Raw genomic sequence first — 144179 nt, 5'->3', positions numbered from 1 at the left:
ATTCAGAATGGGTTAAAAAAATCCAGGGGGGGATGAATTTGGGTCTGTAGGATCTAATGTTCCACTTCCTTACAAAATCACAATATGGGAAGGATTTCAAACTACTTTGGGGTTATATATGTAGTAAAGCATTTTCCTGAATCAACAGTGGGATAAAGAGGGAAAAGTGTTTTTATTTTCTTTTTTTTTGTCTTAATTCAAGAATTCCATAATTTCCAACACTGGAACTCTTAAAAAGTGTACATGGGATTTATTTATTTATTTATTGATGGGATTTATATCCCGCCCTATCTCCCGAAGGACTCAGGGCGGCTAACAACAAAACATATAATAAGTACAGAAATTAAGATAAAAATAAAACTAAAATCATCTGTGCAATAAATTAAAATTTAAAACTAAAAATAAATTAAACATTCTAAATATAATTAATTAAAATGCCTGTCAGTCCAGGTCAGCCTGGTGGAAAAGGAGTGTTTTGAGGCCGCGGCGAAAGGATTGGTGATTTTGGGCCATCCGAAGCTCAGGGGGGAGCTGATTCCATAGGGCTGGCGCTCCTACAGAGAAGGCCCTCCCCCTGGGGGTCGCCAGCCGACATTGCCTAGCTGACGGTACCCTGAGGAGGCCTTCTCTGTGTGAGCGTACTGGGCGATGGGAATTTGTTCCCGGCAGCAGATGGTCCTGCAAGTATCCCGGGCCTAAGCCATGTAGGGCTTTAAAGGTAAGTACCAGCACCTTAAATCTCACCCGGAGGGCAACCAGTAGCCAATGCAGCTCACGCAGGAGGGGTGTAATATGGGAGTATCGGGGTGCTCCCATCACAACCCGTGCAGCTGCACTCTGCACCAGCTGAAGCCTCCGGGTGGTCTTCAAGGGCAGCCCCATGTAGAGAGCATTACAGTAATCTATACGGGAGGTAACGAGTGCGTGGGTGACTGTACGTAGGGCATCTCGGTCCAGAAAGGGGCGCAATTGGTATATTAGGCGAATCTGGGCAAATGCCCCCCTAGCCACAACTCCAATATGATCTTCAAAACTGAGTCGTGAATCTAGGAGGACGCCCAGATTGCATGCTCTATCAATGGGATTGTGCTGCTCATTGCTCTGCTTGTTTGTTTTCACTTTACTGTTACTTATGCATGAAATTTTATTCTAGGTGTGACGTCATCTAGAATTCAGGCATCCTGAGGAACTATTGTTTATGGTTCAAAAATAACCCTGCTTTTCTCCTTGGTTCATATCTCTTTTCTCCCTTCTTCCCGTTTTCTGTAAGAAATCCTGAGGCTTTTGATTCTGTTTTCATTAATTGGTTTTGTGATCCTGCCAACCATGGTTGATCTTCACTTTTGTCTGCTTATAAAAGCAATATTTCTCACAATAGCTCATGAAGTTATTTTCCTTCAAACAATTTTTTAATTAATTAATTTATTATTTAATGAGCTTTTAGGGCTGCTCAACTCAAACAATCATCTTTTGGATAGCAATATTACAATATACTATTTCCTTCTTTAATGCTTGATTGTTTATTTATTAGCTTTAAATCCTCCAGAAGCTGACGGTTGTATACACTGTACTCTTACTTTAGTTTTTCTGGAAATATTACTGTGAGTTTCCATGTCTGGGTGTCATGAAGAGGGATGAATTTGGATCTATGGAATCTAATGTTCCACTTCCCTGTAAAGTATGGGAAGGATCTAAAACGAGTTTTGGGGTTTATATGCACTAAAATGTTTCCCTGAATTAATGGGTCATGGAAGAGAAAAGTAGGGGAGTTTTTTTGGTCCCAATCCACAATTCCATAATTTCCAAATTCAGTTTAACATCTTAATCATGGAAATGTATTTTCTTGGGGTAAAGTGGGGGAAGACACACAAAACTGAGGATTAAATGGGTTCAGTTTCATTATGATAAACTATAGCTTAGTGCCTGTTTAAAATATGTCTTGCTTTCTCTTTTCTCCTACTCTTTTAAAATGAGTTTTGGAATCTTTTCCCATTCATTGTTTGCCTTTTTTTTCTTCTTCATATCCAGGCATAATAAAATCCGAAGTCATACAACTCACCTATTAGTTTATGTCTAATTTTGGACGTCTCTCCATTTGGGACCATATTTGGGGTAGAGACCTTTCTGTCAAGCACTAAATCTATTCATGGCATTATGTAATAAAAAACCAAATTTAGCACAGATGAAAGTTTAAAAGATCATTGCCCACATAGAAGCAGGTCTTTCTTTTTTTCAGGGCACTGGGCTTTTAGCTTGCTGTAAAAGCCAATTTTTTCCTGAAATTAAAAGGTTTATAAATACATAAAAACTACTTATAGGCTACTCATATATCACATTGCACTACTATTTAAAACACTCACTCTCTCACACACACACACACACACAGAGAGAGAGAGAGAGTTCAATAATCACAATGCTCTGATTTGCTTGTAATATTAAATCTTAACTGATAAAATCATACATATGAAAGACCAAAATAATTCAACCACATTATTTTGTGACTATCAAGTTTTAGATAATAGTCAGAATTTTCATAGTTATCCTGCACAAGTTCTCCCCTTATAGGGGCCAGATTATATACAAATTACAATTTGTTATACAAATAAAATTCTATCTAACCATCTGTATTCCCAGTCAATAATTATGTTGACTAAGTTTTCTAGGAGCTGTGGATGCAACTGATCTGAAGGACAACGTGTTGGGAAAGTGTTTTGCCATGATTCTAACTATCAGTCATGGAATTGGAAGGTGCAATTGAAACCATGGAGTCCAGCTGCCTCCCTGAAGGAAAAATGAGGTAATGAGGTCCTGCTATCCTCTTGTTCCATATAGGTAATCTGTGGCCAAGATGAGGCAACAGAAGAGGAAGAAGAAGAAAATGGAAAATCCTCCAAAGCTCAACAAAGATCCAGAGTGCAAAAGAAAAAAGCCCAAGTCTCCTTAAAGTCCTCTGTAACTCCATCTTATTTCCAGAACACAACTCTCTTAGAATTGGTCTCCAGTAATGCACCAGAATTTTGGAATATCCTAGATAGTTTGTCCAAGCAGGGACAAAGCAAACAACCTCGTGGAAGAAGAGATTCCCTCACCAATCCTAATCAGTTCAAAAAAATATTTGGGTGGGGTGATTTCTACTCCAACATCAAGACAGTAAAACTCAACCTCTTAATTACAGGCAAAGTGGTTGATCATGGGAATGGCACAGTCAATGTGTTCTTTCGTCATAACTCCACTGGCCAAGGGAACATCTCAGTCAGCTTGGTACCACCAAACAAAGCAGTTGAGTTTGATCTTGAGCAGCAAATCTTCATAGAGGCAAAAGAATCAAAGATCTTCAACTGCCGGGTGGAGTCTGAGAAGGTGAGCAAATCAAAGAAGACTACCCTGTGCACTTATGACCCTTCTAAAACCTGCTTCCTGAACCACACACAGAGTCAGGTCTCTTGGGTTTGCTCCAAGCCATTCAAAGTTATCTGTATCTACATAACCTTCTACAGCATAGATTACAGACTTGTGCAAAAAGTGTGTCCTGACTACAACTACCACAACAATGTTCCTTATTACCCTTCTGGGTGATGACATACCTCTTTTGAATGTAAAGCAACTCATGTCTCAAATGTCACTTGATTGAGGACTGGGGAAGGAAAATAGACTATGAAGAGATTGAAACATGCCTCACCAATGCCAGTCATACACCTGGCTTCTACTAAGAGACATTGAGTTTGGGAAAGAGATGGAGAGGACATGAATGGACATATCCTTGAAACACTTTACCCTTTCATGTATACATTTAGCCAAAATATTTCAGTGCTTATGGTGGAAAGCCCACAGTGCGCTTTCATTTCAGCATTGTTATTTAACAAGTGATGTAATCCATCAGGGGTACTACTGTTGAGGTTTGCATCTGTCAACAGCCACATGTGGGGGAAGCAATCTGTAGGAGGTCATGCGTCAAAAATGTATAAGACTCAAGCAAACAGTGGTCATGGTCAGAGTCAAAAGTGGAAGAGGCCATATTTTGCCATTTGACATGTCTTTTTCTCTTTTTGTTACTGCTTTTTCTATTTCCCCTTTGCTTCTTTCTCAGTATCCCTGTGACTGATGCTAAGAGAAATCTAAACTGGTCAGAGAGCTTTGGGATCATTCATAGAAATTAGATGAAATAAGATGCTTCTTGACCGTGCCACATTGTTGAATGGGTGCTGTTTAACATTTTTCCCCATAACAGGGACCGCCATGGGTCACATGGAAGATATCAGGGTTCCAGATGGGAGGGATCCAATGGCACCTTGGTAGAAATAAACTATTTTACCCCATCTACTTCCTTGCCAGAGCACCATCTCATCCATCCCTCGCATTTTATCCAGTTTTAATATCACTAAGTTTAATTTTAACTCACTAAAAATTAACAGCCAGTAAGAGGAGCTGAATAAAAAAGACTTGGAAGGCTGTATTTAGGTATCTGTATCTGAGTCCCAGATGGTACACTACAGTTTAAGGAATGTTTTTCATCCCTTGGGATTGATATGTATATTTCCCTTTTGGCCACTCTTAAAAACTGAAAAAAATTCTGCTTCCCTAGCTTTCACCCATGGTCCCTGAAAATTTCTAAGTCTGAAACTAGAAAATTGAATAGAAACACTAGAACATTCAGCATTCCAAAGAGCATTGCAGGGACATAATTTATACATGATCTACTACCTGACATAGTGGTAGAAAACCTGATCCTTTAGTTCTAATCCTTTTTCAGTACTATTGCCCTAAGTCTCTCTCCCAATCGCTAACTTGAACCAATATATAGCCAGATCCTAACTGCATTCTTATGGGTCAGTTTTCCTTGAATAGAACACAAATATAGATTATATGCTGTGATGATGTCTCTATCAAAACACTGAGGGTTTGGGACTAGTATTGCCAGAGAAAATAAAAGTTACCCAAATGGAATCATAGTGTTGTTCCTTTGATTTAAATTAATCTTAATGATTTTTTTAAAAAAAATTAAAACAGATTTGGCCAAATCTGCAGAAACAAACTGGGAAGAATTGGATTGGGGCTGAGTCATAGCAAAAACTTTAGTAGTAGTAGATATGACCTGAAGGTAGAGAAACTTTTTCACTCATATTCATCTACTTGGTCTTGAGGAGCTCCCTGGACTGTTAGAAGCTTGTATTTGCTTCTTGATGATTAGATTTTGCCAGCATTGGAAACTGCTACTTTAGGGAATAAAAACCCATACCTTTTCAATTATATTCTTGTAATGTCTCTCCTAACGTTTGAGACAAGGAGGGAGAAACACTGTTTACTCAAGGAAGTAGAAGGACAAAGCACATCCTCATGTTACTGGACAAAGGAAGATTGATTCAAATCTGGGTGAAGCTGTCTCAGAGGAGAGATAGCTTGCTTGCTAGGAATTGTGAAATTAGTCCTTGGCTGCAGCCTTGCAGAATTGACACCACTTGTCTAAGGCAGAAAATGTCATACTGGAAGAGACAGGTAGATCTTCAATTCAAGGAATTAGGAAAATGGTGTTGAGAATATACCTCTCTGCAGATTTAAACACTGCAGAAAGACATTATTTACTATTCCAATATTATGAGAAAATATGACAGATGGCAGTTTAGAAATGTCTTTCCACAATCCAATATTGTCAGAATGTGTTTGACTACAGGAGTTATCCTCATTTGCATGGCACCAAGTTGAAGAATCCAAGTTGAAGGCTACTTTAAAGGATGAGTAATCATTTGGTTCCAGTTGCAAATGTTTTAGAATGTTGAAAGATATAGGGGACACATAGAGAAAATTTCCCATATATTTTGAATAGCATTCTCTTGAGGTGTGAAAAGGGGATGGAGAAAGACATACTATGTGTAATATCTGCATTGACAACCATTTCCACCTCACTGGTCAACCATTCACATGTTGTAGATTCTGGCTTAATGGCCTTTGGAGAGTCTCTATTTGGCAGGAAATAGGCACAAATTTGCATGCTTGTGAGCCTTGTACTGAGTGAAACTTGTGCCCCTATCTTTACCCTGAACACACCTCTACTTGTCTATAAAAGATTTAGCAAACCTCCTACAGAGCTTTCAGTCTTGGATGGCTACATATTTTCTAGCTGCAGTTTTAATATTCTGAGAAAAAAGAAATAACAAAGGAAATGATAGGGGGGGGGGAATCAGAGTCCACCTTGTTCTAATGCCCTGTCCAAACAACCTTTTTTAATGACTCAGTTGCTGTAGCATTGCACACATTGCATGAAGGTAGAATTTGGCGCTATTCAAATTCAGTTGCAAGAAATGTTACTGTTTCTCAGTTCCAAATTTATGCTTTTTCCCAAAGAGAAATTCATTATTCTTTCATTACAAACAGATATACCTTCACATCAAGGAAAGATGCCAAATTTGTTTGAAATTCTGCATCTGTACCAAATGCTTTCTGATGCTCAGTGGCACAGAAGCACATGGAGGGACTGTGGGGGCAATGAACACAGCAAGTGGCAGTCATAAAGAGCTTCCATGCACCTGGGCATCTTTTGGTCCTCAGAAAAAGCATCTGCAGTCTGCTCAATTAAAATAAAATTAATGTTGGGGGGGGGAAATAAGCCCGTGTTAAGCTTCTAAAGAGCTCCTTACTTCAACAAAGGTTTGTGTAAAGCATCGCTATGAAACTGTTTCCTAAAGCAGTGTGGACCCCCTTGCTTATAAACATCAACAAAGCGGCCACTTTACTTCATTTTATCTCAGCTCTGAGGCCTCTCCTGGCAGTTCCAACAGACAGAAAAGATGTTCTGCACATGCCCTAAGCAGACACAAAACCTCTAATGGCTGTTGGAATGGCTGGTCAAAGCTCTAAGGCAATGTTAATTTGCTTGATGAAGTGAACCATATTGTATCTACATCTGAAGATGAGCCTCTCATGCCCTCTAATAAAAATTTTCAAAATTTAACTTCATCATCTTCACATCTTATAAAATTTCAGAGAGCTTGCTCAAGATTTCACAAAGTCTCATTGACAACATTACAATCGCGTGTTTCTGATTCAAGTAAAAATGCAGGGGAGGGCTGTCACCATCTCAGGAGACTTGATCTCAGGAGATTACAAATGATTTGTGGGGGGAGGGCAACTTAGCCCCCATGCGATGTCACTTGGGACTTGAAAAAGTTGCTGACTCCTGGTAAACACCGTGCAAATGGCAGTACACAATCACACTATGATCGTACATAGGTAGTTCTAATTTGCCTAATATAGCAAATTCACCTGTAGAAATATTCCCTAGGAATTCCTAATTTAACTTCTCTGGTTTCAGATTTCAGGCTTTGTTTTAACATTAAACCTAGACTCATTGGATTGCCCCAGACAATTAATTCTAAATGGGCTGCCTATGCATTGATGACTGACCTCAGAGGTTATTGTAAGAGGTGGGATCATAATTTATAGAATCTTTGGTGCTATCAAACAGCCTTCCCCAAAGTGGTGCCCATCAGAAGTGTTGAACTTCCGTTTCCACAATCCCCAGCTAGTATGGCTAATGCTGTGGAGTTGTGGTCCCATATCTTTAGGAGACATGAGGCTGTGAGAAATTGTTATTAAAAAGGTTTGGAAAAAGGTTTGCTACTCTCCTGCTTTTTCCAAGTTTTAGTGCTACTCCCATCAATCTACCTAACATTCATCTTTCTCCAAGGATTCTTCTGCTTCTTTGTGCCAGATCACTATTTTGTCTACAATTTGCTCTATTATTTCCTCTTTCTCTCTGATTAAAGAATGGCCACACTGACTGTATCATGTATTTATTTTTAATACTGTCATTGAAATGGAGAATAAAGCTTCCTTCTGCATCGCAGGGGGGCAGTATGAAAAGTGGCTTTTGGTTTTGTTGTGAAAGCTAACAGAAACCTCTTTTGTCTAGGCTAATACATTTATGAAGAGATGGATCATAAAAATGCACCAAAAATGAGAATTTTTGGGGAATGGGTTGCTCCTTTCTATGGGATTCTTTTTGTCCAAATTTTGCTCTTCAACAACTTTGATTTGGTTCATTTCTGATGGATGCCCTTCAAAAATGGTGTTCACAAATTCCATCAAGGGTTTTCAAACTTTTTTCAGGCTGCATTGACCTGTTAATTTAAAAACATAGAATAGAACCCTTCATCAATAAGAAAATATTTTCTAATGGAATGGATTGGGTTGAAAAAGAATAGAATAGAATAGAATAGAATAGAATAGAATAGAATAGAATAGAATAGAATAGAATAGAATAGAATAGAATAGAATAGAATAGAATAGAATAGAATGCTATATTTGAATTATATTTTCCTTTATTCTCTCAAGGAACCCACCCCCTAAAATTCTTATGCCCTAACACACACACACACACACACACCTCTTTATGTGTGTGTGTGTGTATGCAAGTCTTTGAACTAGTGTTGACAACTGGTGACTGCTAGTACATGTCCTTGGAGTTTTATGCCAAGGTTTCAGAAGCAGTTTGTCCTTGCCTCCTTCTTCCTAAGACTGAGAGAAAATGACTAACTCAAGGTCACCCAGTGGTTTTCATACCTAAGGTCTCCTAGTTTCTAGCCTGATGCCTTAACCACTACACCACATCTCTTCTCCAGTGAGCTCTAGGGATCCACAGAACATAATTTGATTAGATGCTGTCTTTGCCAAAGAAATGCAACCATTAAGGATTACTAATATCAAAAGAGAACATTCTAGGAGGAGTTCAGTTCTTATGTTAATTAAAAACAGAAGTCAGATGTGTTTGATGAAGGATGAACATCTATATCAAATAATGTTTTTGCCAGTGTTTCTCTAATTTTAAGGTAAGTTGTTTACAACTTGCCTTCTCCCCATAAAAGATATGTCAGTCCCATTTCTTTTTTAAAAAGTACCCATTTGGATTCATCGTTCTTTCTTGAGATGGGACTTTAAATTCGATGATCCATGTTGAGCAGCATCTGAGCATTTGGGATCAGTCTTAGTTTCTTGAGCAACTGCCAGAGTCCAAAAAATGACTTTCTAAGACACCTTATATTTTTCTCCATTTCAACACAAAATAAACCTGAACTTTTATTCCGGCCCAGATTTAAGCTCATACTATTAATGATATAACATACTGCTGGAGAATGTGAGAAAACAGTACTCATAGTTACATCAAATCACCCAGCCTTCCACAGAGGTTTGCAATGTTGAGATAATTTAATTTTCTCTTAAACCAGGACTCAGCTCTGCATTTAAAGTAGGTTATTTTTCAAGAAGTCCCTCCTTCTTCAGGGGGATTACACCTAGTAACATTTTAGTATCAGGATAGGATTGGTGGGGCAGGGAAAAAACACAGAATAAATGGTAGTTGGAGATGATTTATTAGGCTATTGTCCCAGTCCAATTCCACTGAAGAGCAGAAGGATGCACAGATGCTATAGCATCTGTGGAGCTGCTCAGTGGCAAATGCCCAATTGTGCAAAATTGCTATATCCTGAAATATACAAGTAACACTTTAAGATATACATGTGTTACACCACTGGATATGGTCTGTGGTGTTCCAAAAGATACAACTACACTCTGAACACATCGGAGCAAAGCACCTGGTACAAATCAGAGTACATGAGTAGCGCAAATTAAAAAAAAAGAAATCAGAAGAGAATCAGTTCGTTCTCGAAATAAAATTTGATATGCAACACAAAGCAGCTGGTAGTACTGCTTAATAAAGCTGCTGCAATGGCAATTTAATGTCCATGCTTTGAATTAATACCCCTGGAAGGAAGAGGCTTTATCTCAGTCTTTATAATTTCACAGAATCAGCTTCTATCTTGTGAGAAGAAACTATCTTAGTCAGAATATGAACTTTGAAGATCAACAAGAAGGGCTAGCTATAATGATTGCAACACATTGCAACAAGTCCTTACACACCATTTGATGTTTCAGGGGGACAAAAACCACCAATCATCTGTTGGAACTTATGGAAGACCCAAAGCCATATCATTATATTAGGGACCTAAAATTGATTTATTACCTTTCACAACAGTAACATTTTTCAGTTTGAATAGAATTAGTAAATAGAATATTATGTGCAGGGACATAATGTTTATATAAAACTGCACCTAAAGCTAAGCACAAATTGCTCTGTACTATTTATCTCTTTGACTGAGATACAGTTGCCTTTGAGATAAACAAACATTCATTCAACTCATAATCATCATCTTTGTGTGAAGTACAATAATACATGAAAACAATTACAAAGAAACAATGAGCTTCAGTTCAGTTCCTCCTAAACAAGAGAAAATAACCCTGGATTCTCCCATACAGTCTATCCACACAACATGCTGCAACATTAATAACTTCCTAAATTTTGAAAATCCTAATGATGTGAATCCCAATTGTTTTACTGTGGGAAATGTTTTGTCCTCTGCCTTAATGCCCCACTCCCAACTGGAAAGTGGGAACAGTAAAAGCCCTACCCAGCTATGATCAAGTGTAGGGCAGAGGAAATCCAAAAAATATTTCATGATCCATAGCACTGTTAAATAAAATGAAAAGAAAATATCTCTACACTTTTTCTAAAAGTTGGAATTATATTACATTAAGGGTGGGTTGATAGGTCTTTAGAAAAATTAATAAGCCAGCTTTCCCAAAAAATTCAGGGGAGGCTGAGGCACGGAATCTGGTTTCCAAAATTGAAAATGTTAGAGCGTTCTAATCACATCAGGAGCAAAGACTGTGTTTATTCCCATTTACAGAAGATGCTTCCTGCTCATTTGCTAATAAATAGATTCCCTTGTCTCACTGAGAAAGGGGGGGAAAGTCCTCTAATTTAAATTTAATGAGCCTCTAAAGCTAGAGCCTCCAATAACCTTTGCTCCAGCTTATCCAGAAAAGCAGCCGTTTAGAACAAACACCTAAGTCAAATCTAACATGCTTAGCTGTTAACAGTGAAAGGGAGCTAGCACAGCTGCCCACGCTGCAACCATCTGCCTGGCTGAACTCCTTATAAAGGACAAGAAAAAAGAACAAAAATCAGAAGCAACTGGGAGACCAAAGGGAAATATGTTTGTGTACAAGGAAAAAAACAGTAATTATGTGAAATGGAAAATTGGGGTTCACTTCTTTAAGATCTCATACTTCTATATTCACAGCACTAAAATAGCCAGCTTCTACTCTTCATGTCTTCATCAGACTAAAAATGAAGACCACATCTGATCAATTCAGAGCGGTGCAGAGTGATTTAAAAAAAATGTTTCAAGGTGCTTGGCCCAATGGGATGAATAACATTACACAGAATTGGCATGGCATACAATTAGGTAGAACTGCCAACCCAAAGAGGGAAACGGAAAGAAATGTAAGATCATGAGCAAGACAATACATCCACTTTGCCTAATACTGTTTGATTCAGGAGCGGGTATCCTATTTTAATCTGGGATTTGTATTTTCAATTTCTTTCTTGCCTAGAAGATGCAAGAAGCTTGTCAGGTAAGGAAGTGAGACCACTGGAGTAGGGATGAAATGTTTCAGCCCAGTTTTCAGCAGCATAAATCAAGGGTGAAAAACCTGTAGTCCTGCAAATATTGATGAATTACTATTCCTAGTAGCCAGTCAGCATGGCTAACAATAAAGAATGCTAAAAATTCAGCATTATCAATTCAACATACAAAAAATTGTTCCCTAATCTTTGTTTGATTCCAGCTGACACAGTTCTACATGGTGCAAAAATAACTTGATCCTTTGGCAAATTTAACTGGATGCTTTCTATTTATGTATAGCTATTTATGCATTCAAATAAGAAAACAAAATAGCTATGCAGAACTTTGTAACAGTAACTTTATTTCTGTTTGTGACACCTTCCATTTTTTTCCTGTATCCATTCTAATCTTGTTACTGGATTTTTTCCAATCTTCCTTACTCTTCTTGCTCAAAAATATTCTGAGGTCTTCTTGTATGCAGAGTTCATTAACTGAGTTCAAGTCTGGAAACTATGAAAGCTATTTCCAAACAATTATTTTTCTTTCCTGTAAAAACTCCATGGTTAATTTGAAGATACGTTTTGGATTGCTGCCTTGCTGAAATATCCAATCTTTTTTCATTTTCAACATCTTCACTAATAGAGATATTTGCCTGAAGACTGTGATAAAATATTTGCCAAAATTACATGAAAACTGGTCAAATCTGCAAAGCAGAATCCATAGAACAATGCAGATGACCTTCTGGAAAAATTGGCTGACGTTGGAGTATGCTGTCCACAATTGTACAAATATTGTTTGTACAATTCTGCTTGGGAGAATCATCATCAGAAGGAAATCTTTTTTCTGACTTCATGAGAAATGTGACTAAGTATGCAAAGAAAAACTTCAATACACTTGAAATATTTTGTGGAAAAAATCCTTTGGACAGATAGAACAAAAATGGAACTGCTCAGCCTCAACTGTACAAGATATATTTGGGGGAAAAGGTGATGCATTTGAAGAAAAAAATTCTTGCCAGTTGTTAAGCATAGGGGTGGCTCTATTATGCTTTGGGTTTATGTGACAGCCTGTGGCATAGGAGATATTGGGTGGGTGGAAAGAAAAATGTGTTCAACTAAATATCAACATAACTTTGAAGCTAATGTTCCAGAGTTAGAGAAGAAACTGAAATAGAGAAGATGGTGGATATTTCACTAAGACAGTGATCCAAAACATACCTCCAAATAAACCATGAAATACTTGTAGGAATGACTTTTACAATCCCCAGCCTGAACATTACTGAAATTCTGGCAAGATCTCAAACTTGCAGTGCATGCAGAGAAACCTACAAAAATTGAAAAGCAAGATTAGAAAGGGTTTTAGCTGGCTACAGAAAATGTTGGAAACTGTTAACTCGGCCAAAGAAGGTCAAAGTATTGACTGAAAAGATTCCAAACTTTTGCATCTGCCATATTCACTCATTTCTTATGAATATGTAAAAACCCGTAAATAAGTATGCATTCATATTTGCAAAAATAAAGTCAAGTTATCAAGTGGTGATTGTGTTAGCTATTGTTCACTCATAGATTCACTGAAACATATGGTACAACTTGACCAGGGATGCCTAAAAATTTGCATGTAACTACATACCGGTAATCTTTTAGTCATAATTAAACTAGATATACATTTAACAGTGGAGTGAGATTTCCAAGCAGAATATTTTTCTATAAAGCCAAGTGGTAGAAGATAGATTTCTGAGTGTTAATGGTTTCAACCTCCCCATCTAGCATGGCCAATGTTTCACAGATGAAATATGTTGTATTCCTATGGCCTTTGCAGAGCCATCGTTTTTCCATCTCTGATGAAAAGCTTCCATTGATGAAGTGCTATCAGCCCATTCAAGCTTACAAGTTTAATAAGCTTATTAACCAAGTACAGAGTACCACTAAATAAAGCCCTAGCACTTCCAAGCAAAACTGTTATGACATAATTGCTCAATGTCATGCAATGAATTTTATGATGTGCGGGGAAACCTTTACCTTTTTTTTAATGTAGATAATAACCCCACCTATTTCTAATATTCTAATATTTTTTACAACAAATTCAGCAAGGAGGAAGAAATGTAATGTTACTTAATATTGTTCCAAATGTTAGTATAGAAGCAACGGTAGTTGAAATTGGTTATGCAAAAGCTTATTTTTCCTCACTAAAAGACAAAATCTCTTTTCTGTAATACTATCTAATATTTTGCAAGTAAAAATACACCAGCACAGACATGCAACATATATAATAATAATAATAATAATAATAATAATAATAATAATAATAATAATAATAATAATAATAATAATAATAATAATAATAATTTTATTTATATACCGCCCTTCTCCCGGAGGACTCAGGGCGGTGAACAGGGCAAGCATAAAAAATACAGAGATACAAAAGTTAAAAGGGATTAAATATATGCCCAACTAAAAACAGTAAATACAAATATTAAAATAACAATAAAAAAACCCCATCCCCCATCAGGCCAGGCCGGCTTGTTCAAATAAGAATGTCTTTAGATCGCGACGGAAGGAGCGAAGGTCGGGCGCCATCCAGAGGTCAACCGGTAACCGATTCCATAGCTCCGGGGCGCCCACAGAGAAGGACCTCCCCCTGGGGGCCACCAATCACCCTGAGGAGGCCCTCTCTGTGGGAACGCACAGGGCGGAGGGAAGTTGATCCTTTTTTATGATGGAAGGAGAGACCCCATCCTCATTAGTGCTGAAACTAGTTTAGTTTCCTCCATACTAGGAGGAAATTTATTTATTTATTTATTCATTCATTCAAATTTGTCTCTCAGGTGACTTAATACTCAGCTCCCAATATTATATGGTTCTTGACTTGCAACCAGTCAGTTAGTAACCATACCTGAAAAAAGGGACTTATGACAATGGTCAGGGATGCATCCAGCAGTCACGTGACTACATATTGGGTGGGAATTGGAACAGAAGATGTCTGTGAGACAAATACTGTACCTCCTGAGCTCATCCTTAATACCCCCAGCCCTGAAAATGATCCCAAATTATCCCATGAAGTCCTTATTTCAGGTTGGAGTGTTGTTGGGTTTTTTCCCTGGCTTTTTATAGTTTTTTAAGAGTGAGGAGTAGTTTGCTTCCTAGAGATCTCCCGCTAATTTCTAAAATCTTGAGGGGAAAAATGCAATTGCCACAACAAAAATAAGGCTTCCATTGGCCTGGAAAACAGCAATTTAGGGATTTGGATGGAGTAGGGAGTGGGAGGGATCTAAGGAAAGGAAAAAACAATGCAATTGAAAATTGGGCATTTTGCCACCAAAATTCAGTAATGCAAACTCAAGGACCTAGTGAGTTAGCTGGAGAGCTGACACTAAAGACAAGCTTGTGGGTTGCCAACTCTTATTCTATTTGGATTTTTTCCCTTTATAGAACTTTCTGCAATAGGGAAAAGACAGGGAAAGCAACATGAAAATATTTGCTAGTGGAAGATAGTATCTCATCTCCTCCACCCTGCTCCACTCCTCTATGACTGAGGCCAGGCAATTGCATGATAGTTTCTAATCTAGAAATAATCCACCTGTAGGTAGTTATCTGATCCTATTACAATAGTGTGTTGTGTTGTGCACTTCTTTCTGAAGCAAGATATGTTAATAAGGTAACCATAGGAGCATGGTTTTAATTTTCATAGAGCAATTTGAGGGAAAGTTATAAAAACAATATATACCATATTATCATTTTTATTTTATTTATATTTATTTTTTATTTGATTTCTAAAAAAAATCTTTAATAAGGCAATTTACAATAGCAATTATGTAGCAAATTATGCAAACTATATAATAAAAGAGATGTAAATAATACATTCATTATGATTATGTGCCATTAAGTCAATGCCATCTTTTTGCATCCACATAAATAAGATTTTCTCTGTGATGTTCAGCTTCTAAGCTGGTCCTTCAGTTTACATGGCCTGGGTCCGGGGTATTTGAGGGAACACCTGCTGCCGGCATCAAATGCCCTTCGCCCAGTGCGCTCCCACAGGGAGGGTCTGCTCAGGGTCCCGCCGGTAAGAGATTGCCGGCGGACGACACCCAGGGATAGGGCCTTCTCAGTGGGAGCGCCTGCCCTCTGGAACCAGCTGCCAGTGGAGCTGAGGACTGCCCCCGACCTCCGATCATTCCGCCGGGGCCTGAAGACCTGGCTCTTTGAGCTCTCGGGCCCAGGCTGAGGAGAAATTTATTTTAATTGGGGTTTTTTAATAGTACAGGGTTGGTTTAATCTTTTTTAAATTGGTTTTTAACTTTTGTATGGTTGATTTTTACTCCCTGTAAACTGCCCTGAGTCCTCAGGGAAAGGGCGGTATATAAATGCAATAAAATAAATAAATAAATAAATAAATAAATAAATAAATAAATAAATAAATAAATAAATAAATACTCATTGTCATTATAATTTAGTCCATTCATCTTGCTGTTGGTTATCCTCTCCTTCTCTTTCCTTTCATCTCTCTCAGCATTAGAACATTCTCCAGAGAGCTAGATCTTCACATAATATGTCCACAGCAGGATAATTTGAGCCTGTTCATTTGTACCTCAGGTGAAAAATCTGGTTGATTTGTTCAATGATCCATTTGTTTGATTTCTTGATATCTATGATATTCCCAGGAATCCTCATCAATATCGACATTCCAAAGATCAACATTCATTCTATCCAGCTGCTTTAAAATGTTCATTTTCATATACTGTCACTGACAATAGCATTGCTTACAATGTTCTGATCTTTGTAGGTAGAGACTCATTACAGCATTTGAATAATATTACCAAAGTCTTTCTGGATGCTCTAGCAAGTGCTGGCCTCTGGTATATTTCTTGACTACCCATACTTATTCCTTTAATGTTGAAGATTGATCTTAAAAGCCAGAAGCTATCCAGTACTTTGATATATCTTCATGGTCAGTTCTAAGATTACTTGTTATGTCTGTTATTGTGAGTTTGGTTTTCTTTATATTTAATTCTAGTACCATTTTTATCGGACGTCTTGATTTTTTTATTATTAGTTTTACTAGAATATATATTTAAAACCTGGATTGTTATATTAACTCACAGCCTATTCATTTTATATTTAATTTTCTCTTATTTTCCTTTTAAAAGCATTCTGCACCCCCCAGTGGCCAGTAGCACCACCATCATCATAGATTTATGATTACAGATGATTACTTAAAAACAACAGCAACATCAAAAAGTGGGGAGCAAGAGGACCAGTCCCCCCCCCCAGTTTCCTTTGAGGTATAAATTATCCCCTATAGATCAACAGAATGGGAGAAGGGATTGCAAGGTCATCCGTGAGAACAATGTGTGGATTTTAATTTTAATTTCCAGCCATGCTGAAGTCCACACATCTTAAAGTTACTGAGGTTGAAAAACACTGTCCTGGGGTTCCAACACTTGAAAACTTCTGTGCTCTATGTGTACACCTGTAAAATTATTTCCAAAAGTAAGGTATCACCATGATGAACAGGAAAAGCTCAAGACAATAGGAGCCTTCACTTTGAATATACCTCCACAGAAGAGATACTAGGGAGCAAAGTCTGCCTTCATTGTGCCCTGTTCATTGTGAGCTATTTAGGGCCATCTGGCTCTCCACAGTTTGGAGGCCAAGTGCTGGCATATTCTGAGTCTTCATCTAATGCAGCAAACAAGTAGAAAAAATAAATAAATAAACCTCACAGAAAAAAAGCAATTATTGGGCAAGCGACTTGCCGAATAAGAAGCTGCTGCCAAAGTAATATGTCATATTGCAGGGGGAAAGTTGAAGAAAAAAATTATCCGCCTCCACATCTGGGACTGTTTCTTTTCTCTTTAAAGGCCAAAGAAGAGCAGGACAGAGGTGGGGGTGCCTGCACAAGTCTCCATATTGACAACAAAAAAAAGAGTCATCTCTCACAGAGGAGGGAACTGGATAGCTGCCACCTCACCGCTCAGATTCCAATTTTGGCTGGTACAATCTGACCCTTCAAGAGTCACTTTCCTGGGGTGATGCAAAAAATAATAGATTCCTGTTGTGTTTCTGACACAGTGGTTTATTTTTGTGCTTGTAAATGGAGCTTGAGAAGCAGCAACAGCCATTTTGAATGCTAGCTCTAAGAAGTATGGCCACTGGTTAGGCTGACTGAGGAAAGAACATTTTTCTGTTCTGTTTTTCTTACAGAATATTATGAATTGAAAGATATATGTTTTCTCTAAGAAATTGAATCACACTCTTTAATTCTGAGACATTAGAAGTCTCAAAATGTCCTACTTTCCTTTGGAATGATACTGTTCTAGGCTGGTAGTGTTTCCGTGAGGCAAGAACTTTTATTTTCCTGTATATGCTGGCAGTGAGGAAGAGGAGGGATTCCCTATATTAATATTACAAATAGGTCCAAATAGGTCATTTCTACCCAGCAGTTCTTCTACAATGTTGGGCCAAGACAAGTCAACAGTCTTTTTTTCCTGTCCCAACACCTTGGTTGTTTTTCTTTTACATGTACATTTCTCAGCTAAAACTAAAATATTGCTGACACCATAGTTCAAACAAATGCCCGGGACTATCAACACCCCACTTAACCCTTCCTCAATCCAACCTGCCCCATAAAGTTGTTATAAAATGAATAGGATAAAATGAAAACAAGTTTTCTATGTGCATCATTTTAGAATTTCCAAAGCAAAAATAAATATAAAGGTAAACCTAGAATTAAAATAATAAACAAATTCTAGAAGTTTCTCTTTATACACACAAATGCACAGGGATTGGGAAATACTTGTAAAGCTTATTACAATATTATATTATTTTTAGACTTCTCTAAAGTGGAAGCGAACAAGGCAATTAAAGTATTGATTCAAAGTCACACCAAGGCTTAGCCTATGAAATTCACACCATATTTTCCTTCTGATTTTTCTCAATGTTCCCATATAATGAGTAGTTCACACAACATCCAGCACAGTGAAAGACCTAAAAATTATACCCGCACAATTTATGATTGATTAATTTTAACATCCTCTTCTTTTTCTTGGTAGCATGAGGCATAAAACAATACCATTTCATTATTCAATTATTAAATGTGTCTTAAGAACCTAGAAAATGATTTAATTCAGTAACCAAGTCAAGTCATTGTGGTGCAACCCCCAACAGTAACACAGAACAAAACCCTCTTTTTGAAAAGATAGTAATTTAAAAATGCTGTTCGAGCCAAGGGGGGTGTCTGTCCCTGTTTATCTACTGAGTTATCATTATTGTATTGGAGCTGAAATTAGAAAAAGGTTTTGCCTCCAGCAAACCTAAGCAGATTAATCCACACATAGATATATTACAGAACCACCAACCGAGTTTTCTAATGTATTTCCTTATTGCAGAGATGGATAATCTTTTGTGGCTTGGAGTCTGTATTTACATTTTTTTGAAGGAATGGAGACCACATAAGTATGAGGAAATGGATACAGCATAAGAAACATCCTTACCAGGATGTTCAGCATTTTCCTGGGTTTCAGAGAAGTTTCTGAATTTTTTTGTAGTGGTTGGTTAGTTTTCTAACAATTACTTTAGGCAGTTTGGGGGATTTTCCTCTATAATGGTCTTTATAGCATCACTGATGCTATGTAGCCTTTATAGCATCACTGATGCTATATAGTCTTTATAGCACCATTTAACCATTGGTAGGGTTATACAAATCCTGTCTTCATTTCTGTCATAGCAGTACACTGACAGTTGCATGATACTAGAAAGATAGTATAACTCTGAAGATAAAATGGCCTGTAGTCATGCAAACTAATTAACTGCAGTCAATAAAGACTATGGGGCAACTTGGGACCAAGCACCCCTTAAGCTCAACTTAATTTACAGGTTGATTGATGCAGTGATAAACTGAAGGAATAGCCAATCTTTGGTTTTTAAAACAAGAGAGAAGATAGTGATCAATTCGTAACAAATTACTTAAATAAGAAACATAATTAAGAAATGCTATTATTAATTGGACATATTTGGGGTTTGGGGCATATTGTGATAACCTAAATCATTTGATTAGCTTATGGCTGAAAGCAGGGGTCTTCAAACTTGGCCCTTTTATGACTTATGGACTTCAATAGGGTTTCCTGCCTGAGAAGAGGGTTGGACTAGATGACCTCCAAGGTCCCTTCCAACACTGTTGTTGTTGTTGTTGTTGTTGTTAGCATGCTTGCTGAGGAATTCTGGGAGTTGAAGTCCACAAGTCATATAAGGGCCAAGTTTTAAGACCTCTGACTTAAAGTAATGTACAGATTTAGAAGATGGGTTAATGCAAAATTAATGCAGATTTGATCACAGTTTGAGTTTCTCCCTCAAATGGCAGAACATAATGCCATCCTTCTCAGCCCTCGCTGGCTGGAGTGGGTGGTAGGGTATAAAAATGAGGCTTTGGGGATATAGGTGGGTCTGGGTCTCCGGCTTCTTTACAGGGGAAGAAGTTGGAAAACGGCATCATCATGCAAATGATATCATTTATATGGCTTATCCCCATCACTTCCAGCATCATCCCCTTAAGAATTATCTTCTTCATTCATCAAGTAAATCACCCAACCCCAAAGACAGGGCTTATAACTCAAATTAAAGTGAGGCAAGAGGGCTATTCACCAAGTGTACAAGTACCCAAGGCACACTCCAAATGCAAACTGTAGCCTGTAATTACTATATAACGAGTTCAACTCAGCATGCTCTTTTCCTCCCACTCCTAATATATTAATAAAAGAGTCAGCAACACTGAAATGTTGATGGGGAGGAATGTGTGCACTCTCAGTGTAGGAATGGAAGCAAATAAAATCAAGGCTTAATTTGTAGTTAAGCTATGGATACAATATGGAATTCAAAAAGTGCACCCCAACAGTCTCTAAACATGTGCAGAATCGGGTTTTTCCCCACGTAGAATTGAAGGTGTAAGAGCAACGTTTCGACGGAATCCCATCCGTCATCCTCAGGCTAGTGACTGTTTGTTCCTCTTTTTTAAACTGCCAGAGGGGGTGTGTTCTGTGGGTGGAGGTGTGCTCTGATTGGGTGGAGGATTAGGTGTGTTCTGATTGGGTGGGAGTGTGTTTTGAATGGGGTGTGTGTTCTGATTGGTTGGGAGTGTGTTTTGAGTGGATGGGCTGGTCTCAGCTGCCAGCCTCAGACCTGAGCTGGTGAGTTGTGCTGCTTTTGTTCGGCTTCATGTTTGTGGTGGTGCCATGTTTTTATAGTGGGTGTCAGTTTGCTTATTGTGTGGTTTTGAGGGGTTTAAAGTGGCTGATGTTGCAGCTGTAGTTAGGTTTCTGTTTTGTGGTTGTGCGTCGTTATCATTGTGGGTTCGGATTTGCTTTTTGGATGGTTGTGTGGTGGTGATGTCATGTGATGTTATCATGAGTTTGGGTCTGGTATCATTCTTGGTGGTTGGGACTCGTCTGTCAATCAAGGCGGGTTTAAAAAAGAGGAACAAACAGCCACTACCACATGCTTCTCCCAGAAGAAGGAAGCTGAAGCCACCAGCCTGAGGATGACGGATGGGATTCCGTCGAAATGTTGCTCCTACACCCAAACATGGGACAAATCTTATTTCCTGTTTCAGCCTAACCCAAGGCCATCCACAGGCAGTGGTCACAGTAGTGACAGCTCATATTTGTATAATTTTTTTTTGGATTGCTAACAAAGAATTAAAGGGAGACTGATATGCATTTCAAACTTATTTGTTCTCATCAGTCAGCCATAACCTGGGCTGATTGCACATTAGGCAATTGTTTTAACCCCTAGGCCACAGGCTAGGGTAATCTAAATAATTAACAAACATTTAACACATATCTCCCTTGCTTCTCAGCTAACAAAGAGAGAGAGAGAGCCTGTGGCCTAGGGGTTAAAACAATTGCCTAATGTGTAATCAGCCCAGGTTCGAATCTCAGAAGGGTATGGCTGACTGATGAGAACAAATAAGTTTGAAATGCATATCAGTCTCCCTTTAATTCTTTGTTAGCAATCCAAAAAAATAAATAAATTACACAAATATGAGCTGTCACTACTGTGACCACTGCCTTGGGTTAGGAAATAAGATTTGTTCCATGTTTGGGGCCTAGCAAGGTAATCTAAATACTTAACAAACATTTAACACATATCTCCCTTGCTTCTTAGCTAACAAAGAGAGAGAGAAAGCCTGTGGCCTAGGGGTTAAAACAATTGCCTAATGTGCAATCAGCCCAGGTTCGAATCTCAGAAGGGTATGGCTGACTGATGAGAACAAATAAGTTTGAAATGCATATCAGTCTCCCTTTAATTCTTTGTTAGCAATCCCAAAAAAATTACACACACACACACATATATATTAGGGCAATTACCCCACACTTGACACACAGAGATGCATATGGGTTCCGTACAATATACTGTAAGTAGATAGACATAATCAGATGGATTTTATTTTAAATTCAAGAATTAACTAACCAGTATAACTGAAAGTTATTTTTATATTTTGGTTCCCCCACACACTCTCTTGTATTGAATGTTTGACTTTAATAAAGAATAAGCAAAGAGAAAAAAATTGATAAGCACAAGATGCACAGGAGAAAGGAAGGATTCAACTAATTCAAATACCTCTGTTTTCAAAGGTTTCTTACTGCAACTTATTTTGGATTTTCACATTGTGTATTTTATGAAGAAGCTAAGAAAACAATGATGACCTTTAGATTTCTTATGATGGCTTGGTTTCATATCTCAAGTTTTATGAAATTAGGTATTAAGTTACAATACAGGAGGCACGGGAGAAAAATGTATGTCTGTATATACATACACACACCCTAGTGAATTGTGAAAAGGAGAGAGTAATTTGGGGTCTCACTTAGTCACTTAGCAACCATTCAGAATTCTGGTGCACCTCCCAAAAGGTTCTTATGACCTGGTTTCAAAGTTCCAATGACCCCTGATTTACGGTCCTGCGCAGCAGCACAGCAGTCAAGGTGTTCGGGACTCCATGCCCTTTGGATGAGTTTCTTCCTGTTAGGGGACCCTAAATGGGCCAGTAGCCACCCTGAAGAGGCGGCAAAGAAGGAAGTGAGTCCCGGGGACCTCAGAGAGAAAGCAGTTGACCCAATCGGTCCAGGAGAAGCCTTCCAGAAATCAACGGGAGAAAGGCTAGCCTAACTTCAGAGTCTAGCCCAAGCTGCAAGCAACCGAAGTCAAAAGCACTATTTTAGGCTGATTGTAAACAGCACATTTGAATCTGGGTAAGAACATCAATTTTCTCTATCTTACTTATCAACTTTCCTGAAGAAGAAGAAAAATCCCAAGAAGCAAAAAAACCTCCAAAAGTGAAGGAGGGAGATTTTTGCCCCACCCTTTTACTAATGGAAGTGGCGAATTAAACCTTTTATGGAGAACCAAAATGTATTGAAATGAAATGAAATTACTATAAAACCTAAATTTGGATAAGTTTGAAATTACTGAATGGTTAAGATTCTCATATTAAAGGCAATTTGTTCATTTTGAAAATTTGAAAAATAAACCAGTGATGACATCTAGTGGTGGATGAAGACTACGACAGCTAGGGCTTTCATGCAGGACTTGGCAAAATCTGGAAAAAACTAATCTCTATTTGTGACCTTCAAAGCTCTAACAATAGAGAACAGCTGTCACAAAAATGAAAACAATCTGGGTTGCAGAAAAAATGAGAATTACAAACTTCAGGGAACAAAAGAAAACTTTTTTGAACTTTCTGGATTATAAGTACCTATTTTACTCTGACCCCAAAAGCTATTTGCAGAGGAAAGAAAATTTGGATTCTTGGTCATCATGGAAAATCAAAGATTTATAGAAAGAACCTATCAAGAAAAAAAAATACTTTTCAAGAGGAGACATATGTTGCAACTAATTCAAATAACAATGATTTCAAACCACAAAGAAATCCAGAAAAACTTTGAAAATATAAACCAATTCATCTCCAATTTACCTTTACAATAAAAAAAATCCCAGGAAACAACAGAGAAGGAACAGATAAGACAGACAACTGAATACAAATTTGAGGATAGAGACTTAAAGATGGAACCTAACAAAACAAAAAAGTATGATTTAACCCAAGTGGGAAAAAATGTACAAGAAATACTGGATTTGGAAAAGACAACTCATACTTTTACACCACACAACAAATTTGAGGATAAGAAAAAAAGATTGGATAAAATGGAATGCAGAGATGCCAGGAAAAACACTAGAACTGGAGAGAAAGAAAATGATAAGAGAAAAGAAAGAAAAAGATTTTCAACAAAAATGAATGGGCAAATGTCTCTCACAAAGATATTATACTTGACTTAACTTTTATATCTACAGTAACACCTACAAGAATATAGAAAGATTCTTTGATTCAGCAGAACATATTGATTAAGAAAGAAAAAGGCAAAAAAAAAGGCTAAAGTGAAAATTTAAAAAATAGATGATGGGGCCTATCAGAGAGAATATTTAAAAAAGAAACACCGAATATGGTTAAAGAAATAGAAAAATTTTGGATATGAATTTGATTTTAAGAGGGAAGAGCCCCTCAAGTAACATAGTACTTTCTTTTTCTTCTTTTTATTTTATTTCTTGATATGAGTAATATAAGAGTTGGAATGGCTTATATAAAGGAAATGTTTTAGATATTTAAAGGTGATCGAATTTAAGAAAATTACAATGAATTAAAAAATGTTTTGAATAAGAGTTAAAAGACTAGAGAGGACTAGATTTATTAAATGGAATAGTTAAAGATTAAATATATTTTTTAATTATGGTAAAAAACAACGGAATTTTTTTAGAAATATATATTAGCTTATAGGAAATAGGGATTTTAAGTAGCATACTATCTTTTTATTTTTTTTATTCTTATTCTTTTTTTAGTCTCATTTATTCCTTAAGAAAAGTAAAAGTATTGGGTTGGCTTACATGAGAAAAAATAGACTTAAATATTTAAATGTAATTAATTTTGAAAAATCTTAACCAGTAAGAATATTTTGAACATTGTGGAAAAACAAATGTAAACAAGAACTGTAAACAGGATCTATGATGAGACAACCAGAATGACTAAATAGAAAGGGAATATTATATTGATGTGATTATTTATTATTTATTTATTTATTTATTTATTTATTTATTTATTTATTTATTTATTTATTTGTTTGTTTTTATAAACCGCCCTTCTCCCGAGGGACTCGGGGCGGTGTACAGAATAAGGTAGGCATACAGAATGAACAATAGTGAAAACAAACAATAGTAAAATACAAACTGGGACCCCAATTAGAGCTATCTGGCCAGGCCGGACTGCTGGAACAGGTAAGTTTTTAATTCGCGCCGGAAGGTGCGGAGGTCGGGGGCCATCCGGATTTCGGTTGGTAAGCTGTTCCAGAGGGCTGGCGCACCCACTGAGAATGCCCTCCCCCTGGGGGCCACCAGCTGACATTCCTTGAACGGTGGCACCCTGAGGAGGCCCTCTCTGTGGGAGCGCACAGGACGGTGGGGTGCTGACATTGGCAGAAGGTGCTCCCGTAGGTAGTCCGGACCCATGCCATATAGGGCTTTGTATGTCATTGTTAGCACCTTGAACTTCACACGGAAGGCAACTGGAAGCCAGTGCAGCGCACGGAGGAGAGGTGTGATATGGGAGTATCGGGAGGCTCCCAAGAGTGTCCGTGCCGCTGCACTTTGCACCAGTTGAAGCTTCCGAGTGGATCTCAAGGGCAGCCCCAAGTAGAGAGCGTTACAGTAGTCTAGGCGAGAGGTCACAAGAGCATGGGTGACTGTACGTAAGGCATCCAGGTCCAGATAAGGCCGTAATTGGCGAACTAGTCGAACCCGGGAGAAGGCCCCCTTGGTCACAGCTCCTATGTGATCTTCCAGGGAGAGCTGCGAGTCAAGGAGGACACCCAGGTTGCGGGCCCTATCAACAGGGGGTAGTAATTTGTCCCCGATGTTAAGGGATGGGATGTTCTGAGTATCCTGGCTTGCCGGTACGTACAGCCATTCAGTCTTGTCCGGGTTCAGTTGAAGCCTGTTCCTCCTCATCCATTCCCGGACCGCTTTCAGGCAGCGGGACATCACGTCGAGGGCATCACTGATGTTGTTTGTTATCTTTAGAAATATTAGAAAAAATTTATATTCAATCATCATTAATTAAAACAACAAGAATTGTATTAACTTAAGGTTAGTAAAAGAGAAAATTATGGGAAAAAGAGGAAATCAAGTAAAGTTATTATGTGGATTATAGATTATAGAAATCAACTGTTAGTGAATGTTTCTTAAATGTAAACCCAGACAACACACTGTTTACCAAATATTAAGGTGATTATGTTAAAAAATTAATAAAACATATTTTTTAAAAAAAGTTCCAACAACCCCTCCTCATGATCATGTGACAGCATGTCTGTGATTTACAATATTTTTTGCCAAAAATCAGCATTTACTTCCAGTTTTTGGCAAAAGCCCATACCAAACAATGGGCTACTTAATGACTGTGCCATATGCCTAATGACTATGGCATTTGCTTAATTACCACAGCATTCATTTAACGACTGTGGCATTTGCTTAACGACTGCTACCAACAAAGATTGTAAAATCAGGTTGATCGCAAGTGGCCTTCTGGATGTCGTTGAACTCAATTTCTAGCCCCCCAATTAAAAATGGAATTGTGGTTTAATTGGCTGGAGATTTGGGGAGTTGAAGTCCATGCATCCTAAAGTTGCCAAGGTTAATCTAGCAGGTCACAGGTGCCCTATTCTTAGGTATTCTTGCCCCATTTTTCACCCAAAGCCTTAAAAAAGGAATACATTAAATATCCTGAAGTTGCAGCTACCAATGGACAGATAATTTTTTGCCAGATAATTTGTATCCTTTGAGTCACCCATCTGCTCTGTTAGAAAATGTTTTCCCACTGCTAAAGAGGGGAAAACAGAAACAAGAAAGCCTAATTGTACTGTCTGCCTTCCCCTTTCCATAGCAGCGCTACCTAAGCTTTTGCTTCATTACTGAAGACTGCTTATCAGAAAGCCCTTTTTACAGCTTGTCAAAAACTCTATATTTAAACTTCCCTATTGTGACCATGGATTCATGTGTCATTATCCAAAAACAAAACAAAACACCACAACACCCAATTTTACCCAAGTTTGGAAAGCACCGTCCATGGAGTTAAATAGAAAAATGGTTGATTTTATTTCTTTAAGATATGCATATGCATGTCAAAGAGCCATTATAAATCGAAAAGCATAATTGGTATATTTTTTTCTGATGGAACATTGAGGAAATTAGGGAAGGACAGAAAGGCAATGGAAGATTGTGGATTGTGGAACAAGCTAGGTAATATTAAGAATAGAAAGACAAGAGGAAAATAGTGAAAAAAATAAAAAAAAATAGAACAAACGGTATGAGACCAAATAAGAATCCTGAATTTATTATTTATTTATTTACTAGATTTATTTGCCACCCAATTCGTTTCAAAGTGACTCTGAGCAGCTTACAGCATTAAAAGCATTAAAACCATAAAGATAAGCTTCCCTCAGATGATAGTTATTGAGTTACAATCAAAGATAAAATTATTGTTAAAAAGTGGTGAGGGAAGGAGCAGGATTTGCAGTGGGGGAGGAAATAGCAATAGCACTTAGACTTATATACCACTTCATAGTGCTTTACAGAACTGTCTAAGTGGTTTACAGAGCCAGCATATTGTCCCTAACAAGCTATTAGAAGACTAATATATTAATCTCACAACTAAATGAAGGGAAGTGAACACAGAGAAGGACCTGGAGGCTGTTTGGACAAAGTAGAAAAAAATACGTTACAGAATGTTGTGGGAATGTGCAGATATATAGTAATGGGAAGAAAAAAAAAGAGTTCATATGAGGAAAAGAAAGACATTGTGGGTGAAGAAATAATGCAAATAAGACAATGCTGCAAAAATGAGGATGAAATAGACCTGTATACAGTGGACCATTTACAGTTGATCAAAAATTTACAGTGGTTTATGTCATTTACACCTTGACATTATACCAATAATACAAATTACATCATTTGTATTGTACAAGTAGCATAAAGAGATCCAAAACATATACCGTAATTTGTTGGTATGACTTGCATGATGCAAATGAGATAAAGGGATATAAATGCTATAATTGAGTCTTTTGCATAATGAAATCATTACTTTTGCATTTAATGGTCATTTATAAATAATGGACACATCTTCTAATTTACTTGTTAAAACAAGTTTTCATTATAGCTGCATAAAACAGTCAAAAAGGACAAGAAATTATTATAATTACAACTACTACTACTACAGAAAAAAATGCAACATATATTTAATGGAAATAAAACATGGTTTGAAAATGAGTAAAAAGGTCTAAATAAGAAGCCTTCAGCAGAGAGAATAGAATTAAAAATAACAAGAAATTATTTAGGGTGAAACTGAGAGAATTCTAAAAAGACATTTGAATTTGAATTACTGTCATACATCAACATATTACTGCCCAAGAGGGAAAAACAGTAAATAAATAACACTCTGATGATTTTGAAGAACAGTAAGGCTGCAGGTGTAGGTGGTATAACTGGAGGATGCCAAAATATAGATGTGGCCTACTTGTGGCTGGGTGACTTCCAAAAATGTTTCTGGAGATTAGTGATATGCGTGAAATGATACATACAGTATGTTTACTCCATGCATAGAACATATATATAGTCATTTCCAGTTGAAGTCACAATTCAGCCAAAGCAACATCTGGTACATTTTGATTTCTTGGGATGTGTAGATTTGATGGAAATGAGGATGGTTTGCAAAGACAAAGGTATGAACAGGTATAAAGAATGATGTAGAGAAGGCTTTTTAACAATAATTTCATGAAATGTTACAATTAAAAAGATAAAAGCTAACAAAAACAAAAAAGAATAAAAACAGATAATGCAGAAAAGAAAGAAATAACAACATACTAAAGAAAAAAGATTAAAAAAATAACTTTCCTCTTTTCACAGCAAATATAAACCATTTTAATAACTGGTCATTTTCTTGAAATACAATTACTTCTTCCCATTGCTCATCTCTTATCTTTAAAAAAAATTAAAGTCTTATTTTTCAATCCTAATCAGCAAGTCATTTACTAGAGAAACGTATCTATTTTAACCTTGATCAAATAAACCAACTTTATATTTCTTATCTTTACTTTTAACAACATATGTCTTTAAATCTTCAAATAATGTCCTAGAATTTTATTTCTTTCCCTCTTTTCTTTTTGTAAATCCAGTGTAGGAAAGTTCAAATCAGTTTCAGATTTGTCTGAACCTGTTTCTCTTGCATAACATCATTTATATACAGTCTATCTATAATGGCACATTATTAAAATTAACTGCTGAACCCATTGTTCACAAATATTTTTCAACAATACCTAAGTTAAAGTATTTTGCTCCTTCCCATGTTGGTAAGTTGATTTTAAGTATTCTTCTCTTTTAATTGTAAATTTTAGTTCCTTCTGGTTTTTTCTAGTTTTACAAATTTTTAAACCTTAAACCCTTTCTTAAAACTTCTTTCTCTGATGAAAACTTATCTACTCTTCTTACAGTCTACTCATGAGGAACAATTGTCCAGAGAACGCATGGGTGATCTCACAATCTCTACTTTTTCTGGGGAGATTTGTCCAAGAAGAATCCACCCTCTGACTGACAATTTTAGTTGTAATGCTATTCCCACTCCTTCAGGGATGTCTAGCTTACCATGTCCTCACCAAAAGTATTACAATCAAGAGTACAGGGATGGCTTTGAAAAGGGAATTCAATGACCGTTATATAAATGTCAACTTACTCTGGATAGGCAACAGAGAGTGAAGACAAAACTCAAGATTACCCCATTTTGATTCTCTATAGCATAAGAAGGGAAAGAAAGAATCTCTGGCAGATCCCCAAGGTTTTATTATTATACCCTAAAATAATAATAGTTTCAGTAATTCATACCATGGCTGTTTCCTGACATGATCCACCTCAAACAATTTACATTTGGTATAACTAAATTAAAGGTTTGCTTTTTGTTTTCTCATCTCATCTCAGTTTAATGATTTTGGGACATCAGTTTCTAGTATATTTTTAGTTGAATTCCTTCATCTTCCACCCACACAATATTTCCTACACTACCGCCTACCACACAATCTCAAAGCATCACCTACCTATATGCTAAACACCTAGCAAGATATTCTTTTATTTAAGTCTTCAACCTTTTCTCCACAACATTTATCTTGAACAGTTGGGGCCTAAAACTTTGATTTTTGTTGTTCCCAAATGTTTCAGGTTTATCCTCTCTCTGCATACTTTACACAGATATTTTTCTCATGAGGTTGGAAAAAAGATCTTCTCCCGACAATTCTCCCAAGCAGAATTGTAATTGTATAAGCAGCACTGTTTTTATATTTATAGTGTGCAGAATTAGTCTAGATCAGTGATGGCGAACCTTTTAGAGACTGAGTGCTGCAAACCCACCCCCACCCATCCACCCCGCCCACTCCACCCCAGCCCACCCCTGCTCTGCCCCCCACCCCAACCGCAGGGCCACCCACTGCCTCCACGGCCCACCGCAGATCGCCCAGGTGGCCCAGCAGCACCATGGCAGCCACGCCCTCTGCCCGTGCCCTGTAGCGTCATCTGTGTGCGACGAGGCACAAAGGCAAAGTCTCGACTCAGCTTCCCAGCTGCCATGTTCTTAGCTGCACTGCTCTGTGTGGACCACGCCCAGGGGAGACACTCCTCAGGGTGGGCCACTGGTGAGGAGGGGGCCATGGGGGAAGCCAGGACTGGGGCGATGGTGCGTGTGCCCACAGAGGGCTCTGAGTGATGCCTCTGGCATGCATGCCATAGGTTCACCACCACTGGTCTAGGTTTTGAAATCATTTGAAATGATGTGATTTACAGATCTGACCAATTTTCACAGCAGTTCTGCAAGATATTTTTCCTGTCTTCAAGTTAATGTCCAACTATCAGTGAAGACATTGAAGTTGAAAAGAAGTTGGATATTTTAACAAAACCATGATCTAAAATATACCTCCAAAACAACCCACAATCCTTATAAGAAAGAAAGATAAAACATTATGGAATGGCTTTTATTGATCCTCTGTGAGAACACACGTACAGGATCTAAGAAGATTCCTGAACTAGAAGAATTGTGCAAGAAGATAGGGAAAAAATTCAGTAACAAGATTAGAAGCGCTTCAGCTGGTTCCAAGAAGTACAGATAGTTTTCAACTCATTATTTGTTTAGTGGCCATTGGTAGGTACAACAGCATTGAAAAAAGTGACTTATGGCATTTTTCACACTTACACTTGTTGCAGCATGCCCATGATCATGTGATCAAAATTCAGATCCTTGGCAACTGGTGCATATTCATGACGGTTGTAGTGTTCCGGGTCATATGATCATCTTTTGCAACCTTCTAACAAAGCCAAATTAACTTAACAACTGTGTTAAGTGACTTAACACTTAACAACTGTCTCACTTAGCAATATAAATTTTGGGCTCAGTTGTGGTCATAAGTCAAGGACTGCGTGTATTTGTTAGCTGTTATATCTGCCAAAGGAGGTATTACAAAGTATTGACTGAAAATTAGTCCAACAGTTTATAAACAATTGCACATAAATAAATGTATGTACACATTTGTAGAAAGATCTTTAATTTTCTACCTTTATAAGCTATGTCAGTATTTGTTCTCTTAGGAATTCGTTGAAACTAACAAGTTTACACTTTTGCATAGAACTGTTACCTTCATTTTGGTTGAAGGAAGAGTAGACACAGGAAATATTCAAAACATGATTATGTTAAATTTCCTGGACCATATTCACCCAGAACACAAATCCCCACTTTAGGGTGGGATTATTCAGAAATGCCTTCCACAAAACCAGATAAAATTAAAAGGAAAAGGTCAGGAAGTAGTAGTAATGATTGTCTATCTGATCCAGATATAAAGCCAGGCTTTCTTTCAAGCTGTCTTTGTTGTTGCTGTTTGTTTGTTTAGTTTGTTAAACCATTTCAGCAGCTTCGGAGATTCGTTCCTTGGCACAACCTTCCTCACTGGCTGAGTTATCTCTACTTACCTTTTCAGCAATCAAGCCTTCTGCTCCTAGCCTCCATTATGGTAAACACAGTATCTTAATTAAAGGACTTGGCTGGCTTGCACAACTCAAACAGATGGAGTCTTAATTTAATTAGTATACTTTAATTACCTATGATAATAAGACCTCCACCTGTGTCCAGGCCTCCCGTCCCCTAATTTTCTTAAAATCAGCTATCAGAAGCAAGTGATCTCATCAGCAATAAACTGCAAAATTGTTGTTAAAATGTTTAAAGGAGGCTTCCTGCAGACAACAGCCTTTCCTAGCATGGCATCTTCCCAGCTATATTTTTAAGAGATGGTGGGAGTTGTAGTCCAACATTATGGATGCAGGTTTAAAACTTCCTCTTTCTTACAGAAGAAAAAAATGCTTTTGCCCCAAAGAATGTACATTCTGAATTTCAAAGGAAGAAAGAGAACAAATGAAAGAAGCAAAGCGAGGAGTAAATACAATTATCTCTTTAAAGGATTGATTTGTGGCAAAGATTTTATTATTATTAATCTCTGGCTCTAGCAACAAATTATTGCTTCAGTTTCTCAGGCCTTACATTCTATGTTCCAATCACTCAGTATCTTATATCTCCCAAGGATGCCTGCCTTCCATTGGAGTATTTTGAGAAAGAAGACTCTTTCCAAAGATTTTTCCCCCTTGATGTTGAATAAAACTTGAACTTCTAAAATGTTTCTATCTTGATTTTTTTTACCCCTCCTCCCATATCAGCATTCTCCTCACTATATCAGAAACAGAAGGTATAACCAATTTGAGAAGTGTGCTATGCAATGTGAAACTTTTTTATTAAGGTAAAATTACCTCCTTCATTTTTATATTCTGACAATTATGTGAAACATTTAAAATACACCTATCTGTCCTCTGAATGTCTAATAAAGTTTAGAAAGAGATTAGCAAGTGAAATCTGAGATGGTCCAGTTTTTCTGTGAATCAATACAGATAGTCTCTGTTGAGCAACTGCCTCATGCAGCAACCATTTGCAGTTACAATGGTGAAAAAACAACTTTGCAACCAATCCTCATATTTACAATCTTTGCAGGTCTGCAAAGCAAAAGAAAGCCAAAGTAAGATGATTAGCACAGCTGTGGTTTCATTTAGCAACTGCTTCACTTAATGATTTCAGTTGCCAGTCCCAGTTGTATCACTCAGTGAGGATTAGCTGTATTTCATTGTGCTTTGATGCAAACTGCCACAGCTATTATATAGCCCTTAGAGCAGGGGTCTTCAAACTTGGCCCTTTTATGACTTGTGGACTTCAACTCCCAGAATTCCTCAGCCAGCGTGCCTGGCTGAGGAATTCTGGGAGTTGAAGTCCACAAGTCATAAAAGGGCCAAGTTTGAAGACCCCTGCCTTAGAGGCTGGAGAGTGACAACTGCCAGGCCTACTCTAATCACAAAGCTTCCTGTCTGGTCTTAGGCTAGTTTCTCCTCTCTGCTTAACATACCGATAGTGCTTGATGTACAATATTTTGCTTAGTGACCATTCAGGGTTACGACAACATTGAAAAAGGTGATTTACAATTAGTCTTCACACTTACAACTAGTACTGCATTCCTGTGGCCACAGGATCGAAATTCAGGCGCTTGCTAACAATTGCAGCATCCTGGGGTCATGTAATCATCATTAGCAACCTTCCCAGATGGCTTCTGACAAGCGAAATCAATGGGGGAAGCTGAATTCACTTAAAGACCACATGATTCACTTAAATAGGGTTATTCACTTAACAACCATGACAAAAGAGATGGTGCTAGACTTCCGGAGAAAAAAGAACCTGCCCCACTTTACATCGGGGAGGACTGTGTGGAGAGAGTTTCCTCCTTTAAATTTCTGGGAGTCTACCTCTGTGAAGATCTGACCTGGAAAGTTAATACAACCCAGGTGGCTAGAAAGGCCCAACAGAGATTTCACTTTCTCAGGGTCTTGCGGAAGAACAGGATAGAACAACGGCTAATGATCCTCTTTTACCGGTCTATAGAGAGCGTCCTGTCGTATGGTATTGTGGTTTGGTATGCTGGTCTGACAGCCACGGATAGGAAAGTATTACAGAGGGTGGTGAGCACAGCACAAGACATTGTGGGCTGTCCCTTGACACCACTGGATGACATTGCCAGGGCTCGCTGCCTTGGAAGAGTGAAGAAAATTCTCAGGGATGACTCACACCCTGGATGGTATCTCTTTACTCTCCTATAGGAGTATAGCCAGCCACACCAACAGGCTGAAAAACAGCTTCTATCCGTGGGCTGTTAGGCTTTTGAATGAAAAATAACTTTTGTGAACTTTTGTGAATTTTATGCAGAATTGACTTGGGAGGCCGGTGTGTGGTGTAGTTGGTTCACATGGTGTAGTAAGATGGAGGGTTTGTTGTCACTGTGTGTTGTGGGGTGGGAGCACAAAGGGAGGCTCAGCTAATCTCAATGTACACATAGTTGACAATAAAGGTTCATTTCATTTCTACATTTAGGCAAGAAAAACCAAATATACAAGTATAGTATAGGGGGTACCTTGCTCAATAGTAGTAACTGTGAGAGGGATCTTAGAGTCCTAGTGGACAATCACTTAAATATGAGCCAGTAGTGTGCTGCAGCTGCCAAAAAAGCCAACACAGTGCTAGGCTGCATTAACAGAGGAATAGAATCAAGATCACATGAAGAATTAATACCATTTTACAATGCCTTGGTAAGGCCACACTTGGAATACTGCATCCAGTTTTGGTCACTACAATGTAAAAAAGATGTTGAGACTCTAAAAAGAGTACAGAGAAGAGCAACAAAGATGATCAGGGGACTGAAGACTAAAACATATAAGGAACAGCTACTGGAATTGGGTATGTCTAGTTTAATGAAGAGAAGGACGAGGGGTGACATGATAGCAGTGTTCCAATATCTCAGGGGTTGCCACAAAGAGGAGGGACTGAAGCTATTCTCCAAAGCACCCAAAGGCAGGACAAGAAGCAATGGATGAAAACTAATGAAGGAGAGAAGCAACCTAGAACTAAGGAGAAACTTCCTGACAGTTAGAACAATTAACCAGTGGAACAACCTGCCTCCAGAAGCTGTGAATGCTCCAACACTGGAAGTTTTTAAGAAGAGACTGGACAGCCATTTGTCCGAAATGATATAGGGTTTCCTGCCTGAGCAGGGGGTTGGACTAGATGACCTCCAAGGTCCCTTCCAACTATTATTATTATTATTATTATTATTATTATTATTATTATTATTATTATTATTATTATTATTATTATTCACAACTCACTTAACAACTGACTTGTAACAATGGAATTTCTACTCCCAATTGTGAACATTAGAAGAGGACTATTTGTATACAAAGGGCCAAAAGGGTGCTGCAAAGATGACATGGGCAGAGAACCATAAATGCTACTTTGAGCTCCGTGAAGTTCACTGACTTTTATTGACTTTCAGTCATTGGCTTTTGGAGCCCAATCAATTTTCCAGGACAGTAGCAGCCATTACGCTGAAAGAGAATTAGAATAGTTAATCTTAGAGGAAAAACTAAATCCAGGAAGCATGTAAATAAAATAAAATAAACCAGAACAAAACAAAATGGAAGCCGAGTAATCTTGTTCTTCATTTGTATTGCAAGTTGCCTTCAACCAACCCTAATAGGCATCATTATTTCCTTCTGATCTAGGAGTAAACATTTGTCAGCTTGAAGTAATTATGCCATGATTCTCTTCATGAGAGTTTCATAAACTTTAAGCAGTGAGATATATCTTAAAACTGCTTATAAGATTTAAGAGGCCCATTTTGCCCATAATAGTCCACATACCTCCAATTGCAAGTCTGAAAATTTGGTTTGATTAATTTCAGAGGGGGTGCCTTGGGCACCCAATATAGAGACCCGTGGAGACCATGCAATTTGGGGTCACATCTTAGATACTTTTGTCCCAATCATCAGATGGTAGGACGGAAGGCCAGTATTAGCCTGAGATTCCTCTGAGAAAAGGCCTTTTCCAGTTCTTGCTTCTTTCTCATGCTTTCTGCAGGGTGTTGAGACTAAGGGTAGACAGAGAAAGTGGGTGGTAGTGAAAAGGGAAGGGGGGGAACTGGCACTGCCTGAGCTGTCTGGTTTGCTTTTGAACTTTCCATAATTAAGCCAACTTGTCGTCTCTGTTCTGGAGAGACATCTTTTCAAGTCACATAAAAACCACAGAAAGCGCAACAGGGTGAAGCTTATTAAGGATCATTTCGACCTGTATTTGGGCAAACGTGCCCTGGAAACATCAGCAAAAGCTATCCCGTGGCAGCTGCAGTAATCTAGGGGATAGGAGGAGGGAAAGGGTATATCTGTCAGAGGCAAAAACTACCATGTTATTCTCCAGAAGTCATTCAGCAACCCAACAGATGGCGGCCTCTCTGCTGCCACCAGGGGATTGAGGCTATAACAAAGTAATGAACTGCATACAAATGAAGGGTGTTGTGTGTATTCTGTGTGTGTATGAGTTTTGTGTGTGTGATGTATATATGTACGTGTATAAGTGAAGCCTTTTCCAATCATTCAGCAATCCCCATTTTGGCATTTTTTTTCTTTCTGGCCAGAGAAACTCTTTTTGAGAGGATCCAACCCATCTGTCACAGATAGTGGCCTCATTCAACAACAGCCATGATGACAGTCCTGATAAAATGCCACATACAATCCAACATGTGGCATGCTATTTTCTATTAAGCCTGTGTACTCTTCCCTGGGGAAAACTTTCCAGAAAGCCAAAGAGCCATGCCAAAGATCACAGAAAGCTATCTACAAAAAGAATTTTCTTCTATTTAAGAATATCCAATGAGCCTTCTCCAAATTTGTCCCTTCCAATTATTTGGACAATGCTGGCTGGAGCAGTGGGAGTTTCAATCACCTGTACTAAAAAAGCATTAAGAGTAAGAAAGGCTAATATACCATGACTGGCAGCAATTTTAATGTTTTTTAATAAGTGGCCTTATTAAAAAATATCAGGAAGTGAATTTGGAATGTTTTGCAATGTTTCACTAAATTATTATCCTTTTTGTCAACAATGCCCTCCTAGTGTGTTACGAGTATAGAAATATTACTTATGGTACGTCTGGGCACAAGGAAATTTTATTTTCTCTTAACAGAGAAAAGGCAAAAATCCAGTTTCGCCAGCACAACCTATGATTAGGAAGGGAGTCTTGTAATTTTTGGAATCCAATATGTCTGAATTGGAGAAGAGGGCAGGCAGGTCAAAATACCATCTGCAACAACCAAGCATAGTCTGTTTTCCCATACAACCTTTCACCAACATATACTGGCACAAATATATAAATACACTTCACAAATATATAAATACACTTCACTATTCACCTTTCCAAATCCTCTTTACCAGAACAAAAGCAACTCTGTTGCCTTTTGTAAATATGCAGAATCAGAGCTGAACCAAACAGCTTGCAGACATTTGGCAGCTTGGAGTGGAAACAGAAGCAAAACTCCATTAATTGGAGTCCATTGTCTCTTCCTCTCCTTCCCTCCCAGGTATTATAAGATCTTCTGCAAATTTGCTCATACAAAAACATAACCCATTGCACTGACATTGACTTACAGGAGTTAAATTCATTCAATTCAGAATCTGAAGTCTCTCCACACCCCCCACACAAACATTATTTGGAAAGGGAGTGATATAAAAGTAATTAATTTCATTAAAAATGAGTAAAATGACTACAATCACAAAGATATATAATGTGGGTTAATCTTAAATTTAACTTTAGGAGCATCAATCATCATGTAAACTTAAAACCCATATTCAATTTAATAAAGCCAACTTGTCAGTGGCGTAGGGTGGGGGGTGCAGGGGGGGGCGGCCGCACCGGGCACAACATCTGGGGGGGACACGCTCGCACTGAGCTGCTCAGGGAGCCCCAAGGGCTGCACAGTCGGCTTGGCTCCGCTCTCGAGCTGCTCTTCCTTGCAAAGCGAAACGAGTCCGGCAGGTGAGATGGGCGGCCACATAAACTGAATAAAATAAATAGAAGCAGCCAACTCTCCACCCAGGCTCAGGCCAACCGCAAGTGCCTTGCAGGCGCCCCGGCAGGCTTGGCTGAGCAAAGACGGACCCGCCGGCTGGCCTAGCTTTGTGCACATGCGTGGCTTTATTTGGTGGGGCTCACGTGTGAGCTTGAATGCAGCGGCTCTTGCAGGTCGGAGCCCCGCCCAGCCACCTTCAAGAGGGACCCGGAAGCATCCTGCATGCGCACGACTCTTCTTGGAAAGTCTACACCGCTGCGGGGCGCGTTTTTTCGGCGGTGCCGTGACGTCACTTGCCTTGCCCCGGGTGCTGACAACCCACGCTACGCCACTGCAACTTGTTTCAAAGTTTTTTTAAAAATATGCAATAGAGAATGGCATCAGGATTTTAAGACACTTCTTCCTTATAGCAGCTTTAGGGGCTCATAATGGCTGAAATCTTCTCTGACCATCTGAAATCATTGATATCACTTCCCAACAGGAAGCATACATCTCCTGCCAAAGTACAATATGTTTTAAGAGACTTCTAAAACAGATGCTAAAAATGAAAATTCCACTCATTTCTATAACGAGTTCCTGAACCTTTTGGTCCCTTGCAAATGTTACGTGTGGCCCTCAGCCATCAAAGGATTGCTGATTTCAAGGCCTACCCAAAATGTTTTGCTACTTGACTCCAAGGACAAGAAAGCAACCTTTTCCATCCAACATGCAGAAACCAGGAAAAAGAAATTACTGCAAAAACAACTCAAAGGGATAATGTGTTTTATTGGATGAGAATCAGATAGCCTGGACTGGCAGATCAAGCTTTGTTTTTTTTTAATAAGCAGCATTACCCTCTGCAGTATTGTCCTCTGGAAAAGGCAGGGCTGATCTCCTAATGCTAGGGTGACCATAGATTTTGGACAATCTGAATCCACTCTGAAATTACCTACAAGAGGTTAATTGCTGAGATCTAGCATCCATGTACAAATGTGTATAAACACACATGGGATATTCTGCAATTAACTAAGTGTTCTTAGCCTGGCTTCATAAATCATGCTAAACCCCTGAGTTGCTTAACTATAGTTTATTGATTTGGCCCTAATTAGCTGGGTTCCCATTAAACACTATGCCGAAAAAAAGAAGCATGATTTAAAAGCCACTATGAGGAATTGCGTACAAGATCTAAATCTAAAGCTGAGATATGCAAAATGCAATCCTTCAAATGTCATTGAGAACCAGCCCCTATCAACACTAGTCAGGGGCTGACAGGGAGGCTTAATAGGAGCTATAATGCAGAAAATTCTACAGGGCTGCAAATTTTCCAAATTAAAAATTCTTTTCTTTCTTAATTCCATAGGTTCTTCTTTCTTATTACTATTTAAAAGGGGTAACACACTTTTATTATTTTTTTTACTGTTCTAATCAAGTCACTACTTAGCTATGGATTGCTCCCATCCTCAGGAATTAACATAATTATTGTTTTTATGTGCCTTGGTATATCTATAGGGCTTGCACAGTGTTTTAAGAAGAGACTATTAGCAGGGTGGTTGTAGATATAATGCAGAAGAAAAAAAGTTATGCACTCACTATTAAGCTTAATTTTCACACACACATATCCACTGCCAAGGCAATTAGCTTAGCACTGAAGCCTTTGTTAGAGATTCCAAACAATTTTCTTTTGAAAATAAAAAGAAACAAAAGAAGATAACAGCATTTTCTATTTGTAGATTCAGACAAATGAAATAGGGTTGGCTTTTAAAGCATAAGGCAAAAGCTGAGGCATTTTCAAAAAACAGCAGCTCCCTCTCCTTGGTTCGTTGTTTTGCTTGTGAACAGACAAGCTGTTGTCTTTCATAAGGTGAGAACAAACTGCTGAAAGGAAAAAATAAAATAATCTCTCACAATAAAATGAGAGTATCTTGGCAGAATCCACCACCAATAATAATTTAAAGCCCAAGGGAGATGGAGTGAAAGATCTCTTTAGTCAATAATGGTTGGTTCGCTGTTAGACTGATAGTTGGAAACAATCCACAAAGCTTCTGGGGTTTGAAGTTTGCTGTCCACATTTATTGTTTGCCTCAAGGAGGCATTGGACAACTTTTTCATTTTAATGGCAAAGAAGAAACCAAAGGCCTCTGAGTTAAGAACTCATATGCATAGATATGGTTTTTATAACGGTATGCATGGGGTGGAGAAAGCGACCCATCTCTTTTCTGCTTACCCCTCTCCCACCGCACTAGAACTCATTTAGCAATTGATGGGCAGTAGGTGCAAGACAGAAAAGGAATTTAACACAATCTAACATTCATTTATGGAATTCATTGCTACTCAGGAAGAAGATTAGATTGTTTTAAAAATTTGGCAGGAAATTTTTTTGTTGAAAGCCAAGTCTGAGTCTTTTTAGAAACCAACATTTTCTAGTCCAGGGGTGTCAAACTCAATTTCATTGAGGGCCGCATCAGCATTGCGGTTGCCCTCAGGGAGCCAGGTGGGTGTGGCCTGGGTGGGCATGGCCTACTGGGTGGGTGTGGCTAAAGTGCAAATGGCCTGCTGGGTGGGCATGACCAGCTCTACATCGTTCACAACAAGGGTGCCTATAGGGGCCTGGGCAGGAGTGGGACAAATCTGAGGGTCTCTGGCAGGAGGAGGGTCTCTGGGCCAGGGCCAAGGCAGTGGGGGCCGTTCCCTCACTGTTTCCAGGATGGCTTCACGGGCCGCATGAAACTACTTCGCGGGCCGGATCCGGCCCCCGGGCCTTGTGTTTGACATGTCTGTTCTAGTCAATTCATTTCACAGAACAAGTTACTTGAGGACAAAGGGAGAAGAATCTTGCTTTTGTGAATCTGATGGAGGACTTTTTCAGAGGTGGGTAGTTGAAGCACTAGCTCCACATAACAACTTAATTTCACTTTTAGCCAGTTTTTAAATAAACTACAGCTGGTTATTTGATTATGCTGATCCATATAAATGATGGTTGATTTCACACACAATGTGAAATCTAGTGAAGCTAATACTGTTTATAGAAATACAACAATATAACTTACTATTAAGATAGAATATTATTGCATTATTACTATTTATTTCTTAATATTTATTTTTATTGTGTATATTATTGGACTGTGAACCACCAAGAGATGATTGCAAATGAGGCAGTATACAGTCTTATAAATAAAACAAAACAAATCACCATATTACTTAGCATAATATGCAAACCACAGAAACAGAATCCTGGATGAAATTAAACATTGGTCCAGTCTAATAAGGATCTCCTTAAATATGTGATTATTTCCTATAAAGGAAATATAAGGTTTCTTAAAAAATATTTCATTTGGAATAAACAGCTTAAAGAGCATCTCTATAGGCCATAAGAACAAAAATCCGTATTGTGGCAACATTTTTATGAAGACAACTAAAATGCATAATATAACGAGGGAATTACAATGAAGAAGCAGCTATTGTTGATATTCAAAGGAGTGTCTGAGGCAGATCAAAAACTCTTAAGTGATAACTATAACTAAATCCATGAAATGCCTTCCTGTTCATATGTTGCTTCACTGTTTGGCCCATGAGTGTATATTTTAATAAACTAATCTCCAGTCACACCTTTGCAAGTATCTTGACATTTTTTTAAATTCCCTTGCAATGTCCAGCCTGTTGTAGTATACTCCTATTTCCCTATTTCTGACCTGCCTATGCCCATATATTAAATTTCTTACTTTTAAAATGATGGCTTGACCTTGTTTGAGACACTGCATGGAATTTCTAAAACTTTGGCTAGTCAATTGCTATAGAAATTCAGTTCTGAGTTGTCTGAGACTCTAAGTCATATTGGTTACTGGTGATATAGGCAGGGATTTAAGGTTTAGAAGATCTATAGGTCCCTCATCCCAGTTATATTGTAAGCTTTTTATATGCCGAATGACAATTTATATTTCCATGATATGCCTATGTGATTAACTTAGTCAGTGTTAATACTGGTACACTTTGCACAGCTCATTGGGACTGAAATATATTGCAAAACACAACCAAAATAGCCTGGCATATAAAAGTTTAGGCAGTGATACATGTTAGGCTCCAAAGTTCCATGGATACCAGTGTTTTTGCTAGACCTCCAAAAATACTACAGATCACAAATATAATTGCATTCAAATTCTACTTCAAGACTTTTTCTTTAGCCAACAAAACTGCCATATATTTGTCAAAATAGCTTTTTTAAAAAAAAAACAGGCTTTAAAAAATAACTAGAATTGAAATTGAGATTCCATTTATATTCATATTTGTTTCTGAACTGCCAAAGATCAAATCTGTGGACACCCACAGGGTTGATATTTTTGACAAACTGCAAATGTAATATAAAGATTTGTTGGATTCTAATTTGGTACCAATTTTACAAAATGAAAACCTGAAATCTAAGTTCAGTATATTCTCTTGGGGAACCATACTTTAAGCAGAATTGGAAAAGAGGAAAACTATTTTTACTGTAGACTAGTTGGAAGAAAAGTGACTTGAGTTTCCCTAAATAATCAAATAAATAGAACATTGTTTATTGCCATCTTTGGACTTACAAGGAGCTCAAATGGCAAGTGGTTTGTTTGTTTGGTAGCTAGGTAAACAAATAAATAAGGAGCTAATTTATGTTTTACATAAACACTCCCTTTGTTGTGGGATTCAGCTCTCCCAACTGTGCATCTGGCTCACACCACTCCATGGTAGCACTAGCATGACACAAGCCATACACAGAGAACTGCAATTTGGCTTTTGAAGGCAGACAGGAGGGGCATTGGGAGGTTTACAAACAGTTTGCTGCAGCCCTGATCGTATCATTGCCAGATGGCTTCAGCTGTATCAATTACCACTTATTTTTAAAAAGGTACTGAAACCCACACTCTCAAGTTGATAAATGAAGCTTGAGGATAAGAAGTCCTATCACCAAATAGTCATCCCTCTTCAAGGTATCTTTGATTAACCATTTGAAGGGACTCTGCAATAGCAAAATAGTTGCAGTGAGCTACTGGACAACTTGCTTTGGCCATAAAGACATATCCTTCATCATCCACAGATGTACTGCCCCCTTTTGATGAAGCTCCAAGAGCAATGATGGGCAAGATGATTAAATAAACATTTATTTCATATATGGATCAAAGGTAATGGCTATAAAACTTTTTTTCTGTAGTTTTAGGGCTGGGATGAGCTCCAGAACTTTGGACTACAGCTCCATTACCCCTCATGACATAGCTATTCACTGAGTGTAATTAACACTGGGTCAGAAATTGCCAAAATATGTTTTTATTGTTCACTTATTCTTGAAATCCTTTAATTTATTCTGATGTTCTTTATGGCTGAAACTACTACTTCAAGCATTGCTGCTTTGTTACACAACTTTCCAATACTTGGAAACCTGCCTGCTTGCCTATACTTCTCAATCTGAAAAAGTCCAATTGCCTCAAAATGTATTCTCTTAATATTTAATTCAAACATGAAAATCCAAAGAGCCTATGAACTACCAGAGAGCTGAGGTGACTGTATAACGTAAAACACAGTATTTGCACAGCTCTTGGATCACCTTATAACTAAGTGCAGCAATGCCACACACCATATATGAAAAATTTCCCCAAGTAACTTCTCTTTTTAGAGACATCTCAAAGTAAAACAATTTATCAAATTAATTAATCAGTATTAATAGAAAAAAAGAATTTTCTGTGTGACCCAGGCACAGAGAAAACTGGGTTGCAGATCTGTTAGAGCAGGGCTTTTCAACCTTTTCACAGATTGTACCACTTTTGGGACATGACAATATTTGAATACCACCAGTGCTTAGCAAGGTGTCAAAAACTTGATGACTAAAAAAAAAGGAGGGTGTGTGTGTTGGATTTTACTGATTAGATTCATTTGTTGTTATAGAAATGGCTAATTTACATTATGGAAAAGCAAAAAGTTGAGGTTCAATGTTAATGCTTCCTTCTACTGCAACAGAGGAAGTCTGTTCTTTTTCCTTTCTCCCCCTCACTTTCCCCCCATTTTTCCTTCCCAATGTGTCCTACTATTTGCTTTTTTTATTTTATTCTATAATCTAATAAAATATTACAACTGTAGAGAAAAAGAAAAAAAAGTACCATTTTTAATTTCTTTGGTGGCTGTTCCTTTGCTGAATCATTTTCCCTTTGCACTGACAAATGTATGATGAATTTATCCATGTTTATTAATATGCACCACTATCAGCTAGCTCAGTGGTCTTCAAACTTGGCACTTTTAACACTTGTGGACTTCAACTTCCAGAATTCCTCAGCCATCATGGCTGGCTGAGGAATTCTGGGAGTTGAAGTCCACAGGTCTTAGAGTTGTTGTTTGTAGATCCCTGAGCTAGCTGGTCAGCCTTTCTTTCTCTCTCCCTTCTGAGCTCTTTCCACAGTGTAGTAAGAATGCACACACACACACACACACACCCCACCAATCCGTTCCCTGCACCCTTAAAGACACAGGAATCAAGTGCAAAGCAAGAAAGGCTCACAAAATAAACAAACACATACCCCCCCCTTTTTTTTTTACTTTTAAGCTGCCTCAGGCATGTGAAGTGTCACAATGTTGCAATCCAAGACTGAAAGGTTCCGGCAATTGCGAAAAGCTTTAGCCTTAAAATTAAGTCTTTTTATCTTCAAAGAAAACTTTCTAAAAGCCACAGACAGACTCACTATAAGGAGGTAAAACGAATTATATTTGTTTAAAGGAAAGGGATTAAACCTACGGAAGTCAACATTTTGGACTCATTGCTAGCCTAAAATATTCCAATAACCAAAGCACACAAAGGACCTCTGAATTACAAAACGCTGTAAAAACTGTACAAAAATCCTTATGGTAACCCAATCAAGCTCCAAACTGATCCAGAACTAAATAAACCCACCTCCTTTCCGACGTGCTGGCTTTTCATTTCATCAGCGCTGATTGAATTCTCCTGGAGAAAATGAACAAACGGACCTTTTCTTCCAGCAACAGCTTCTTCTCTGTCCGTTTCCTCCCTGCCAACTAACCTCTTCTTTTTCCCTGTTGTCTTTTTTTCTCCTTTCCTGCCCAAACTATCTCTTTTTATAGCTTCTCCTCTCCCTGCCCCTTTTTCTACAGTTCACCTCCAGCTGTGCTGCTTCTGGAAGCACCAATCACCTGGAGCCAATCAGCTGAAGCCCTGCTGGCTCCTGCCGAACCCAGAGAGTCTTGCATCTGCAGCTACCTCTACCTCAGGCTTGGGTCACTTTGCCTCATTCCCCTCCCCTGTTGCCTTGGCTAACAGTTGCGTATTATCTGCCACGTGGCAAAGTGCCACAGGTGGTACACGTACCACCGGTTGAAAAGCCCTGTATTAAAAGTACAGATATTATTCAAAGGAACTAAAGTATTTTTTTACTTGCTTTGTTGAACATGTCCTGCTTTCTCTCTTAAATACTGATCCTAAGCAGCTCCCTGAAATATAGAGTTGCCCAGACAGATGTTCTCAGCTCTAGTTCTCCAACTTTGGAAAAGTAATGCCACTTCTGGAAATATATCTCAAAGGTGAGATATTTTGTGATTAGAGATAATAGTTTGCAGGAATTAACTTGTTTCTGAATAACATATCAAAATGTTAATTCTTTGAAAACTAGGCAGACACTCTATATACCCAGAGAGAGACACACATAGAGACACACAGACACATACATCTTTTCATCCTGGTTCATCCGTATTCTATTGAAATCATACACGTCCCATTACTCCATCTGTTTTAGTTTAAGGGAAAGGTTTAAGCTCAAGGGCAGAATAAAAAAAATCAGACTGATTTGTTTGTTCAGCACGGATCTTTCACAATGGTTTTTTTTTTAATCTCTGGAGAATATAGGAAATATTAGCTTCCTATTATCTCATGGAGAAAGGGGATTAGGCTGAACTGACTTTATCCTTAAACTTCCCAATCATGATACTACGGTATCTAACATGCTAGATCAGCAGACGGGTGGGGCTGCTTTTTCCTGATTGATTGGAGAGGGATGAAAACCAACATGGGATGGAAGGCACCAAGTTTGGGGAGGTCGTACTCTACAGATGTAACACCCTAAGATCACTTTACCAGGAGTTAGAGTTACTTATCACTGCATGTTTCTAAGTTCATATCACCAAATGCCATCTTCCAGATGACCTTACCAACTGTAATACAATGGAAATGAGAGGAGGGCCTTGCCTTTCTCTGTGACAACACTCTAGTTTTTTTCCCCCTAAAGACTTTGATCCCAGAGATTTTTATTTGTCAAATATCTAATAAAAAGCTTTAATGCTGCACAATGCCAGTTTGCACTGATTAAGACATCTTACAGTTTTGGTATATTTATTTTGGCTTTGGCTATTTGTATATTCTTGGGTTGCTTTTTGGCATTCTCCATGCCATTTAGGGAAGTTTGATTATCAATTGAATAGAAACTGAGTATAAATAAATATATAGAATGTGATCTAAGTCATATATCGTTTCCCTCCACCTTGCAGTAACAGCATATCTATGTATTTTAAGATTTAAGACCTAAAATATCTGCCATAAGAAATAGTAATATAGTATACAACAACTTCTCAAAATTGGTCCTTTCACTATATGAAAATACATCTTCATCTGATACTAGAATTGAGCCACAGAGCCACATTAAGTTGTTAGTATCCCGTGATCTGTTCATAGCTAAAATGAATAACATTCGATCCTTAGAAAACACAACTTTAAAGATAGTTATAAACATGATTAAGCTTCTTGGAAAAGTTCCAATTATGTTATTTTTACTGAAATCTGGATGGTACAGATTTGGTGCACTTTGGTCAATATTAAAGCTACTGTCAGCCTTAAGTGATTTTCTATTTCTTTTCTAATAAGAGTTGTAGTATAAACCACAAATCTAGATATCCAATATAAGCACAATCATATATAAATACAAATTATGCTCTTGTTCTGATAATATGGCATAACTCTGGACAATTCTTAGCCTCCAACATCCTGTTCACCATTTTCTACGTTTTTTCCCATGTTTTAAGAATTGTTAACAGGTGCCTTAAACCTGGAGCATCTTTTAGAAAAACCAGTCCAGTTTTTGCCATTTTGTCTGGGGTTTTATAGAACAGGTGTACTAGTCTCTGCAATGCTTAAAATACTATTTGCACTCCTTAAAAGTGCTGAATATCTCTTAATATCTAAATTTATTCAACAGCTAGAATTCTGACAGTTCTGGGGGGGGGGGGAGCATTTGAAGAGAACAATGCATACCAGGCTCCTGTAATTTTACAATAAGCAAAAAAACAAGGAAGACTTTCCCTGTGGTAAATTTCTTACACTTATGGGCCAGACAGACCATAAGCAAAATGGAACATCTCAAAAGCCTAAACACAATGTATCTTCAAATCTTTTTGTATGTGCCACTTGAGTAGTAGGTTATTTCAGCTCTTATTTTTCTGTATGTTCCCTCAGAATCATATAGCTGGAATAAGCCATTTAGATCACAGAATCTCATTCTCTATCCAGCATCAGTAACAGATAACCACTCTCTGCTTGAAAAAGAGTCCACCATCTCCTAACCTAATTGGCTCTATTGTCAGACTGCTCTGATTGGACCTTCCTCCCTCTCGAGATCAATTGTGCTTTTGTCTTCATTGTGTGTTATAATCTTAGCATCTAAAGTACAGCATTCATAAGAAACATTCTACTTCATAAGGAATATTCTACTAGATTGTTGTTTTATTGTGAGTGATGAGATTATTAATCAGGACACAGCTCTGTTGCTTATTTTGTTTACTACAAATATAACTCTAAACGATGCCTCCTCCAATTCAGTGTTTGTTGCTACATGTATTTTCTCCTGGTATTTGCACAATGCACCCCATCAAGTCTTATTCCTGGTTAGAACACACAGAAACATCTCACGCTGCGAATTAACAGAAAAGATGTTCAGAATAGAGCAAAGAATCAGCATGAGAGAGCTAAAATAGCATCAGACTTAAGCTTTGTCTGCTTTACTTCGTAGTGTATTTTGTTATTAATTTTATGAATATGACAATTTTCTAAGTATGAGAAAGTCATAATGGATAGGACAAAAGGCTACTACAGTTAGGCTACAGCAGAACTGAGAAAACCAACACATTATTCTGGCTTGCAATTTGAGCATTTTATGACATAGGGCATTTTTTGGATATGGGAAAATAAGAAGCTTGGAAGCCTATCATTATATTTTTCCCTTTCCCTGATTTTATCCATTTACACTCTTTATTGACAACAAGCTCCTGCCAGAACAGAAATAAGTGGCATTAATGAATCGGTGAACATGTTTGATAGAATTCCTCCTTCCTGTTCTGAATTGTCATCAAATCTTTGTCTAAAATCATCTTAGCTTTTTTAATTTAGAAATGGACATGTTAAGAGAAACAAATATGGATTCAAAAGTATGTTTTGGTTATTTCCTATTCTAATTATACTTCTATTATCCCAGGATCCTACACCTCTATTAAATGAACCATGGCAAGCTCCATCACTCTCCTTGATTGTGTCTCTACCCTTGAAATCACAGAAATAAGATTTCCCCTCCTTGCTTGGAAGAAGTCTCCTAAGCTACTGAGGATGCGCATTCTCGATCTTCTTTCCTCTGGGAAACAAAAGGCCACACAGGTCCCCAAAGAGGTTGCCTTTCTTGCCCCGGAGCCTATCGTTCCCCCAGGAAGGTGATTGCCAAAACCAGCCTCACTTTCCAGTCAAATGCCTCCCTGAAGAGAAGGCAAGGCTGGTGATGTCAAAGTCCGTTTAACTTCTTGCAAGAATGTCTGCATCTTCCGAGTGGAAGCTGAGGCAAGAGACTCCCTGAGCAGTTATAGCTGCTCTTGCAAATCCAATGGGGATGAAATCTTTGTCAAGTAACAGCAAACCTTTTGGTAAACAACCCGGCTTCTTTTTTGGGAGTAATTACAGCAACTCTTTTATTCATACCTAGAGAAGCAGATGTGATCTTACTTTCTTATTCAAAATGCTGTTTAAGCAGGGAAATTGGGTTTACTGGAATTTTGCTGAACACGAATGGTGTAAGCCTAACGGCTTCAAGCAAATTTAAAGTTTCCTTTTTTCTCCAAGAAGGTCAAAAGCAATGATTCCATGTTAATCTGTCTCTTAGAATGGAAGATCCATAGTTACTGTCTAAAACGTTAGCCAAAGATACACAATCTGTCCTCTGCAAGTGGCCCTCCTCTTCTCTCCATAAGCTGCTGTACTTCAATGCCTTTCAGTTCTAATCGACATGGAAGGGAGGGCTCTGTCTCACAACACACAGAAGCTATTAACTATTCCTTAAAATGCTAATAAGGGTAATTATATTTAGAAAGATGCCAGTAAAAAATAATATTTTAGCTATTAAAGTCAGTTTTTTAAAGGCATTTTTGCTGAGAGTGTGTTGATCAGCCTGTCATACATGTGACAATTACTTTAGGCATCTTTTTTTTAATGTTGTGCAGAGGAAGTTGAAAATTCCCACCTGAGTCACCACCACGTGTCATTTTTGAATCAATTTTTTTTCTGAGAAAGAGTAAACAGTATAGAACCATGGGTACATATATCCCTACACACACACACACACACACACACACACACACACACACACACACGTATGTATACATACATACATACACACACCTCCAGTTCACAACAGGGATGATGGGATTAAAAATAGCCCATTTCTGTTGGAGGCAAGAGTTTGTTCAGGAGTTTTCCAGAATCTTAATCCACCTCTTTAATACTTGTCCACTAATAAAGATGATTATTTCACTCCTGTTTCCGGCATGGGCTTCCAGTTCCATTCTAAGTTAAGTTCAAACTCCTCTTCTTTCTTGATATTTTCTGAGTCAAGAATTTCCTTTCTCTATATACTTCTGCTTGTTAGTATACAAATCACTTGCTCATTAACTTCCTTTCTGGCTTGCTCTGCTTCATGATTAACAGTCCTGTTTTCTCCTTCTGGAGAACTTCTGCCAGATATAGGACCATTAACTGGCACAGTTCTCTATTAAGGCAGCTTAAAATTGAAACCGTTTCTACCTGAAGGACTGTCGCATCTATCTGAACATAAAGATGACAGAACACTGGGTTCCACTTTCACTAGTGTTACCCCCTACTCCATTTTATAAGGCAGCCACAGCTTTTCAAAGGAAGTGAACATTTTCTAAAAGCACAAAGCCACTGGTAAAATAAAAAGGAGATAACAACATGCAAAGGAAAATTCAAAGTTTTGTACAAAATATCTTGTACACAGATTATTTGGGACCAAAAGACTTATTAAAGAGTCTAGTGAAAGCAAAGAACGTTCACAAGCTATAAAAAGTTTAATCAGGTTGAAAAGGAAGACTGAAAACTGAAGTTGGTGAGCTGGGACATCAAATGGGAAAAATAAATGAGGCCCTAAAAAAGGAACAAGTTTAAAAGTTCTGTCCAGGTACTCCTCACTAGGTAGCAGTATCTGGCTGAAAAGCTAGGTAGATTAAATCTGGTCAGTATTTGCATGGAAGACCATCACAAAGCCGAAGATTGTGCACTAGAATAAAAAGAAAAAGAAAAAAATCTCCCAGAAACCATCTCTGTATCGGAGGGATATTTTACCTTTACTTCATTGTTCTAGTGAGGCAAAGCAACATTAGGCAAAGGATTTTGAGGACATGTCCGAAAAAGCAATGCATCAACTGAACTACCATTGTCTAAAATGCAAATCTTATGCTTATCAGCAGAGTAAATTGTTATAGTAACTAATTTGGGGGAGTGTTCCTCCATACCATATTACCTTTCTGCTTTTCTTTAGGGATTATTTTTTTCTCAGGCTTAGACATAAAATGAGGATCATATGGGACAGACTCTTTCCGTCCCAAGTGATATGTAGTTATCCAATAAGCTGAGAGATTCAGGTACTTTTCTCTTGAGCCAATTTCCTTTGTAGAAAAGGAAAAAGAGAAAAAAAATACTGTAGAACTAATACCAGCCTTCATGACCATGGAGAGGGAAACTCTCAGAGCAAGATCTTACCAAAGTATTAAACCAATGCCTTAGCATCTGCTACTATCATCTTTGGGTGCAATATTTGCATCAATAAAACAGACACATAAAACTAAATCTGAACTTGGAGAAAATGTTTTTTTTAAAAAAAAATAAAAAAAAATAAAACCCATGAAAACAAGACATAGCAACATACAGTACAAAAGAGTAATTATTCCCCCCCCCCCGCCCCAGCCTTCCCCTCTCCGAAAAAAAAAAAAAAACTCAAAAGGAGAAAAAGAGCTTTACCACAATTTTGGAACATTTTACCTGTAACAGAAAATGGGTTTAAAATGAAACAGGACCAAAATTACTACAAACCAGTAGATGAATACAAACACTCACTTGTTTTTAGCAACTCAGAACAAGAAACCTTTGACACGAGTATTCATGAACAATTAAAATTTCTTTAAAAAACCAAACCAAAAAAAATTGGGCTTGGAGGAGGAATCACGGGAGTTGAGAACAAAACAAATGAAGCAAGGAAAAGGGAAGAACAAAGCTCCCACAATATCTAAACAATTAACCATTGTTCTTGGATATTCCATTCCAAGTGAAGAGGAACTCCAATCGCTCCTGAAAGCTGATAATGGCTGTTTCCATCCTACCCCTGTCTTCCAGAAAGTGTATCCTGGAACAGTCCCTTCATCAGAACTTTTAAGAAGCTGTCATTTTGACAAGATTTATTCATTTGCTTCTTTTCCCCCCATCCCAGTTCATGTACAAGACACAGCAATTGTCTCATCATGGCTGGACGGTAAATGCAGAAATCTCAGTAGGGCTGGAAGGTCTGTCCTTGTTTCAAAAATCTTTCACTGATGCTTCCTTTCAAGGGATTTGGTTTGCCACAGCCAACTCATTTCCCCCATTCCCCAGTTGATTTCCCAAACAAAGGAAAATGTCTTCTTTGCTCCAAGCATGCCAATTTCTTCTGTGCTGTCAGATGAAGAAGCCTCTTGTTGATTTACTTTAAATTCCATTAAAGATTGTGGAATTGTATGCCTGGTCAACTTTTAAGTTCTTGACTCAACCATTCAAAGGAAAATACACAGAAAATGCAGCAACAGAAGGTTGAATAGTCCCCTCTACCCAAAGTGTATCCCTCCCCTATTTGCCCCAAAGTTGACTTGGTACTGTTTTTAGAAGTCTGCATGTCCCAAAACACTCTTCCTCCCAACCCACCCTGACCCACCCAAAACAAAGTAAAAAGCTCCACGGGTTGCATCATCTACCTGGTGGTCAAGTTTGGAGAAGCAACTGCTTCTGTTGCTACTTCAAATTTTTTTACGAAAAAAACAGAGTGTTGTAGAGTGGGGGACCCAGCCTTAGGATTGCTTCAGCCGTTTGCGTGGGGGTCCCAGAAAGGGGCACTGTGCAGAGGCCAGTGAACGATATGCCTCTGCTACCAAATGAGGGTGAGATACTACCATCGACTTCCAGCCTGCAGTCTCCATGACATCAGAAGCATGGCTGAAAATAATAATCAAGAATTCAAGATTACCAGATTGAAAAATGTCAATGAAAATCAACTACATCTCAGCTAAATATTACCTATCTGAAAATGTCTCTTGACACAAGAAATGTATTTTTCACTATGCATTTTGGACATTATTCTTTAATAAAGATGTTTCTATTCCTGCAGGACTATTTTGAGGCATATTTATTTACAGTATTTATTACATTTTTATGGCCATCCAAGTCAAATATTTGTGACTTTGGCATACAATAAAACATGGTAAACTAAAAAGACAAATAATCCCAGGCAAGTGGGATAAAGAAGAATTAGTATTACTGCATCTACCAACTTTCTTGGCAAAAAACATTGAGTAAACTTCCCTTTCCAAAAAGGAGCTTCATCTATATGTGCAGTAAAGCTGTTGGATGATAAATCCTGAGAGCTACAGCTCTAACACAACTGGACAGAACCATCTTGAGGAAAGCTATAGTAAGAATCTGTTTATTCAAGAGAAGAACCATCATTTGAACAGCTCTTGGCTATTTTCCATCTCTCAGAGTTGATGACAACGTTTTAGGGTAGGAACTAATCTTGACAGAGAACTTTTAGCTACTCTTAGACATAACCCTTTCCCCTGGTATCCTGCAGAGGATCTGAATGCAGATTTCATCATCCCCAATCAACTTTGCTATGCTGAGAAAAATAAAGAGAATTCTAAGGTACTCTAGTGGTGCAGACTCTGGAAAAATATCCTAACTTAAAAAAAAAAGCTTAAAGGTTTCCCCTGTCCAGTCGTGATTGACTCAAGGGGATGGTGCTCATCTCTGATTCTGAGCCGAGGAAGCCTGCTTTGTCTGAGACGCTTCTGTCATCATGTGGCCTGCATGAAAGTATGTAACGCAGTAACCTTTCCCACTGAAGCGGTACCTATTTATCTACTCGCATTTACATGCTTTCGAACTGATAGGTTGGCAGGAGCTACGATGAGAACGGGAGCTCACCCCATCATGCAGCGCTTGGGTCCTGAACCCAGGCTATCAGCTTTCCAGCTAACAAGCCCAGTGTCATAACTGCGCCATTGCTCCACCCATCCTAACTTAAGTAAAATGCCAAACATTGCTTTGAAAATTGTCCTTGCTAGATTTAATTCCCTAGAGACAAAAAAGAAAGCTCACTTACTAGTTTATGAAGTCAACTGCCTGAGTTTTTAGCTGGTCAGCACTGTGTAGATCAGCCAGAATTAGAATCTCTGCTGCATTCTCCACTGACAAATTGCTGCATAAAGCATCCTCACACATCACTTTCAAACGTTCCAAAGCATACTAAAAAAGATACCAAAAATTGGACTATTTAAACAAGCATGTCATGTTCTTCATAACTTTCTGGTAACATGAAACAACATCAGAACACAGCCCCACAAAGCATAGTGAGTTGGATAATCATGCTTACAATATAACTAGCTTAAGTATCTGTGGATTTAAATGGGACTTCAGTAAACATCCATTTTGGATCTAATCCCATCCCCCATTATATAGTAAGAATCTTTAAGAACTAACAGATGCACAATCATATATGGATGCTGGGTATCAGTCAATGTTCTTCACAAAGAATGAGAAATCCTATTGCTTAAATAAATGCCAAGAAATTAAAAACAGGAACAGTGCTACACTTCTTCCTTCACATTGCTCTGCTTCTTTTTAGCTAAAAAATATTCAAATTAGGGCCAATCCTCAGTCCCAGAACTAGAATTTTAAAAAATACACTAATTGATTTGCAGAATTTATTTTCTTTGCTGAACTTTGAAGATCTGAGCACAGGGAATATGCATGCTTGCATGTGAACCTATATTAGCTCTTTAGGTACCACAGCATCTCAGCATGTCTTCCCATTCTCCTCATAAACATTGGAAAGACAAATTGAACTCTCTAATCACATCTTCACCCAAGAGCCCAATGGCAGGTCTCTGGGGTTTCAAATAGGCATTGCATTTTGTTTATAGAACAATTACGTAATTTTCCCAAGAGACTGGAGGAAGACAGAACAAACTGTTCCCTAACTTCTTGGGCAAGTATTAAGAGGTTTTATGTGCTGCCATAAAAGGTTTTACTTTCTGTTTTTAAAAAGACACCCAGAGATGTTTCTAAAAAGGAACTATATAAAAAAATAACAAATCCTCTTCAACAATTAAAGCCCTCCTCAGTACCCCATCTCTACTGGGGTTATGTAAGTGTTGCTGAAGCTAAGTGGGTACTAAACGTATTTAATCCTCAACCGTGCTGGAAAATCAAGATAGGCTTTTGCTGTGTAAGTAAGTACAAATGGATGAATGGTGGGAAAAGATGTTCTATATAAAAGACAAAGAATATTTCAATTTTTAAGGGACTTTTTTTTTACTTAAAAAAGTTAACAACTCAAGTGCCATATTCTATCTAAAATTCATGTGTGCTTTCTTCCCTTAAAAACATGGCTTAGATCTCAAGGTTTTTTTTACTGTTTACTGGATAAAAGCTACACAAATAATTCATGTTTCTGGAAACGCATCCTTCTAAGCTATGTCCCCATCATGGCTTTGCTTCTAGCACCATACCTGCAGCCTAGCTACTTCCTGATGTGCTGGGATACAATTACGTATAGAACCTGGAAATTCAGGGAGAATATTAGATTGGAGACAGATGGCCAACGTGGAGTTTGACGAGAACAATTTTAAGTTATTCCCTGAAGTATGTATAAAGAAAGAGAAATATAACTTTGTTTCACCGATATCCACCAATTTAATCTTAACATCAGAATATTAAGGTATGTAAAACAATAGTAAGTGGTTGCAGACTAGTACAGATGATTTGGGGTTAGAATATGCTGTGATGGAAATTTGTCATGTTTTTTTATCCTAACTGGTCTCCTCTGCCTATGCTATCCTCTCTGACAATAGACTTATGGGTTTGCTACATTCTACTTCAATAGGGCTCAGCTTATAATATCGGGGTTCCAAAAGATAAAAACTTAATATATACCTACTCAAGAATGTGAGGAAGTACAAAACAAGAGTTAAGATGGGCAATTAAAAAATACCCCAAATATGTTGACATCATCTCTATTCTAGCTTCTCCCAATTTTTGTTTTTCTAGAAGGTAATACAGCTAACTTTCCCTTTTACCTTGTCAGCAGCTGCAAGCAGATCGTCAGCCATTTTGTCAAGATTAGGTGCCTTCCCGGTATAAATGAAGCACATCATTTCTTTAAAAACTTCAGGTTCCACATCATTGATTTCTACTCGATTCTGCACCAGAGAAAAGAGGAAGATTATTCTTCTGAGGCAACAGAAACCTTTCCTAGCCTCTCTTTCAACAGAAATAACTCTCTGTAAGCAGGGGTGCAAACCTGTTTATTTGTATTTATATCACTTCTCATCTTATTTAGTGACTCTCGGCATCTCAAATCTTTCAGATTTGATGGCTGCACCTGACTTTAGGTGAACGCAAGGATTTTTCTTCAAAAAGATAAGTTAAGGTTAAGAAAACAGGTTAAATTTGATTTTTATTTATATCTTATTTCAAAGTCAAACTAACAGCTAATTTGAGCAGTCTATGGAGATTCTAAGTCAGACATGTCAAACACAAGGCCCGGGGGCCGGATCAGGCCCGCGAAGTGGTTTCATGTGGCCCGCGAAGCCATCCTGGAAACAGTGAGGGAATGGCCCCCTCTGCCTTGGCCCTGGCCCAGAGACCCTCCTTCTGCCAGAGACCCTCAGATCTGTCCCACTCCTGCCCGGGCCCCCATAGGCACCCTTGATGCGAACGATGTAGAGCTGGCCACGCCCACCCAGTAGGTCATATGCACTCTAGCCACGCCCACCCAGTAGGCCACGCCCACCCAGGCCATACCCAGCCGGCCCCTTGAGGGCAACCGCAATGCTGATGCGGCCCTCAATGAAATTTGACACCCTTGTTCTAAGTCATCCAGCTCATTTGTTAATTTGAGTGTAAAAATATTTAATACTTTTCTCATTACATCACTGGAAAAAATGAATTTGATGGCAAATTTTGGAATGTTTCTATGTGCCAGACCCAAAGTTTAAGGGCCCATATTTATATGGCCTGCTGCAAAATTACATGCAAACATAGTTCAGGTTTCATGTATCCCTTCTAGCTCTGTAAGAAGACAAACTACAACTTCCTCCTTAGCCTGTTTTTTCTTCCAAGTCTACCTATGTAATAAAAAAAATCACTAGCAATGTTATAGAATCATTCTAAGCAGAAGATCAGTTTTTTCCCAAAGTCACTTTGAAAAGAGAGATGAGCAGCATATAAATTTAATAAATAAATAAAATACATTTTCAGTATGATTTCATTTAGTTGTTATTTTAAAGAATTTTCTTTCTCAATTTTCTCAAGAGTTTACACCATAATATATGTGTGTGTGTGTGTGTGTGTGTGTGTGTAAATTACTAACAAAGAATTTAGGGAGGCTGATATGCATTTCGGACTCATTAGTCTTCATCAGTCAGTCATACCCTTCTGAGATATATACATATACATATACATATACATATACATAAAACAAGTAACATTTACACATTTATTTGGACTTTGACTCTATTCAGTTTCACCAAGACTACAATCTCAGATTAGTATCCAGTGCTTCAGATCTAACTGCTGGAAATAAAGAACTTAAAATCAATTGCCGAATAACACTGACAGTTTGTTTGCATGAGCAATGATGGATCTCTTGCCAACCCACTATAGAAAACTAACTATCCAAGCTGCAATTTAGATTCGTCTCTCTTCTCTGTTCCCAGAGAAAAATGCCTTGTCAACCTTGACACATTAACAAGACTACATTTCACTGAGCCTCTCTTGTCTGAGCAGGACCTTTGTGGGTTGAGGTCAAAAGTCTGCAATACCTTTCAGTTATTAGCTAAAGTTTGTTTCCACAGTATCTTCCTGTCTGGACAGCTCTTCTCCATGGCTTACCTTTTTACTCTCTTCCATCTCATGTTCAAACATTGCACTGAAAACTGGAGAACGGGCTGCAGGCATGGTGGATTGGCATAAGGAAAAATGGAAAGGAAAAAAAACCCATTTTAAAAATGTGAAACAGATACTCCTTTTTAGAGAGGAACTGATACATACCATCAGTACTTGCAAATTCAAGTAATGTATAAAAGGGACAAGTAAAAAATAAATGGTATACTCGCAAGAGAATCAAATCAAAATTTCTGCCCAAGGGAATATGCATATGCTTTCCCAGCAATTTATTCCCTCCTATGCAAAGAGATAAAAGAAACTCTGGAATTCAGCTAATTCAATTTTCAGATTTTCTCAATTCCATTTCTTCTTACACTAGAGGTAACCTTTGTGTTGTTGTGTGCTTATCACCACAGAATATACAGGCTGTGTGTGATTTGTACTAAATTAAGAAATAATCAAACACAATAAGCATCCATATATACTGTACCACAGAGGTCCCCAACCTTTGTGGGTTGACAGCCCAGTGAGGGGGGGAGAGGGGAGCCGTGTTAGCAGCGGGCCAATGTACATGTGAGAGTGCTCACTGACCTGATGCTCATGCAAATTGAATGAGTGCCCACTGGCCTGTTGCTCATGCAAGTTGAGCTGCACATGTGCACACACAGGCTCCAGCCAGCCACTCACGCAGCCCAATTCCAAATAGGCCCATGGCCTGGTAATGGGCTATGGCCTGAGGATTGGGACCCCTGCTGTACCAGATAGAGATGGATTCTGCAATCTATATAAAATATGCAAGCTGGAGCACCCATCTTTCAAAATCCAATCTTATTTTGCAGCAACAGGAACAAACTCTATACAGAACCTAGAAATCTTTCCCCAATAATGACAAAACCTTAATCTTTTGATCTGGAACTTCAGAAGAATTTAAAATGCATGCAGTCTTCAGCTTATGACCATTCATTCAATGATTGTTTGAAGTTATGTAAGCACTAAAGGGATGCGGTGGCTCAGTGGGTTAGGACGCTGAGCTTGTCGATCAGAAAGTCAGCAGTTTGGCGGGTCGAATCCTGAGTGCCGCGTGAGCACCTGTTACTCGTCCCAGCTTCTGCCAACCTAGCAGTTCTAAAGCACGTAAAAAATGCAAGTAGAAAAATAGGGACCACTACAGTGGGAAGGTAACAGTGCTCTGTGCGCCTTTGGCATCTAGTCATGCCGGCCACATGACCACGGAGACGTCCTCAGACAAGCGCTGGCTCTTCGGCTTTGAAACGGAAATGACCACCGGTGCCTAGAGATGGAAACAACTAGCACGCATGTGCGGGGGAAACTTTACCTTTACCTTTAAGCACTAAACAAATGGTACTTATGACCTGTCCATAAAACTGAAGTGCATGCGTGATCACATGATCAAAATTTGAGTACTTGGCAGCCTGCCCACACTTATGACTATAGAGGCACTTCAACTCCCACCAACTCCTACTTCCCTCCTACCTGTGGTCCCTGTACTGTGCTCCCTGTAGTCTGCACTCTGCCATCCTTGGCTGGCCTTTGCTGCCTTCCTTCTCCTGCTGCTGACCAAGCATGCCTGGCCTGGCCTTTTGTGAAACAAATGCTGGACACATGAGGCTGTCACCCTTTGGTCATGAACAGTAGTTTCTTTACAAGTGGCCAACAGCTGCTTCACAAAGGGCTAGGCCAGACATGGGAGGAAAAAGATGGTGATGGGGCAGCAGATGCAAGATAGCAGGGTACTCAAAGGCATTTGGGGCTGGGGCTTTCTACTATGCTCCTTGGCTGGGTCAAATTGGCTATGGCTTTGCTGCAATTCATGTTACAGCCCCAGAGCTGCCGAAGAGCCTGAGCCACAGAGTGACAAGCAGCCCCAGAGCCATGTTATTCTGAAGGTGTTGGCCACCTTGCAAGACAGTGTGCATGGCAGCCAAAAGAATGGAGTTTTCTGGGGAGGGGGAGAATATGCAAATCCTAAAAGAAGGATGACTTGGAAAAGGCTATAAGGTACAAGTCCAAGCATTCAGCTTGCCCCTAATTTGTCATCCTGTTACCTTTTGCATCTGTCAATATTTTTTTCTTCTGTTCAGTTATATCCGATTCTCAGAGACTGCTGCACAAATCCCTGCAGTTTTCTTGGCAAAGTTTTTCAGAAGCGATTCACCACTGCCTCCTGCTTAGGGTTAAGAAAGTGACTGGGCCAAGGTCACCCAGTTGGCTTTCTGCCCAAGGTGGCACTAGAACTCACACTCTCATGGTTTCTAGCCTGATGCCGTAACCACTACAACAAATTGTGTCAATACCAACCTGCTAATATGGCTTTGTGAGCTTGAAACTCCTGGCCTGCTACACATAAGGAACAGTCTGTGAAGCGAGAGTTTTCCCAAAGGCCTCCCAACTCATCAGCTAAGCGGCATTCAGGTACCTTCACCATGTTCATGGAATTCTGGCCAGAGATATTGACAGAATCCTGTACTACACTCACCTGCAAGGAAGCATAAAAGCCCATGCTCTTTATAAACATACTGGTAATAGCAGCAAAAAATCTAGAAGAACTGAATTAAAAAACACAAAAAAATCCAGAGCAATACACTTTTTTTTAAGAGAACCCAACAACACATAGGAAAAGTTTGAGTTTTCCTACCTGCTCTCTGAACCATTGTCTATATGCAAGTTCACCACACTGAAATGAAGAGAGATTATCAACCACTTCAAGACAGTATATGAAATATACACATTCGTACAACATTGAGCAAAACTCAAGAGGCACCACAGAAAACCTATTTTATAGGGTTTTATAGCAATATAATCAGTTTGCTATAATCCCTCTCTGTCTCTCCCAGAAAAGATCTATCAAGTCTTCTATACCCATCCCCAATGGTCACTTAATAAATAGGGGATTGGTTCACATAATAGGCAAAATAGCTTCATGTAATTTATGGTTCAGTGTGTTGTGGGGATCTGTTTAGCAATTTGTGTGAAGAAGCCTTTCAATTTAAGCCATAATATAGTCTGCATGAGTAGAGCATATGGAGAAATGTAGAAATTTCTGTTGCAATCCTGGATTTAGATTGCTGTATGAATCTAAGTGGTAAACTATCATACGTGCAGATAAATGAAAATTCAATTTTATGCTAGTTTGGGCCAAATCTCCCAAATGATTGATCAGATGTAGATGTGCATATCTTAAAATTCTTCTCTATTAGGCAACTTCTCAAGCGATAAGCCAGCAGAATGCAGCAAGTTAATATTTATCACTAGTCCCATGCCTTTCTGAGCTGGCGTACCATCTGATGGTCCCCAAGAAAGAACAAAACCCAGGCTCCAATAATGGAAGACTGAAATTAGGACCCAGATTGTTGGGGGCAATAAGCTGACTTTGTAATAATGCTGCTTGGGGGGGTGTATGAAAGCCCTAATAAGCAGGCATATACATAGAATGAAGGCTACTGCTAAGCTTGTAAGCCGCCCTGAGTCTTCGGAGAAGGGCGGGATATAAATGGAATTAAAATAAATAAATAAATAAATAAATAAATAAATAAATAAATAAATAAATAAATAAATAAATAAATAAATAAATTAAACAGTGCACAGATTCACAAATTAAAAGCTAATTCATTTTTGAATATACAAAGAAAAAAAAATACTATCTCTGATAGTAATCAAAAATCCATCTACTCGGGCAGATTATGTAGCAGAATAGTTGATCTGTAGGAAGAACAAACTCAAAGCTAGGGGAAAACACTGTTTTCCAACTACCACTACTCAGCCCAAAGTGTTCAGAACGTATGAAAAGAAAAGTGCCATTGTGACTATTAGCTGTGAATTTAAAACTATGAAGAAATCTGAAATCAATCTGATACATGGTTCTTCTACAAAAGCATACCCAAAACCATATCTGAAAGTTATTGAAAAAGGTCCCCCTTTGGCAAAAGCAAGTGGGACCAGAATTTATGTCACTAAGTAATGCATTTCTAAAGTGCAAATCAAATGATGGCACTGCTTAGCAAAGGCAATCCCAACATTCCCTTATTATTTTAATTAAAATGGTTAGCCAACTTCAAGTCACCCCCATGATTTTAGGACCAAATCCATATAGTTTCCTAACAGCAACATGGAAATGGCCGCCACTGTATTCTTCCAGGATTCTCTTTCATTTTCCTTATACTGGCATTCCCTGAATGGGTCCCCTTCAAGCGCAAACCAGATCTGACCAACAAGATTTCTGAGATCAGCCTTTATTTTTCTTTACTGGTTGAAGTTGGGGAAATGTAATTATTAGGGAAAGTATTAGAGCAGTTTATGTTTATTTAGAGTGGCTGTTTAGTCTTTCTTGTGTAAACCAGGAGTGGGGCAGATTGTTAAGAGTACTTTTAGAAATCAATGAAAAAAATTTGAATTGGAAAAAAAATCTTTCTCAGTGTAAAACATTCTTCTCCATCTCGATAAACTGTAGATATACTGTACTACTAACCTGGTATCTAATTCTTAGGCAGCATGATAACTGCCCTGGTTACTCTGGAAATTTTGGAAGATGCTATCCCACATATTCGAAAAAGACTACAATAAAGCATTACATTAATACTTCTGTTTGCTTTAAAGTAAACTTGTGCTTTAGAATACAATTTACTTATTTACTGCACAATTTACTTTCATAGCATGTGGAAACCTTCATAGAAAATGTATTTTTAAAGCTTTTTTATTATATATTTCAATTTCTCATTATTTCAATTTCAATATCTCAAAATACTCTGTGACTACCACAGTGATGTAACTATTTTAAGTGTTTTTATTTTCACATAAATCTAGACAAAATTCAGCATTGAGAGGATGGTGATTCCAAAGAAAAGTTTACATGTATTGAAACTTCTATCATCAAAATCCATGGAATTTAAAATCCTGTGATTTTAGTTGGATTGCATCCAATAGTATCTGCAGTCATATGTAGCAGTCCCTACTACTTATTAAACAAGAATTGTTTTAACTCTGATTCTTTTCTTTTTGACATGCCAACCACACCCTTCTGCATGCACAAGGGATCCAGACTGCAAAACAGAAACATCAAATAAATGCAGACAAATAGCCTGCTACAATCAGGCAGGAGGTTGAGCCAATGGACAATCTATCATATGTGCCACAGAAGTTTAATAACATAACAAACTTTTCCCCAGCAAGAAATAGTTTAAAGGAAACCGGGGCATTCACATAGTTCTTATTTCACCAAGTCTTGTCATTGAGTCTTCAGAGCAAGTTAGTAGAGCAGCAACCAAAACAAAAATGTATTTCCCCCAAAACAGCTGGGGAGCCTCCAGCTGGAAGGAATTAGCTGAATCCACCTTAGCAGCAACAATCAGTGAATGCAAGTTCTGTTTGTGAATCAGGTCTGTATTTTTAAACTGTCAAAAAATGCTTACGGCAAGATTTTTTGTTTTCTTTTACATCTGAACACTACCTGGAAGCTGTAGCAGGTACAAAACACAGCAACAAGCAAGCTAATGGATAAGAGCTACCATGCCATATAATGTCAGTTTTGTAAGGGATTACTTGGTTACCAACAGATTTCAAAATTCAAATTCTAAATAGTGTGGCACCTAGGTATTTCAAGAACCAACTCCTCCAGAAGAATTGATCCATCCAAACCTTCAGCCACAAGGGAGATGTTTGAAGTTCCAACCAAAGGCCAACTTTATGATGAAAAGTTAGATTTATGATAGGAACTGAGATAACAAAACTATTTTTATAAACACCTTCCCAAATGAAACCATGAGATTCTATATCTTACCTCACAGAAGAGAGTGAGCTTGTCATCAGGAAGGAGCCCATTTGCCTCATCCAGAAGAAAATCTCTTCTAATAAACTTCTTGAATCCCCAATCTTTGCCTTGCACAAACCGATAAGCTCTCTGGCTCTCTGGCAACATACAAAGAGGTTGGCATTTTTTAAAAGATAGGTAGGTAGATAGATAGATAGATAGATAGATAGATAGATAGATAGATAGATAGATAGATAGATAGATAGATAGATAGATAGATAGATAGATAGATAGATGAAAGAAAGAAAGAAAGAAAGAAAGAAAGAAAGAAAGAAAGAAAGAAAGAAAGAAAGAAAGAAAAAATGAAATTCAAAGACACACAAAACAGAAGTCTCTATTTTCTGCTCTGTTTAGGTATGAGTAAAATATAAGTACCCAGTTACTAGCTATCCATACCCATTGCTTTTGTTTCTTCTCCTTTTGCATTCAAAATAGAGAACTTGAATTTGGCTCGGACTTCGCTCTTTGGACAGCTGACCAGTAAAAGATAGAGTGAAAGATAATCTTTACTTTCTTCATCCAAGCCCTTTGGGTTCACACGCAAACACCTGCAAAAGCAGAAAAATCATGTTCATTTTCTCTCTATATATATTTCTCTATATATATATTCTCTCTATATATATTCAACTATAGTAAAACAACTTTCTCTCTACAGATTGTTTTCTTTTCAAAAATCATATCCTGAATTACAAAGTGTTTTATTATACTTCTTACATTTTAGTCAACGAAATTTTGATTTTTTGCAGTTGATCACGGGAAATTGCTATGCCACACTTACAAATGTAACTAAAACTCAATAGTAAATGCAATACTTTCTTTCTTCAACTGTTCTAAAACCAACTTTATCAATCCAGTGTTTTATTGCTGCATTTTTACATGAGACAGTTCTGAAAGGGAAATTCAGCAATGGCTATACATGAATATGAACCTAAGGTAAAACTCTAAACCCAGTTCTTACAACCACATAACAATAATTGAACCTTCTGCTGTTTCCTATCTGGCATTTAGTTGGTCCTTACCATTTCAATTTATCATTAGCTCCTGATGAAAATGTTGAACTTTTGATGACCTCACCCATTTCCTCTCGGCAAAAGCTGAAGTTATTGATGGTCCACATGTAGGAAAATTTGACCACTTTAATCTTTAAAAAGAATGGGAGAGAAGGGAAGTATTGGCTAGTAATTTACATTCATTGTTACAAAGAACAAGATCACCAAAAAGAATCCCCCGATATTTAAGAATGAAAGAAAAATGCATTTAAAACTCCATCCTCTTGAAATATCACAGATACCTATCCAAGAAACTGTAATCCATTGTTTATCAAAGACTGGAGGAAAATTATTTGACATAATTCATTTACAGGGTTATTAAGCTAGTATATTTGGCCCATACTAATTTAGGTGGAAAAGGCAGGAATATGTCTGCTTTGAGAAAAAATTTGCTGCTACTGAATTCTTTTTCAGGAGCCCTTTTTAATGACCTCTGATTTAATGACTGTTCAAATTTATTATGGAACTCCTTATAGTTGCAGCCATCAGAGCCCCCTTGGTTAATTCTGTGATTCAGGACCCTGGTAACCAGCTTGCAATAATGATAGTCACAGGGCTCACATGATTACCAATCTTCACCACTGGCTTCCAACAAGGACTAATTTGTCCCATCATTGTGGGACACTGATGCCATGTGGGTTTTATCTAATGACAGGAATTGGGATTGCCGTTTTAGTCGACATGGTCAGATGTTGATGCACTTTATGATCACATCACTTAACAGAATTCACAGTTCCTATTACTGTCGGTTTTGCCATTTGGTACTGTCCATAGGGTTTTCATGGCAAAGATACTGGAGTGGGTTGCCATTTCCTTCTCCAGTGGATCACGTTTTGTCAGAATTAAGATTGCCGGAAGAAATATCAACAACCTAAGATATGCAGATGATACCACTCTAATGGCAGAAAGTGAAGAAGAACTAAATAGCCTCTTGTTGCAGGTGAAGAAGGAGAGTGCAAAACTAGGGTTGAAACTTAACATTAAGAAAACCAAGATCATGGCATCCGGCCCTCTCAATTCCTGGCAAATAGATGGGGAAGAAATAGAGGTAGTGACAGATTTTATTTTCCTGGGCTCCAAGATCACTGCAGACGGGGACTGCAGCCAAGAAATTAAAAGAAGCTTGCTCCTCGGGAGAAAAGCAATGGCAAACCTAGACAGCACACTAAAAAGCAGAGACATCACCCTGCCAACAAAGGTGCGTATAGTCAAGGCTATGGTCTTCCCAGTTAAAATGTATGGCAGTGAAAGTTGGACCATAAGAAAGGCTGAGTGCCAAAGAATTGAGGCCTTTGAGCTATGGTGCTGGAGAAGACTCCTGCGAGTCCCTTGGACTGCAAGGCAATCAAACCGGTCAGTCCTAGAGGAGATCAACCCTGACTGCTCTTTAGAAGGCCAGATCCTGAAGCTAAAACTCAAAATACTTTGGCCACCTAATGAGAAGGAAGGACTCACTGGAGAAGAGCCTAATGCTGGGAAAGATTGAGGGCAATAGAAGAAGGGGACAACAGAGAATGAGGTGGCTGGATGGAGTCACTGAAGCAGTAGGCGTGAGCTTAAATGGCCTCCAGAAGATGGTAGAGGACAGGAAGGCCTGGAGGAATGTTGTCCATAGGGTTGCGATGGGTCGGACACGACTTCGCAGCTAACAACAACAATTACTGTCGGTAAGCAAAGACTACCTGTACTTGCATTCATGAGGAGCAGAATTTGATAGCTTCATGTATCTTGATTCCAGAATGGAAGTGTGGCTGCTTAGGAAAAGCTTCCTCTCTGCTTGACCCTCCAGAGCCTTTTGTATAACTTGGTGTTAAGCTTGTATTAAGAGCATTTCTTATTACAATGATTATTAATACATGCACAAAAAATTGCAGCATAACAATTGCTAACATAATTGGTACAGGTAGTTCTCAACTTATGACCACAATTGAGCCCAAAATTTATATTGTTAAGTGAGACAGTTGTTAAGTGACTTTATCCCATTTTACCACCTTTCTTGCCATTCAAGTTTATTACCCTCAAAGAGCAGAGATGTCTCTGGTCTTTGATTGTAATAAACTTGAATAAATGAATCACCTTTCTTGCCACAGATAATAAATGAATCACTGCAGTTGTTAAATTAGTAACATAGTTGTTAAACGAATCTCGCTTTGCTTATCAGCTTATCTGACTTTGTTTATCAGAAGATCGAAAAAGGTGACCACATGCCTCTGGATCGCTGGAACCATCATAAATATGAATCAGTTGTTAAATGTCTGACTTTTGATCATATGACCATGGCAATGCTGCAACAGTTATAAGCGTGAAAAACAGTCATAAGGCAGTTTTTTCAGTACTGTTATAACTTCAAATCCTCAGTAAATGAACTGTTGTAAGTCGAGGACTATCTATGTATTTTTAATTCTAGGCACAGTTAATATAATAAAAGTCAAATTTAAGAGGAAATGTAAAAAGCAAACCTATAAGATTGGACCTTTCCTGTTTTAATGTAAAGTATATTTGTGTAATGTTCCAGTTATGAGGCCCTCAAAAGTCGCTATCCGAAACAAAGATGGGCACAAAGTTATTAATCTGATCCCCACTTGATTTTGTTGGTTGGATGCCTTAGCTATTCTAAATCTACTATTGTTGGAAAAGCAACAACAACAAAAAATGGCTTCATGCTCTGCAAGTCTGCTTTTTGTGAATTTCCAGCAATCTTCATGCTATTATGTATACCAGAGATTCTTTGGATGAGAACCATCACCAAAACCTAGCACAGCTTCTAGATGACCACATGGTCACCATCTATCCCTGAGACGTCTGGCAGGAACAATATGAATTTGGGAATTCCACACTTTCCCATTACAATTACTGTACACATTACAATTATGTACAAATATTACAATTCAACAAGTTCAGTTATTTTGACATTCTGTCACTCTGCAAAACGCTTGCTTGAATCCAATTCAAAGAGAGGAAAATAAATGCCAGCTGATATACAGTCATTAGCTGATATTCCAAAATGCAGACATACTTGAGTGTAACACCAGCTCTCTGCAACAGGTCCACTTGACATCTCTGCCGGAGGAGGAGGACTCGGTACCCTTGACATCGCCAGCTTGGAGATCAGATAGGATTTCACAGGTTAAAGAAATATGCGTATGTAATCTTCACCCTGATTGCACAGGAAGTGGGAGGGGGAGAGAAAAGAGTTTGAATACGTAGCAATTTCTATTTATTTCTGTTTGCACAGCAAGATACCAAAGTTAGTTTATGGTGTTTCAGTTGTGTAATTCCTAATCACGTCCTTCTTGCTGTGTTTTTGTATGAAATGTACATTTCATTCTATATGTGCCCTGCCGGATTGTTACACTTAATGAAATATCATCAAATCTGGTTGGCTGTTCTCCAGGCTTGGGACATTTTCCAATTTCCAGGTCCCTAAGATTTTCCTCTAACTTACTTCTATGCCATGTTTACCATCCTCATTTAAAGAAAGAATAGTTTTTGTCCTAATAATACCATTAGAACTGAGAGCCAGGAGGTCAACTGCTAATTGCCAAGTTGAGATAGAGACTATTTAAAATGATGGACTTCGTAGTATTTACTCTGACACATTAGAGGTTAGTGTCAGCTGGCCTTAGAAATGAGGTGATAAGAGATTCACCAAGATTGTACAATGTAATTCATGAATTGAACAAAGAACACAGAATAATAGTATTGCAAAAGATCTTGGAGGTCTCCTAGTCCAAACCCCTACTCTAGCAGGAGACCCTACACCATTCCAGACAAGTGGCTGTCCAGTTTCTTTTTGGAAACCTCCAGTGATGAAGCACCCACAATTTCCAGAGGTAAGCAATTCTATTGATTATCAATATATACTGAAAACAAAATCAGGTTGACTTGAGCATATGGGACATAATCATGTAAGTAGTGTAGTGATCACTGAAATATTGGCCCACACCCTATCACAATCAGAAGCATTCAAAAATAATTGTTTGCTGAACTTTCTTGAGTCCAAAGCAAAAAAACCCCAATGTTGCATGACAAAACCTAAAACTGTTACTATTACCATATTATTTAATATTGACATAACCCATAGCTAAACAAAATGAAATAATTTAGTTTCGTAAATCAGAACTGAGTGACATTTGAGGCCAATAACCCTATTGCTATTGTTGCCCAAAAAGTCAATGCAGTCCTAGGCTGCATCAACAGAGAGAAAGCTCCACAATCACGTGAAGTGATAGTACCACTTTACACTGCTCTGGTGAGAACACATTTGGAATACTGTGTTTAAAAAAAATTGAATATCTACTCTCCTCTCAGATGACATTACCATATCATTTCCATGTAAGGTTCTTGGCCTCAAATGTCACTCAACTCTGATTTACTAAACCAAATTATTTCATTCCATTTAGCCATGGATTATGTCAATATTGAATAATACAGTAATGGTAACAATTTTAGATTTACTTTCTTTGTTATGTAACATCTGTCTTTTTTGTTCTAGCACGCAAAACAGTTCTACAGTTATTGCTGAATGCTTCTGACTAACATGATAACCAGGGTGAGTTAGGGTGCAGATAATTTTTTTTTAAAGTTTTCAAGAGTTTATGGGGACCAGGAAGAGTTAATACAATAGTTGCATTAAACCAACCAGAGGCCATACAGCTGTACAGATATTACATTTTTAAAAAGTAGAAACTCACACTTCAGTAAAGAGTAACCCATTGCCTAAGTTCAGCAGGAAATTTTGAGGAGCTCCTCAGATGATTAAAAAAAAAAAAAGGAATGGAACCACATTTGAGTTTGGGAGGCCACCTCTTTTATAAAGGAACCTTATGCAAAGCTCTTTCCATCCACCTGAAGTGGCAGCACATTTTATAGCTGTGTAAACTGAACCAACAGGGACGCTGTGGCTCAGTGAGTTAGGACTCTGAGCTTGTCGATCAGAAGGTCGGTAGTTTGGCAGGTCGAATCCCGAGTGCCGCGTAACAGAGTGAGCGCCTGTTACTCGTCCCAGCTTCTGCCAATCTAGCAGTTCGAAAGCACGTAAAAATGCAAGTAGAAAAATAGGGACCACTACGGTGGGAAGGTAACAGCGTTCCGTGCGCCTTTGGCGTCCAGTCATGCCGGCCACATGACCACGGAGACGTCCTCGGACAAGTGCTGGCTCTTCAGCTTTGAAACGGAAATGAGCACTGGCCCCTAGAGTCGGAAACGACTAGGCACGCATGTGCGGGGGAACCTTTACCTTTACCTTAAACTGAACCAATGTGAAACGAGTCCTCTTTGGTTTAAGACTGATTTTAATAGGCTAATTCAGAATCATTGCCAGTTCCTACTGCATCTATAGTATACCCATGTGTACCATCAATCATATTTGTGAGAATCATTGCACAGTACAGAAAAGAAGCAGGTAGAGGGACAATGCTGAATTCCGTTGGCAGATAGGGAGTAAACAATCAGGTAGCTAAATGGACTAAATAGAAATACAATTTTTCTGAGAGGAAAAATTAATGCAGCACTGTAAATAATAAAAGAGAAGATTTTCTAAACTATCCTGCAATCATTCTTCAACATTTTCCAACCTTGCAAGATACATTTCTTATGGCTTGGCTCTATGGAAAAAAAAACATATTATACAGTAGAAAGTGACCACAGGGCTACTAGTTTAGGAATATCTGATATTTGTTCCAGTTAGGTGAATGATAAAAAGTGCTGTATTCATGCATTTTAGATGTGAGCCCAGTTCCTCCATTCGCATACTTATGAAAAGTCTGCACAGACAAAAAAAAAAAGTTCACTCCCTTGTACAGCATCTGGTAAGATACGCATATCCACCAGCCCTGTCAAACTCTAAAATTTAAAAAAAAAATCAAGAATATTAACATCAGAAGTGTGAGAGTTAAGCTAAGAAAAACAGATGTTACCACAGAATTGTACTGGAAAATGGGGGAGGAAAGAGAAGAGAAATAAATATTGCTTTTGGAAAGCAAGCTTAAATATTTGTGGCCCCTCCAAACCTGGAAGGGGGGGGAGGAAAAAAGTTACCTTTTCCAATATAATTTTAACACTTTCTATTTTGCATGACTCACGTAAAAAACTCACCTAATAAAAATACCCTAAGCACTTTAAATAATAGACATACAGCTGTATATTTACCTCTCTTTAGGTTTCTTTTTCAAAAAAAAGCAGGCCACACAAATAGTCAACATCTGTAAAGTCAATTCCCATTTATTCTCTATACTAATAGAAAATAGAACTATACAAACCTTAATCAAGTGGCACTTTTCCAACAACTTTGTCTTCTAATTGTGATATTTCATCTGTGGCTGTCTTGCATCTAAATCCCATGTGAGTAGCAGATTCGCTTTCCTTCATTTATGCCTTCACTAGCCTATCATTTCAGAGGTCAGTAAAAGAGTACCACCACCCCTTTCCTTATTACCGTGCCACTCTCCCCGCCTATTCAAGGACAGGAATTATTAATATCTAAGTTTGCTATCTCCAGGTGTTTATAATGACCTTGGGAGTCGGTATCTCATACCCATTCAGTGTGATTTAATTTCTACATCCATAGAGAGAGAAGGTACAGCAAGAATGAATAACCTGTGTTTTTCAAATTATTGCTGAACTTCCAGAAGCCCAGCCAGCATGGCTAATGATGAAGAATGAGGGTAGCTGTATTTCAGCAACATCTGGATTACGAAGAAGATACAAAGACATAAATTACATGACAATAACACACTTTAATGTGGGTTGTTCAGTTCTGGTCTCAAGGGTTATGTGAACTCAACCCTTTTAACTTGTAATGTGTAATTTAAAACTTAATGTGCAATCTAAATTCATCTGATTAAGGTTATTCAATAAACCATAAATGAACCATGGATTAGCATAACATATAACTTACTGAGATAAGTTTATGATGGCATCACAGCATTTATTCTCTGCTTTTCAAGCCAAAATGCTTAACATAAGAACATTGCTGAATCATGTGTAAATCCAGCATTCTTTAGTCCACAGTGGCTTAGTGGACGACTCTAGAAAGCTTGTAAGAATGGATTGGAGTGTAATAACCCTCTTCTACTGTTGCTTCACTACAACCAGTGTTTAAGACAGTTCTGTAGTATTCCTAATATGAAGCGATCAGAACTGTACACAGCCCCACCACAGATTTGTAAATTTGGTCTATTAGTAATAGCTACATACTATTTTGACACTTTAATGAACTGTCCCTTGCGACTCAAAACGTCTTTCTTGATCAATCATTGTCAGTTGTCAATTGCATGGGGATATCTGCCCTTTTATCCCAGGCAATTGCTAAGAAATCTCTGGTAAGAATATTTGCAAATTTTGCATTTGCTATGTCACCATTGTCTAAATGCTTGTTGGTGCATCCTAAAACAATTAATTCTTATCTTTTCCCCCTAATATTAATCCAAACTAGCCCACAGTTTCTTGTATCATCCCTTGGTTCTTAAAAAAAATCAGGATTTATACTGGCTACTTTCTAATCCTCAGGAATAGACCTCAAGCTCTTTAGTGGAAACCAACAGGACTTGAGGAATTATTTATATGTAGTTAGGCAATCTGGCTTATAATGTCATAGCTCACTGCCTATTTTAATTTATCCATTCAGTTTTTCCCTCCTGGGGAAAAAAACAGCTCAGAGACAGGCAACTCTCCTACATTCCTCCCAACTTCCACCAAGGTCAACAGCAAAAATTTATCCAATTTCTTTTCTAGTTCTTTATCCTCCTTTAGCATGTAATTAATGATCCTTAATGTCCTTTGTCATATGCTCCTCAAATATTACTTATGGTAATTCTTTAGAGACTGCTTATATATTTTCTGGCAAATTCTACATTTACCTTGTCCCCCTAATTTAAGTAAAAATCTTCTTTCTCCTCTCAAAGGAAGCCTTCTTGCCTTTAATGGCATCTCAGTTTCTATTCAGCTCTGATTCTCAACTCATCTTTGATTCTAGTCTCTTCCTGGACTTTGTGGCATTTTTTCTGATCTGAGGTACACATGGTAGTGAAGAATATAATGGCTTTGAATTATCTTCAAGCATTGTGTGTGGGGGGGGGGACCCTGACCTTCTTTATTCTCTTTTTCAACTTTCTTTTTACAAATTTCTTCTTTTGTTCTTCTGAAATCAAATGCCACCATGGTCCACTTTCTTAGAAAGCATCCACAGGTATGCATATTGGTTATAGAACTGTGATTATTGTTCCCAAACAATTTATCATTTGAATTTTTGAACAAAATGTTGGACACTACTCAAAATGTTACAAAATTAATTCCAGGATAGTATCTTTGTTGGTACTATAAATAGTTGATTCAGAATATAATCATTTATTATATCTAGAAATATAATATCATCATGCCCAGAATACATTTCACAATCTATGTGAGAATAAATAAAAGTCATTCATTATTAGCACTACTTTATAGATAACAATCTATGTTTTTCCAATCAGATGATAAACTTTTGTTTCTTGGACATGAGGTTTAAATGTGTCATAGTATCCCTGGTACTAACTTGGAGATGGATATGGTTCAGTAAAAGTATTTTATCTATTTCTAAGCTATTCTTTAGGACACTATATGTTGATAAATAGAGCAGCTCTGTTCCTAGTATGCCCTTCTTTTTCTTTTTTAACAGAGGTTACAGTTACTTATGACTGTAATTGAGTCTGAGAATTAGGGATCTAAGTCATGAAAGTCACATAACCAAACATATGTTTACAACCTTTTTATGGCAGTCATTAAGTGAAGGCAGCATTAAACAAATCTATTGTTCGTTAAGAAGTAAATGCCACTTTCCAGCAAAAGGTCCAGCAAAAGGATGGTTGTTATAAATTCAAAACCAAGTCATAAATTCATAAATTCTTTGGGGAGGAGAGGGGAGGTCCCTTGTAATTTTGAAAGGTCACTAGGTCACCATTATATTGAGGATTATCTGTATATTCAGAGATAACTGTACATCATTGGTTGCTTCAATTCTCTTAGGTTTCTGCAGTAGTAAACAATTTGGTTTTTTCCAGCTCCAAGCCATCCAACTCTTAGATCAGAGGCATCTACTTGCCTATAACCATTTAAAAAGTCTCATCCTATTGTTTTTAAGTTGTCTCTTTCTGACCCTAGGCAGCTTACACAATATGATTAAAACATACAAAGTAACAAAATAAAAGCAGATATTTATTTGTCATGTACTTTTATCCTATTGACCTTGTAGTTTTCTTGACTAATAATGGCCATTTCTAAGATACAAACGGTTCCCCTTTGAACAATTACAAAAATTCTTCTAGAAGTGATTTTTCCCATATTGGAACTCCTTTTGTCTTCTTGCATTCCTACTAAAATTCATTTAGAAACTGATTTGCTACCAAGTTATATTATGAATAAAATGATACAGCCTGTGCCCCTGAGTCCTTAGGAAGAAGGGCGGTATACAAATCAAATAAATAAATAAATAAAACTAAACTCCCTCCTTCTGGCTTTGTTGTCTCATGTCTATATTGAAATCATTTAACTGTCCCTGAGCATGGAATATACAGCATTTCCAACAAAATGGCAACCCTAGTTTTCAACAATCCATATTTGCCTCCCTACACTTTTGACTCTGGCCACTTGTGCCAGAGCAACCATTTCCATTTCAAAGGCAAAGAGCCAGCGCTTGTCCGAGGACAACTCTGTGGTCATGTGGCTGGCATGACTAGACGCCAAAGGCGCATGGAATGCTGTTACCTTCCCACCATAGTGGTCCCTATTTTTCTACTTGCATTTTTACGTGCTTTCCAACTGCTAGGTTGGCAGAAGCTGGGACAAGTAACAGGGATTCGACCCACCAAACTGCCGACCTTCTGATCGACAGGCTCAGCGTCCTAACCCACTGAGCCACCGTGTCCCTGATCCTTCAGATATTAGAACAGCCCGAACTCTGTTAAATTTTCTTAAGGCCCTGAAACCCTCATTATATTCCTGAGCCTAGAGTGCTGAATGTGTTAAAGGTCCAGTTTCCTAGCTGTATTGTTAATTGGCCAATTATCTCACTGCTATGTATATTTATTGTGGGTGTTTTTGTTATTGTTTTAAAAGTGTTTTTAGTGTTTTGATTGTAATATTTTTTGAATTGTAAGCTGTAAAAGTTGTTGATTCATATGGGAGACTATAGAAATTGAACAAACAAACAGACAAACAAACAAATGCATCATGGATTAGTGGTGAATGGGGAGGAAGAGCTGTCTCTTTACCCTTCAAATGCTGTGTAAGGGATCCTTTTCCTCCTTGAAGACCTCAAAATCACTTCTAGAACTGGGGAGGCATCAGAGACTGAGATCAGCTATCTTATCCTTGAAGGTTACCAACTTCTGCGTCTCTTTGTCCCTCCAAGAATATTGGTCTTAAAGGAACAAATTTACTTCCAAAGAACCAGGAGCTTGCTGCGGAATCACATATGAGTAACCTTTGGCCAATAAAGGGCCAGACAACATATCATATTTAGAGAATACTGTTCCTAAGTTGTTGTTATGATTAATTCTTAACATGAGGCAAATTCACTTTTAGCTATAAAGAAGCATTGATATTTTATCAGTCAGGATTCTCTTGTGCTTGAAAAACTAGCTTCATAAAAGCATTTGCAATAAATTTACAATAAAATTGTACCAAACCAATACAATTCAATTAAAAATTGTAAAAATAATCCTGTAAAACAACAAATATTTAAAGTGAGAAAAGTAAATAACATGGAAACCTTATAGAAATAGATATATTTTGTATAAAAAGAGAAAAACATAATGGGCAAGATTCTACAATTTTAGGGCTATCAAACTGATCCCACTTCTTGTGTCTGCCAGTTTGATCTTCAGGCATCTCTGATGCCTCTCTCAAACAAGATGTGGTCATGGAGACTAGAAGAAGGGGGCTTCAAAAGACAGGGCTAACTTTTAATGGATGGCTCACTAATGTTAACTAATTGAAACATGTGTAAATGTGTACTTTAATATTGCCAATACCTGGCAAGGCATATTCTGACCCAAACAAATTTGCACTCTGCCTTTAACTAATCTTCAAAACAATAATTAAGTCATAACAGAGTTCAGATAAAACATTTGAAACCTTACATGCTATTTCCAGATACAGTTGTTCCAGCAAAGCCAATGAAGTTGGTGAAAAGCATTTTGGCATCTAAAGATAACATCTAGATCTAAGAATATAACCAAACTAAGATTCTGAGTTTTCAAAAGAAAGAGCAGCCCATTTCAAACAAGTTGTTTATATCTTGACTATTCAGTGCACAGTATGAAATTAAATTGCTGACTGCACAATCTGGTTATCGTCAGGTGCTTTAAAGTATTCATCCTGTTTACCTTCATAATAACCCTGTGAAACAGGTCATGATTATGTTCATTTTACAGAACAGAACCTGAACAGGGAGGAAGTGCTTTAAAAAGAGGCAAACAGGGATCCAACAACTTTTAACTTGACTTTTCTATAGTCATTTCAGAGAATCAATACAATTTCCTTTTACACTAGAAGCTTCTGTTTTTCCAAATTCAGCTTCTTGTTCCACCATCAAAATCTCTGCTGCCAATGAGGAGGCTGACTGAAACCTGATGGAAGATTCAGTATTTGATTTCACTATAGGATGGATTTAGTGATATCAGTGAAAAAATGTTTATATAAAACTGAGTTTTGACAATTGCCAATTTACATTCCCCTCATGAAAAAATACATCATTAAAAATGGGTATCTCTCAGCAAACTGCAAAAAAAATTGTGTCAACAAACAGGTGTTAAAAATGTAAGAGAAACAAATCTGCACATATAGTAGGTAGCCAGCGAGCAATAAAGTATTATCAATACAATTCTGTATTGCCAAAAGAAAATTAAATAGATTTTTCAAAAGGCAACAAAGTCTTTTTTTTTTTTGCAACGTTCTGATATGCAATTTATGAACACTTGCTGTGATTCAGCAATGAAGAAACAGAACTGGTATAAGCTCACAGGCTAATCTCCTTGTACATACAAGACTCCAAATGTTTCATGGTGCTAAGGAAGAGTTCCAGTCATGGCTGAAAATCTTCATAAGTACCAGAACACAGTTTTTAGGTATTTGATTGTTCTCCATCCCAAATACTAATACATAATACAAAAAGCTAGTGCCCCACATTAAATTATAATGTGTATCTGATTTTAACACAGTGATTATTTGATTTTAACTTAGCATTATAAATGAAGCTGGTCACAATGGCTTGTTTAAAAAAACATGATTAAATGTACGATGTCAAAGCTAGTCACCCACAGCAATTTGGCTTGCAGTCCTAAAATTATATGGTATTGATAATGTTTACAAGCAATGATGGAAGCTGCCATCAAAAACATCTGGAGGGCAAATAATTGCCTATATTTGGCCAATATTTTATATGTGGGCATAAAATTCACAGAACAAACTTGAGGCATATATGTCAACCTGAACAAGACCCAAATGCAAAGCAATTTTATGGTCTCTGTATTATTGACAGAAAGGGCAATAATGTACTAAAAGAGAATCAGAACAACTTCAAATGTAAAAGTCTTTGGTACCTGATATAAAAGTAAATGATTATTTGAATCATATTTGCTCCCTTAGTTTTCCACTTTTGGGTTTTACAACCATACAAAAATTTGGGCAGTTTTTCCAAGAAAATAGCACTTAGCCCTTAGCCTTATATACCACTCCATAGTGTTTTACAGCACCATCTGGGCAGTTACAATGTCAGCGTATTGCCCACAATAATCTGGGTCCTCATTTTACCAACCTCAGAAAGATAGAAAGCTAAATCAACCTTGAGCCCCGTCAGGATTGAACTCCAGGCTATGGGCACAGTTTGCCTGCAATACTGCATTCTAACATTTATGCCATAAGGGCTCTTCTTAGAGTGTGGAAGAAGAGCTTTCATATTGTGTGATACTCAAAGCTACTTCAAATACAATGCTTTAATCACCTTCCCTGTTCTTCACATCCATTATCCACCAATCTATATATGTAAATAAGCATACCCACTTATTCTTCATCACTGAAGAATTCATATTCTCTGAAAACCTAAATCTCTGAAAAATAGCTATCCAATAGCTATCCATAAGAAGCAAATGAAATGCTTGGTAATACAGTGCAAGATAGGCCTGTTTTTAACAAATGTAATAAAATTCAGGTTTCAAAGTAACTTATGTGCTAGGTCCATTCTGAGTTGGGAGCATGAACTGAAAAGTCACAGAGGAATTGAGAATTAACTGAAAAGAGAGAGATAATATCAGGAGCCCTCCTTTACATATGAAACAGGCAGAAAAATCTGAATTTGAATGAAAGGAAGTTAAATGATAGGACAATGTAAGGATTTTTCCATTTAATTTCACTATTTTAAATTACAGTATAGATTCTGGTAAAGGTAAAGGTTCCCCCGCACATGCGTGCTAGTCATTTCCGACTCTAGGGGACGCTGAGCTTGTCGATCAGAAGGTTGGCAGTTTGGCGGGTCGAATCCCGAGTGCTGCGTAACAGAGTGAGCGCCTGTTACTCGTCCCAGCTTCTGCCAACCTAGCAGTTCGAAAGCACGTAAAAATGCAAGTAGAAAAATAGAGACCACTACGGTGGGAAGGTAACAGCGTTCTGTGCGCCTTTGGCATCTAGTCATGCCGGCCACATGACCACGGAGATGTCCTCGGACAAGCGCTGGCTCTTCGGTTTTGAAACGGAGATGAGCACCGGCCCCTAGAGTTGGAAACGACTAGCACGCATGTGCGGGGAAACCTTTACCTTTACCTTATAGATTCTGGCTCTGGCAATTATTTTTCAATTTAAATTGATTCCCACAATGAAAAAAACCCCAGAAATGTAAAATATTAAGATTCCATATCTACCACTATGCTATTTCAGCTGATGACAGATTCTAGAAGGCAGTATTTTCAATATTAAGCAAAAATCAAAAGAACACAGGGGCATAACCTAAAACTAATAGGAGGAAAGTTCAGAGATAATGTTAGAAACTATTAGTTCACAGAAAGAATAGTGGAAGTTTGGAACCAACTTCAAGCAGAGGTGATGGGTCAATCATCAGTAACTGAGTTTAAATGTGCAAGAGATATAACATATGTCTCTTGTCTCATATAATTTTAAAAAATAAAAAAATATAAAATGAAAAAAATTAATTAATCAAAATTTTAAAAACCAAAACAAGCTCAATGGGCTGGCTTGATGAACCACTAAGTTTTCAATGTGTCTGTGTTTCCAGATTTCACTATTAAAATAACCAGAATTGGAAAAATATGTGCTAGTCCAGCTTGACAGGATTTATTTAGGCACCTGGGAATATCCAACCCCAACCAAAACTCTGCTCCGCTATATTGTTGTCAATTAGTCATCAGAATTCCTTATTTTTATCCCAGTTTCATATGTTTTTATTTTCCTTGCAGATAGACAACAAGCTCCTGCTGCTATTTCCAGCATAGACCACTGGGCTGTGCATAATTCACAATCCAAACTAACATCTTAATCATCTTGCTCAATTTTTTTTATCTTTAAATATGTAGCCATCTACTTTAAATTAAAAATGCCAGAATATAACAGATCCAATAAGCACAGTGCCAGTAACTTGGCAAATGTGCTCCTTAGGAATTTAGAATGTAAGTACAGCATGTAAATAATTAATAGATTTTTCCTACATTGGAAAAGCTAATTATTTACCTATAACTATGGATTTATACAAGTATGTACCTGGAAAGAGACTGCTCAATATCTACCAGAAATTAAAGAATTCTTGGTAGGAGTCCCACCTTCCTTGCATATGTGACTAGATTGCCCCTTCTGGAATACTCAGTTCCTGTGAGATCCACATAGCAGGAACATAGATATCACCAACAAAATGAGGTAGGAGAGTAAGATCAATGATTTCATAGATGATTATTTGAAGTATTCTAGCTGCAAAAATTCTCACTACAATTTTTGCAATTCAACAGAAGGAGTGGTGATGGTAGCTAGTTTATTTATTGTATGAATTGTCATAGTCATAAAGTGATTTTTTAAAAAGGACTATTGTCTCAAACACTGTATTCCTCTGGCAGGAAAGACAGACATGATAACACTGACTGCAAGTAGACGCTAAGCCAAAATAACTGGCAAAGTTCAAGTAGATAATACCATGAAGGAAGACTTTATTTTTGTGCAATCTGACCAAGGTTTATACCTAGTTGTGTAAAAAAAGCTCTTACAGAGATCTTGTACAAGCCAGGAAGAACTCCTTTAGTTTGGCTGACAAGATTTTGAGACAAAATCAACCTCAGTATTTATTTATTTTTGTGAGTTATATCCAGTCTTTTGTACAAGAGCTGTAGAGGAATGTTAACTAGCAATAAAATATTGTTGAGACTCTTCACAAGTGATTCTGGTTGCTTTTGCTGACATTAATTTCAGCTCCTCTTCATCTCTCTCCAGCCTAGTTGGAGAATCTACCATAGGAGCTCAAGGTGCATACGTAATGCTTCCTCCATTTCCCCCCCCCCCAACAATCTTTGAGATAGGTTTGATTGAGAGAAATAGAGAGAGGGGATAGAGTAGAAACTGGGTCTCTGCAACCCCAGTCCAATACCTTTATCAGTACATGGCATGGCTCACAAAGGGACCTGATAGAGAAAATAGCTGTGAGCTGAAATCTCCATTCATGAGTGACTGACTGGGTACAGTTGAGTTAGTCAATCAGAACACTGCTGATCTATTGTCTATAGCAGACATGTCAAACACAAGGCCTACAGGTTGGATCCGGCCCGATATGTGGTTCCGTCTGGCCCAGGGACCTGCTCTGGAAACAGCGAAGGACCAGCCTGCCACTCCTCAGCCCGGCCCAGGCCAACCGTGCACTGATCTACAACCTGGTTGTATCCATCAAAGCCAGAACATGCTCAGCCTTAGATCCACGGGGCAGCCTTGCCCTGATGTCTGGGCATGTGCACAAATGGAGTCCAGCATCCCTGCTGGCTATCTTGCCCCGCAGGCTGACTTCACCCACGATGCCAGTGCTGGCTGTCTTCTATGTGCATAGCCAGGGGGCGGGACAGAGGCAGTGGAGCAACTCCTTGCTGATTCTAGGGCTGCCCCGTGGAACCTTCATTGCTTCGTTCCTTTTGTAGCGGAGAGGGGAGTTTGGGGGGGATCAGTGCCTGCCTTAACACTTGGCCATGAGCAGCCCTGCTGCCCTTTTGCCATCCCTTGTCCCCTCCTCCTGACCTCTTCTGGTGGTCACCCATCCTATCGCTGGGTCTCCTCTCAGGGAGAGGGAGTGGGCCTCCCTCTGACCCACGTATTTTGCCCTCCCTCCCATAAGCAACTTGGCCAAGGAGAGTGAGCACAGCAGCAGCCTCGAGGGGGAGGTAAGCGCAACTGGGCGCCCCTTGGGGAAGTGGGGCTAGTCTAGGCTGGGCTGCAGGGGTCCCTGAACTTGAAGGCTGGGAACTTGACCTCCGCTGCCCAAGGCTCTGGGCAGCCCATGCCACCATCTGCCCCACCCCCACACAGCCTGAGAGGGATGGTGAAGCTCCTCCAGTGGACCAGCACTCATCCCGGTCCCACCCTCCTCTACTGGAGACCCTCAGATCCGCCCGTCCTGCCCAGGCACCTGACACGAGTGATGTCAAGCTGGCCACGCCCACCTAGTAGGCCATGCCCACCCCGGCCACGTCAACCCAGTAGGCCACGCCTATCCTGGCCCCACCTGGGCCCCCACCCCCAAGGGTAATCACAATGTTGATGCGGCCCTCAATGAAATTGAGTTTGACACCTCCTGGTCTATAGTGTGCCAAAATAAAAATGAAATGTAGAATACATCAGGGCCACATCTAAAACATGAGATGCAAAAATGAAGCAGATTTTATATCAAATTTGTTTATTTACTAGATCATCATAGCATTGCCTAACACAATTTGGGCAGTTTGATCTCAGGGGAAGCTTTCAAAAGTTTTGAGTGCCCTCAAAGATCCAGCCTAATAGATCCTAATAGATCCAGCCCATTGATGTGCTGCAATGCACCCAGAATAGAATAACCTGCTTGGAATAAATGTTCCCTTCATGGATACAGAAATATCAGTAATACCAGACGTATGTCAGAGAGGAAACACAAAGGTTCAGCCAAGTCTTGGTATGATAGTGTAACAACAGAAAAGTGCATTAGAGTTTACGGGAACTGTAAACCCTGGATGACTGCAGAAATACGAACACTCCTGAGAGCCCAGGATTCTGCCTTTAAGGCAGGGGACAGGGACACATACAGAGAGGCCAGGGCAAATCTTAGAAGAGGCATTAGAATGGCGAAACAGCGATATAAACACAAGGTGGAGAACCACCTAGCAGACAACAATCTGAGGCAAGTATGGCAAGGACTGCAGCACTTAACCAACTACAAGGGAAGTACAAGGAGCATGATTAACATCGATGCCTCGTTGGCTGAGGAGCTGAATATCTTCTTCGCTCGCTACAAGGTAAAGACCAGACCCCGTAGCCTTTGCTGGCCAGCCTTCTGATTTTCAGCAACTCACCTTATCTGAAGACCAAGTGAGAACTGTATTGGAGGCTGTGAATCCCAGCAAAGCCGCAGGCCCAGATGGGGTGCTGGGGATAGTGGTTAGGAATTGTGCCGACCAATTAGCAGGGGTCCTGACAAGGATTTTTAACATCTCCTTGCAAACGGCATGTGAACCATCGTGCTTGAAAGCAGCTACCATTGTCCCAGTCCCCAAGAAAACTGCAGTTGAGTGCCTGAATGACTACAGACCTGTTGCATTAACATCTGTAGTCATGAAATGCTTCGAAAGATTGGCTCTCCAACATCTCAGGACATGCCTCCCACTGGATTTTGATAAACATCAATTTGCCTATAGGGGGAACAGGTCGACAGACAATGCCATAGCTACTGCTTTACACTCTGTAGCAAGTCATCTTGAGAAACCTGGAAGTTATGTCAGGATGCTTTTTGTTGATTATAGCTCGGCTTTCAACACCATTTTGCAGAGCACTCATCGAAAAGCTGACTGACTTGAAATTCTCCCCCGCCATCTGCGATTGGATTCAAGACTTTCTTAGGGAATGGTTACAAACAGTGAGGGTCGTGTCTGCTTTGTCCACCCCGCTGAAGCTTTGCACCAGCTCACCACAGGGCTGCGTGCTTAGCCCCTACCTGTACTCTTTGTACACATATGACTGTGTATCATCTGACCCATCCACTGCGATAATTAAGTTCGCAGATGATACGACCGTGGTGGGTCTTATTACAGGTGGGGATGAGATAGCATACAGGGCGGAGGTACAAAAACTATCCATATGGTGTTGTAACAACAACTTGCACCTAAACATCGGCAAGATGAAAGAGATGGTGCTAGACTTCCATAGGAAAAAAGAGGAACCTGCCCCACTTTACATCGGGGAGGACTGTGTGGAGAGAGTTTCCTCCTTTAAATTTCTGTGAGTCTACCTCCGTGAAGATCTGACCTGGAAAGTTAATACAACCCAGGTGGCTAGAAAGGCCCAACAGAGACTTCACTTTCTCAGGGTCTTGCGGAAGAACAGGGTAGAACAACAGCTTATGACCCTCTTTTACCGGTCTACTATAGAGAGCGTCCTCTCGTATGGTATTGTGGTTTGGTATGCTGGTCTGACAGCCACGGATAGGAAAGTATTACAGAGGGTGGTGAGCACAGCACAAGACATTGTGGGCTGTTCCCTGACACCACTGGATGACATCGCCAGGGCTCGCTGCCTTGGAAGAGTGAGGAAAATTCTCAGGGATGACTCACACCCTGGACGGTATCTCTTTACTCTCCTACCATCCGGTAGGAGATATAGGAGTATAGCCAGCTGCACCAACAGGCTGAAAAACAGCTTCTATCCGTGGGCTGTTAGGCTTTTGAACGGGAAATAATTTGTATAAATTTTATGCATAATTGACTTGCGAGGCCAATGTGTTGTGCAATTAGTTCACATGGTGTAATAAGATGGAGGGTTTGTGTCACTGTAAGTTGGGGGGTGGGGGCACAAAGGGAGGCTCAGCCAATCTCAATGTATACTTGGTTGTACTTTGACAATAAAGGTTCATTCTTGATTATCTATGTTAATTATTGACACAAAGTTGGAGAAAGATACAAAGCTATGTGATAACTGAATTTAAAGGGAAGGTGTACATGTATCAAACTTGTAAAGGGCAAATCTGAAGATGGGTGAAACACAGAAATAGTTGGAGGTCAACATAGTTCTTCCTCCCATTGTTGAGAAGATAAACATGGTAGAAGGAAAGTGACTGTCCTGGAAGCATAGACTTTGGTTCTGAAAGCCATCAGATTTCAACAAGGAACTTTATTGAAGGCTTTTTGGAAATTCAAGTATACTGTTCTGATGGGATTATCTTCATCCATGTATACGTAAACACTTTCCAAATCTCAAAAAGTTTGCTTATTTTTGTAGAATCCATGATCTGTTCAGAAACACTTATTCCAGCAATTTATACAGAAGACACACTAACCTAACCAGCCTATAATTCCCTGGATCTCTTCAGGTCCCTTTTTAAAAACTAGTGTCACACTGACTATCTTCCAGTTCTCAAGCCCTTGGGAAATAGCATCCAAATAACCATTTTTAGACAGATTGTGAAGCTAACAATTGCTTTGCCAGTTCTCATTATAGGACTAGTACTAGATTCTACAGAGTTACCATCATCTGCTTCTTAATTACAAAAGGAACCTCTTCAGTCTTCTTGGATGGATTTTATATATAAGCAAAAGTGATGATAGAGAACTGCTTCATTTTTTATTTCATTAACTGCTTGGGACTATGAGATAGAGGAGTGAGTTGGGGAACATAGGTCAAGGAGAGGGGACCAGAAGGGATTTGATGGGAGGCTGGCAATTCAGGCACTGGATGAAAAAGTGGGCAGGGCATAGGCTGACTTCCTTTCCTTTCAGGTGGCCACCTCCCCTGGGAAGTCAAACAGGACACCAGCCTAAAGGCAGTGCCTTGCAATTTCAAATTCAGCTGCTCATAAAATATGCTTATCTAGGATTTAATCCTGAATGACAGCACTGACCTGCTTTATGGAGATCTAGCTGAGTGAAGAGGAAACACATAACTTCTTATTATAGACATTTGGAATCTCAATTTCATCACTCCACTTTTTTTTTACAGCCAAAAGGTAAAATTCAGGAAATGCTAGGAATCTGAACATAGCTGAAGAAGCTATAACAGTTTTAGAATCTGCTGCTTAATAACTTGTTCCAAAGACTGGATCACAAATGGATAAACTATTGCAATGAGTCTGTCTAACAAAGGTTTGCAGGGTTGACAGCAGTCTGTTGCACATTCTTTCTGAAAGCAGAATGGGGATAAAGACTGACCATCCAAAGAAGGAATTGTATTTTCTTCCCTGCCAGACTAACCATAGTCAAGCAAAAGAAATGGAAGCTTGTCACTTGATCTCTTTCCATTGACAAACAAGTCAATCAACAATGACTAGGCACAATAACTAAAGAAACTTGAAAGTTCAAAGGCAACACCCAGATACTGAAGATAAACAAGATCCAGTTACTTCCATCAAGCCCCCATAGTTGTGAGCTTTGAGGCCTTGTTGTGCTCTAGATAGAAACTCTGGCCTAATTCAGCAACTGTAACATTCTTATACTTTTACAGGATGTAGATAGCAAAATGCTCAAATTTTATATAGCTATTTCAACAGCAAGAGAATCTCTTTCAGTTCACTGCTTACTTCTGTAGACAGAAATACAGTTCTTGGTCTGTTCATGTCATTACTTACTTGTTAGATTGCTCACCAGATTAGTTCATAAGGCTATCTACAGTTTCTGTCTTCTAATGACCATTCCAATTATTCTCCTTTGCAGGTACAATTCCCACAATGCTAAAGGAGGAGGAAGGAAAGTCCTTACTTGGGAAAATTGTGGCTAGACTCTCAACTGATATTAATAACTATTGGCCAGTGTCCAATAGTTGATACTTAGTGAAGGTAAAAAAGTAGAGCTCTGAGATGAACAGATTACCTTGATCTTTTCCAGTTTGTTTATATTTGAATATGGCATACAGATGTGCCCTTGAACATGTTGTTCAAAAACAGAACCAGAAACGAAAGGATTCTGGAAATTTCAGCAGCTTTTGACCATGACAATATTACCTTATAGGAATACATGGGAGGTCTTCAGTTATTCTGTACCTATCTCTCTGGATGTAAACAGAAGATGAAAGACTTTGTGAAGCAACCTGGGAGGTTCTATCTTCAAGGCTCTATCTTTATTAGGTGTTATTTAATATCTCATAAAGTAACCAGGAAAGATCATTTGTAGGTTTGGAGATAATTGTCATCAGTATGCCAAAAGCACTCAGATTTATATCTCCTTTTCCAGAGCGGGGGGAAATCTCGATTCCTAGTATCTCCAAACTACAAAGAACTCCTAAGTAAACAGACAGGAAAGCTAACAAGAGTTTGACAATAGAGTTTAGCGAGCAGTCCATACCAAATTAACAATTTTCTTAATACATTATTTAAGCCATATATTTATATATGGCTAATTTCAGCCTCATGGGGAAAAACAACAACAGGAAGTATAACCCTTTAAAGTGATGTGCCTTTACAAAACCAATGAATAAACAGTAGTATGAGTTACAAAACTTGTAGCAAGTTTATATTCCTATCTTACAACAGTCAGGCATATATTTGCAGTACAGGTAATCCCCAAGTTCTGAGCGTTCAGAGTTACCCGATAAGCACTCACTAGTGTTTACAAGAAAATCCCAAAATTATGAATCTTGCAGCACCACGGCAGTTGTTCACCCTTACGAACGACTGCAGAGGCTCTACAATATTCACCCTATCCCCCCCCTGCTCCCCACAACTGCTTCCCCGTCCCTTACAGCCGTGCAGACTCACCTTGAGAAGATCTGTCTCCACTCTGCTGCGATTTCTGCCTTTGAGGGAGAGGAGAGTCAATGGAAGCTCCTGAATACCGTAATATTGCACGAGTTCAGGCACTCATCCTCTTTTGCAGAAAATGGGTACCTGAACTATCATGAGATCACGGACCCAAGAAACTTTCATTTTTGGAGCAAACTCTATCCCTGTCTCCTGCTTTCCCCCCCCCCCCCCAACTCCTTTCTGCCACCACCGGAACACTTTTTACCTGAAGGGAAACCTTGGGGAGATGGGGAGCTCTCTCTGCGTGCAAATGCAACACTTGAAAACGCTGTGTTTTTAACCACCCAATTTCCTCACAGTCGAAGTTCCCCATCTTCCCAAGGTCTCTGTTTGGATAAAAGGTGTCTGAGCGCCTATGGGATAAATGGAAATGCAGCGATTCGCTGCATTTCCAAGCGTTGCATTCACACAGAGAAAGAGCTTCCTATCTCCCCAAGCTCTCTATTCAGATAAAAAGTGTTTGAGCGCATAGAGACTTAGAAACGCAGCAAATCGCTGCGTTTCAATGGCTCCCATACGTGCTAAAACACCTTTTATCCAAACAGAGAGCTTGGGGAAATGGGAAGCTCCATCTATGTGCAAATGCAACACTTGAAAACGGAGCAAATCACTCTGTTTTGAAGCATTGCATTAGCACACAGACAGAGCTCCCCCTCCTCCCCAAGGTCTCCGTTCAGATAAAAAGTGTTTTAGCGGCAGCAGCTTGAGTTTCTCCACTCTCTCGGCGTGGAAGGAAACGGAAGTGCAGAGCAGGATTCCTCTCAAAAAGGCCGGCGCACACAAGCACACCCGCGTCTTGAGAGCGATCCTGCCCTATACCTCTGGTTTTTTCCTTTCAGACGAAGTGGAGAAACTCAAGCCGCTGCTGCCACTTAAGTTGGGAGGACGACAAGGAGAAGAGCTGTCAGGATTTGTGCTACCGGCCACTCAGACAAGGAGTAGGGCAGGCGGGCGGGCTGGGGGAGATCGTGGCCACTCAGGTAGCTGCCGCTGCCGCAAGCAGCTTGAACACCCCATGATGTCTCCCCACTCAGTAGAAGGCTTCGTTCCTGCCCTCAAACTAGGGCCAAAGTATGTGAGCGAGCAGCACTACCGGGCTCCAGACAGCATACATTCCTGCATCTGGCCGACTCCAATTCCACGTTTTGCCCATAGGGAAGCAAAACGAAGCAAACACTCCGCCCCCCCCAGAATGGAAGCTTCTGGGGGCCATGATCTCTTTTGAACTCACACAATATTACAGCGTCCAAGACCTTCCATTGTCAGCACGAAAACCATTTTTAAGCCGACTCTTCTCTCCCTCAAAGAGAAAGAAACCGTGGCAGAGAGGAAACATATTTTGCAAGATAACTGAGTTCAGTACGGCAAGAATGGAGGGGAAAGCATGAGATATCTTAGTGGGTTGGGGAGGCTTTGGGGGCCTGTGCCATTAGTAGGCCCTCCATTGCTTTCCCCACCCTGAGATACCTCATATGCACTTAACAAGATGTGTGCCTTAATGAGCAGGGAGCGATCTCATTTGAGGTATGAGATTCATTCCCACAAGTTTTCGAGTTACGAATGGAATGGCCAGGCTCCATTACATTCGTAACTCAAGGACTACCTGCATCACTTGAAAATGTAATCAGAAGACTGGAGGAGTAAATGGTCACATTTCAATTTGTAAGAGAAAATGAAGCTTTATCTATTCAGAAAAAGGAGACTCTACAATAAAAACAATAGTGGAAACACCATTTCATAAGGAAGACAATCTAACAAAAGAAGAAGCCCAATGAACAAGAATGAGAAACAGATGCAAATGATGTACAAGATACTCTGCACCTCTGGACTTTTGAAATTGTTTTAAGTCTTTGCATAAGAAGAGATAGGAGAAATATATTACTGGAACATACCAACCACCTATGACAGTAACAGATTCCTGGTTAGGTGATCTCCAAGGCATTATGTCTTCCAAGAAGAAACCATAGATCTTTCAGAGGTATAAAGCAGTAGTAATAAGAAACTTCAATTATGCCACCAGCTGCTTGAAAGGGAATGTGATCTTAAGACAAAATTCCTAACTTATCTTAATGATAAACCTGCCTTGTGTACATATTTTCCTGAAAGCTAAACATATCCAATACTATTATTTGTGGCATATCTGAATTAGCTGAATTACAGATAGGAACTCCACAGATAATATCATAATAACATAAAAGCAATATACTGTGTATTTGCATAAAAGCTCATCCACTATGGATGCACGTGCAGAACATTTACAAAACCCACTCCAAAACTGTGAGAAAAACCCCTTAAAATAGATGAGGTCTGATCAGTATTTTCCAAGTGTGAAAATATGAAAAGCTGGATAACAAGATCATGGACAACTAAAGCCACTTATCTATCAACTGCCAAGTTCTATTTTTCATTCTAATTGACTTACAATTGCTTATTGGAAAATTCTAATTCTCCCACTGTCCCTATATTGGTGAAAATAAGTTTGCGAAACCTTACTATTTATAATCCTGCAATACTGTTACCTACAGCAGGGGTCCCCAACCCCTGGTCCGTGGACCGGTACTGGTCTGCGGCATACCAGCAACCAGCCCACACAAATAAGCAAAGCCCCATCTGCTGGATGCAGGCAGAACACAAAACCACACCCCTCTGGTCCGTGGAAAAACGTCTCTCCAGGTAACTGGTCCCTGGTGCCCAAAAGGTTGGGGACCTCTGACCTACAATATAGACTGAATCCTATCTAAATCCTATTAATAAAGAGTTCCTGATGATTTAACGAAAATAAAACTGATATACAACAAAAAATCCAATTCTTCACTGAACACACTGAATTATTATTCTGTGGCCTTTTGTGAGCATACAAAGCTTAGTTTTAATAACCAGTGGTACTTGTGTCTATTGAACAATGTCTGCAGGTATTTTGGAATCCCTCTACATAAAATGCTTCGCTCAGATCATGCCAAAGATATCAGTTAGCTTAAGGTGAGAGTTTTGCTTTGGCTTTTGTAAATGTAGTTTCTTTTGTTATATCCATTCAGTTTGATGAATTTGTTTGTTTAGGATTACTATCATGCTGAAGAAGTCATATTTGTTTCAAGTTTACCTCTCAGACAATTACCCTGACATTCTCCTGTAGAATTTATTGATGCAATCCATTAATTAATTATTCAGTTAGGAAAGTGACAGAGTGGTCAAAATTGTCATAGCTTGGTAACAGAAGAGAATATTTGTAGCTCAGGAAAACTGTTGAGTTTTTGGTGCTCTCTGAGCTGGTTGTTTGTTTGCAAGTATTTCATTACCCAAGGATACTGATAAGGTTACCCAGTTGGGTAATGAAACATCTGCAACCAAGCTAAGAGCATTAAGAACTCCATCAATAACATTTTGTGGCTTGATAAATTTAGAAGAATTTATCTTGCTTAAAGATGGATTGTATACATGTAGCACTAGCAAAAAATAAGGCATTTCCTTTTGCCAGGAATGAAAATGGAAGATATTAAAAAGTTCTAAACGAACTTCCGGGTGGCAAGGCTCTGTCGATGGCAGTCATCTTGACCGTCAGCCCCGTTGACTCCGTTTAAATTATGGAAACAGCGACAATCAGCTGCTTCGCGGTTTGGGAACCCTCCCCCGGGAGAAGAGGGGAGGGTGAGTATTCAGGTACAGGTAGAGCTCCCCTAGACCCCCAGAATGATCAATATGGGGAGTGAAGGGCGAGAGCTCCCTCGGAGCCTGAATTAAACTCCGGACTCGGGGACTCCTCTGTTTTAAGGTTTTAGAACAGAGCAGGATGCTGCAACCATCCCTGCATTCAATGTTGAACTTTGGACTACTCGGACACAGGCACAGCTGAGCAGGAGAATTTTGAAATTTCAAGTACATGATCTTTAACTCTGGAGTGCTATTTTTCCCCCCTCCTTCTCCAAAGCTTAATCTAAAAGAAAGGGGAAGAAGATGGCACCGGAAAAGCTGTAAAAGATTCTTTTAAAAACATTTGAAGCTGGTATAAAAGAGATTTAAAAGATCTGGAGATTTAAAAGGAAAGTAACAAACTTGTAACCTGGGTCTCTAAGTTAAATCGCGACCTTTATATAAGGACTGGGTGGAAAAGTGAAAGTGAGAAACAAAAGTTAATGGTTGTTAAAATGGCTTCTAAACCGCCTAGAGCTCCCGTCTCTAGAAGTGCAGGGGCATCACCAGTTCAACAACAATCTGCACTTCAGAACTTGATGCCATCCCCCGCAGTATCCTCATCAACATTAACACTGAAAGATTTACAAGAGGCCTTAAAACTTCAATCTGAGCAAATGGCGGAGCTCATTAATGAGAAAAATAAGGAAATAAGAAAGGATATTTTACTGGCATTTCAGGGGCTGGCACTTCATACTGAGCATTTGGATGAACACATGGAAGAAGTTAACCAAAGTAATTTGATACTGGAAGCTAAAATGTGCGAAGCTGAGAATAAAATGGATAAGATCGATGATGAGGTGGTTGTCACTGCATGTTTTTTAGTTTTGCCAGCTTCGCTCGTTTCTATCTGTACATTTTCCCCTGCTCTCTGCACCTGTGTTACTATCTTATCATGTAACCATTTTGTTGTTGTTGTTAGTTGCGAAGTCGTGTCCGACCCATCGCGACCCTATGGACAATGTTCCTCCAGGCTTTCCTGTCCTCTACCATCTTCTGGAGTCCATTTAAGCTCACGCCTACTGCTTCAGTGACTCCATCCAGCCACCTCATTCTCTGTCGTCCCCTTCTTCTATTGCCCTCAATCTTTCCCAGCATTAGGCTCTTCTCCAGTGAGTCCTTTCTCCTCATAAGGTGGCCAAAGTATTTGAGTTTTAGCTTCAGGATCTGGCCTTCTAAAGAGCAGTCAGGGTTGATCTCCTCTAGGACTGACCGGTTTGATCGCCTTGCAGTCCAAGGGACTCGCAGGAGTCTTCTCCAGCACCAGAGTTCAAAGGCCTCAATTCTTTGGCGCTCAGCCTTTCTTATGGTCCAACTTTCACTGCCATACATTGCAACTGGGAAGACCATAGCCTTGACTATACGCACTTTTGTTGATAGGGTGATGTCTCTGCTTTTTAGTGTGCTGTCTAGATTTGCCATGGCTTTCCTCCCCAGGAGCAAGCGTCTTTTAATTTCTTGACTACAGTCCCCATCTGCAGTGATCTTGGAGCCCAGGAAAATAAAATCTGTCACTACCTCCATTTCTTCCCCATCTATTTGCCAGGAATTGAGAGGGCCGGATGCCATGATCTTGGTTTTCTTAATGTTTAGTTTCAACCCAACTTTTGCACTCTCCTTCTTCACTCGCAACAAGAGACTCTTCAGTTCCTCTTCACTTTCTGCCATTAGAGTGGTATCATCTGCATATCTTAGGTTGTTGATATTTCTTCCAGCAATCTTAATTCCAATTTTTGACTCCTCTAGCCCTGCCTTTCTCATGATGTGCTCTGCATATAAGTTAAATAGGCAAGGCGACAGTATACAGCCTTGCCGGACACCTTTCCCAATTTGGAACCAATCAGTGGTTCCGTGTCCAGTTCTCACTGTTGCTTCTTGGCCCGCATATAGGTTTCTCAAGAGACAAATAAGATGTTCTGGTACTCCCATCTCTTTAAGAACTTGCCACAGTTTGTTATGATCCACACAATCAAAGGCTTTAGCATAGTCAATGAAGCAGAAGTAGATGTTTTTCTGGAACTCCCTAGCTTTCTCCATGATCCAGCGTATGTTGGCAATTTGATCTCTAGTTCCTCTGCCTCTTCGAAATCCTGCCTGTACTTCTGGTAGTTCTCGATCCACATACTGCTGGAGTCTAGCTTGTAGGATTTTAAGCATAACTTTACTAGCATGAGAAATGAGTGCAATGGTGCGATAGTTTGAACATTCTTTGGCACTGCCTTTCTTTGGAATTGGAATGTAAACTGATCTTTTCCAATCCTGTGGCCACTGTTGAGTTTTCCAAATTTGCTGGCAAATTGAGTGTAGCATTTTTACTGCATCGTCTTTTAAGATTTTGAATAGCTCAGCTGGAATACTGTCACCTCCACTAGCTTTGTTGTTGCTCAGCTTTTCTAAGGCCCACTTCACTTCACATTCTAGGATGTCTGGCTCGAGGTCAGTGACCACCTCATTGTGATTATCAGGGACGTTAAGCTCATTCTTGTATAGTTCTTCTGTGTAATTTTGCCATCTCTTCTTAATCTCTTCTGCCTCTGTTAGGTCCCTGCCATTTTGGTCCTTTATCATGCCCATTTTTGCATTGAACGTTCCCTTCATTTCTCCAATTTTCTTGAAAAGATCTCTGGTCCTCCCTATTCTATTGTTTTCTTCTATTTCTTTGCACTGTTCATTTAAGAAGGCATTCTTATCTCTTCTAGCTATTCTCTGGAATTCTGCATTCAATTGGGCGTATCTTTCTTTTTCTCCCCTGCCTTTTGCTTCCCTCCTTTCCTCAGCTATTTGCAAAGCTTCCTCAGACAGCCATTTTGCTTTCTTGCATTTCTTTTTCTTTGGGATGGTTTTAGTTGCTACCTCTTGTACAATGTTGCGAACCTCTGTCCATAGTTCTTCAGGCACCCTGTCTATCAGATCTAATTCCTTAAATCTATTTGTCACCTCTACTGTATATTCAACAGGGATATGATTTAATTCATACCTGACTGGCCTGGTGCTTTTCCCTACTTTCTTCAGTTTAAGCCTAAACTTTGCAACAAGAAGCTCATGGTCTGAGCCACAGTCAGCTCCTGGTCTTGTTTTTACTGACTGTATAGAGCTTCTCCATCTTTGGCTGCAGAGCATATAGTCAATCTGATTTCTGTGTTGACCGTCTGGTGATGTCCATGTGTAGAGCCGTCTCTTGGGTTGTTGGAAAAGAGTGTTTGCTATGACCATCGTATTCTCTTGACAAAATTCTATCAGCCTGTGCCCTGCTTCATTTTGTACTCCAAGGCCAAACTTGCCTGTTATTCCAGTTATCTTTTGGCTTCCTACTTTAGCATTCCAATCCCCCATGATGATAAGGACATCATTTCTGGGTGTTAGTTCTATAAGGTGCTGTAGGGCTTCATAGAACCGGTCAATTTCATCCTCTTCAGCACCGGTGGTTGGGGCATAGACTTGGACTACTGTGATATTGAATGGTTTGCCTTGGATTCGAACTGAGATCATTCTGTCATTTTGAGGATTGTATCCCAGTATTGCTTTTCCTACTCTTTTATTGACTATGAAGGCTACTCCATTTCTTCTGAGGGATTCTTGCCCGCAGTAGTATACCTGATGGTCATCTGAATTAAATTCACCCATTCCTGTCCATTTTAGTTCGCTGATACCTAAGATGTCGATGTTCAGTCTTGTCATCTCTTGTTTGACCACGTCCAGCTTTCCTTGATTCATGGATCTTACATTCCAGGTTCCTATGGAGAAAAAATCTTTACAGCATCGGACTTTCCTTTCACCACCAGACATATCCACAGCTGAGCGTCCTTTCGGCTTTGGCCCAGTCGCTTCATTCTTTCTGGCGCTACTAGTACTAGCCCTCTGCTCTTCCCCAGTAGCATATTGGACGCCTTCCGACCTGAGGGGCTCATCTTCCAGCGTCATATCGTTTTGCCTTTTGGTACTGTCCATAGGGTTTTCATGGCAAAGATACTGGAGTGGTTTGCCATTTCCTTCTCCAGTGGATCACGTTTTGTCAGAACTCTCTGCTATGACCTTTCCGTCATGGGTGGCCCTGCACGGCATAGCTCATAGCTTCATTGAATTACGCAAGCCCCTTCGCCACGACAAGGCAGTAATCCATGAAGGGGCATGTAACCATAGTGACTCTCATATGTCCAGCTATGTTATGGTTTCAGACTGTTTTGTGCGCATGCCTAGAAAAAGTTTCTCACAGTTGCTTCTTACTTTTCTCTTCTGCCTGATGAGAGAATGTAGTCAGTTTAGGTCTTTTGTTTTACAATAGAATATGCCTTGGTTTTCCTTTTCTTTGATATTCACCATGCAAATGAACCACGGTCCATCCTCCTCTGGTCGGAATGTTAATTGTTCTGCAACATTTGGTATCAAGGATGGTTTGTTTTTATTTTCAAGATTTATTGATAGGCAATTAGCCAGGCAGTTAGACCGGCACTCTAGGAGGCTGTGATTAATTGCTGAAAATATTCCGAGGAAAAGGAGAAAGAAGAAGGCCGGTTATCTGTCTGCTGAGGAGGAAGAAGCTGTTTCACAGACAGATCTCCCTTCAAGTTTACAGACTCCGTTGGCATCGGCTACACGGCTTTGAGAAGCAGCCTCTGAGCCAAGGTCAGTTTCACCGTTTTCTGTTTTTGCAGACTCTCAAGCTGATGCCCCAGTTGTAACCTATGCTCATGGGGATCATCAGGCTGATTATGAGAGATTTGGTGCTAGACCTAAGGCTTCACTAGGGAAGGAAGTGATGTATTATCCTCCAAGCCCTGAGAGAATTGTGCAGGAGAAGGCTTTGCAAAGTTATTATGAACAAATTGAAGTTTTTGAGCAAGTTGTGCGCAAGTTGTGTGCAAGGCTGAGAATTTTTTAATTTTAATTTTAATTGGGTTTTTTACTGTTCTCAGGGTTTTATTTAATCTTTTTAAATTTGTTTTAACTTTTGTATTGACTCTCTTTTAAATGCCCTGTAAACCACCCTGAGTCCTTCGGGAAAGGGCGGTATATAAATCTAAATAAATAAATAAATAAATAAATAAATAAGTTGTGCGCAGCATGGTATAAAAAGCATGGGAGAGCCTCTGCTGGCATTCAGTTTTCAGAATCAGCCATTTTGCCTCCTTCCTCACAAGCAAAGCCACACCCACAAGGGATCGCCATTTTGCCTTCTTCCTCAAAGCTAGAGGCACGCCCACAGTGGAATCTTGTGTCAGACGAATGGGAGCCTGACTGCCTGCTGTGTCAAATGACACACAAGGATACGATGGTGCCTGAATCTAATGTTATAGCACCATCTGCTGGTGAATCTGTTTTACAAGATGCATTTCAAATAATGCAGAATGCATTTTCACAGATGTCCCTTCAGCAGACATCACTCCAAGCTGCCACGCCTCCTCATTCATTGGGAGCTTCAGCTAGAATGCCTATTAATACTGCTACTATTAAAGTTCCTGTCTCAGATGGAGCACAGCAGCCTTCACCCCAAGTGCAGCCTCCACTGGTTCCTCAAATACAAAGGCCAGTGCTGACTGCAGGACAACTTAATGTAGCAGCTCAAGTGCCAGCATCTTCTGCTGGCCAGGGTGGTATTGCAGCTCAAGTACAGCCACCCCCAGCACCAGTACCTGTAGCCACTTTAATGCAACTGCCGCAAGCCCTGGTACAGGCGCCACTTGTGCCCCCTGCTGGTTATGTCCGGATGGCACAGCCTGCACAACCAGTGCCTCCTGCAGGCCAAGTCCCATTTGTACAACCTGCACAGCCAGTGCCCCAACTGCATGTTCCTCAACAGCCACCCTCTATTGTACCACTGGCTGGTGATTCAAAATTGAAGCGGTCAGGACAGAATTACAGGGCATGGGTCAGTGAAGTTGGACTTCTTCGTAGAGAAGGTACCCATGTGATGGTGTTTAATCCTCCTGCCCAGCCATGGCCTCCTGACATATGAGACTTGAATAATAGAGCATGCACAACGTTATTGATGTCCATGGACACTGAATTGCAGCTCACTTTTTCACAAGATGCAACTGCCCAACAAATTTGGGCTCAATTAGAAGCATGTTACCGGCCTACGTCCATTGAGTCTACATGTTTGCTTTTGTCCAAGTTCCATGGTTCTAGATTAAAACCTGGTGAGCATATTGGAGAACACTTAACTAAAATGAAAGGAATAAGAAAAGAACTGGGTGAAAAAGACTATCCTATTGATGACTTTCAAATGATCAGCATTATCATTAATTCTTTGAATTATGAATGGAAAGATGCTATTTCTAAGATTAATCAAGTGCCTATTGCTCAACACACAGTGGATCACGTATGCAGACTTTTAACTGAAGAAGAGGCACTTATGCAAGCCGCGCCACATTTAAGGGAACCACCTGCATCAAAGGCTTCAGCGAGGCGTTCCTTCCATGGAAGGGCCTACGTTCCAAGGATGCCAAAATGCTACATCTGCAATCGTGTGGGACATGCCACCCGGGATTGTTCCCAATGGTTTCCAGCACCCACCATGTACCAGCCCAGAGGAACAGATTCCAGAGGAGGCAGAGGTAGAGGCGGACGACAAGGTCGCGGTTGTGGTCCCAGGCATGATCCGCAAGCTCCACTTGCCACATTGGTTGTAACCAACGAACCACAGCCTCAACCAGAGTACGACAGACAACTTCTTTGGACTTTGGACAGCGGAGCAGCATTACATGTTAATTACAGAAAAGAGCTTTACACAGAGATGCATGAGCCTGAACCTGAACTTCGTGAACTGTACTCTTTTTCAAATCATCCTGTACAGGTCATGGGAAAAGGAACTGTTTATATTGAAGACCTCGGTGCATTCATTCCCGATGTTTACTACGTACCATCAGCTAATAGTAATTTGCTTAGTCAGAGTCACTTGTCTAGGGTGTCAAAATTCCAGGTCTATCACCTTGAAAAAGCAAGTTATGTAGTTAAAGATGGAGGTATTGTTGCTGAAACCATGTTTTTTTTTATTGAAAAGTTTTACAATACATTTTATCTTTAACAATCCCTCCCCCCTCCCTCCCTCCACCCACCCCTACCCAGCCCTCCCTATCCCTCCCCCCCTTCCCCCCGACTTCCCAGAGCTAAATACAAGGTATAAAAACAAAAAACAATCATAAACAACCATATGCTAACAACAATAAACTATTAAGTCTATATCATATAAAAAAAACTTATACAAATGCTAAATGAAACTTTTTGGTCCCATATTTGTTCTGGATATAATCAATCCACTTTTTCCACTCCATAATATAACGTTGTTGCGAATGGTCTTTCAAATAGGCCGAAATCTTTGCCATTTCCGCCAGGTCAGAAACTTTTAGAGTCCATTCTTCTATAGTCGACAGTTCCTCCTTCTTCCAATATTGACCTACTAAAAGTCTTGCTGCCGTAATTAAGTTCAGCATCAACTTGGTATCCACAACAGTAGTATCTGTAATTATACCCAATAAAAACAACTGCGGACAAAACTTTATCCTTTGCTTAAATATCTTCTGCATATTCCACCAGATTTTAATCCAAAAAGCTTTAACCTTTTTACAGGTCCACCATATATGAAAATACGTTGCGTCTTAGCCACCACATCTCCAACATTTAGGTTGGTAGTTCGGATACATACTTGCAAGCTTTTTAGGATCTAAATGCCACCTATAAAATATTTTGTAAAAGTTCTCTCTTAAATTTTGAGCTTGTGTAAATTTTACGTTTCTCACCCAGATCTTTTCCCAAGTGTCCATTGTGATAATTTCTTGAATATTCTGAGCCCATTTTATCATACAATCTTTAACAAGTTCTCTTTCTGAATCAATTTCTAGCAATACAAGATATATCCGTTTGATATGTGCTGGACCCTGATTTCTAATTTGCTTTACCAAATTTTCGTCAATCATTGAGAAACCAATTTTCTGGTCTTCTTTCCACCTGGCCCGTAATTGACCATATTGAAACCAAGTTTGAACAATCTTCTCATCTCGTAAAAGATTATACGGCTTCAAACACCATACGTTCCTCTCCAAACTTAAGATCTCCTTGTACGTAGTCACATCATGTTTGAAGCCTACATTTATATTTTCTATTGCATGTTTCGGAATTGCCCACAACGGTACCTTGTAGTCTAACTTATGTCTATACTTCTTCCAAACTCTCAGCAATGCCTGTCTTAAAATATGTTGCTGAAACCATGTTGATTGGTGGTGTTTATTACTTAAAGCCAAAGGCTAAGCCACAAGAGCAGGCAAGTATACAAGCTCCAAAAAGGGAGAGCACAGGCCCAGTGAGAGATGTCCCAGAGAGAGATCCTGTTGCTACTCCAAAGGCTCCTAAAGCCAATAAAAGGACAAATAAGACATAGGTTGCTCACAGCAAGCCTACGGTTCCTAATAAACATGCTAATGTTGAGAATTCACTAACAGGTAAACCTTTGCATTCCAGGTGTATCCATAAGTGGCATAGAAGATTGGGTCATGCCAGTTTTCGTGCTCTGAAGAAGATGCCAGAGTTCACAAGAGGTTTGGATCTAAAGGGGTGTAGGGTGTTCTTGGACTGTGCTGTCTGCAAGAAAGCCAAATCCAAAGCAGCAATTCCAAAACCCGCTACACGCCTGTCAACACGCATTTTTGATTTGGTACACACCAACACAGTGGGTCCTTTTACACCAACAATTGGTGGTAAAAGATATTTCTTGACAATTGTTGATAATTACTCTAGATATGGATATGTATTTCCTATGAGGGAAAAATCTGAGACCTTTCAGATCTTTAAAGACTTTGCCAATCTTGTCTATACCCAATTCAAAGTCAGCATCGCCAGAATTCAGAGTGATCGTGGTGCTGAATTCATGTCTCAGCATTTCCAGGACTGGATGCATAAGAAAGGGATACTACACCAGACCTCAGCTCCTTACACTCTGGCAGAAAATGGAGTGGCAGAACGCAGAAATGGGGTTCTGCAAACCATGATGCATTGCCTTCTTGAAGATGCTAACCTCAGTCTTCCGTACTGGGGTGAAGCTATTAAATATGCTAATCATATCATCAACCGTACTTGGAGTAGTATCATAAATCAGACCCCTTATTTCATGTTATATGGACACAAGCCTGATCTCTCACATCTCCATATTTTTGGTTCCTACACTATGGTCAATATTCCTTTAGCCCAAAGAAAGAAAGGGGGTCCTGCAGCAAAAAGGATGAGATTTATGGGTATTGATGATAATTCAAAATGGAGCAAATATATTGACTCTCATCATGTCATAGTGATTTCACAATCTGCTATTTTTGAGGAAGATGCTGACTGGTCCAGGATTCATTCTAACGATACTGGAGTTTATTTTCCTAGAGATGCTGCTGCTGCTGATGCCACGCAGCCTGCTGATCAAGATGCACAGGCGAATGTTCCTTCCACGAGTTCTTCTCAACCCACTGTTCCGTCTTTGCAAGCCGCCGATGCTGCTGGTGACGATGATGAAGACGATGATGAAACGGAAGAAGAATGAACGGTTGTTCCGAGATGTTCCAAGAGGACCACAAAGGGAATTCTACTAAAACGGTATTTGTGGTAAGTAACGAAAGCACCTTTACCTTTGATTTGTAATGTTACACTTCCTCCTGAGAAGTTCACACAAATCAAACATCTTCCTGCATCAGAGCAAGATAAATGGTTTGAGGCAATGCAGGCTGAAATGGACAGTCTAAAGAAACTTCAGGTGTCTACGCCTGCAAGCCCTCCAGCAAACAAGAAAGTTATTGGCACTCGTTGGGTCTACAGAATTAAAAAGAAGCCAAATGGTGAGTCATTGTACAAGGCCAGACTTGTAGCCCAGGGTTTCGCTCAACGTTATCCTGAGGATTATACAAATACCTATTCACCCACAGTGCGGACTGAGAGTGTGAAAATTGCCTTAGCCACTGCAACTATCCTTGATCTAGAAGTTTTCCAGTTTGATGTTGAAACGGCTTATCTACACACTGATCTTGATGAAGAAATTTATGTCAAAGGTCCTCCAGGTTTCCGACAGCAAGAAGGGGATACTTGGTTTCTACACAAAAGTCTTTATGGTCTGAAACAGTCTGGTTTAATGTGGTACTTATGTCTTTCTGACAAACTAAATTCAATGGGCTTTATTAAGTCCGAAACAGATGAATGCGTGTTTACAAAAAGATCTGATAATAGGTATGAGATAATTCTTGTTTATGTTGATGATATTGTTTATATTGGTCCGAATAAGCAGATGAGTGAATGTTTTGCTAAAGCTTTACAACAGCTTTTCACATTGAGGTCTTTATTTTTTATTTTATTTTTTTATTTTAATTCCATTTATATCCCGCCCTTCTCCGAAGACTCAGGGCGGCTTACAAGCTTAGCAGTAGCCTTCATTCTATGTATATGCCTGCTTGTTAGGGCTTTCATACACCCCCCAAGCGGCATTATTACAAAGTCAGCTTATTGCCCCCAACAATCTGGGTCCTTTAGGACATATTAACACTTATTTAGGTGTTCAAGTTACCAAAACTCAGAAGGGGTTCAGTCTTACACAAGAAGATAAGATTGAACAACTATTGTATCACTGCAACATGAAGGATGCTAAACCAGTGAGTATACCCATGCAAACTGACTTTCACAACTTGACACATGAACCGAGTCCTGAGTTCGAGGATCAAACACTTTATCGTTCAGTCATTGGATCGCTGCTATATAATAGTAGTTGGACTAGACCTGACATTGCACTTAGTGTTAATCTCCTATCACGACACGTAGGCAAGGCAAAACAGTTTCATTGGACATGTGTTAAGAAATTATTGAGATACCTAAAACACACCAAAGACATGAAGTTGTTGTTAGAACCCACACATACTGACTATGCAGAGTTATGTTGTTATGCAGATTCAGATTGGGCAAGTGATAAAAAAATCACGTAAAAGCACTTCACGTTATATGATGTTTTTAAATGGATGTCCTGTTTACTGGCATGTGCGTAAACAGAATTTTGTTTCTTGTTCCTCCACAGAAGCTGAGTATGCTTGTGTTTCTGATGCATGCAATTCCTTAACCTGGCTTGATGCCTTAGTCACAGATATCTGGACACCTCCAATTCGACTGATCACTGTGATGGAAGACAATGAATCTGTGGTTTATATCTCTGAGAATCGCTTTACAGGTTCCAGGTCCAGACACATTGATATCCGTTACCAAAACATAAGACAAGCAGTTAAACAAGGTTTTGTCAAATTGTAGTATGTGCCTACACATGACCAAATTGCTGATATGCTGAACAAACCACTTCCTACAGCCCAACACGAGTATCTGCGCAAGAAGATGTGCCTTATCTGAGTTTCTGCTTCGCTGACAAAAGAAGGGGATGTCACTGCGTTTTTTAGTTTTGCCAGCTTCGCTCGTTTCTATCTGTACATTTTCCCCTGCTCTCTGCACCTGTGTTACTATCTTATCATGTAACCATAGTGACTCTCATATGTCCAGCTATGTTATGGTTTCAGACTGTTTTGTGCGCATGCCTAGAAAAAGTTTCTCACAGTTACTTCTTACTTTTCTCTTCTGCCTGATGAGAGAATGTAGTCAGTTTAGGTCTTTTGTTTTACAATAGAATATGCCTTGGTTTTCCTTTTCTTTGATATTCACCATGCAAATGAACCACGGTCCATCCTCCTCTGGTCGGAATGTTAATTGTTCCGCAACAGTGGTAATGATACAATATAGAGGCATGGAGTTTTTGCTTTGAGGGTAAGAGGTCTGAAAGAAAATCCACAAGAAAATTTGGAAGAGATATTTGCAAATGCTGTAGCACCTATACTGGGATGGTGAGCTGAAGATTTTATAATGGAAATAGATAAAATATTTTGTGTCAACTCCTGGACTGCTAGGCAAAGAAAACTACCAAGAGAAGTGGTTGTTTATTTTACAAAGAGAACGATTAGAAACACAACTATTCAAGCTTTTTATAATAATAGATTTAAAGTGGCGGATCAAGAGGTCCTGATTTTGAAAGAAATTCCACCAAGAATTCTAAGAAAAAGGAAAGAGTTTGTCTTCTTGGCAGATGAATTAAAAAAACGATAGCTCCAGTTCAGATGGGAGATACCAACTGGGATGGCGGTGAATTATGCAGGTACAAGATATCGTCTTAATACAGTTTTGGATGCAAGAGGGATTTTTACTGTAATGTACTGAAAGCAGGTTCACCGCCATCCCTAGAATTCAAAAGAGGAAAGGAAGGAAGAGCGCGACAGGCACAAATGGAAGGAATACAGCAAGATGAAGAGGTGACCCCGCTGACTGTAAAAGAAGTACAACAAACTCTGGAAACTGTGCAGCCCCTGGTACCATTAGTAGAACCAAAGGTTCAGAGAATGACACGGGCTGCAACCAGACAAAAGGAACAACAACAAGAACAACAGAAACAGTACCCTAAAATCACCGCTCAAGAATCTATTATTACGGAAGCAGTGGGAGGAGTGAGGCCAAAGAGGCAGGTGCTTATGGATCTGCAAGATACGCTCCGAAAGCTTCAAGTCACAATAGATGGCGACAAAGTTTCTAACACGGAATGTTAATGGCCTAAACTCTCCGCAAAAGAGAAAGAAAATATTTCAGTATTTGAAACAATTTAAAAATGATGTTATATGTTTGCAGGAAACGCACATTCGTGTATCAGATCAAAAATATTTGATAAACTGTAGATTGGGTAAACAATTTATTGCATCAGCCCAGGACAAGAAAAACAGAGTAGTTATTTATGTGAAGAAGGACCTAACAGTTAACTTAATTGAAGCAGATAAACAAGGAAGATATATTATAATTGAACTTTTAATAGAAGGGAAGAAAATACTTTTAATTGGAATATATGCGCCCAATCAACAGCAAGGAAAATTCTACAAACTTTTACATAATAAAATAATTCAATGAGATTATAAATCTTGTATTTTAATGGGAGACTAGAATGGAGTTTTGGATACACAGAAAGACAAAAAAGGACCTTTTAAAAGTATTCCAAATCATGCTAGATTGCCTAAGTCTTTTTTTGATATGAAAGATGTTTTGGAACTGAGAGATGTCTGGAGAGAACGAAATGTGGAAGAAAGGGATTTTACTTTTTTTTCTGATAGACACCAATCTTTTTCTAGGATTGATTTTGTATTAATTACTAATGATTTTTTTTCTAGGGTTAAGAAGATTAAGATATGTCCAAGAACCTTATCAGACCATAGTCCAGTAGGGATGGAATTGGATCAGGGAAAGGGAGACAGGAGATCCTGGAGGTTAAATGAAAATTTGTTCAGATATGAGGAAAATGTGGAAGAATGTAAAAAACAAATGAAAGACTTTTTTACTATAAATATGCATAAGGGTACTCCAATCGAAATGGTCTGGGATGCAAGTAAAGCTTATATGAGAGGAGTTCTAATATATATGAATAATAAACATAGACATAGATTGGAATATAAGCGTAAGGAGCTAGAGGAGGAAATAAAGACGAAAGAGAGGGTTTCCATCCTAAACCCATCTGACAAGAGGGTGAAAGAAGCGATTAATTTGTTAAGAGGGCAGTTTAATATATTGATGGCAGATCAAGTGGCAACTAATTTACGATATGCTAAATATAATACCTTTTATAATGCTAATAAGCCAGGTAGGTGGCTAGCTTATTTGTTAAGGAAAAAACAAAAATCACGTAATATAGATAAAATAGAATATAAGGGTAAAGAGGTGTTTCAACAAAACATTATTAAGAAGGCTTTTGCAGAACTTTATTCAAAATTATATGCTAGCGACACAATTCAAGGTTTAGATATAGATAGATATTTACAAGAAGTGAATACTCCTATACTTACACAAGAGCAAAGGGAAGGGATGAATCAATTAATAACTGCTGAAGAAATTATTTTAGCAATTAAACAACTAAAAGTGGGTAAGGCACCTGGAACAGATGGTTTGACAGCTATTTATTATAAAAATTTACAACAAGAAATGGTGGAACCCTTAAAGCAGTTATTTAGAATAATTCAATTTGGAGAAGTGCTTCCTTCATGGAAAAAAGCTTTTATAACATTGATTCCAAAGGAAGATCAAGATCTTACCCAACCTAAAAATTACAGATCAATATCGCGTTTAAATACTGATTATAAGATATTTGCAAAAATTTTAGCAAACAGATTAATGCAGGTTATGCAGCAAATGATCCACAGTGACCAAACAGGATTTATAAGTGGTAGACAAATGAAATATAATGTTAGACATACCGTATTTTCCGGTGTATAAGACGACCCCCTACATTTCCTGTTAAATTATAGGGTTTGGGCTATACTCACCGTATAAGACTACCCCTCTTCCAACGCACACCAAATAAAAATTAAAAAACATCAGATTTGATTTTAATATACTAATTTTAATTCAAATGCTTATGACATGCAGGTGCTTAGTAGGAAAACTGTCACTTATAAACATAAGGCTGTTTGTCATCAAACATGTAAACATTAAACAGTGCAAGTGGATTAAATAATAATAATAATAATAATAATAATAATAATAATAATAATAATAATAATAATAATAATTTGGAGGGGACCTTGGAGGTCATCTAGTCCAACCCCCTGCTAAGGCAGGAAACCCTATACCATTTCAGACAAATGGCTGTCCAGTCTCTTCTTAAAAACTTCCAGTGTTGGAGCATTCACCACTTCTGGAGGCAGGTTGTTCCACTGGTTAATTGTTCTAACTGTCAGGAAGTTTCTCCTTAGTTCTAGGTTGCTTCTCTCCTTGACTAGTTTCCATCCATTGCTTCTTGTCCTGCTTTCAGGTGCTTTGGAGAATAGCTTGGCTCCCTCTGCTTTGTGGCAGCCCCTGAGATATTGGATCACTGCTATCATGTCACCCCTCACCCTTCTCTTTGTTAAACTACACATATCCAATTCCAGCAACCGTTCCCTATTTTCCTAATTCACTTTTTCACTTTTCCTAATTCACTCTAAAGCTTTCCCTGCACAGAGCCTTAAGTAACATCAGCTGCCTGCAGTTAGTGCAGGTTCGCATCCCACCAGGCTCAAGGTTGACTCAGCTTTCCATCCTTCCAAGGTAGGTAAAATGAGGACCCAGATTGTTGGGGGCAATAAGCTGACTTTGTAATAATGCTGCTTGGGGAGGGGGTGAAAGCCCTAATAAACAGGCATATACACAGAATGAAGGCTATTGCTAAGCACATTGATTTGTGCTTTAAATTGTAAGCCACCCTGAGTCTTCGGAGAAGGGCAGGATATAAATGGGATTTTTTAAAAAAAAAGACCAAATGGGAGATCCGCTCCAGGTTTTCCAGCCAGCCCGCCCAGTTCCTGAGTCAAATGTGTCCTTAGAGCTAAGCCTCTGCTCTGGCTGCTGCCTTCCCCACCTGCCTTTCAAGTTGGGATATACTACAGCTGCTCTTCAACTTTAGAAGGAAAGACGCCCGGACCCCAGCCTGTAAAAAATCACAGACTGCAGCTTATTCTCCAATTGGTCCCACTTTCCCTGCGCAGACTAAATGGGAGATCCGCTCTAGGTTTTCCAGCCAGCCCTGTCTCTAAATTTTCAGCACCCAGCGTATAAGATGACCCCTGAGAAGATTTTCATGAGTTAAAAAGTAGTCTTATACGCCGGAAAATACTGTATTATAAATTTATTAGAATATTTGGAAAGAAATAATCAAATCCCCGCAGCGCTGATTTTTCTGGATGCCGAAAAAGCGTTTGATCAACTGAATTGGCAATTTTTATTAAAAGTATTAGAGAAGATGGAGTTTGGGGATAAGTTTTTACAATCTATCAAGGCAATATATCAGAAACAAACAGCTCCAATAATAATTAAAGGTAGTTTAACAGAAGTGTGTAAAATTGAAAAAGGTACAAGAGAGGGATGTCCGTTGTCACCATTGCTGTTTGTTTTAACATTGGAAATATTATTGACTAAGATACGTGAATCAAATAAAATAAAGGGAATTAAAACAAAATATCAAGATTATAGATTAAGAGCGTTTGCTGATGATTTGGTTATTACATTAAGTCAACTGACTCAATCAGTTATAGATTTAATGGAGATAATTTTGCAACATGGACAAGTCTCTGGATTTAAGATAAATAGGCAAAAAACTAAAATATTGTCTAAAAACATGACTATAGAACAAAAAGAATTGCTAGAAAAATTAACGGGATTCAAAATAGTTAAAAAGATTAAATATCTGGGGGTATATATTACAGCTTCAAATGTGAAACTATATAAAAACAACTATGAACTGTTATGGCAAAAAATACAAAAAGAGATAGATAGCTGGAGACAACTACAATTGTCTTTATTGGGAAGAATTGCAGCAGTAAAAATGAATGTTTTACCAAAATTTTTATTTTTGTTTCAAATGATAAGGTAAAGGTAAAGGTTCCCCCGCACATGCATGCTAGTCGTTTCTGACTCTAGGGGCCCGTGCTCATCTCCGTTTCAAAGCCGAGGAGCCAGCGCTTGTCCGAGGACGTCTCCGTGGTCATATGGCCGGCATGACTGGACGCCAAAGGCGCACGGAACGCTGTTACCTTCCCACCGTAGTGGTCCCTATTTTTCTACTTGCATTTTTACGTGCTTTCGAACTGCTAGGTTGGCAGAAGCTGGGACGAGTAACAGGCGCTCACTCTGTTATGCGGCACTCGGGATTCGACCCGCCAAACTGCCGACCTTCTGATCGACAAGCTCAGCGTCCTAATCCACTGAGCCACCTATACTTAAAAAAGATGTAAATGGTATTAATAAATTTATCTGGGCAGGGAAAAGACTGAGAGTAAAACTTAAGATAATGCAAGACATACGTGAAAGAGGTAGTCTTAAAATGCCCAATTTTAAATTATATTATGATGCTGCGGTTCTATCAACAATTAGTAATTGGTTCAATTTAACAGAAGAAAAAAAATTGAATATTGAGGGATGTGATTTACTATATGGTTGGCATGCATATTTATTGTATGATAAAAAGGTGGATAATGTTTTTAAGACGCATATATTAAGGTATGCCCTGTTGCGAGTCTGGAAAAAATATCAATATAAGTTAAATTATAAAATACCAATTTGGGCAATACCGAAACATGCGATAGAAAATATATGTTCGGGATTCAAATATGATGTGATTACATATAAAGAAATTCTTAGATTGGAAAGGAATGTATGGCAACTAAAGCCATTCAATATTTTAAAAGAAGAAAAGATAGTACAAACTTGGTTTCAGTATGGGCAGATACAAGCTAGATGGAAAGAAGATAGGAAAATTGGTATTACAACAATTGATGAAAATTTGGTAAAACAAATTAGAGATCAAAGTCAAGCGCATATAAGAAGGATATATAATGCATTGATAGAAATAGACTCAGAAATGGAACTTGTTAAAGACTGTATGATAAAATGGGCCTAGAATATTCAGGAGCCAATACCTGGGGAAAAATCTGGGTCAGAAATGTAAAATTTACACAGGCACAAAATTTAAGAGAGAACTTTTACAAAATGTTTTATAGATGGCATTTAGATCCTAAAAAATTAGCATGTATGTACTCAAATTATCAACCTAAATGTTGGAGGTGCGGTTGTGACGATGCAACATACTATCATATATGGTGGACTTGAAAAAAAGTTAAAGCTTTTTGGATTAATATTTGGTGGAATATCCAGAGGATATTTAAGAAAAAAATAAGGTTTTCTCCGCAGTTATTTCTGTTGGGTATTATTACAGATTGTACTGTTATAGAAACTAAATTGATATTGAATTTAATAACGGCAGCAACACTTTTGGTAGCGCAATATTGGAAGAAGGAGGATCTGCCTACTATAGAAGAGTGGACTCTAAAAGTTTCAAACCTAGCAGAAATGGCAAAAATCTCAGCATATTTGAAAGATCAATCGCAACAAAGATACATTTCGGAAAGGAGAAGATGGATTGATTACATTCAGAATAAATATGGGACTAAAAAGTTTCATTTAGCTTAGGAATGAGTATTAGAATTTAATAAAATGTATTATTTAGTTATGTTTAATGGGAGTTAAAGTGTGATAGGATTTAAAATGTATTCATAGTTAGTGTATTCTAGCTTAAGCTTTTTAGATGCAATACCCTGTATTTAGCTCTGGGAAGTGGGGGGGGACGGGTGGGCTTTATGGGGAGGTCCGGTCAATTTATGTTTAAAATGTACTGTAAAACTTTTCAATAAAAAAAAGTTCTAAACATGTAAAAAAAATGAAAAAGATGGTTTTCTAAATTAAATCCACAAAGTCATCATTTCAATCTTCATATTTCAGCATACCTTCTATGATGAGTAAAACTAAACAGTATCAAATAATAGGCCCATTTTAAAAAATACATGATGGACCTATTTATAAAACAATTAGAAATACAGGGAATTTGTCTCATTTATGGTTTCAAATACATCAAATTTGCACTTATCTGCAATTCCAAACTGTTAGAACACAATTGACTAAAGCTATGACTAAATCTGAAATTAGGCTAAATTCATCATCTAAGAAGACAAATTAATAAATTAATTTAATAAAATTAAATTTATTAGTTAAACTATTAATAAAATTAAATTTATTAATTAAAATTAATAAAATTACAGCATTATGAAGATCAAGCTTTATAATGGGTTGAAAACAATATAGGAATTAAATATAAAACATCTTCTACAATGACTTAATTTTTTTGATAAACCAAACAATAAGCTATAGTTTTTAGATGGTTTTATTAATTGCAGCCATATAGATAGTCTGTGTGGAACACAGGAAAATACCTCCATATCGTGGCAAATATGTTGGAACGCCACTCTAATGCATAAGCTACCCAATAAAAGATATCAACATTATGAAAATGTAGATGAGAGTTTAAACATATTTTCACAAGGCAAAATGAATGTCTAGTATGCACTTCCAGTTTTCTAGATCAGTTAATTAAACAAGGCTAGATGCATTTTGCATTCTTCACTGTATTGTAAATAAAATTCTTAAAATGTAAACTAAATAAGTTTTGTTGAAAAAAAATTAAAAATAAATATATATGGCTTCATTTATTCTAATATAGATCAAAAGCTCAATTTTAAGACCGTTATGCTAAACTGACATTATTAATGATTTTGATTGTGTGTGAACATTTTGATACCTTGTTGATACATATTTAAACTCATTTTTCAGTGTCTCATTGTAATTTTGTTATTAAAACATATAAATTATAGATCTTATTCTGTACAGCAGAAAATATGACAAAAGTGAAAACACTACTTACATTCTATTTTGTTGCTATTATAAACTATGTACCTTATGTCCTCTTTCCCCATAATAATATACCTAGCAAAAACAAAATCTTTGTACCGTATATACTTGAGTATAAGCCGACTCGAGTATAAGCCGAGACCCCTAATTTTACCAAAAAAAACTGGAAAAAAGTTATTGACTCGAGTATAAGCCGAGTATAAGTATAAGCTTGGCCCCTTCTTAGCAACATATCTATATTCTGTGCAACGCCGAGCCACTCGTTGACTCTGGCAGCATCCCGGAGGTGGCTCGGGCCGCGGTTCGCAGGGTCCGCTCATCAGGCTGCCAGACTTCCTGGCAGCACATCCCGCAGGGAAGGTCTGCTAGGGAGGCGGCAGTCAAGCGTTGTTTCCCTCCTCGTGCGTGTGTGTGTGTGTGTGTGTGTGTGTGTGAGACCTGCGGGAACGGCTGGTAGAGGTGGCGGCAGTCCGGCATTTGTGTTTTTTTGTGTCGAGCCCTGTGGGCCCAACACACAGGAAGGTGGGGAATGCCGGAATGCCGCTTCCCTACCAGCCATTCCCGTGGGTCTGACACACACACGCACGCATGAGGGGGAGAAACAACGCTGGACTGCCGCCGCCTCTACCAGCTCTGCAAGCCTCTGCCGCCCCTTCTCTCCGCTGCCTGTTCCGAACGAAGGGGCGTCCCTTCGTTCGGGCCAGGCTGCTGAGAAAAGGGAGCGGCAGAGCCTTGCAGAGCTGCTCCCTTCGGCTCCTCTTTGTTCAGGCCAGGTAGCGGAGAGAAGGGGCAGCAAAGGCTTGCAGAGCTGGTAGAGGCGGCGGCAGTCCAGCGTTTCCCCCCCTCATGCATGCGTGCGTGTGTCAGACCCACGGGAATGGCTGGTAAGGAAGCGGCATCCCCCCCTCCTGTGTGTCGGGCCCACGGGGCTTGACACACAGAGAAACGCAAATGCCAGACTGCCGCCACCTTTACTAGCCATTCTTGTGGGTCTGACACACACACACACATACACACGCACGAGGGGGGAAACAACACCGGACTGCCACCTCCCTAGCAGACCTCCCCTGCGGGATGTGCTGCCAGGAAGATGAGAGAAGGGGGCGGCGGGGGCTTGCAGAGCTGCTCCCTTCGGCTCCTCTTCGGACCAGGCAGCTGAGAAAAGAGGGCGGCAGAGCGGATCCCCATACGGGGGGGAATGCCTCTGGATCCCTGCACAAACAGAGACAGGGGCAGTGCACCAATGGCTTGGACTTGTTGCCAAGGTCAGCCGGCCTGGCAGGCACCACAGGGGAATCTCTTGTAAGGTCTGCCGGCCGCGGCACACCAAAAGGCAGGGGCTGACGGGGAAGCTTCTAAGACCCCTGTGGTCCCCCACCCCAGGCTAGCAGAGGTGGCGGTGTAGCAGGGCAAGGGGAGACCTGCCGGGCAGGGAAGAGGCAGGCCCCCCGGGGCACCCCAAGACTGGCCGCCCCCACCCGCGTAGCAGGTAGAAAAAGGGCACACTCACCTCCAGTCTCTTCCTCCGCTGCCCCCATGTGCAGTCTGAAAAAGCAAGTTCAACCAATCAATTCAAACTTTGCAAGGGTTTTTTTTTGTGAGCAGTTTGAATTCATTTATTGAACTTTTTGAGTCTCACTATTTTTTCCGGAACTGCACATGGTGGAGGAGGACTGAGAGACGCAGGAGACGGCTCTGGCCAATGAGCTGTCGAGGGGCTAATAAGCTGCAAATGTTGCTGGGCTCTACTAGCCCACGTGCACTTGCCTCCTACTGAGCAGGTGCTCAGCCGGGTCGGCGCCAAGGTGGTGGGGACCGGACCTTGGTAATTTCCAGGAGAGTTGTGCGGGCCGGATTCGATCGTATGGCGGGCCGTTTGTGGCCCGCGGGCCTTGTGTTTGACATGTCTGCTCTATCGCGTTTAAGCTGTACTGCGCCTGCGCGGCAGGACTTTCTTCATTCGCAGCCCATCCGGATGACGTGTCACGCTGGGAGCTGCATCTTCTGTGAATGGCGATCCCAGAAGCACCGAAGCCTCGGCCGCGTGCAAGTCCTCGGTAAGTTCTTTTTTTTGTTGTTGTTGTTCACTGGAATATAAGCCGAAGTGGATTTTTCAGCCCAAAAGTGGGCTGAAAAATTCGGCTTATACTCAAGTATATACGGTATTTTTAATGATCTTGGGAGAAAACAAAAATTCCTGCTAAGGTTTAGTCCTTACATTTCATTTTAATTAAACAAGCATGCATAATTGCATCACAAAAGCACTCTTAAATCTGTCCTATTCTTATTTTATTTATTTATTTAATTTCTATACCGCCCTTCTCCCGAAGGACTCAGGGCGGTGTACAGGGCAATAAAATACAATAAAAATACAATATACAAAAGTTAAGATAAGAATTAAATAGAAAAGCCCAATTGCAATAAAATTAATTAAAATTAAAATTAAAATTAAAATACCCGAAACCCATCCGACCAGGCCAGCTTGTTGAAATAGGTGAGTTTTCAAGTCACGGCGGAAGGAGCGAAGGTCAGGAGCCGTCCGAAGCTCAACCGGTAAATGATTCCAAAGGTCTGGCGCACCCACAGAGAACACCCTCCCCCTGGGGGCCGCCAGCCGACACTCTCTGACCGACGACACCCTGAGGAGGCCCTCTCTGTGGGAGCGCACTGGACGAAGGGAAGTTGACGCCGGCAGCAGGTGCTCCCATAAGTAATCTGAACCCATGCCATTTAGGGCTTTATAGGTCATCACCAGCACCTTGAATCTCACCCGGAGGACAACTGGAAGCCAATGCAGCTCGCGGAGCAGAGGTGTAACATGGGAGTATCGGGAGACCCCCAACACAACTCGCGCGGCTGCATTCTGCACCAGTTGAAGCCTCCGAGTGGTCCTCAAGGGCAGCCCCATGTACAGAGCATTGCAGTAGTCTAAACGAGAGGTCACGAGCGCATGAGTGACTGTACGAAAGGCATCCCGGTCCAGATAGGGTCGCAACTGGCGCACCAGACAAACCTGGGCAAAGGCCACCCCTAGTCACAGCTCCTATATGATCTTCCAGGGAGAGCTGTGAATCCAGGAGGACACCCAAGTTGCGGGCCCTATCTACGGGGGGTAATACCTCACCCCCCATGGTTAAAGATGGAATAACCTGAATTTTCCGAGATGCCAGCACGTACAACCACTCAGTCTTGTCGGGATTGAGCCTAAGCCTGTTCCTCCCCATCCAGACTCGAACCGCCTCCAGGCAACGGGACATCACATCGAGGGCATCACTGGGGTGGTTTGGGGTGGAGATGAAAAGCTGGGTATCATCAGCATACTGATGATACCCGACCCCAAAACCACAAATGATCTCACCCATTGGTTCATATAGATGTTGAACAGGAGAGGCGAGAGGACCGACCCCTGAGGAACTCCACAAACGAGAGGCCTCGAGGCCGACCTCTGCCCTCCTGCCAACACCGACTGTGAACGTCCCAGGAGGTAGGAGAACCACTGCAAAACAGTGCCTCCCACTCCCAACCCCCTGAGACGCTACAGTAAGATACCATGGTCGATGGTATCGAAAGCCGCTGAGAGGTCTAATAGGACTAGGACAGAGGAACAACCCCTGTCCCGAGCCCGCCAGAGATCATTCACCAGCGCGACCAATGCCATCTCCGTGCTGTACCCGGGCCTGAAGCCCGATTGGTACAGGTCCAGATAATCAGCTTCCTCCAGGAACAAAGGGAGCTGATGTGCCACCACGCTCTCAACAACCTTCAGAAGAAAGCGAAGGTTGGAGACCAGACGATAGTTGTTTAAAATAGCCAGGTCCAGGGCAGGCTTCTTGAGGAGGGGTCTCACCACCGCCTCCTTCAAGGCGGTGGGAAAACTACCCTCACTCAAAGAAGCAGTTATCACTGCCTGGAGCCAGCCTCATGTCCCCTCCCGAGCCGCATAAACCAGCCAGTAGGGGCACGGTTCCAATAAACACGTGCTGGAGCTCAGCCTCCCCATGATCCTGTCCACATCTTCTTGAGTCACAGGATCGAACTCTTCCCACATAACATCACCAAGACCGCCCATGTCATCACCGTCAGACTCTGCCCAGTCGGAGTCCAGACCGGTCCAGATCCGAGCGATTTTGTCCAACAGATGTTGGCTAAACTCCTCGGCACGACCCTGCAAGGGCTCCTCCCTCACCTCCTGATTAAGGCGTGAGCGGGTCACCCTAAACAGGGCGGCCAGGCGATTATCTGCGGACACGGTGAGGGTAGCAAAGTAATTAGACCTTGCCATCCTCATCGCCGCGAGATAAGACCTCATAGAGGACCTTAGTCGCAATCGGTCAGATTCAGACCGGCTGGATCTCCAACAGCTCTCTAGGCCCCGTCTCCGACGCTTCATCTCCCGGAGCTCCGCGGAGAACCATTTTGTCTCTTACTTTAGCTGTTCAGAGTTTATATTCTTTTTGCATGCTTTTTTTACTTTGACCTGATTCTTTTTATAAAATAACATCTTCCTGCCTTATTTATACTCATTTCTGTTATTCAACTACCGGTATATTAGCATTATTTTCCAATGTTGTGCTTTCAAAAAGAAAACAGAAAGCCTTGAAATTTCATATAAAAATTTAAGCCTTCAAAAAGCTATCTAAACATTAAAACATTTTATTCCTGGAGTATTACATGAATTGTATTCACTGAGCAATAGATATTTTCTCATGCATTTGTCTTAAGAAAATACTAATGTGTAAAAATGCATTTGCAAGGACTGGAAGACTGTCCTGCTTTGATAGGGGATTCAGCATATGTGTGTTCAGCATATTTTTAATATATCCAAAAAACATAACAGTTTTTGGATTACAGATTCAAACTGAACAAGATACCATAAATTATAATAGTAAAATCCCGACTTGTATATGATATATACTCCTTCTGCATGTAGAAACATGTTTTCTATTGCAGCATATCCACTCTATTGCAGAACCCCTTTTCCCTCCATGGCCATAGCAGAGCTATGCAGTTCTCCACATTTGTATCAAATATTAATTATCAGAATCCAATATGCAAATATTTACCTTAATCTAAAAAACACTTGCAAGGTCTATAAAATCACATAAAATGGGTGGTTTTGGTGCCTCAGTGATGAGGATAAGGAATATACCCCTTTACTTTATAAATTCCCAGCACCAACTTCAATACTGAAACAAGTTACTGATACAACATATTCTAGTCATCTAAAAAGAAGCATATCTTCATATTTTTAATCACGTTGGAAAATATCACTTGGTTCAGGAAAAATGACAAGAAAAATGTGCCTTCATGGAATTATCAGTGCAATTCTATACATCTCTACTCAGAGTTCTATGAGCTTTACTTAAATATAGAAGTGCAATCTGAACTTGTAATCCATAAATATGCATGCAAGCACACATATATACACATTGAAACATGCATCTGAAGAAATAAGCTACAGTTGACAAAAGCTTACACCTTTTAACAACATTTGTTCGTCTGAAAATACACTCATATTTCTTCTGATTTTTTACATACATATACAATAAATGGCTATGTAGCACCAGTTACATAGAACAAGGCCATTGTATAGTATGAAATCATGTCAAAACATAGACAATCACTTCCTTCTTTCTTACATGACCTTGCAGTGTTAAACTTCTATCAATAAATTTAGCTACATTTCAAATTTCAATAGCAAGGGAATGGAGGGAAAATTTAGCAGTTGGCAGCATCATGTTTTTCTCCTATGGAGATTTGCCAAAGTTCAAGCTGCAATATGTTGCCTAGAACATTTGAGAAAATCAACACAAGGCAAACTTCTCCAATGCAAATCTCATTTACAAAAACATTTATTTTCAACATGTACCATGCAGTAAGATTTTAGATGTACTGTATCTTGTTCTACACAACTGTAATTTAGCACATGTCCTCAGACATGAAAGTTTTTACAGTTTATCATGTAAGAATACAGAAAAAATGCTGCCATATTTTAGGTGACAATTGTAAATTGAGTCATTGCAATGTAAGATCTGTATTTTTTGATGAAGTGAGAAAAAAATCAAGCCTTGATACCTACTGCACCTGGTCAGCTGGGTCCATAGAATATTAGCAGACAGAAATGGAAATGGATCAGTGAGACACCCACACCAGAGACAGCGATGTCACCTGTAATATCAAACCTTTAATAAAAGAGAAAGGTGTTAGAAGATTTTAAAAATAGAAAAAAGTGGGAAAATTACAAACTACATAACTACAACATACAACGCAACCAGTAAAAAAATGGCAAAAACCTTTGCATATAATTAGTAGAAAATGTATACAGGGAAAAATAGGACAAAGCTTTTGAAAGTCAAGCTCTAAAACAACTGGGGGCAGGGGAGGAAGAACAGTTACTTAATAAACAAAAAAGAAAAATAGTTGCAATTTTTTTAAAAACAGAATTGCCAGAGCTTTATTAATTGCTACCAAGACACTCTACATTAGAGTAAGATAAAGTACACATGTGGGTGCTAAAATGACACTGAGGCAATATTTTGGAAGTTCTCTATGAAAATAGCAACCATAAAGTTTAGCAGCACTGCTTTTGACTATTCTGAACTGAAAATAACTAAATGATGTTCAAATAATATAGCCTTCCTGGGGAGACATTTAGCTCCAAAATAGAAAGAATCAGACTGAACAGAGAGAAGGCAAAAGCAGTGAACCAACATCTAAAGAAGTAAAACATTTCAAAATACATGTACAACATTGAAGTATAGCTTAAGATTTTAAGAATTTGAGTCAATTATTAAATATGCCACAAAATATCTTAATTTATAGCAGAAGACAAGTGGGAAATTCCTTTCTTTAGAAAAGGTATTCTTTTAATCTCACACATATATCCTATCAATACAGTGAAATACAGCAATCCCTCCACCCCAATATCAACAGGCAACATCATTATCTCAGAAAAGCAGCAGTTAATATTCCACACTAGTCATACATCTTATAAAAATTCAGATATATATTTGTGTCTTTTTAAGATGCCATAGTCAGAAATCAGAATATTTTAAATTATTCATATTAGGACATAAACCAAGCCAATGTAAGATTAGATGTAAGACAAACATTATTTAAACAAAAGTATTCCAACATCATAATCAATTTGTCAATCTGGCAATGAAATAGTTACATACTCTCAAATTAACTCAGAGAGCCAAAGTTAGAACTTGTCAAGATGCCACTTAACATAAAGATCATCAGCTCTATCAATGGCTAACTTCATCTAAGTACATATGCAACCAAAATAATAATGCACATATGTACAATCATTAGGTATATGCATGCCTGAAATCTCTAGAATCAGAACTACCAGAAAATATATGGTTTTATTTGTAGATTCTCAAATTAAAATATCTGCAGTACTTAGTTTGAATTTCTGAAGTCACAGGCCGTAGTCTTAAGTCATGCAATATTAAATTCTACAGAACAACCTTCTCAAAGGCTCAAATTATTATTTAGTAGCATTTGCACCAATTTCCCCTTCCCTCAAAAAACCCATACACTACCTTTCAAATTAATACAGAATTATTTACCAGTATTTTCAATTTACAACTATTTTTTTTATTTTTTTTATTCCATTTATATCCCGCCCTTCTCCGAAGACTCAGGGTGGCTTACAAGCTTAGCAGTAGCCTTCATTCTATGTATATGCCTGCTTATTAGGGCTTTCACACACACCCCAAGTGGCATTATTACAAAGTCAGCTTAATTGCCCCCAACAATCTGGGTCCTCATTTTACCTACCTTGGAAGGATGGAAGGCTGAGTCAACCTTGAGCCTGGTGGGATGCGAACCTGCACTAATTGCATGCAGCTGGTGTTACTTAAGGAGGCATTAGCCCACTGCTCCACCAAGGCCAACTATGATGAAGCCTGCCTATAACAGTTGTAAAGCAGGTCACCACATGACTGGGCTTATTTTTATTACCTTTCTGTAGCAGTTGTTAAACAAATGCTGCGGTCATAAAGCAAACCTATTGCTTACTATGGAGTGTTTTTGACAGAAACTGGAAACAAGTGCTGGTTTTCAGCAAAAATACAGTAAATTGTATCTTGTGACTAAAGGACTTTCAAACAGCCATAAATGAAGACTGGTTATTGAACAGCCAAAATGTCATGTAACCATGAGACAGCCATCAGAACTTTAGAATTAGGTTGTAAGTACATTGGGGGGAGGAAGTCCAGTGTAACTTCAAGATGTCACTAAGCAATCCATCGTAAATCGACAATTACCTATATTTTTCTTCACCAGAAATTCCTAGTGAAGAAAGACAGGGTGGGGATGGAGCAGGATAAATTATTATACTTCTAAGGAGAATAAAATTTTGCTAAGATATGGCCTGTTGTAAGAACTTTTTGCACTAAGCAGTATGGTAATAATAACTGAATCCTGGAAGGAGTTGCAGTACCAGTATTCCAAGGAAAGGGACAAGGTAAATAAGCATGAAACAGGATTTCAGTTTCCATTCCCTATTCAAATGTCAAAAAAAAAAAACCACCTTTTTTTTTGCTTACTTGGGGATAAAAAAAGTTGATTAGGGCGCTATTGCTTTAGCAACGCAAATTAGCTATCCTATATGAAGCTCCTCACTTAGTAATTTTTAAGCTTCTATGTAAGATAAATGTTTCTTGGATTTCAGAAAATTCTCAGTCATCTGTCAGGCCCACAACTAAACTTATAAGGTATAAGAAGTCATGTCCAAGATTTTAGTTTTTTAGTAATAGATTAATGTGGGAAATAAGGTATCTGTATAAAATTTGTAAGATTTTAGTCTCTGTCATAGTAAAAAAAAAACATAATAAAATGAATGCAGTTGAAATACAAAAAATTAACAGTTAAAGGCTTAGAGAAAAAAAATATGTTTTTGGAGAATGGGAACCAAGCACAACTCCTTAGCAAGGGCAATCCATAGGCTAAGAAATCACAAAGAATTTCCTATTTATCTATAAATTACGCTTCTAGGAACCCCAGCATCTTCAGCACAGCGTTTTTTGTTGGTCTAAGTAACTAAGTAACTTCAGCTGGTACAGAGTGCAGCTGCACGAACGCTTTTGGGGGCTCCCCGATACTCCCATATTACGCCTCTGCTTCGTGAGCTGCACTGGCTTCCAGTTGCCTTCCAGGTGAAATTCAAGGTGCTAGTGATGACATACAAAGCCCTACATGGCATGGGTCCGGATTACCTACGGGAGCACCTACTGCCAGCGTCAACACCCCTCCGTCCTGTGCGCTCCCACAGAGAGGGCCTCCTCAGGGTGCCACCGGTCAGAGAATGCCGGCTGGTGACCCCCAGGGGGAGAGCATTCTCGGTGGGTGCGCCAATCCTCTGGAACCGCTTACCAGCCGAAATCCGGATGGCCCCCGACCTTCCGGCGAGATTTAAAAACCTATCTATTCCAGCAAGCCGGCCTGGCCTGATAGATTTGGGGTTTTGTTTTATTGTTGCTTTATTGTATACTTACTTTGCTCTGTACACCGCCCTGAGTCCTCCGGGAGAAGGGCGGTATATAAAACGAATAAATAAATAAATAAGTATTTTCACGGCTATGCTACATTAATGATTAACTGTGGAATTGCACTCCTTATTACCAGTTCCAAATCCAATGACAGCTGGTAGTTAAAGAGCACCTGAAACTGCACACTTTCCCTCTCTGAACGTATCTCAAGTAAGCATCATTTATTTCCAGAATGCAGATTTCTCTTTATTAACAACATTTTTGTCGTGTCCAATTTAATTTCAGCTTCTTCTCCCTCATCCAGCCATTATGAAGCTTAGGCAATCAAGTGATTGCTTCTATAGAGGTAAAAAGGAGGCTCTACTAGAATTAGATTTCATCAGCAAAACTTCTCATGCATACATCAAAACAACACAAAAACAAGCCAGGATCTTGTGAAATATTGTAGGACAATTACGTAGACATTAATTAATTAAGACCCAGTTTGATCTAGTGGTTAGGGCACCAGGCTAGAAAGAAGAAGAGGAGACCATGAGTCCAAGTCCCAACTTAGCCAAGAAAGCCAGCTGGATGACTTTATGCCAGTCACTCTCTCTGCCCAACTCACTTCACAGGGTTGTTGCTGTGGGGAAAAAAGGAAGAAGGTATGCTGGTATATTTATCGCCTTGAGTTATTTGTAAAAATAATAAAAGGCAGGATACAAACAAATAAATATTAAATAGAAATCACCACTGAGGACAGAAATTCTGCACTGGACTAGAACCACTGCAAAAGAAGATTCTCAATGCCCAGACAGTCTAGAAGGATATCCTGGTTGACTGTTATCAAAACCCACCAAGACATCCAAGACAACTAATAGGGTTTCACTCCCCTCTCTATTTCCAGCACAGATCACCCATCGAGGTGGTCAAAGTAGTTTCAGTAATATATGTCAGATGAAATAATGTTTGAGGTTGATCCAGAAAATTTGAACTGCAATGACGCCTCTTTCTTAAACACCTTCTCCAAGAATGGAGTATATGAGATTAGCCTGTAATTAGAAAATCTGGGTCAAGGATAATTTGTTAATAAGTATCCTATATAACTATTTCCTTTAAGATGGCAGAAGCACATCATGCATTTAAAAAGGCATCTCATTTAACCATGGGTCTAGTAGCCAGCCCCCTAACAAGCTGACTGAATCAGAAAGGAAGGTCCAAGGTTGATCAAGCAAGTGGTAGCTCTCATATCTCTGCTTTGACAATATGGGCAAGCAGAATAAATTAATATGAATAGCACAAGAACTTACCCAGATTTATTTATCTATGAACTGACCCCAGCACTGAGGTCCATGTCAAAACAAATCTGATTATTTTGTACAGAATGATGAAAATTGTTCATAGAGATCCTTCAACTATTCCCACCCCCTCCTCCTACCTCTTGACAGAAATGTTGCATAGAATCACCAGCCTAGTTCTATGCCAACACAGTGGCAGCATTGTGCCCTCTTTGCTGCAACATTGCAGCAAAACAGGATTTCAATAGGCCTGAAAGAGCCATCCTGATCTATGATAGCCTGAGGGAGGCTTCTGTGTTCTTTGTATTAGACTGTCAATACCAAATTCAATTGGTATTGGCTGTTATATTGGCTGTCAATATCTATATTTTGAATACACACACACACACCTATTCAAGAATTTTTGCATTAGTCATTTTCTCAAGTTTTTTTTATCAAGAACAGCCAGTTCTTCTTTTATTGAAGTTACCATAGCGTCACTGCAGGACAAAACTTTATTTTAGGAAGCCTGGCTAATTCTCCCCTTGCACTTATTAAATCTTGTTTATATAAGCTATGAACTATTTTTACCTGAGCACAATGGACCATGGTTTAAGATGCTATCTTAGTTTAGTTCAGGTATCATATTAAGCCAGGCAATCTCAAATTATGTGTCCTGAGCAAATTGAGGGGACTACTAATTGCGGGGGAGGGGGGAGGGGGAGGCCTGAACACACAAAGTTATCCAAGCAAAACCTGAAGCAAATTCTAACACAGTTCCAGTTTTGTATGTGTAAGCTTTTTGGCTTCTTCCTTCCTCTCTGCATTGTCCAGGATAAATGCCCTCTAGCCCAAATCCATAAGTTCACACTATACTAATAATTACCCATAGAAGATCTTAAAACAAGAAGTTCCCCCTTTTGTCAGCTTCCCTTTGCTTATTTCATTAGCAGTTACGTGGAGATGTGGAGGTACAAAAAAACGCTGTGATCCCAATGCTTAGCAACTGAGTTAAAAGGAAGCTGTATCCAAAGCAGAGGCATTAGCAGCAAGCAGGTTGAGGAGAGCACAATAATGGGAGAGAGATGGGAGGAAAGCACAATGATGGCCCAGTGGCAAAGAATGTACAGTCACTATGCCTGATTTCATCAGCTTAGGCTGTAAATGAGTGCTCAATCCCAGTTTGATTTCTGAGAATATTAAACATTTATCACTTGAAACACCCCATGTTTATTGTACGTCCTACTGTATTGAGGTGCAGCCTTCACTTTCAGAACAAATATCTCCAACAATATAATTGTTCCCCATCCTCCACATACCCCTTTTTCAGTGTCAAAGGAGATATATAATCCAAATGAAGTAGGTCCAAAATAAATTCAGCAATGTGGGGAGGGGGGGGGAAGAAAGGAGAGAGAATCCAAACAATGCAGTCACCTGCTTATTTCACCTCATAACCTAGAAAGATGTTCGCTCTTTTCTTTTCTACACATGCACACATAAAACACACAACTAGACATCCAGGTCACAATAAGATGCAACATTGTTCTAACTAAAGCTAACATATTTTTAAAAAATTTGGCGATAACACTAGATGATAGCAACAAGCTATATAATATTGAGCAAGGAGAACCAGGTTTCAGTCAGCCCTTATAACCATAGAAACCCAGTGGATGACTTTGGACCAGGTACTCTCAGCTCAGAATGTCTCACAGGGTTGATGTGTGGGAAAATAATATGATAAGAAGCACTATGCACAGCACTTTGAACTTCTGAATAAAAGATGGAATATAAGTCTAATAAATAAATAAATCTGTGTGATAGCTTTTTTTGAAGCTCAGATCTGGCAGCCCTAATTCTTACTCACAAGAAAATCCAATTATTTGGGACTATTCTGTCTCATAATCAGGCAAATCTGTTAAAATATGACAGCCAGTGAGTGCTTGTCATTGTCAAAGAAGATTCTGGTTGGTTGCAGGTCACAGATAGTGCTTTAGTGTCAATTTATGCCTTTTTCCCCAGTTGGAAGTTGCTGCAGCAAGCAGTTCTAGGAACAGCAAGTTAATTAGCTATTTACTATCAACTGGCATAGTGTATTATCAGTAGAAGCAAAAGTAGACCATACTATTTGTGTCATTCCCTTACTCTCATGAAAGAGAAAGGAAAGACAAGTTTCCTAGAACATAGTTCTCCAAACAGATAAAAAATATTGATATGAAGTGATCCATTCTGGGCCTTTGAAAAGAATCTTTAGTGGCAGACTGGTCTATCGTGTAGGCATGATTGAGTGGTCCTTCAATCTCCTTTGCAGTTGCAACTATGTCTTGCCAAAAGGGGTGCATAGAAGCATTCCACATTCCTGCACTTCCTTGCAGATTAGTTTGGCTATTGTCAATGCCAACAAATCTTTTTAACAGTACAACCTATTAAAGGCTCTGTTTGGGAATGATTACTCCAGACACAAGAGGTCTGGACTTCCCTTGAGCTTTCTTGATTTGCTGTTCCTCAGGCAAGAAGACTGACAGATCTCTCTGGCTTTGCTTGTACAAGCCAGAGTTGCTATCTAAATCAGTTCCAATTCTGCATTTACAAATCAGTCTTAAAGTTAGATTTTTTTTACAACTGCTCCTATAAAGAACAAATATCCAAAATAAATGTGGTAAAAGACGCTATCTCAAAAATAAAAGCCTTAAGTAACACCAGCTGCCTGCAATTAGTGCAGGTTCGCATCCCACCAGGCTCAAGGTTGACTCAGCCTTCCATCCTTCCGAGGTAGGTAAAATGAGGACCCAGATTGTTGGGGGCAATTAAGCTGACTTTGTAATAATGCCGCTTGGGGGTGTGTGTGAAAGCCCTAATAAGCAGGCATATACATAGAATGAAGGCTACTACTAAGCTTGTAAGCCGCCCTGAGTCTTTGGAGAAGGGCGGGATATAAATGGAATTAAAATAAATAAATAAATATATATATACCTTGAATTATGCAAAATTAGTAAGTTTATCTTTCCCCTTAAAAATACATTAGATTGGATTGTTTTATTGTTTATCTCGCACTTGTGAGTCTATCATTATTACATTTATTAAATATTAAAACTCAATTATGAATAGTGGTATACTGATCCAATATAAATGAATCATTACACATATTCATTTATCAATTTGAGGACTCACAGTTCACATAATTTTAGAACCTTCACATTAAGCCATAATCTGACTGATTTTGGTTTAGAAGCTGTGTGAACTACATATTGTGTGAATCCTACCAATTCTAGTTTATTCAGTAAGGTATGGTAAAGCATGCAGCTTAATGCAGTATGTAACCTTCATGTATAGTAGGGGAAAGATAGACTACTGTAGACAAAACAGAAAAACAAGGATGTTTTAAAAGTACTGGCATGAGGCTTTGTTTGTTTGTTTGTTTGTTTAGTTAGTATCTTGCCTTTACTATTATTACAACTAATTCAAGGCATTAACACACCTTCCTCCTATTTTCCTCCCAACAACAACTCTGTGAGGTTTGTTGAACTGAGTGTGACTAGCCCAGGGGTCAGCAACCTGAAACAGTGAAAGAGCCACTTGGAACCGGTTCCCTCACAAAAGGAAAAGCTGGGAGCCGCAAAAAAATGTGTGCACATTTGCGTACATGCGCGCATGCGCAGAACAGGGTTTGACTGAAGAGTGGAGGCAAGGCGAGATATGCACCTACCCTGCATATTTGAATTGATTGGTTGAACTTTTTTAGTCCCACTTTTTTTTGGACTGCACATGGCAGAGGACTAGGAGCCGCAGGAGTTGGCTGAAAGAGCCACATGCGGCTCCGGAGCCGCGGGTTGCAGACCTGTGGACTAGCCCAAAATCACCCAACTGGCTTTCATGGCTAAGGCCAAACAAGGATTCATAGTCTCCTGCTTTCTAGCTTTGTGCCTTAACCATTAGCCCAAACTGGCTCTTAGCTAAGAATGTTGAAGAAACTGATAATATGGTTAGGGTATGTAAACATGCAATTTTAGCAAAGGCAAGATAAATTCATTGGTTAAAGGTAACGGGGGAAAGCCAACAAGAAGGCTATTTTATTTTCTGTACTGTTTTTACTTTAAATGCTAATACATTAGCTCACAATTGTCTAAATTAATCTGAACCAAATGTTTGTTCTATCTATTTGATTAACTGGTCCCTATGGAGGAATTAATTACTTTGACTCTTCAGTATAAACCTGAATTAAAGCATAGCAGAAAAGAGATTATAATTAAGGAGAAAATGAATGGGCTTTATCACTTCCCATTTTACAGCATAATGCAAATAGAACTATGGAGGGCTGACTTAAAATATGAGAGAATTATTTATAATACATTCTTTACAAGTAGGTGTATGATTTAGTTTAGCTTTCACAACATAAATACATTTCAAATTATAGCACTGCACCAAACCCTTTCCTTGCTAAAGCCTCGATTTTGGAAATGCCAATCAGATAAACAAAACAAGTAGTCAGTGAGTTTTCCCAAGATTGGTTAAAATACTGTCAATATCTTTAACAAATGGATATGTATACTTTCCCTATGACTAGAACTGCATACACTTCTAAATATAGTACAAAAGGCAATTAAAAACTGAAAAATACGCATAATAAATACTTTTTGAGCCTTTCAGAAATAGGCATAAATCAAACTGACAATGTTCTTTTTCATATTTTTCTCTTTTTTGAAAAAAAAAAGAATATTAAACAATTTGCCTTGCTGTGCAAAGTTAATTCTGGATGGGCATCCATTTAATTTTTTTTTTTAGATCTTGTGCAGTTTTTACTGGAGCAAGTTTAATCAAACAAATTGAGAGTTAAACAGCAACAAATATTCCCTCAGGTTGATAAGCAACAAAAACTGATAAAAGCTTCTGAGAACTAGCATTACAGGACAAAGTTAAAATACTATCCTAACACTGGGGAGGCCAATTTCCACAACCAGCAGCTCACTGGATGATGTTGGACCAATCACCAACTCTCAGTCCAACCATCCTCATAAAGCCTGTCATAGTGAGAAAAATAATGATTAAGTAGGAATTCTGTAAAACCTAGTAATTTAGGAGGGCAAATTACGTTAAGTGTTTTGAGAACTAACTGAATATTTTTTTTCTCCCGAGGGTCTCAGAGGTGTGTAAATATGTTTCAGAGCAGTCTAAGTTGTCTAATTTAAGTTTGCCATATGAACACAAAAGTCACAGCAATAAATACATACATTTTTGTGGTAAACTGTCTTATGCATGAAATATAGAAACCAGGAGACTGGTCTAATTTGGTCATGAAAACTGGGAGACCTTGGGCCAGTTATTCTCAGTCCAACTCACGTCCCAGGGCTATTGTTGGTGTATTTTGTATACCTGCTGCTTTGAGTTATTTATAATAATAATAATAAAAGTGGGGGAAAAATACAAATCTGTAATGTTAAGTATGATTTTCTTTGAAAATACTAAACAAGAACAATTTCCTGAACAGAACAATACAAAAAAGATACAAAAGATTCATCCATATGGTCTTTTTAGATTTCACTCTGGTTTCTTCAGAAAACATAATTATTTCAAAAGAAAATTAAAAAGTGGATAAAAATACCTAAATATTCAATTTGCATTATTCAATATTTCTTTGATTAAACAATTAAGTTGTCTTATACTCTTTGATCAATGAGCTATCAAAAATTAAGATGAAAATCCGCTAAAATATTTACTGCTTTAATCTATAGCAGGGCTTTTCAACCAGTGGTATGGGTACCACCTGTGGTAAATTGGCACCTGGCAGGTGGTATGTGACCATCCTAGAAAACTGGTAGTGGGGGAGGGGAATGAGCTGGTAGCAGCACCGCACAGGCCTGAGCGAGAGACGGCTGGAGCAGCAAGGCTGTCAGGGCTCAGCGAAAGCGGCAGGATCAGCACTTCTTTGGGGCTGTCAGGGCTCAGCGGAAGCACCAGGATCAGCACCAGGCTCCAGCTGGAGCTTGGCACTGATCCTTGTGCTTCTGAGCCCAGAAGAAGCGCTGATCAGCTGGAATGTTGCAGTATCTCCAGGGTCTTGTGATTTACATTCAGATGCTTGGCAACTGATTCATATTTATGACGGTCACAGTGTCCCAGGGTCATGTGAAGTGACCAATATCTGCTGCAACCACCCAGCAGATGGGGGGGAATAAAAATCAAACACCTCCCTACCCCACCCCCGCTGCCAATCCTCAACAGAAATGCTCACAACAATGAAAACCTGAGACGGGAGGAAGAGCACTGCTGGGCGGGCAGGCGTCTTGCTTGGCTGTGGCTTGGGGGGCACTTTTTTCAGTGCCATTGTAACTTTGAGCAGTCAGTAAGCAAACTGTTGTAAGTTAAGGACTCTCTGTACTTCATCACTTTTTTCGTTGTTGTTTTTTTTGGTCATCAAGTTTTTGACACCTTGCTAGGCTTCTGGTGGTACTCGGATGTTGCCATATCCTAAAAGTGGTACAATGGGTGAAATGGTTGAAAAGCCCTGATCTATAGGACAGATTCAATGTTTGATTTGCTCTTACTTCTTATATTCCTTGCATATTCAGAACTATCAAGTTCAAGGAAAGATTTTAGGTTAGTACAGGTAGTCCTCAACTAATGACCATAATTGAGTCTGGCAATTATGATGGTAGTCGTGACAGTTGCAAAGCGTGACCAACCAGATTTTATGACTTTTGTGGTGTTTAAGGGAACATAATGGTCGTTAAGCAAATGCCACAGTCATCAAGCGCACAGGATTGTTTGCTACAGGATGTTTTTGCCAGAAACTGAAGTAAACACCGGTTTTTGGCAAAGACGTCATAAACTGCAGTCACGATTGCAGCAACTGTGGGACACTGCAAACAGCCATAAATGTGGGCCAGTTGCCCAAAATGCAGTAACATGACCATAGCCTTCCTGGCGATTGGAACTTCAGAACTGGGACATTATAAATATCTTTTGGGAGTCCTTCCAACTTTGAATAGTCGCTATGTGACTTCCTAGCCAATTTGTATGGAATATGCCAGTCATATTTTAAATGGAGTAATAGTGTAAAAAATAATTCTATTTGTTATCTAAAATGGTAAGACTTAGTCAAAAAAATTCATTTGTTGGGCCTTTGGTTTAATTTTCCAGACAGTATTAAAACACTGATTTGGATAAATCATATGTAAGTCCAAAAGTATTATTTAATAATACTTGAGAATAAACTAGCCTTGATTCTATCTCACCTTTTTTCTCTGAACATCCAAAGGGATATCCACATATTTTAAATCTGCTCATTCCACAGCTTGAACTATTAACTATATTATGCAGTTTCAGTCTACTATTTCATAACCAATTGTTTTAGAACATCCCTATCTCATTAGCTCTCCAGGCAGTATGCAATATACCTTCAAAGTAGCCATTATTTTGAATTTCTAAGGCTGTCTTGCAAATTAACTTTTCAAAAATTACTAGTACTGTATACTAGTGCATATATATACTATTAATGTCTAAGAAATTATCAAAAAAGCAATTTAAAAAATGTTTCCTGATAAATAATTTTGAAATAATTCATACTCATTATAATTTAGTAATTGAGTAATATTTTAAAAGTATACTTTTAAAGTCTATCACTTCCAAACTTACTGCTGTCACTGCTTTCAGTGGATAATCTATTTTAAGATTACCAAATTTGAACTCAAAAACACATATGACCATTCGATGACCACAAAGAAACGTAATGTGTTCTCTGATGCCCTCCAGTTGTTATCCAGAGTTGTGCAGCACAGTTGTATTACCTTTATTCAGAAATTTCATCTCACTTAAAATTGCTTATAGCATGATAGAATGTTTCATAGTTTCAGTTTTTGAAATATTTTGTCCTCTCTTTTCCTCTACCCATTACTGATATATAAATAGGGTGAACTGAGGTCTTTCCCCCCCCAAAAATTGATTACCTTCCTTAACAGTTGTAATGAATTGCTGATAAACTCACATCCACCTAATAGTTCTAGAGCTTGCCCCAGAAGTACATTCAAGCCTCAAAATACACCAATTTTGGAACACATTTGTTGAAGCAAGTTACCATGGATAACTAAGAAGCACATTTCCAGCAATATTTATGAAGTAGAGAGGAGGACATAAAAGAGAACCAGTTTGCTCTAGTGGTTAAAATACCACACTAGAAACCAGACAACTGTGAATTCTAGTCACGCCCTAATCATGAAAGCCAACTGGATGATTCTGGGCCAGTCACTCTCAACCTACATCAGGATTAAGCAACAATCTGGTCATTCAATTCCTGTCATAACCAATGGATCAACACTCTACGGGTAATCTTTGACTTACAACCATAACTGAACCCAAAATTTCTGTTGCTAAGTGAGAAAGTTATTGAGTTTTGCCCCATTTATGGCCTTACTTGCCACAGTTGTTAAGTGAATCACTGCAGATATTTAGTGAATCTGGCTTCCCCATTGACTTTGGTTGTCAAAAGGTTGCAAAAGGTGATCACATGACACTGGGATACTGCAACTGCCATAAATATGAGCCAGTTGCCCAGCATCCAAACGTTGATCACATGACCATGGGACTGCTGCAACAGTCATAAGGGTGAAAAACAGTCATAAATCATTTTTTTCAGTACTACTGTAACTTTGGTCACTAAATGAAAGGTCATAAATCAAGTATCATTTGTAATGATTTAAAAAAAGCACCTGCAGGAAAATGCTAGGAAGGAAAAGAGAGAACATAAAAATAGCCCTGTTGGAACAGGTAAAAGCCAGATTTCTCAGAGTCCCCAACCATATGGCTGTGAATTATTGCAAACAGGCAACCAAGACATTATCTTTTCCCTTTGTTGTTCCCCTTTCCCTAATATTGGGAAACATGTGCATTCAACCAGAATTAAGTGAGCCTTTAATTTGTATCACTTAATAAGACTTGTTTTCTTCATGAATTCAGCCTCCCTTTAAAGCTATACAAAAAAGTGACCATTACTAGTCTACTGGTAATGAATTCTAGACATTAATTACATGTACTGTAAAGGGGTTCTTGCCTGTTCTAAAACATCTAAATCAGCATCATCAGATGATCCCTTGTCAGAATATTTTAAAAGGGAAAAAATCTTCCTGTCCATTTTCTCCATATCTTACATCTCAATCATAACCCTACCCTTGGGCCAAGCTGAAATCTGAAATATTCTAGTCATAGGAAGAATCTTGCCTTGACCAGTTATGTTTTTGTGTTTCCTTCTGTACTTTTTTGAATTTACATCTGTACCTTAAATGTGATGAATAGAACTGGTATACACCATAGTAGATGCAGTTATATAGTAGATGCAGTTATACAGATCCATATAATGACATTACAAGATTAGCAGTTTTATTTTCAAATCCATTTCCTAATGAATGCTACTATAGCATTTGCTTTTTTCATCATTGCTGCATTGATGTCTTCACTGAGCTATTTATTATGCCCCCCAAGATCTTTTCCCTTGATAACTGAGACTCAGGCCCTAGCTGTGTAAATGCAAAATTAGGAGTAGCTTTTGTTCTAATATGCATCACTTTACACTACTTAAATTAAACTGCATTTACCATTTAATTAAACTGCATTTACCATTTATCATGCTTAAAGAAATTCTATTGGAACTTTTCACATCACTTTTCAATTTTACCATCCCTGTATAGCTTGGTATTGTCCACAAACTTGGTCAGTTCACTGCTTAGCTTTAAATCAAGTCACTTTATTTTAAAATATTTAATCATTTTAAATATTAATCAATCTAAGCATTGACATATTATATACTCATTTGTTAGACTGATATCCTATTTATTCTTCAGGAGAAAAAAGCATTATATGTAGCATCCTCTCCAAGTTTTCTGAACAACAGGTATTATTTGCATGACATGCTAACTCAGAGTTATCTAAGCATGGCTTACATACATTGCCCAACTTTTTCAGTTTGTATGATATACTATGCCATAAACTATCCAAAGAGGCTGGGTTCATAGAACATGCTCAGTTGATATGTTTGTGACTCAATGTATCACATGATACAGACACTACCTGGTCCACATGAGCTTCTACTGCTAAGAATGGATTTGAACCTATATCTTAAACCAATATCTGAATTATTATAGTCTCTTGTAATCAGATTCTCTTTAATTCAAATCTATACTTTGATTTATTGGACTTTGATTTTACAATGCTGGAATATTTTGCTTGATAAGTTACAAATGTTTAAAGATCTGATCTGCCATTACTACTGGTTAGTTCAAAACAAGGTCCCCATGATTTCAAAGTCTGCAGAGCAGGAGACTGTAGCGGACAAAACTTTGTAGTGTTGTCAAGTTTAACTACACCTGCTAGAAGTTCTCTTCCAAAGGAACAACACAGAAGCCACATCTCTTGATCTAGAAACCCACTTACCTGTTATCTAAGATAATTTCTGAATAATAGTTATGTACATCAATAAATAGCTACTATCCCTTTCAACTATTTACTTTTCTGCAAAATCATTAATACTGCACCCATCGAGCATTCCAAAAAAAGTTTTACACATTTATCAAATCTCTGACTGAGAAGTCAAGGCACCAAATGTTGACAGATATTTAATTTTTAAATTTCTGTATCTTAAAAGATGTTCAAGTGCAAATTTAAAGGAAATATACATCCTGTGAACAGGAAAAACTGTATATTAGAAAAATTTAAAAAATTATCTTGTACAGATCACATCTGATTTCTATCCTTTCAACAGCAGTCACTTTGAAATAAAGTTGCTTATGTTTATAAAATGTGCAAAACTGACTGAAGTTATTATTTTACTGATGAGAAAACAGCAAGTTTCTTGCCTATGGCCTGCCCAGGTTTCATTCTCACCAAACTTCATCAGAATATAAAGCTGCCTTCTTTAATCGGTTATCATACTGGACTGATGAACTTTAACATCATTTCACCTTTTACCAATTATTCAACCTAATTATTTGCCTTCTTGGAAAGGGGATCAGGATGAAGACTCTTACCTGTTGGCCTCAGTAAATAACTTCTGCCACTTTTTTCTTTATCAAGATAAATAGGAATAACCAATGACCCGGACAGTATAGTGGGCAGGGATAACTACATAAACAGAATAAGATAACACCTCTCCCCACTCCATTAGCATTCTTGGTCCCTTCTACTTGTTTTTCCCTTTGAAAAGCAGCAACAGCACTCACAGCTCACTATTTGGCAGCATCTCTCCGTCTTGCAATCCTTTCCCCCTTACGCAGCTGCACCAGGATCATTATTCCGCAAGGCCCCTGCAGCAACATTATACGCAGGCGCAACAGAAGAGGGGTGGGAGGAGAAGGAAAGAAAAGCCAGGAAGCTGCAGGATGTGACTGTTCCTCTTTCATTCCCTTCAGCGCAGGCGCAAAGGAGCGGCATGCCACAAACTTTTTGCACCGCATGCGTGCCCTAGAATTAACCTGAACCTCCCTCTCTCGCACAACGATTTCATGCACGGCGCCTGCGCAATCTGCCAGACTTTGAATGAAGGCGCATGGGCTACACTCCGAACGGACGGGGCTACATCATAGCGCATGCGCGACCCTCAACCGAGGTTTTTAGCCTTCCGCCCCGCCCCTTCTTGCGTCAGGGCCTTTGGCTCATTATTTTGCAATCAGTTGCCTACGAGCGTTATATATTACTCCCTTTGTCCCTATGATGTGGTGAGTTATACCTGTCACCCGTTCCACCTCACCTGCAAACGATACGCAATAGCTGCAGCAGTCCCCTTGAGGTCTCTTCATAACGCCCTGACCTGACACATCCGGGACTCTAAGTGACGTTGCCACAACGCCTCGTTCATTCAACGGCAGACGGGGAGGAGACTGGGAGGTGGCGCCATTGCGCATGCGCACAAGGGAGCGGACGCACCAAAAATGGCGGGAAAGAAGTAATGTCGAGGATGAATATTGGGAATAGTACAGGAGATAACCAGGAAGGAAGGAAAATAATCAGAGGCGGGATCATGTTTCGGCATTATTATCGAAAGTAATATTCAATATGCACATTAAAAGTACACCCGATTTTAATGCAGCGATTAAGTGATCTCTAAATACAATTCATAAACATGTTTTTAACTGTCTTCTAATAATATTTCAGGTACTGAATTTCAAAGATCATGCTGCCACCGAGAAATAAAGGGGAACAAAACAAACATAATGTTACCTGAGAGAATGCCTTTTCTGTGATCCTGTCTTCCCTATGGAACAGCCTCTGCCTGAAATAGGGCAGCCCCTACGGCTCCCATTGGCTTTTGGCAATGCTGCGAAGATCTGGCGCTTCTCCCAGACACTTGTGTCTGGATACTAGCATCGGTAAGTAATAGATTTGAGTTTTATTGAACCATAATGTATTCTCCTAACTTTTAGGCTTCATTATTAGCATTTTAAAAGGTGGTGGTACTTTTAACATGACAGTCTAGGCCCTTTTTTCAACTTAAGAAAAACATTTATTTTTCTTGTATTGTCCTTGCAATCAGAAGCCAATTGTAACACCATCTTAAGACCTTTTTCTTATAATCTAAGAAGCAAAATTAACCCTCTTAAGAATATAGCATTTTTCTTTTTGTAAATAAAATTGTCAGAAGACATTTGCATTTTTTTCCTTAAATATTGCTCGTGGAGTAATAAAACAATTAGAAGTAATTGGATGAACATTGCAAGACTATAATTTGATGTTGTCAAAACTAATACAAGATTTGTTATCCAAACGCCACTACTGCGTTCCCATGCTATTACAATCACAATAATCTGTCTTTGTTTTATTTAAGAATATATTTGTCTTTATTTGTCTCTCTGACTGTTGAATGGTTTGCTTGAATTCCACATAAACATTCCTACCTGTGTAATAGAGCCATATACTTTCCCCAGTTGAAAAGTGAGGAGGAAGTATTCTTGTGTTCCTATAGTGAAGAGGTTTTGTTGTTGTTATTACATTATCAGTGTTAAGGTATCACTGCTTTAGCTGCATCCTATGCAGTAATTGCCTAAGAGCTTGGCTTCTGCTGTCCTTTCTGTTCAAATATCAAAATACTTGCTTATGAGTTTTCCATAAACTAGGTTTTGGGGGGGATTGTTCTTTTTGTTTCTCATAAGCAAATTTTATTTTTCTCTTCGAATCAATGTTTAGCCACTTATGAAGAAAAGCTCCTAGTTACTCCAAATGAGACTTTGAAACTATATACAATTTTGAATCTTACAACTCTGCTTCGTGACACTAGAGATGAAAGAAGTTGCCAACATAACTGTTTGCAGAGTGTAAACCTTGTACAGAAACCTTGCTCATACTAAGGTGTCCCTACAAATCCTTTGAAGCTTTTTTGGCTGGGTCTCCTTTGGGGTTGACAAAATCTGTTTAATGGGGAATAAATTTATTTTCTTTTTTAATCTGCTGAACGGAACCCTTGTTACCGTCCTTGGGAGCCTGAGTAGTTGAATGTACTGTCTTAATTCATGTTTGTTGTATTGCCACAGACAAAACTTAATATCTTCACTGACTATGTTTTTGGTGTTACAGATGCCTTACGGCAGCTGAGAGGAATCAACCTCAGGCTGCCAAATTGCTCACGCAAACTGATTTCACTTTTGGGTGCACTTCTTTGTTTTATGAAAGGCAATCACTTTGCTGATCTGAATGCTAATTAGTTTTTCTTTCTTATGTTTAAAGGTATCTGCTATTGCTTATGAAAAGTTTTTTTCAGATTCTGGAACTGCCACTTGCAATATCTTTATGATGCATCTTGGAATAGTTCTGGATGGTTTCCAATAGGCACCTAATTTTTCTACAAGCTTTTCTTCATCTTCTGACTCTAAGTGTGAAAGGATATTGTGATACCCAAACTATTATAAACAGGCTTATTCCTGGAGCCTTTGTGGAAATTTCCAGGAGCTTCTTCTAGATCAGTTGTGGTGAACCTATGGCACGCGTGCCAGAGGTGGCACTCAGAGCCCTCTCTGTGCGCATATGCACTGCTGCCGCCAGCAGCTTGTGCAGGTCCATTAGGCACCACAGCAGCCCGAGGTGGGGCCAGGATACGTCGGGTGCACGAAGGCAAGATCTGCGAGGGGGCCAAGATGACCAGCAGCGGCCTGCTCTCCAACTGCAAGCAAAAACAGATGGGATGGAGTAGGCGCATCCGGTGGTCTGCATCACATTCCTCCCCCTCCCCTACTCTGCCTGCTACTGGAGGGCTGGCCCAGTATTGGGAGCAGGCTGCGGAGCCCCTGAGGGTGCCAGTTGGGGGGCTGGCAGGTTGTGGCTGCTGACGGACACCGTTGGCTCCCACGCGCTCGCTGGCCTCTGTGTGGGGGCTGATGGTGTCAGACAGCACCGGCCCCTGCCTCACCTTGCCTTGAAACTGTGGCAGTGGCACCCCCACTTGCCCCCGGCCTCACCCTGTAGGATGAGCCCACTGCCCCACCTAGCAGAGACCCCCTGGATTTCCCCCAACCCTGCCCGGCACCCACAGGCATCCCCCACATGAGCAACATCAAGGTGGCCACACCCACCCAGTCTGCCATGCCCACCCAGTGGGCCCGCCCCTCCCCCATGAGGGATGTGGCCCTGGCACTTTGCGATAAATAAGTGGGTTTTGGGTTGTGGTTTGGGCACTCGGTCTCTAAAAGGTTCGCCATCACTGTTCTAGACAAAGGACTCACAAATGGTGGCTTCTCCGCTAGCTCAGTGCATCCATGGCTAGGTGGAAATGAATTAACTGCCAAACAGTTTCTGTCATTACAGAAGCAGCACTGAAAGCTGTGGACAGCAATGGGACCTACAGTTGCCCTGAGCAATCAGTTTCAGCAGGGAGAATTTGTGCTGCTTAAAGTTTCCATCACAGGACTCTAGATCCAAACTTGGACAGTCCACTTCAAATTTTTGCTACCCAACCCACTGTCCTTGTGGAAGAAAAAGATCCTTGGATTCCTCACAGGCAATAATAACAATAACAACAATAATAATACAATTGGAAGGGAGGTCTTCTAGTCCAACCCCTTGCTCAGCCAGGAAACTATACTATTTCAGAAAAATGTCTGTCCAGTCTCTTCTTAAAAACTTCCAGTGTTGGAGAACTCACAACTTCTGGAGGCAGGTTGTTCCATTGACTAAGTGTTCTAACTGTCAGGAAATTTCTCCTTAGTTCCAGGTGGATATTGTCTGATTCTTGCAACTTGCCACAAATAATCTTTGTGGACTTACTACTTTTTTAAAAAAACACCATGATTTCTTTGGATCTTTGCTTCTGCTGCTACCTTTACAATGGTTTTTATGCTGCAAATGGGGGTGGGACAGGCTGGAAGAGCAAAATTCCTAGTTATCCCAAGCACGTACGATTGATAATTCTGGCATGTGAAATAGAATTGTATTCCTTCTTTACAGACACCTTGGAGTAAGAGATAACCTCTTTTTCCTGTGCTCCCAAGTACCGATTGTTGGGTAAATCATATTATTGCATTTGATTTCACTATAATGCAGGAACACTCCAATCCCCCAATTTATTTTCAAAGGACATCAGTTGCCCAAATACACAAGAGGTATTTCTGCCATGTTTGTATTAATCCAATTAATTATGAAGCAACTTGGATATTAAAATGCAAACTTGCACAGGGCAAATAACAAAACATAATGGCACTTACTCTTAGCCAAATTGGTATGCAAAAACTTGTCTTTTTACCACAGCAATAGAGAGCAACTTCTGAAAGTCCTTGAATATACTTGCAAGTTATAAGAAAGATAAAACTCAGCTGGAAACGTGTAATGTAACCCATAATTTGCCTCTTTCAAATGTTATCTAAAATTGTGTTTTCTATTGTTCAAGTCTTACGTAATGAGCACTTGATTACTTGCTTTCTGACATATCGCATATAACAAGTGTATGTATCATTTATTTCTGTACCTTATAAAAAGCCTTGGTATCCCCGTTAATAAATGCCTTTTGCTTTGCCTAAATTACTTGGTAATTCATATTTTTGGGTAGCAAATATCCCTTTGCATAGGTAAGTCTCTCAAATATAAGCAATTTATTTACATTCATAATAAAATGTGAAATACACCAAAGTTATGTTACTGCATGTCAAAGTAGAAAAATATTTTTATAAAAGTTTATCATTTAAAAAATAATTAAATGACAACTAAATGAGAGTGCAATAGTACACACAAACACAGATATACACAAACACATACACTACAACAGTTGGAAAGAAATTGGCATCCTGTGCAAAGATTTTAAAAAAGAAATTGTGGGGAACCATCTTAACTGCAGCATATTGCGTCAGTTGAACTTTCCACATCCTATATAAGAGCGGCCCTACATTAAGCATAATGTAAAAATCAATTTATTATAAAAAGTTGCTGCCTGAAATGATTGAACCCTTAAAGATTTTGTTTAATGAAATTCAGACTGGAGGCGCAGTTCCTCCATCATGGAGGACAGCTTTTGAATCGTTGATCCCAAAGGAGGATCAAGATCTTACCCAACCTAAAAATTATAGACCTATATCGCTCTTAAATACAGATTATAAGATCTTTGCTAAAGTATTGGCTAATAGATTAATGCAAGTTTTGAAACAAATGATTCATAGTGACCAATCGGGATTTATATCTGGGAGGTATATGAAAAATAATGTAAGACAAATTGTTAACTTGCTTGAATATTTGGATAAGAACAACCAAGTCTCCGCAGCACTGATATTTTGGGATGCAGAGAAAGCCTTTGACCAATTGAATTGGCAGTTTTTATTAAGAGTTGTTGAGGAGATGAATTTTGGAGAAGGTTTTCTACATGCTATTAAAGCTATATATCAACAACAAACTGCACAAATTATAGTTAATGGGGGATTAACAGAGACTTTTAGAATTGAAAAAGGTACAAGGCAGGGCTTCCCCCTATCACCATTATTGTTTGTTTTAACATTAGAGATTTTACCTATTAAAATTCGAGAGTCCTCTTTGATAAAGGGAATTAAAATAAAACAGAATGATTATAGACTAAGAGCTTTTGCTGATGACTTGGTTGTGACAGTATCCCAACCGCTACAGTCGGTTGTAGACTTGATGGAAATTATAACTCAGTATGGTAAGGTTTCTGGGTTTAAGGTAAACAGTAATAAAACAGATATTATCCAAGAATTTATCTACGAGTGAAAGGGATATGTTATCTAACTTAACAGGTTTTGAAATAGTGAAGAAGGTTAAATATCTAGGAGTGCATGTTGCAGCCTCAAATGTAAAATTGTATAAGAATAATTATGAAACACTATGGTTGAAGGTACAAAGGGACTTAAATAATTGGAAAAAATTACAATTATCACTACTGGGAAGAATTGCAGTTGTTAAAATGAATGTTCTACCAAAGTTCCTCTTTCTGTTTCAGATGATACCTATATTGAAAAAGGATGCCAACCTTGATCAATGGCAGAAGGGTATTAACAAATTTATCTGGGCGGGGAAAAAACCAAGAGTTAAATTCAAGATTTTACAGGATGCCAGGGAAAGAGGGGGACTCAAGGCACCGAATTTGAAATTGTACTATGATGCGGCTGCTTTGACCTGGGTTAGTGATTGGCTTAATTTAACTAACAAGAGAATACTTCATCTTGAGGGATGGGATTTGGTATATGGATGGCATGCATACTTGCTTTATGATAAGAAGGTAGACAGGGCTTTTAAATCCCATATTCTTAGAAGTGCTTTACTGCGTGTCTGGAAAAAGTACTATAATAAGTTAAATTATAAAATACCGATTTGGGGAATTCCTGGACACGCGATAGAGGGTGTATCTATGGGAGTGAGTATGGATATGGTTTCTTATAAGGAACTACTCAAATTGCAAGGGAATGATTGGCAACTTAAATCAGCAGAGGAGTTAAGAAAACATAAATTACTCTTGGTTTCAATATACCCAATTGAAAGCTAGGTGGAAGTCAGATCAAAAGGTTGGTATCACAATTACAGATCAAAATTTAGTAAAGCAAATTAGAGATTCAAATTGTGCACATATAAAGAGGATATATAATGCTTTAATTGAATTGGATTCGGAAACGGAATTGGTTAAGGATTGCATGATAAAGTGGGCACAAAATATTCAGGAACCAATCTCGTTGGACACCTGGGAGATAATTTGGGTCAGAAATGTTAAATTTACCCAGGCTCAAAATTTAAGAGAAAATTTTTACAAAATGTTTTATAGATGGCATCTGGATCCCAAGAAGTTGTCCAACATGTATCCTAATCTGCAGTCTAAGTGTTGGAGGTGTGGTAGCTTAGAAACTACCTATTTCCACATGTGGTGGACTTGTAGAAACATAAAAGCCTTCTGGATTAAAATTTGGTGGAACATTCAAAAGATTTTTAAGAGGAAGATAAAGTTTTCCCCGCAATTGTTCTTACTGGGTATTGCTGTAAATTGTGATGTCAAAGAGACTAATCTGATGTTGAATATGATAACGGCAGCACGGTTACTGGTGGGACAATATTGGAAGAAGGACAATCTGCCCACTGTAGAAGAATGGGTGTTTAAAGTTTCTAATCTTGCAGAAATGTCCAAGATTTCTGCTTATTTAAAGGATCACTCACAGGAGAGATATATTTCAGTTTGGAGGAGATGGATAAATTATATTGAAAACAAATATGGGACCAAAAAGTTCCATTTAGCTTATGAGTAGAATTTAGTGGGATATTGTTATTGTTTGTAGTTATGTTAAGAGAGAGTTAAAGCGCAGTACGAATTTGGTTGATTGTATATTGTGTAAATTTTTATTTAGAATATGATTGTTGTAACTATAGTCCTGTATTTAGCTCTGGGGGGGGAAGTGGGGGGGTTGGGGTGGGAGGGATTTGGGGATATATTGTAAAATTTTGTAAAACTCTTTAATAAAAAAAGCATAATGTAAAAATCAAGAGTCCGTATTATTATTTATTCTTTATTTAATTGTTTGAATTTAATAGATGCTTAAGTATAGAGGCAATTCTATGCTTATTTGGAATAACTTGGTAAATATAAAACAATATATTTAGTGATTAAAGTTGCACCGGCACCGAAAAAAGTGACTTGTGACCGTATTTCACACTTACAACCATTGCAGCATCCCTGTGCTCATGCAATCAAAATTCAACTGCTTGGCAACTGGCATGTATTTATGACAGTTGTAGTGTCCCAGGGTCATATGATCATTAGAGCCTTGGTGGAGCAGTGGGCTAATGCCTCCTTAAGTAACACCAGCTGCCTGCAATTAGTGCAGGTTCGTATCCCACCAGGCTCAAGGTTGACTCAGCCTTCCATCCTCCCGAGGTAGGTAAAATGAGGACCCAGATTGTTGGGGGCAATTAAGCTGACTTTGTAATAATGACGCTTGGGGGGGCGCGAAAGCCCTAATAAGCAGGCATATACATAGAATGAAGGCTACTGCTAAGCTTGTAAGCTGCCCTGAGTCTTCGGAGAAGGGCGGGATATAAATGGAATTAAAATAAATAAATAAATAAAATAAAATCACCTTTTGCGACCTGACAAGCAAAGTCAGATTCACTTAACCCTGTTCCTAACTTAACTGTTATGATTCAGTGAACAACTATGTCAAGGAAGGTCATAAAGTGGAGCAAAACACACTTAACAAATGTTTCAATTAGCAACAAATTTTGGATTCAGTTGTCATAAGTTGAGGACTACCTGTATTGGAGAAACTTGACAAATCTGATATTTATCTGATGAAGAAGATAAAGACACTTTAAAATTATGCTGGATTCCTGGTAATCATATCCAAGCAGTTTTCTTGACTGTTATGGAAACACTGTTTCACTGGGATTTTTCTTTTTTTTTTTAATAACTCCAATTCTGACTAAAAGTGCTGAGGAATTGCCAGGCGATCCCAAGTACTAAAGCCTATTCCACTTGTAGCTTACAAGATCTTTCAGGATCTGCCTGGTCCTACAAGGACCTTTGCTCCTTCCGGCGTGATCTAAAAACTCATCTATTCGAACAAGCCGGCCTGGCCTGATGGGTTTGGGTTTTAACATTGGGCACAATCATTTAACTTTAAATCTTGTATCCTGTATTCTTATTTTTATTGCCCTGTACACCACCCTGAGTCCTTCGGGAGAAGGGCGGTATATAAATCAAATAAATAAATAAATAAATAAATAAATAAATAAATTTACTAAGGCTATTTATCTAAATAATTGTCAACAGAGAACCTTGTTATCTCTATAGGATTTTGACAGGACTATATTTGTCATAACCAGGAAGAAAAATGCTTTCAGTTCAGTAGTGATCAAAGGAGCAATTCTTTACCTATATCTGTTTGTACTAATAGAAACCTCTACTGAATACAATTTGCTTCTTTATGAACATGTGTTGGATTGAGTAATAAGTCATCATGCAAACAGAAAGTTTGTATCCACTTGACTCTAACTTGTATCCACTTGACTAACCTTTTGCCATCCACGATAAAATATTACAATAAGGTAACTGATACTTATTTCATTTTTATAAGAATGTGTATATGATTTGACTTAGCAGTTAGCAATCATCCAAACTGAATCATTCCAGAAACTTGGAATAATATATTTTTTTCCATTAAGGGATAATTTATCAGTAGAACCTAGTGATTATATGTTCCATCAAGTCATTTTTTACTCCATGAGACTACATAATTTTTTTCCATGATAATCAATATCTAACCTGGCCTTTCAGTCTTTCAACAATGACAACAGCAAGGTTATTTTTATTTTATTTATAGTAATCAATTTATTTATTGTTTTGACCATTGATCATAATAACCTGCATAAAAGTGGCCAAACATTAATTAAATATAATGTTAAAAAATCAGTAAAAACATTAAAACAGTATTATAATAGCAGTTACAATATTAGAAAACATTAGGAACTTTTGCTAAAGTATTATGTTTAGAGCAGCCCTTGAAACCTTCCATAGCATTGTCTTGTCTATTAGCTATTCATTTTTTTATAAATAGGCCAAAATTATTTTCTTATCAAGAGAGGATCTAAAAATTTCTACTTGCTGAAGCTGAAATAGGACAGTGAAATAAATAATCTATAATTTCCTTGGAGTAAAGGTAGAAGTATATAGAATATTGGGAAATCGTCCCTCTCTAGTTGCTGATGCCATTTGCTGGAACTGTAATTCTGTAGGATTTTATTTATATTTATTTTTGATCTGCTTTCTCAAAAGGTCATTATTGAGGCTGTTTACAATAATAATTGTATAATTTAGCGATAAAACAGAAGCAAATGGCTGATTATATGCCATTGTCAATGTCACCTCTTAGCAATCACATAGGTAAATTTTCTATGTGATGTGTCACTAAGTGATCTTTCAGGTCATCTAACAGTATGCCCATCACCACTGTAACTAGTCTATCCAACTTGCTGGTAATTCTTTCCTTCTCTTTCCTGCATCTTTCTCAGCATTAGAACATTCTCTAAAGAGAATCTTTGCATAATATCTACATTAGGATAATTTGAGCCTAGTCATTTGTGCCTTAAGTGAAACATCTGGGTTGATTTCTTCAGTGATCCATTTGTTTGTTTTCTGGCTGTCCATAGCATTCCCAGGAATTTTCACCATAACCAAAGTTCAGAACACTCTTTCTATTCTGCTGTCTCAAAACTTTTGCTTCTATAGACTGTCACTGGAAATACTATTGCTTACAGTATTCTGATTTTTAAAGGTATAGACCCATCACAGCATCTGAATATTTTTTCCAAGGCCTTCATAGCTGCTCTACCAACTGCTAGTCTGCTGGGTACTTCTTGACCAAGTCAGGCTTATTTTCAGTATATAATATACAAGCCATGTTATAGTATCTCAGTCTCCGATTTTTAAATAAGAATCATTGCAACCAGTACTTTAAAAATAAAATGATTCCACACAGGGACTTTGCATGTTAAAAATGGGGAAAATCTGCATTTCCACGCTAAATGATACAATACATACATGAGAGTGTATCCCATGTACCGGGAAATGTTTTAGGCTATTCATGGTTCTCCAGAGGGCAGACTGAGAAGAAGTGATTAACTCCTTGCAAATCCCTTTTGTTTGCCGTACACAAGATAGGATTACATGGAGATGGCCTATGGAGACTATCAGTCCAGTAGGAGAGTGGCAAAGTCCCTGTTTTCTATATTGTACTGGAATTGTCAAAAAGAAAAAAAATCAGGCTATGGAACTTTTAGATAAAAAAGACAAAAAAGATCTCAAAACAGGTCCCATCTACCTCTCTAAACATGCAGCAATGAACACAAACAATCAAGAAATGGACAGTGGAACAGCTGCTGAATGTCAGGTGACAAGACTGTACCTTTGAGAAACTGCTGTGGACAATTGGTGTCCACATGGGAGCAGACTTAAATCTTCTATTTCCTACTTCCTAGCCTATGGATGGCATTGTAAATGATCATCTAAATGATACGAGGCATGTAGTTTGTTTGAAAAATTGCAGCAAACTTTGTGAACTTCGACAGGTCTCTAGTTATAGTATTTTGACAGCTTTTTGTGTCCTTAAATTTATTTCTAAATCCATGTCCTTGAAAGCTATAGCATGCATGGCTTTTTAAAATCTGCTTCTTAATATTCACTTTCTCTTCAGTTTTTAATTATTTTCTTTCTCCATTTTTCCCTTTCAATTTGCTAAAAACGTAGAAATGTAATTAGATGAAGACTGGGCTGCAAGAAAGCTGCCAGCAGTTCTACATCTTGATTAAATATATCAGCCCTTTCTTTACTGACTAAAAAAAAAAGAATTCAAACAGATTTCTTGCAATTATCTTCCTGTTATCCAGGAAAGAATCAGTAACACGTACAGATAGTTTTATTGAAAATGCAGCACTAATTAAAAACTCATATAAGCTCCTGATGATCAAGGCAATACAAAAACCATAGTTATTTAATTATTTCCTCTATTTGCTAATCTTTGTTTTAGCAAAACAGGGGGGGGGGGGAAACCCAAACAAAACCACACTACTTTCACTGGAGGGACTTGATAGGACTTTTATCTATGCAATAGTCAAAACAGACAATGGAAGCTCAATTTGATTCACCTCTCCTTATGCCACTGGGAAATTTTTGCAGATTATTTTCTGAAGCTAATCTAAAAAGCAATGTTTTGCTATATTCAGCTTTCAGCTACTTTCAGAAGACTTTCATTTTAGATACACTTCCCTCCCCCACCCAAGTGCATATATATATATATATATATATATATATATATATATATATATATATATATATATATATATATATATATATATATATATATATATATATATACACGGTATATATATATAATGTATATATGTATATGTATGTATATATATGCACTTGGGTGGGGGAGGGAAGTGTATCTAAAATGAAAGTCTATATATATGTGTATGTGTGTGTGTGTGTGTGTGTGTGTGTGTGTGTGTGTGCTTAAAGGATCTCACATGTTTTTTACTTTCATATGTTACAAAAATGATTATCAAATAAGCCACATCTCAGATCAGCTATACTTTGTTTCCATGTATCATGCTAATGTCAGATCCAAGCTAGACATTTCAAGGACATGGGTGTACTCTGATTTATCAGCTACAGGAAATTGCAGTCTGGATAATCCCATGACATTGGGCTTTCTGAGTGTTTGGGAAAAGGTTCAATGTCAGAATGACCCATTTGGGGATTGTTCTGTTTACCCTTATTTGCAATGGTTAGGTAAAGTCTGATTTCTCAGATTTTGTTGAATTGTGATTCTCAGTATCCGTTACTGTCAACTACAATGAGTGGATTTGCTGGGAGTCAAAGTTCTTCAATATTTGGAGAGCTGTAGCTGCACTAAGGATAGGTCTTTGGGATTTCAGAATAGAATTGTTCCTAATCCTATTTGGAGATGCCAAAATGTGAATACAAGTTCTGCTGCTTCTAAAACAGTTTTTGTATCAGTGAGCTAAATCCCATTTTCATCCTTGGGAAAAGTAGACCTTCGAGGGATAGGTTATATTGTGAAAGGTTCTGCATGGAGAAAAGCTAATTTTGTTACTGTAGTCCTGATACGATTGTCCCAGATATATAGTAGTGTTTGACTAATGACCACAACTGAGCCCAAAATTTCTGTTGCTAAGCAAGACGTTTGTTAAGTGAGTTTTGCCCCATTTTATGAACTTTCTTGCCACAGTTGTTAAGAGAATCACTTCATTTGTTAAATTAGTAACGCAGTTGTTAAATGAATCTGGTTTCGGCATTGACTTTGCTTGTCAGAAGGTCACAAAAGGCTGTCACATGGCCCCAGGACACTGAAACTGTTACAAATACGAGTCAATTGCCAAGCATCTGAATTTTGATATCATGACCATGGAGATTCTGTAATGGTTGGAAGTGTGAAAAACAGCCTGAAGTCACTTTTTTGATTGCTGTTGTAACTTTGAGTGGTCACCAAATGAACTGTTGTAAATTGAGGGCTACCTATATCCTGTACAGTTAGATTTCTTGGCATCATATTAGATTGTATAGGGGGCGGGGCCAGTGCCAGCGCCGTGGCGGAATGATATCCTTTGC

General features: G+C 38.9%; 2 protein-coding genes and 1 long non-coding RNA gene across 8 annotated transcripts in view; 2 read left to right on the top strand and 1 right to left on the bottom strand.

The window, feature by feature from the left end:
• Positions 1-7822, top strand: part of NXPH3 (neurexophilin 3) — a 17022-nt gene extending 9200 nt beyond the window's left edge. For both annotated transcript variants that reach the window (XM_083376665.1, XM_083376664.1), the window contains one exon: positions 2833-7822. In XM_083376665.1, coding sequence (XP_083232791.1) covers positions 2833-3576 — 744 coding nt within the window. In that variant the 3' untranslated portion in view covers positions 3577-7822. The remainder of the gene's footprint in view (positions 1-2832) is intronic.
• Positions 7823-51785: 43963 nt separating this feature from the next.
• SPOP (speckle type BTB/POZ protein) lies at positions 51786-131406 on the bottom strand. 5 transcript variants are annotated; one of them, XM_083376658.1, is made up of 11 exons: positions 131334-131406; positions 114929-115031; positions 66898-67038; positions 63852-63973; positions 63229-63380; positions 62803-62930; positions 59328-59505; positions 57015-57070; positions 55199-55321; positions 53224-53366; positions 51786-52058 (listed from the first exon to the last, which is right to left on the bottom strand). In XM_083376658.1, exons 3-11 carry the CDS (start codon positions 66973-66975, stop codon positions 51914-51916), a joined length of 1125 nt encoding a protein of 374 aa, XP_083232784.1. In that variant the 5' UTR covers positions 66976-67038; positions 114929-115031; positions 131334-131406; the 3' UTR covers positions 51786-51913. The 5 variants fall into 5 exon arrangements, with proteins under 5 accessions (XP_083232784.1, XP_083232787.1, XP_083232783.1 ...); XM_083376661.1 differs by having other exon boundaries at positions 114934-115031; XM_083376657.1 differs by lacking the exon at positions 131334-131406 and adding an exon at positions 130807-130923.
• A 103-nt stretch (positions 131407-131509) lies between these two features.
• Positions 131510-133804, top strand: LOC310650239. The gene is made up of 3 exons (XR_014494333.1): positions 131510-131626; positions 131738-131952; positions 133304-133804. It is a non-coding gene; the product is annotated as an uncharacterized lncRNA (long non-coding RNA).
• The last annotated feature ends 10375 nt before the right edge of the window (positions 133805-144179 follow it).

Source organism: Vipera ursinii, assembly GCF_947247035.1.
Source record: "Vipera ursinii genome assembly, chromosome: Z".
In the NCBI taxonomy this organism is placed as follows: domain Eukaryota; kingdom Metazoa; phylum Chordata; class Lepidosauria; order Squamata; family Viperidae; genus Vipera; species Vipera ursinii.
The sequence above is the reverse complement of the archived record's forward strand: the minus strand, read 5'-3'. Positions and strand labels throughout refer to the sequence as shown.

Bases quoted from the DNA above. Each gene is read 5' to 3' on its own strand.
- SPOP (XM_083376658.1), bottom strand. From the start codon at position 66,975: ATGTCAAGGGTACCGAGTCCTCCTCCTCCGGCAGAGATGTCAAGTGGA. The intron at 59,506-62,802 runs GTAAGATATAGA...GCTTCCTTGCAG, and splicing joins AGCTCACTCTCTTCTGTGAG to GTGAGTGTAGTACAGGATTC. The intron at 52,059-53,223 runs GTAAGTGAGCTT...TATTATTTTCAG, and splicing joins GCAGTTGACTTCATAAACTA to CCATGCTTCTGATGTCATGG.